At 50.6% G+C, this 115490-nt stretch overlaps 5 protein-coding genes and 1 long non-coding RNA gene across 12 annotated transcripts; 5 read left to right on the top strand and 1 right to left on the bottom strand.

Annotated features, from left to right (window-relative positions):
- Positions 1 to 18945: 18945 nt before the first annotated feature.
- Positions 18946 to 22038, top strand: Slamf9 (SLAM family member 9). Its single transcript, XM_028865635.2, has 4 exons — positions 18946 to 19114; positions 19673 to 20014; positions 20785 to 21057; positions 21441 to 22038. Exons 1-4 carry the CDS (start codon positions 19072 to 19074, stop codon positions 21638 to 21640), a joined length of 858 nt encoding a protein of 285 aa, XP_028721468.1. The 5' UTR covers positions 18946 to 19071; the 3' UTR covers positions 21641 to 22038.
- Positions 22039 to 25532: 3494 nt separating this feature from the next.
- On the top strand, positions 25533 to 43793 carry Igsf9 (immunoglobulin superfamily member 9). Of its 6 annotated transcripts, none has more exons than XM_037211219.1 (21): positions 25533 to 25630; positions 28007 to 28270; positions 28516 to 28704; positions 33811 to 33963; positions 34604 to 34758; positions 34954 to 35071; positions 36467 to 36608; positions 36715 to 36860; positions 36969 to 37111; positions 38364 to 38504; positions 39013 to 39129; positions 39344 to 39494; positions 39701 to 39824; positions 40060 to 40235; positions 40451 to 40701; positions 40922 to 41006; positions 41101 to 41277; positions 41565 to 41607; positions 41845 to 42708; positions 42983 to 43110; positions 43340 to 43793. In XM_037211219.1, the coding sequence occupies exons 2-21, from the start codon at positions 28213 to 28215 to the stop codon at positions 43522 to 43524; spliced, it is 3546 nt and encodes a 1181-aa protein (XP_037067114.1). In that variant the 5' UTR covers positions 25533 to 25630; positions 28007 to 28212; the 3' UTR covers positions 43525 to 43793. The 6 variants fall into 6 exon arrangements, with proteins under 6 accessions (XP_037067114.1, XP_028721396.1, XP_037067118.1 ...); XM_028865563.2 differs by lacking the exon at positions 25533 to 25630 and adding an exon at positions 25915 to 26021; XM_037211220.1 differs by lacking the exon at positions 25533 to 25630 and adding an exon at positions 26080 to 26190.
- A 1435-nt stretch (positions 43794 to 45228) lies between these two features.
- Tagln2 (transgelin 2) lies at positions 45229 to 51883 on the top strand. The gene is made up of 5 exons (XM_028865564.2): positions 45229 to 45336; positions 50159 to 50365; positions 50786 to 50960; positions 51270 to 51372; positions 51679 to 51883. The coding sequence occupies exons 2-5, from the start codon at positions 50186 to 50188 to the stop codon at positions 51818 to 51820; spliced, it is 600 nt and encodes a 199-aa protein (XP_028721397.1). The 5' UTR covers positions 45229 to 45336; positions 50159 to 50185; the 3' UTR covers positions 51821 to 51883.
- A 6462-nt stretch (positions 51884 to 58345) lies between these two features.
- Positions 58346 to 92593, top strand: Cfap45 (cilia and flagella associated protein 45). Of its 2 annotated transcripts, none has more exons than XM_037211218.1 (12): positions 58346 to 58622; positions 72148 to 72273; positions 75137 to 75279; positions 77506 to 77650; positions 78014 to 78184; positions 79285 to 79463; positions 80604 to 80733; positions 85252 to 85398; positions 86978 to 87091; positions 87837 to 88030; positions 91789 to 92013; positions 92389 to 92593. In XM_037211218.1, the coding sequence occupies exons 1-12, from the start codon at positions 58587 to 58589 to the stop codon at positions 92465 to 92467; spliced, it is 1689 nt and encodes a 562-aa protein (XP_037067113.1). In that variant the 5' UTR covers positions 58346 to 58586; the 3' UTR covers positions 92468 to 92593. The 2 variants fall into 2 exon arrangements, with proteins under 2 accessions (XP_037067113.1, XP_028721395.1); XM_028865562.2 differs by lacking the exon at positions 58346 to 58622 and adding an exon at positions 66709 to 66785.
- Positions 69350 to 71838, bottom strand: LOC119089153. Its single transcript, XR_005093001.1, has 2 exons — positions 70503 to 71838; positions 69350 to 70004 (listed from the first exon to the last, which is right to left on the bottom strand). It is a non-coding gene; the product is annotated as an uncharacterized LOC119089153 (long non-coding RNA).
- A 10026-nt stretch (positions 92594 to 102619) lies between the features above and the next one.
- Vsig8 (V-set and immunoglobulin domain containing 8) lies at positions 102620 to 110441 on the top strand. The gene is made up of 7 exons (XM_028865559.2): positions 102620 to 102826; positions 106426 to 106601; positions 107065 to 107266; positions 107394 to 107615; positions 108293 to 108412; positions 108686 to 108884; positions 109740 to 110441. Exons 1-7 carry the CDS (start codon positions 102778 to 102780, stop codon positions 110023 to 110025), a joined length of 1254 nt encoding a protein of 417 aa, XP_028721392.1. The 5' UTR covers positions 102620 to 102777; the 3' UTR covers positions 110026 to 110441.
- The last annotated feature ends 5049 nt before the right edge of the window (positions 110442 to 115490 follow it).

Below are 115490 nucleotides of genomic sequence, written 5' to 3'. Positions count from 1 at the left end.
TCTCAGCACTCGGGAGTCAGAGGCAGGCGGATCTCTGTGAGTTCGAGGCCAGCCTGGTCTGAAAGGTGCAAAGCTACACAGAGAAACCCTGTCTTGAAAAAAACCAAAAAAAAAAAAAAAAAAAAAAAAAAAACAAAAAAAAAAAAAAAAAAAAAAGAAAGGAAAAAATGTCCTTGAAAGGGAGTGGCATTAATGGAAGGTGTGGCCTTATTGAAGTAGGTGTGAACTTATTAGAGGAAGTGTGTCACTGCGGAGGCGGGCTTTGAGGTCTCATATATGCTCAAGCCATGCCCAGTGAGACAGACCACTTCCTGTTGCCTGTGAGTCAAGATGTAAGAACGCTCAGCACCTTCTCTAGTACCATGTCTGCCTGCAGGACACCATGTCCTGCCATGATGATAATGAACTAAACCTCTGAAAGTATAAGCTGCCCCAATTAAATGTTTTCCCTTATAAGTGTTGCTGTGGTCATGATGTCTCTCCACAGCATTAGAAACCATAACCAAAACAATGTCCAATGTTCTTTCACCCCTGTGAGGTGTGTCGGGAGCTAGGAGCAGCAAGAGATTAGGAGGATTCCTGGACAAGCTCAACCACTTACCCTTCTTCTTTGAGGACCAGATGACCACTAAGGCTTTCTGGCTGTGACTCAGGGATGCCAGACGGGTTTGGCTGTGGAGAAGTTGCTTTAGAGTCCCTGGATAAGGACAAGACAGGCTCTGGGCATGAACTCATCCGGGTTTCATAACTGAAATCTGTGAGCTATGCTGAAGCCTGTGGGCTTCACTTTCCAAGACTCCTTTCCAGAGCCCTGGGCTCGTGTCTCCTCAGGGATGCTCCAGACTCTTGTGCTGAGCCCCATCCAATTCTTCAGAACCCCAAGAGGGCAACCAGCTGACTCTGAGGTATCAGATGAAGCTGAATCCCTAGAAGTCAGCTTCATGGCTACTCTTCCCCACCTGCAGGATGGACATGCCTTGAAAAATGTGGTCACCAACCGGAACTCTACATCCCAGGAACCAGTGAAGGGGACTCTGGGCTTTACTGATGTGAGCTGGCCCCTGAGGATGGCTGAGTTCATGAACAGAAACCCTGTCTGTAGAAAACTATAGGCTAAGTGGGAAAGAGAGGAGAGGTACTCCTGAGAGATCTAGGCATCAGGGGTCAGGAGTCCCTTGGGGTGGAGGAGGGTTGTTCACGCAGGAGAAGCCTGAAGTCTGAAAGACAAGACTGGTCTTCTCACTTCGCCTGTCATTCAGTGCCTGAGTCTTGCTTTCTGCTCATTCTGTGACCAGGGACCACTCGCCCTGCTGTAGGAAATGCAGCAGAGCTCTTCTTCCTACCATGCTCTCCCTTGACTGGGTGATCATGGGGAACTGCCTGGCTCCCCCTGGCACAGTTGGCTCCCTTCTTCTTCTTCCCAGTGATGTCACAGTAGGGTACCAGGAGCTCCTCCCAGGAGGTAAGTTCGTTGTCCCCAGAAAGAGACTCTCCTTGGTGGTGTATCTTGTTTTCCATGTAGAATCTCAGCTTTGGGCCTGGGATTGCCACTTAGCTTCCAACCTCAACAGCCTGGTTGAATGTGGAGAGCTTGGAGTGGGCAGAGAGGTGAAGGGAGAGGGATCACAGTTTCATGTAACCACAGAAGTTGTGATCCCTGCCCCCAACACACACACACACACACACACACACACACACACACACTGATTTCCTGAGATCTCACCAGTGCTAAGTCCTGCGTATCTTGACATGTGACATAGGCATCTGCCTGACTGGGTCAGAGAGACAGGCATACAGCATAGGAATAGGGAGGCACAGAGGTGCAGGAATCTTGTGTGCTGTTGAGCCCAGGAGGCCTGCAAATGCCCATCACTCTCCGAGGTTAGTAAATGTCTTTTAGAGCTGACAGCATTTCTCGTTTTTTTTTCCCTGATTGGATGAGCCACTGATGTGAGTCTACATGCCATTCTACATAGAGAGTTCACAGCCTCTCAGTCAGGTAGGCATGTGGTGTGTGTGTGTGTGTGTGTGTGTGTGTGTGTGTGTGTGTGTGTCCATGCATGCATGGACATGCACATGTTGGGAAACACAAGACTCTCAGAGTGTCAGAGGAAGGACAGCAGCTGTTTAATCCAGGTGCTACTGAAGGTTTCTTCCGAGAATCTCTTGAGCTCTGGAGTCTGAGGGTCAACTACATCCTCAAGTCTTTCCCAAATAGTCCTGAACATCTGCCAGGAGTCCCACATTCTACCACACATGAATCCATCCTAATCCAAATAAATGAGGCAATAAAATAAGCATGAGACAGTCTGAACCTTGCTTTCTTTGGTCCCAGAGATCATTGAAGGATAGCCTTTCTCTCCTGGTTCCTGTCTCCACTTTAGGGTGCCACAAGCAATAAAATCAGTTTACAAGATGATCATTGACTTTGGTCATAGAGTCCCTTCTGGAGTTCCTGATCATTTATTTCTCTTAGGGGAAATTAATGAAGATCAATACTTTGGTCATACCTCTACTGCTTTGATTTGATTAGTTATTTGCAATCTTTTTCTTTCTTTTTTTTCAGAGCTGAGGACCGAACCCAGGGCCTTGTACTTGCTAGGCAAGTGCTCTACCACTGAGCTAAATCCCCAACCCAGCAATCTTTTTCTTTATCTTACCCTGAAGATGAATTTTATACGTGATATAGTAAGAAATTAACCTTCCCCAAAGATTGTTCTAGCTTTTGCCCTGAGCTACTGGGATTTAATTCTAGAACCTTCCATGCCAGGTATGATAAGAATGTCTATTTGCCTAGGGGTGTTGGTCACCAGACAATCCAGCAATGCAATTTGCCATGGAGGCAAAGAGCCAAGTATACTCTCTCCAGAGAACTGCAGATTCAAGGTGTCGGCCCAACCTTTGGACAGGCTAAGAGCTCAAGGTTAGCCATGAGGGTGGCGGCATGTGATCTAGCTCCAATAAAAATTCCAAGGCCTGCGTGAATGTTCATAATGCCCAGGGAAATGCTGTCCTAACTCTTGAGAGACGCCATGCCTGCTTCGCTGAACTCCTAGGTGCTTCTTCTCCAGGCTGATTTTAATCTGTACCTTTTCCCTATACTAAATCACAGCTAGGAGCGTTAACAGTTTCAAGAATGTTCAGTGAGTCCTTCTAGCAAATTACTGCCCCCGTGGGTGGATTTCAAAGCCCCTCAGACTTGGCGACTGGTGTCAGAGTGAGGGCAGTCATTTTGTGGACTGAATTCCTTCTAACTGTAATACTTGGTTAAAAGCTCACACGCTGTTCAAAGTCTACATAACGTGACAAGCTAAAATACAAGCTGGTTAGGAGTGTGAGGTCTGGAGATCTTAAGAGTAGGAAAATCAGCTGCAGTTAAGGAAGGAAGTCAGTATCTCAGCTGCATCCATTAGTGCTCTGTCCGCGCCTCAGGTGGTCGAGCTTCCTAGCAGTGACTGAGAAAGAGTGGTGAGCCACATGAGAGCCCAGGAATGCCCAGAGAAACGCTCTTCCTTTCAGAGGGAGACATTTCTTCCCCTCAAGAGGACATTGAAAGGTAACAAACAGCATCTTGGTCATATCTTTTTTACGACTCCAAAGAATAGTCCCACTTTATCACACTCTTTTTACACAGGCTGTGAGTTTTGTAGCAAAACCTCTTAGTGGGCAAGTCTGCACAGTTCCCCTGATGTGGCTTAGGTTTCATCATTCTTATCATTCAGTGCCCCCAGGTTAATGATTCACAGTGGGGGCCTCCTTCCTTCCTCCAGCTCCAAAGAGCCTCGCTGTCAAAGCAGGCTCCATCACTGTGAGGGCGTATAGCATTTTTGTGGGGCTAAGTCATAGCGAGGGTGATAAACACAGTTTTAAAGGATTTTCAGTGGGGTTAGCGCGGGCTTCATAAAAGGCAATCCATTATTCTCTGTAGACATCTGGGAGTCCCACCTGGCAACTCCTGAGCAAAGGGTGTCCACAGGACCCTTAAGGCTGAGTAATTGCTATGGGGTTTAATTGAACTGCTGAAAGGGCTAGACCAGTCCAATTTTCATTGTATTGGGCTTCTTGTGATATTTCCATTGAAGGGAGGCTGCATGGTTTTTTTTTTTTTTTTTGCCGTTTTTTATTTACTTTAAAATTATTTATATTATTTTTTATGTGTATGGGTGCTTTGCTTACATGCAGGTGATCTTTTGAAAAATGAAGTGATTGGAACCAGGTGCTTGCCCCTCCTCCACCCCCAATGTAGTTATTCACAAGGACTTCAGGGGTCACTAGTATTAAGAAAGTTCTCGCCGGGCGGTGGTGGCGCACGCCTTTAATCCCAGCACTCAGGAGGCAGGGCCAGGTGGATCTCTATGAGTTCGAGGCCAGCCTGGACTACCAAGTGAGTCCCAGGAAAGGTGCAAAGCTACACAAAGAAACCCTGTCTCGAGAAAAAAAAAAGAAAAGAACGTTCTCTTCCTCTTTTCTAGTAGGGATTATTTTTTGTGTGTGTGGAGTGGGGGATCCCCAAGGCTTTCCCGACTTCCTAAATATTTCCACAGAGTGAGAGAAACGAGGGGGGACCCCTGAGATCCAGGTTCTCTGAGAGCCTGTCTCACAATCTCCTGATGGTTGGTCTAGACTCCAAGTCACCTCAGTAAGCCAAGGCCAGGCTCGCACACAGCTTCTCTCTCAGAAGAACGATGCACAGAGAACAGGCTGTCCTGGAGCGTTAGGAAGCCATCGGAAGTGACAAGCTCTTTGGGGAGCTTGACAGGGAAGATAGAGCATTTTGTGGGTACTAACAGAAGGCCTGCAGGCTGCGGGGAAGGGAGACGGTTGCCTTCTCAGACCAAAGTCTGAAATCCAGACTGAGGTCATCCAAGATGAGACATAGAAAAGTATATGTGAATAAGCGAGTAATCAAATGAAGGTTTATACCTTATTAAGAAATTAAGACCAGGGGCTGTGGACATATGGCAGCATGAGAATCACAGGACACATCCTAGCCACACCAGCTGAGTTGTGTTGGGGTCCTCTGTCAGACAAACCATGGTATTCAAGAGTGTCAGGACAGGAACGAACATGATGGACTATTGCTGGGCTGTTGAATCTTAGCTTGTTTCCTTCCCTCTAGCCCAGTGGTTCTCAACCATCCTAAGGCTGTGACCCTTTCATACCTCATGTTGTGGTGACACCCCCCAAGCATAAAGTTATTTTTGTTTCTACTTCATAACTGTAATTTTGCTACTGTTATGAACCATAATGTAAATATTTCCTATGTGGCCCCCAAAGGGGTCATGCCCCACAGGTTGAGGACCACTGCTTTAGCACCCTGCTCCCAGGCAGCCCTCTGTGTTAACTCCCCACATTGACTGTGTATAAGGAGAAAATGTCAGGCTAGGGCAGAGGCAGCTGGCATATCTGACCCGAACACCATAACCAAAGGGCATTTCTTGCCTCTTGTCTCTACTCCTGAATTTTGCTTAGTTTTCCCTCACAGTACTTTATTGTTCCGTGATAGGTATTTACTGAGTGTTGTTCATCTTTCCCTAACCTCTACCTCAAGGATAAGGAGAAGCCCGTGTTTTCCTCTTCACCCCTGTATCCTACACCTGGAAAGGTTGTCTTGCTTTTACATGAAGCTTAATAAATATTCACAGGATAAATAGCTGATTTCATGTCAGGTGATGACAGTTCTGATAAAATGAAGAATGATTACAGATTCTGATCACTTCTAGGATAGTGACAGTTTACTGCAAACACTTGGAGCCTGAGCAGTACTGAGTTAACTAAGAAAACTGTCAGCATGTGCAAAAGCTCTCTGGGTGGCCAGCCAGCTCTCCTCATCCCTCTCTGTTTCCTAACGCTTGCTGTGGGCACCTCCAGTCTCAAATACAAATCAATAGAAACAAACGACTGCATACAGTAATTAATAATGACACCAGTGTAGTAATGACAGTCACTAAGTACTTTCTATGTTCCAGAACATCTCTAGATTTGACCCTATTATACTGCAAGACCATTTAATCAAGTAAGATCACACCAGCAAGATACCAGAAGACTTTTAATCTCACCCAGATCAGAATGGCGATCATCAAGACAAATAACATCAGATGCTGGTGAGGCTGTAGGAGAAGAGGAACCCTTTTCCCCACGGACAAGAATGTAAACTGTTGCAATCATTATGGAAAACAGTATGATGATTCCTCAAAAAACTAAAAATAGAACCACCATACTAGCATTTTTGGGTGTCTACTCAAAGGAACTGGAGTCTACAAATCATAGAAATACTTGCACAATACAAGCTTGTTGGCACACTCTTCACAATGAATGGCCAGCCAGGAAGTAGACACTAACGTAGCTGTTCATCAACAGATGGGTGCATAAAGAGAATGTGGTACATATATGCAATGGAATTTTATATAACTGTGAACAAAGAGGAAATGGTGACATTTGCAAAAAAGTGGACAGAAGTTGGAGATTGTAAGGCAAAATAAGCTAGACTCAGGAATATAAAAACACTTCATGTTTTCTCTCATATGGAGAGCCTAAATTCAAAGTTTCTGTGTGTATGTGCATGTGTGTGTGTGCATGTGTGCCACAAAACTGGAAAGGGTGTCATGAGGAGGGAGGGATTTTAGTTGAGGTGGGAAATAGAGTAATGGATTTATGTGATTGGAAAATGAAGTGGGGGACTATTTAGGGGAGAAACCAGTGGGAGAAGGAAGTTAGGAAGGAGAAACACTGAGAAGGAAGTATGTAGTGAGATGCTATGAAGAAAGCTGTTACTTTGTATGCTAACCAAAACAGTTTTTTTAAAAAGAAAAAAATAATAAGGCAAATAATACTTTTTTTAAAACCCTGATTTTGGTCCCAACTTTGCATTAAAGTTTGTGGATTTGAAGTTGTCTACATCCTGGACTTGTGGATTTGGTTTTAATTTGTAAGATAAGAGGTTGGGCAAGCTAAGTAGATTCTTCTTCTTTTTTTTTAATTTTTATTTTTATGTTCTCTGAAGTAAGCTACTTGCCAACAGACCCTGCCTCTGGGCCCCCATGTGTGAAGAGATGAAAGAAGAGTTCTCAGGACTGGGACCCACAGCCCTGCTACAGTCTGTGAGGCCGTTCTATGGAAAGACCAGGAGCACAGGCTAGAAGCTGGCCGAGCCCCTCTCCTGCTGCCCAGAGCCCAGTTTTCCAAGAAGAAAACGGACAGTGACATCTCATGGCTTTGCTCAGGGGAAACAAACCTTTTGTGACTGGAGACAAAAGACATCACTTGGCTAGGGAGCTTCCTCTCTGCTCTCACAGAACTGAAGAGCAGGCTGTAGCTTTCCTTCCAGTTTACAGCAGACTCACGTGGTGACCTTGTGTGATGGGGGGTGATGGTGTTCCTAAGCTCCATCCTCCATACCTTCATCCTGATTCAGCGGGTATGAAGTAGGACCAATGGCACCACCAGCATTTTAACCACCTCTCGGTGTGACTCCAAAGCAGGTGGGACAAAGTCTGCACTTTATTAATAAGAGCAATTAATGTAAGGGGATCAGAGGACATAGATAAGTCGAGGGAGCCACTTTGGGATTCTGGGATATGTGATGTGGATGAGACAAGGACTTCGTCATTCAGAGGTGTAGCTGGGGGAACAGCCTCAGGCGTGACATGACTGTTTGCTTAAAGACCAGTCTGGTGAACAGGAAGTTGCTGGCACAGGAAACATGGCACCGAGCTGTGCGGTGCACCATAAGAGGGCTGATGGGTGCTTTGGCTTGTCTTCCTTATCTTAGAGATTCCGGCATCTTCTTTTCAATAATCACAGACACTTGCTGGTTAATAAGGGCCCCTGGTCTTCATAACGCCAGCCTTATGTGGTAACCACCACAGCTCACATCCATTGAGACCTCATCATAGGCCAAACTCGATGCTAAGTGATTTTCAGGCGTTCTATCAACTTTAGAGTGCATGTGTGAGAATCCTGTTCTGCAAAGGAAGAAGCCGAGCAGTTTAGTTCCAGCTGTATGGCTTTCCCCGTTGTCTGGTGCACTGCCCACTCAATAAAGCCAAGGTTGACCCCTTGCTTTCTTGACACATGCAAACCTTTCCACATCTCTGCCCGTTCTTTCTGATTTTAAGGGAGGGCCATCTTGTGATCTGAGATGGGTACCTTTTCCTGGGCTCTGGATGTCATCTCCCTGCAACCTTCTGGGTGAGGAGTGGGTGGAGGAGAAACCTTACTCCATTCCTTAGCTGCCCTTAGTCTCTATCTTCATATCTCTCCTTCCTGGCTGCTCCCTCAACATTTGTAAACAGTTACCTTTCTCCCATCGCCACTGATAAGCGTTCTTGGTACACTATGCTTTCTCTTTTCTCTTCACTTATTTCTTTTCCTCATCAAAGGTAAGCTTGAGAGAGGATGACTCATAAGCTCTCGGTCAGGTCTGTACAAGGCCTCTTGGAGAAGCCCATACCCACACGTGCATAAACTTTCTGTCACTGCATTAGGAAGCATGTGCCCATAAACTCGCTCTCAGTGTGTCATCCTTTTTGAGACCCTCTCTTCCTCTTAACCTTCGTGACTAAGCCTGTATCACTACATCACAGTATCTTTGATAGCATTTCCAGCCTTACCATGCTGCCTAGTCCTGAAATTCTTTTCAGTGTCAATGGGACCCATCCAGTCCCTGAAAACTTAAGAGAATCGCTCAGGCTCCCATGTAGAACTGTTTCTCCACTCTTAGACTTAGCTTAACCTCCTTTCTGTCTGCCTTTTTTGGTTTCCCTGTTCTAGGTGGTCTTTGTGTCTCTGTGTGCTCTGACCTCTCCCGCACCTCCATGATGGCTCATCCTAGTTCCTCTGCAGGAAAGTTCTATTCTCCTCTGGTTCACAATGACCCCTCTGGGTGCACTTCAGCAATTTGAAGATCATTTTGTTTGGCTCCAGCCACCTTCATGGTTCAATTAGATAATCGTCCTTTTAACATGGACACTTAAAAAGGAGCAAGAAAAAGGAGACAGCATATATCAAGGGCACAGGCCAGTCCCACCATGGAGGATGCATGGGGGGCAACATGTCTCATCTTCAGAGGAGGATGAGTTACTCGGAACTTACTAATAGTTCCTCCAGGACCATGGCTCTGCCATGTGACTCCTCATCTTTCTGATTCAAAAAGAACTTTCTAGATCAAAAGATCAACTTATCACTGCTCCTTCCTCCCAAGGCTTTATATAAGAATTAGAATGGGGAAATTTATTCTTCATGGACTTATTTGCTTATAAAGGACCAGATAGAAGAGAGAGGCTATCTAAACTTTAATGGGCTGAGTCCATTATCATGTGTAATAATATCTTAGTGTGTTGTGGTGACAGATTTTGATTGTCAGCTTGGCAACAGTAAGGAACACCTTTGCACATGTCTGTTTTGAGCATTTTTTAAAAGATTAACTGAGGAGGTAAGAGCTGTCCTACATATGGACAATATCATCGCCTTGAGTTGGGGTCCTGGTGTGAATGAAAAAGAGAAAGCTATCTATTTCTGCTTCCTGCTCTACCATGGAGCTACTCACTGTCATGTGTTTCCTTGCCATGATGAACTGTATCTCCTTGAATTGTAAAGCAAGATAAAGTCTTTCTCCTAAGGTTGCTTCTTTTCCAGTATTTGGCCATATTGATGAGAAAATTACAAAAGTACTGTTTCCCCCTTAAAATAAAGCCTTTAAAAATAACCTGGGTGAAAGAAATATTTCTGGGGGTGGTGATCCAAGAAGGAATGAAGAAAATGAGATAAAGAAAAGCCAGTCAAGGGTGTGTCAAAGATGCCTGCTGATGTGGACAATGAGGGCTCCATCACTTTTAAGAATCATTAGGGCCAGGTGGTGGTGGCACACGCCTTTAATCCCAGCACTCGGGAGGCAGAGGCAGGAGGATCTCTGTGAGTTTGAAGCCAGCCTGGTCTCCAAAGCGAGTTCCAGGAAAGGCGCAAAGCTACACAGTGAAACCCTGTCTCAAAAAAAAAAAAAAAAAAAAGACTCATTGGGAACAAGCCTCAGTATTGTCTCATGGAAGGTCAAGGAGGCGGAGACATTCACCCAGTACTCCATTAACTGTTTTACACACCCACCCTCTGCTTCTAAGATACCCCCGTGCTTAGGTTGAGTTAACCTCTCTTTGCTGCAGTAAAACCAAAGCAACAGAAAAGCAGAACATACCCAGGATGAAAACTTCAGCAAGTAAGGTAGGGAGGACGGCTTAATCATAAAACCTGTCTGGGATAGAAATCCGGCGCCAGAGAGACTCAGTGCAGAAAACCTTAAGTGCATGGTATAAACAAGATGTTGGAGTGGATCTCTTCCTGCTTGGCTCCCCTGAGCTGACAATGTGACAGATGCCAGGAGATCAAAGGCAGTGTGAGGGAGGTCAGATCTCCCATTGCAGAATAACAGTGGACGTTAAGAAGAACCAGCATCATTGCTCCTAGAACCCCTCATCCATGGAGAGAGAGGGCAATTGAAAAAGCAACATCTTTGGATATGATCGTTAGTTTGGAAAGTAGCCCAAGATAGGCCCAGGAAAGTTAAAATTGATCATGGACTAGGGTCTGACTCCAACTAGGGAGCTAGAAGCATGATACTACACTGTAGATCCTGGAATCTATCACGGAAGTAATATTTACTGTAGCCAACCAATGAAAGACACATAGCCTTCTTGGTTACCCAGGGAGCAGTATAGTAGGAGCACTTGAAGGTGTGTGTGTGTGTGTGTGTGTGTGTGTGTGTGTGTGTGTGTGTGTGTGTTATGCAGGGAGCTATGTTCCAGATGTCTAGGGATGAAGGAAGGAATTATGAAGGACCATCCAGAAGAGAGATGCCCCTGACCCTAACCCTAACCATGTCTTAACCATGAGAACGCTTTAACAGAAATAGTCCCTTTTACCATCTCCCAGGACACAAAGTACAAAGTTACTCAGTCAGAGAAGAACAATTTGTCACCCAACTCCCTCATCTGTCTGGAGAGGGACTTATGAGCCATGGGAGACTGCTGGGAATACCAAGGAGGAAAGAGCAGGTGTGCTGGTGAGCTGAGGGTGAGTGGTATGGGACCTCCCTCCCCCATTGTGTGCCCACGCTAATGGGTAGAGATTATTTCGCTGTAAGTTAGGTTTGGAGTTTTGATTTATCACGTGGGGTAAGAACTCATTTCTGAGCGGAGACCAGAGATTAAGGGCAAAGTTCTCAGCTAGGGCAGGAGTAGACTGCAGATATGAATAAGAGTAAAAGGGCTGTGAGAGAAAGCAAGGGCGCTCCATTTGGATCACAATCCACGAGCTGAAGCAACAGTTCTTTGAAAATCATGCAGAGGACTGACTCTCTCCACAGGGGACTGGAAGAGCTCAGCGAGGAATGAAGATAGCAATCATTTTTCTCTTTCCGAAGATGCAATGGACTGTTTATGTTTATGGGGGCATGTTCGATAAACGTGAGGCCAGCCGTCTCTGGCTATCAGCACGCTCACTGTAGCAGCAATGGAGATAGCCTTTTGCTCTCCCTTCGAGAGAAAACTTTTCTTCATCTGCCAGGAGTGTTAGGAGCTGACAGCCTCCAGCTGCGGTCCTCCAAGCTCCACCATTCCTAGGGCAGCCCCAGGACTGCACACATGGTGGGCGTTGGTACCTGACACTCTTGCACAAGACCTAGCTCTTGGGACATCCTGCCCGACAGAGGCGTCCTCTACTGGGCCACACTGAGCCAGCGCTCCTGGTGAGTTAGCAGTTTGAGATACCTACATCATGGTACCACACTCGGTAGCAGGAACCTTATAAGTCCTTATTAATAAAATCAAACCCGGAGCCAGGTATTGGAGTGAACTGGAAGGTCAGAGAGACAGAACAAGCCACAGCTAACCTCACCTGGCCAACTTCTCAGCTGGTCTTGTTTCCTCAGACTGGAAGCCTCTGTGTTCTCATATCCGAATGGCTCTCAGCTGAACTGTGCTGCTCAAAACCTAAAAGCTTAACCAGCCAAATGCTTAACCAGCCAAATGCTTCTAGTTTCTGGTCCTCACGCCTTATATACCTTTCTGCTTTCTACCACCACTCCCTGGGATTAAAGGCTCGCTTTCTGGGATTAAAGGCGTGATGAGTCACCATGCTTGGCTGTATCCTTGAACACATGGCTTTCTGCCTCTGGAATGCTAGGATTAAAGGTGTGTGCTACCACTGCCTATCCTAAGTATCTAGTGGTTTTTCTGTTCTCTGACCCCAGATAAGTTTATTAGGGTACACAATATTTTGGGGAACACAATACCACCACAACATTCTCCCAACTTGGTCTGGCTTTCTCCTCCATTGCATTTCACAGGCGTTTTCTCCCCAGGAAGCCTCCTTTATTCTTGACTCCAACACTTGCACTCTTTAAACCCTGAACATTGTACACATGACCTTGTTTTCTTTTTTATCTTGCTTTAATCTTATTTTTAATTTTTTGTAGTTGTTTAAAAAAATCTGGTTAAAGCCGGGCGGTGGTGGCGCACGCCTTTAATCCCAGCACTCGGGAGGCAGAGGCAGGTGGATCTCTGTGAGTTCAAGGCCAGCCTGGGCTACCAAGTGAGTTCCGGGAAAGGCGCAAAGCTACACAGAGAAACCCTGCCTCGAAAAACCAAAAAAGAAAAAAAAAAAAAACCTGGTTAAAATTTTGTATACATTTATAATGTATGACATGTTGCTTTGAAGCATGTATATGTGTGTCTGTGGAATGACTAAATCAAATTAATTAACACAGTGTTAACTGCCTCAAATAATTTTTTGTGCTATGAACACACAATCTATTATCAGCTATTTCTGAGAATACTATATGTTAGTGTATATGTACAGTAGATCATGCTGTACAGTAGACATGTTGAATTTATTCCTCCTGTCCATCTGAAACTTTGTGTCCTATGACCATTGTCTCCCAAGCTGACCTGATCTCCAACCCCTAGAAACAACCACTCTACTCTCTACTTCTATGGGTTCAAGTTTTAAAGATCCTACATGTGAGATCATGTGGCATTTGACTTTCTGTGGCTGCCTTGCTCCACTTAGCAAGACGGATTTTTTTTTAAGGTCAAATAGTACCCCATCATGTATATGTACCACGTTTCCCTTATCCATCCATCCACTGATGGATACTTGGGTTGTTTCCTTCTCTTGGCTGTTGTGATTAATACCCCAGTACACATGGGACTGCAGCTAGATCATCAACATAATTGATTTAATTTCCTTTGGATACAGATCAAGTAGTTGGGATTGCTGGATCTAGTTTCTTTTTAAATAGATGGGAAGTCTGATTTAAAAAAAAAACTTCCAGGCTCAAGTTAAAGCCTGACCTGTATTTATAGAAAATCCAGATCAAAGAGGCTTGGCACTCATGATCTGAAGCACAAGGACTAGTACTTTCTCTCCTTCACTTAGCAGACCTTTCTCATCCTTGAGGTCTTATCCTCGGTATCTTTTCTCTTTGAGAGTTTTCCCTCAATCCTCCTGACTTCAACCTGGCTTGTTGGAGGCTCTTTCATATTCTCTCTCTCTCTCTCTCTCTCTCTCTCTCTCTCTCTCTCTCTCTCTCTCTCTGCCTGCCTTTCCTTCCTTCCTTGGTTATTGTGGTAATTTGACTGTAATTGCCCCCCCCCTATAATCTCATAGGGAGTGGCACTATTAGGAGGTGTGGCCTTTTTGGAGGAAGTGTGTCACTGTGGGGGATGGCTTTCAGGTTTCCTGTGTTTAGGATACTGCCCAGTGTATCAGTCGACTTCTTGTTGCCTTCTGATCAAAATGTAGCCAGCACCATGTCTGCACATTGCCAGGCTCCCTGTCATGATGATAAAGGACTGAACTTCTGAAACTGTAAGCAAGCCAACCGAATTAAATGTTTCCTTTATTAGAGTTGCCATGGACATGGTGTCTCTTCACAGCAAAAAAACCCAAAAAACCAAACTAAGACAGTCATGAAATACCTTTTTGCTTCCTTATCATGGCTTATTGAATTGAGCACTGGTAGAAACTTAAAGGTTATATCCAGTTTGAGGATCCATCTGGTGTCAGAGATGCTGTAGACCATCTGAACCAGTGACTGTCCAGTCTTAGCTTGAATACAGGGAATGAAAGCTATATGACATAATCCATTGCCTCCTTACAACCAAAGCTTATCTCTTTTTTTTCTTTTCTTCTTTCTTTTAAACTATTTTTAAAATTTCAATTATAGTGTTGTGTGTGTGTACATGTGTATGTGTGTATGTGCTTGTGTGTGTGTGTGTGCGTGTGTGTGTGTGTGTGTGTGTGTGTGTGTGTGTGTGTGCAGAAGGAGGAGGTCAGGGGGGTATCAGATCACTTGAGGCTGGAGTTACAGGCAGTTGTGAGCTGCCTGATGTGAGTGCTGAGAATCAAACTCAGGTCCTCTGCAAGAACAATATGTGCTCTTAACCACTGAGCCACCTCTCCAGCCCCAAATCTTTTCTTTTTTAACTTCTTAATCAGTATATATTCTACAGCATAACGGGCTTCCCTGTAATGCTTTCACATGTGCATCTAACACACTCTGTACTTACTCTCTGTTATTGTTTCTTGTGTCTTCACACCCCCACTCAAGTCTCTCTTTTCTGTTCTTAAGTAGTCTTCCTTTCTCTTTCATGTTTTCAAAAATCTAGATTCTGCATATGAGAGAAAAAAAAAGCAACAACAACCCATGGATTCTTTTGTTCAGCATGATTACATCTGGTTCCATTTCCTTTCCTACAAATGACATAACTTCATTGCTTATAGATGAATAAAACTTGTGGTGTATACATATCACACTGGCTTTATCCATTCATACCTGTTGATGGGCACTTAGGTGGATTCCGTCACAGCTACTGTGACTGCTGTCACAGTAACCTTGAATGTGTAGGATCACTGCAGTATGCTGACTTAGATTCTTTTGAGTATACTACCCAGCAATGCTATATCATATGATAGCTCTGTTTTTAGTGTTTTAAAAGAACCTTCATACTGATCTGCATAGTAACCCAATAAGTTTACATTTCTACTTATAGTTTCATTTCTATTATTGTGATAAAATACCCTAAAAACAGCTTAGAAGAAAACTGTTTACTTTGGCTCATGATTCCAGGTTACAGTCTATCAAAGCAGGGAAAACAGTATTAGGAGCCTGAGACAGTCAGTCACTTCAGATTAACAAGAGCAGAGAGAAATGAATACATGCATGCTTGCTTCTTTGCTTATGCCTACTTCTTATGCAGTTCAGGACTACACTACACTACAGTAGGCTGGATCTTCCCATATCAATCAACTCCAGAGACACACCCACAGGCCAACTCAGTGCAGACCATCCCTCATGGAGACTCTTTTCCCAAGTGATTCTAAGTTGTGTCAAGTAGACATGTAAAGCTAATCAATCCATCACACTACGAAGAGTGCATGTAGGGGTTCCTCTTCCAGCATATGTTTTTCTTTTAATTAATTAATTTATTTATTTATTCTATGTGTCTTTTACATCATGTATCTTGATCCTATTCATTTCCCTGTTCCTTTGCATCCACCCTCTGCCCCTGCACACACCTCAAATAAAACAAAATTTAAGAGAAAACAAGGAAAAAAAGATTTAAAAGGGGGGAAAAATAAGCTATACTACATGGAAGCTGCAGCGTGACACTGTGAGTCATGCCGTAAACCCCTTTGTCCATACAGCTTTCCTTGCAAGTGTCCATTGCAAAGAGTCATTGGTCTGGTTGGAGGCCTCTGATTTCTACTACACTATCATAGAGCTCCTCCTGAATATTCTGTTGTTGCCCTGTGTCGTGGAGATCCTGCAGCTTTGGGTCTGCAGGTCAGATCCCTTCATGGACTCCAGCAGTTCACAGATGGGGTAGACGATGGGGCGGGCCAGGTCATAACCTTGGGTCTGGGCCTGGGCAGCTGTAGGGTTGGTCTGCCAGATGTGGAGTGGGGACAGTTCTCCCACACGCTTACAACTTTGGGGCTGACTCACCCACACCTGCACTAACAGGGTTGGGCTCTCCCACACTTACGACCACAGAGCCAGCTCCCCCCGCCCCCCCCCCGCCCGATGTTGATGGGCAGGGTGGAGGAGGGCAAATTTCCTCTGCTCATGCCACCACCAGACAGGCAGGTAATGGGGACATCTCTCCCACGCTCACAATTTCAGGGCTGGCTCACCCACACTTGCTCTGACAAGGTTGGCTCTCTTGTGCTGGCTGCCTTGGCAAGGTGCAGGGCCCGCTCTCCGGAGCGTTGCAGCTGGTGGGGTCAGGGATGGGTCTCCCACACTTACGACCACAGGGGCAGGGCATCGTTTCCCTGCCCATGTCACCACAAGACAGATGAGAAATGGAGAGAGCTCTCCCATGCTCACAACGTCAGGGCTGGCTCACTCAAAGCCGTGCTAACAGAGTTGGCTCGATGGTGCTGCCCTGGCGAAGTGCAGGGCCTGCTCTCCCGAGTGTTGCAGCTTGTGGGGGTAGGGACAGCTCTCCCACTCTTGTTACCTCAGAGTCAACTCTCCCTCCTGCCTTAGATGTTGATGGGTAGGAACGGGGGGGGGGGGGCCTCAGCTCGCTCCCTTCCTTCCTCATCTTTTCAAATTTGCCTCTGTCCACAGGACCTGAGACCATTCTGTCTCTTTCTCTCTCGTATAAACCACCATACCACCAGGCAGTGGTGGCGCACGCCTTTAATCCCAGCACTCGGGAGGCAGAGCCAGGCGGATCTCTGTGAGTTCGAGGCCAGCCTGGGCTACCAAGTGAGCTCCAGGAAAGGCGCAAAGCTACATAGAGAAACCCTGTCTCGAAAAACCAAAAACAAACAAACAAACAAACAAACAAAAAAACCACCATACCATACCTCTGCTCACACTAATGTGTCCATCTGGCTGGGGCAGCGAGGTACCAAGTGGGCCCGAGTTTTCTTCCTGTAGCCTGGAGTGGACAGCCCCAGGCCTGTGTGTAGGTCTCCCCATCCCACTCTGGTCGCCCTAGTGCTGTGCTGGGCCGTGCTTTCTCATCAGAAAGAGATCATTATAGTGCCAGCCACCCAGGGCCATCGGCCACATGGTGTGGGGTGGGGGTTTCTCTGGAGTCTGGTGGGGGGCCAGGGCTTAGACTGCCCCTGAACCCGTGGTTGGCTGGGTTCTGCCCACTCCCACCGTGTGGTGTGGTGTGTGGGGTTTTCCAGAGTATGCTTTTTTTTTTTTTTAAACCTTGATTCTCTACAATCTCTTCTCAAATCTGATTTTCTCTATATCTTTGATCAACATTGATAATTGAATGATTTTAAATCTTTCTATGACATTAACAACTCTAACCGAAACTCTTTTTAAAATTATTGTTGCTGTTATTGTTATTTTCTTTTTGAGACAGGGTCTCAGTATGTCGCTCCGGCTGGCCTGGAACTCACTATGTAGACCAGGGCGACCTGGAACTCGGAGCAATCCACCTGCCTCTGCCTTCTGAGTGTTGGTATTAAAAGATGTGTTCCATTATGCCTGGCCTGAAACAGTATTTTGAAAGAGAATCAGCCTTTCCCTGCTGCCTAGGGAGGGGTCTAGGTGATGTTTCTCTCAATTCACATTACAGTTTATAGGGGAACTCACACAGTCTCTGGAGCCCTTGAGATCCTGCAAGTGGAGAGGGAGGATGTCCTTGAATTCCTTGCAGTAGGAACCCACTCAGGTGGCACCAACCTTGACTTCCAGATGGGACGGTACCTCTGCAAAAGGCACAGTGATGGCGTTTACATCAAAAGTGTGAGGAGGACCCTGCAGATTTCATCTCCTCCAGGAACCCCTGGGCCAGCCAGCCGTGCTGAAGTTGCGGCCGCCACTGGAGTCACTCCAGATGCTGGCACCTCACTCCTAGGACTTCCACTAGCCAGGTCTAAGAGGACTCCAGGATGCCTTCTGGTGGTGACTAATCCCAGAGCGGGCCACCAGCCCCTCACAGGGGCGTCTTGTGTCAGCCTGCCTACCACTGCTCTGTGTAACCCAGAATCTCCAATGTCTGTAGTGCTGACATTGTCATTCCAAGCCACAAACGAGGCTGCTCACTCAGTGAATCCTATTTGGTGCATGCTGACTTGGGAAGTTCTGCACGTGTGTGGTACCATCTCTGGTGAGCACCAACGGTGCTCGTCTGGTCATGCCTGATCCCTGTTTCTATCGAGATCCTAGGACTGGGAAGGAAGAGCAAGTGGGTTAAAAAGGCTGTGGCCAAGAAGGACTGTCAGGGTGAATGGGCTGTACCTGCCCCTTCGTCCACTGCTCTCAGATGGGAGGTGGCAGACTGCAGATGGGCGTGTGGCCTCTGGGCCCATCCAGCTGTTCCTTAGTGGAGCCTGGAATGTCCAGACGGCCACTGGGGACTTGTCTGTAGCCCTCACTGCCGAATCAGAGGGAATCACCACTGAGTGGTCATAAACTGTTTTTACAGACACTTGAGCAGAAGAGAAAGGTGGATGGAAGACAGTTTCTTAAAAAAAAAAGAGATCAACCCCTCACCCCCAAATAGCATCACAAATGGGAATACAAATAGCTTTAAACGGAAAGACTTCTCTCACTCATGTATTCTAATGCCACGAATGTGCATTTAACAGGGGCCAGGAACAGTGAAACATACAGAGGAAATAAAATATAGACTCTCAGGGGAGATAAAAATCACAGCAACGCAGGAAACACTAAGGTGGTGGAGAGCTTGCTGAGGGCCGGGAGCAGGCTGGTACGTGCATATATGATTTCTATGAGATCTGGACATACAGAGAGTTGGGGGTAGAAAGTATTAGGAAGTGAGATTTGAACTGAGTTTAGGGGATGGGCAATCTGAGTCAGTAGATAAATCATCTGACTGTTGGGCTGGGGAGAAACATCTTTCCATTAAGGCCAGGGAGGAGCTTAAATGTGGACAGAGGAAGTTGAAGTGAGAAGTATTTCCCTCTCGGCTTCCCGTCAATATCAGTCAGTCATTCCTCTTATAGGAGCCCCTTCCCAGCTTGTGTTTCCACGGCCTGGGGAGCTGACCACATCACTCTTCCCAGGCAGGAGTTGCTGATATGGGAGCCTTTCTCTGGTCACTCCTTCTGCTGCTTCGGGAAGGTGAGTGGTTGCCTAGTGCTGCATGAGATTATTTTGGTATGCCTCTGTTCTACCTGGTCTTGGGCTAGCAAGACCCTTTCTTTAGAGAGAATATGTCAGCCCTCCTGTGGATGGGCACCGAGGCTGATTCTATAGCTTGGCCATTGTAACTCGCTCTGCAATAAACGCGGATGCGCCCACATCACTGCAGTATGTGGACTTGAATTGTGCCAAGTACGTCCCCAGGAGTGATAAAGCTGGATCCCAGGCTAGTTTTGAGGAACTTCCATTCCACTCTCCAAGGGATGGAGGACGGCCTCAGAGCAGGATAAGAGAGAAGGATCTGGAAGGGGTTGCAGTTCCAGAAGGACAAAGAAGAAGGAAAATGTTGGATGGTGAAGCAATAAATGGGGACCCTCCCTGACCAACTCGGGGTACAATGGAAATTTAGAACTACAAGAGGTAGCTAAAGAGTCACACTGCAGAGAAGGTGCTTTGATGAGGAGGAGCCATAGCTACCATGCTAGCTAGCCTTGGCCTCCCAGAGATATCAGCTGGGCTACATACATCTCTTTTCAGCCAAAGGGTTTTCGGGAGATGAGGAGGACCCTGAGGAAGTGATTGCAGTCCTTCAAGAGTCTATCATCCTCTCTCTGGAAATACCATCTGATGAAGAGGTTAAAGATATCATCTGGTTCTCTCAAAAGAACCTCGCCGTAGTGGCACCAGGGGAAGAAGGACAGCCAGCCAACATCACTGTGATGGATCCTCGCTACCGAGGTCGAGTGGGCATCCCAGAGTCCAGCTACTCTCTGTGTATCAGCAATCTGACCTGGGAGGACTCTGACCTTTACCAAGCCAAAGTCAACTTGAAGACATCCCAGCTCTCTATCACGAAGTCTTACAATCTCCGTGTCTACCGTGAGTTTAGACTCCTATTATTCTGGTTTTCCTGAGCTTGGCATGGATGCTCAGGAACTGGGGTAAGCTTTAAGAGGCTGGACCTGGAAGGCAGACTGCCTCTAGTGTGCTCTGTTCCAGTGTCTGAGCTTCAGCCACAGGGAGAGGGGGCTAGAAGAAGGAGGCGTTAGGACTGAGGCTGTTTCCACAGAGGTTCCCAAAGCAGTGAGAGAGATGAGGACTGTGAATAGAGCATCTAAGGGCCCTTTTCTCACCCAGGAGACTGCATCCTCTGGATAAATAGCTCTTGAGCCCTTTATCCCCCTGTGTGATTTGAGGGTTACTAATCATTTCCTCCCCCACCTGAACCAACATTTCTTCTCTCTACCTGCCACATTGAATCTACTTAGGATCTTGGAGAGGCGATTAAAATGTAAATGTCTTTGGGAGGGTGGTAATGTTCTGTACAATCAGTGAGACCAAAGAGGATCTAGGGGAAGGAGGTGTATAAACTAAGAGTGAAGTAACAAGGAACCACTGGTGTATATCTGTCTAAGCAGATATTCTGTGGCCCTGCAACCACAAATTATATTGTTGTTTTATCTGGTTTTGCTTATTTATTTATCTATCTATCTATCTATCTATCTATCTATCTATTTATTTATTTATTTATTTATTTTGAGTAAAGGGCCTCTCAAGATGGCAAGAATACCCAAGACTTGAGAGGCTTAGGAAAACAGACCCAACTTCAGACTGTTCAGTGGGTCTTCATGTTTTTTTTTCTCTTTTAGGGCGACTGTCAAGGCCCCACATCACTGTGAACTTTAAGATTTCTGAGGAAGGTGCCTGTAACATATCCCTGACGTGCTCCGTAGAGAGGGCGGACATGGATGTGACCTACAGCTGGCTTTCATCTCAGGACAGCACTGACACTCCTCATGAAGGCTCTGTTGTCAGTACATCTTGGAGGCCTGGTGACGAAGCCCTTTCCTATACTTGTAGGGTCAGCAACCCCGTCAGCTACTCCACTTCCCGTCTCATCCCTGTTGGGTCCTTCTGTGCAGGTACTAGAACCCAAGAAACAATGCCTGAGCTTGTGCAAGTCCTGTGCCTCAGGATGCCACCTCCCCTCCTGCCTGAGGCTCTTAAGGAGAATGCCAGGGACCCTAGAACATAACACTATTCTGTAGAGGCTTGCCATTGGATCAGGGAGGGACCCTGCCTTTTATTATCAATTGCTCTGGATTTCCAGAGGATTCTTCGGCACTTGGCTTGAGACTGAGGGCCAGATACCAGTTCTGTGCACAGAATAGGTATTTCTAGAGACATTTGGCATAAGAGATGAGCTGATTATTAACTGGAGAGCCTTTCTATGACACTAGATAGATGACTGCCCTCTCAACCTACCATTCTTCTAATGAACTCTTTTCCTTTCTTCCTATCCCAGAGCCTGGCTATTCTGAGAAGTCTTCAGTGTTCTGCCTCCTGGCCAAGGGCTTGCTCCTTCTCTTACTCTTGGTAATTCTGGCTGTGGGACTCTGTGTCTTCCGAGCCCAGAAAAACTATGAGATGCCGAGGGTGAGGAAACTCAAGAGAAACCGAATCAAACTGAGGAAGAAGGGGAAGCCTGGCCCTAGTCCAGTCTGATGGGCCCCTGGAGACCCCTGTTCTGAGCTTTGTCTCCTCTTAGCCTCCAGGGAAATCATCTGGGGGACAGGTGGGAGGATCACTGTTGAACACCTGAAAGGGCCATATTCCCCGAGAGACGCCATCTGGCAATAAAGTCAGTCCCCGCCTTCTGGAAGAGCTGTGCTTGACTGGCGCTTCTGTGGGTGCTGGGCAGCCCAGGGAAAAACCTGTTGCCCACTTTCCCTACCTGTCCAGGTGTCTTCACTGAAGCCCACGCCCCTTCTCAGGCTTGCCTCTGGGCAGGAAAATGAGTCTGAAGACCCCATTAGAGTGAAGTGTTTGCTTTCACTACAGGCATCCCATTCTTCACCCACCTAAGTCTCACAATAAACTACACGAAAGGCTCCCTCACCTAACTAAATGTGTGACGGCAGTGCATTTAGTTCGTAACTGTTATGCCTAAGACTCCTTGCTCTCCTACCCCATCCTTGTTCTGACAGACAGCTTTACATAACTCTTCTACCCAGTGTACCAAGTCTACATAGAAGCTGTCCCACAAGGAGGTGGCAGAGACCCCTGGCTCAGTCCTTCTCTGGGTTATAGTTGAGACTGGTGACCTCCATTGTCTCCCTGATACCCTGGGAGTGACCACTCACTGGATCAATTACTAAGGTCTTGTATCCTTGACCTTTGTTTAAGGTTGACTTTGTTTAGTTAGGTGTGGTGGCACATGCCTTTAATACCAGCACTTGGGAGGTAGAGGCAGGTGAATCTCTGAGTTCGAGGCCAGCCTGGTCTACAAATCAAGTTCCAGGACAGTCAGGGGTTACACAAAGAAACCCTAAGTTGATTTTGAGGCCTTCCTGAGTTTTTTGTTTGTTTTCTTTTTTTCTTCTTTCTTTCTTTCTTTCTTTCTTTTTTTTTTTTTTTTTTTTTTTTTTTTTTTTTTTTTTTTTTTTTTTTTTTTTTTTGAGACAGGGTTTCTCTGTGTAGCTTTGTGCCTTTCCTGGAACTCACTCTGTAGCCCAGACTGGCCTTGAACTCACAGAGATCTGCCTCCCGAGTGCTGGGATTAAAGGCGTGTGCCACCACCACCTGGCCTATTTGTTTTTTTCTTCTAGGTTTCTGTTTTAGGCATTTTGATTGGAATATTTGGTCAATGTAGGGCTCCTTACTCTTGCTCTTTCCATAGCCCCAGGTCTGATGTGCCTATCATACCATTTTACCCAAATTTGATCTTAGGTGTTTTACTTAGGTAACTGCCAGGGTTCAGGGGAGGAGAGGGTGCCAGAGAAGCCACTTAATCAGTAGGACAGGTGTAAGTAATAAATGACTTGGTGGAGGGGACATAGGATGTGCCAAAGAGGGAACTGGGTGAGATCTTGGGAGACCTAGGTTTTACTCCGGCACTTTCCCCTGGCCTGAGATCCTGTGTTTACCCAACATCCATTGAGCCTCAGTTCAGTTCCACAAAAAACACATACTTGAAAGGAAGACGTAGGTGTGGCTTCCTGGAGCTCCTACAGAGACTGGGCCTCCTTTAGGTACCAGATAGTCCTGTCTTCAAAAAAAGTCTGTAACCCCAACTCCTGACACTTTCCATGCCTGTCATCGGAGGTGCCGCCATAAGGTGAGGGCCTGCCTGGGGGAACCACCTGGAGTCCATTTTTTCACAGAGAGGGACAGTTCATTTCTCTTGTCTTTTGGAGCTGGCATACAGAAAGCAAACAGAGAAGTCAACAGTCCCTGTGTGGCAGGTCCAGGGATCTCCCGGAGTAGGCAGAGTCCCTTCTTCTCAGAGCCAATCTCCGAACAGAGGAAAGTCCAAAACAGCCTGGAGAAGGAAGACTTAAACTTCGCAGAGAGGGTACCCTCGGAAGCCAGGCAGGCGAGTAGCCTGGCGGCACATTACTATAATCTTATTCGTTATTTGAAATAGGCTCATGCAATCTGGGGAATGGACATTCAAGCCAGACAGAAAATACACACCAAGATGCTCATAAGTGAAGGATCATAGTGACTAGGGACTGCCATGCCACCACACACTGACAAAAGGGTATGTGAGAAAACAGGCTGCAGAGGCAGGTTCTAAAAGGTGAGAGGACCAGGACTCATGGACACGCTGTCCACAGGCTCCCCAGGTTCACCATTTTCTGATATTCTCACCCAGAAATTGAAATAAACAAGCTAGCTGATACATTAGATGCAGTCCTGGTTAGCTGAATAAAATTTTCCAGAGGAGCGACTACTATGGCCCAAGGACAAGTGGGGGTAAAATCTTTAGTTTTGACCTTTAGGGATTACTTTTAAAAAAAAATCAACTTCACTTCTGGAGTAAGGAGGGAACAAGTCACAGGACTCGGTTCCCTTTCTTACAAAAACAAAACAAAAAACACGTAAGATACATCAATCAGACAAAAATGACAATAATAATTTAAAAAAAAAACACCAAGCTTTCGGGAAAAGCATGAACATAGAAACTTAATTTGAAAACCGTGTAAAATCTCCTTTTTTTAAAAAAAAGTATCTTAACATCCACATGAAAGTGAGTAGTGTATCTATCAGAAACCACCATAGACTGCAGAAATGAAACTCTTGGACCAGAGGTGGGGCCAGTGCCTTACAATTAATTGGTAAGGAACCAGGAAATCAAAGACTTCCTCTTTTGATCGCGTAGTCTACCGTTATGTTCCTGCTCTTTTCACTGTCATGATGTCACCTGGTCAGCTGTTAGGGCAGTCTACTGTGCAAACGAGGGGCAAAGCCACTAGTTCTGGGCCCTTGTTGGGGTGGTGGGAAAAACCACGTTTCTGCGGCAGCCTCCTTCCCTCGCCCCGCTCCCCGCCTCCCTCCCCCTCCAGTGGCTCAAAACACTCAGGCACTTACACCTGGAAGACTGTTCCAGCTCTCAGGACTTACTACTGATGGAAGGTCAACCACAGCAATGGGATCAGATCTGGATCCACTATAGGGGGTGGCCTGACGGTGATTCGGGTGTGCTTACAATCTTTCCCCGGGGTGTGTTCTGACCTGGATTCCATTAACTACAGGCGGGATACACTGAGTGGGAGTTCAACCCCAGTCAGAGTGTGGTGAGGACAGTATGTTGCTTTCTGGGAGGGTTTCCAGAGGAGCTCACTGGGAAGTAGTACCTGGACCGAGGTGCCTGGGCCTGGTGGGGGAGCAAATAGCAAGCCTGCACCCCCACAGCAGCGCCAAGCTGAGAGGTACCATTTTCTGAGGGCAGGTACATTTCTGCCTGTGGGTGAAATGTCCAAGGGGGTGGAGTTCCGTGATCCAGGCTGGACCTTGAACGTGCCTAGGTGGGAACTCTTGGGCAAGTTCCTCCGTGTGGTCCAGCCGCTGTTTTCCCACTAGTCAAAAGGAGCTGCACTCGCTTCTCAGGAGTTTTCAGTGCAGATTACAGTTGCAATGAAAAACGCGCATCTACCCCAGGGCTTGGCACCCTGCAAGGGGTTCAGTGAAGGATCAGATATTCCATTCTTTCTCTTTCAGTCTCCGTTGTCAGGGTGCCCGTCATTTCTTCCCCCTGGGCTTATTTCTCTAGGTCGTTGGTGCCAGAAGCTGCCCCGGCAGCCCCAAACTAGCAGCTTAGCCTTCTGCAAGACACACACACACACACACACACACACACACACACACACACACACGGGAGGCGCCCCAAACTAGCAGCTTAGCCTTCTGCAAGACACACACACACACACACACACACACACACACACACACACACACACACACACACACACGAGGCGCCTGGGCAAAAGCTGGGAGCTAGCCAATACAGACAGGTATTTCCAGTCCAGCGAGAGGAAATGGGTGGGGGTGGGGATAAAGATAGGAGATCAGATGGGTCCGGGACTTGGGTGGATCCCCAGGGAGGGGGCGGGGAATCGTGCTCTCCACCAGGTGCTCCTGCCCCTGGCTCAGATTTCAACCTTCGATGCCTCCTTTGTGGCACGCTTGTTCGGAAAGAGGAGAAGGCCACAGGTAAGTTATAAAGGAAGGAGGGCATGCAAGCATCCTGCAAAGGGGGTAGGCTCCTGCGGCTCTTGGTCCACCGGTCTGTCTCACCCAGTAGCCCCTCTGACTCGAGGCGGGAAGCGGCGATCAGCCTTCCCACGCTTAGTTGTACAGAGCTCCACGAGGGGGCGACTGGAGCCCACGTGCGACCGCGTCCTTCTGTCTCTAAACTACAACTCCCAGGAGGCGCGGGGGTCCCGCCCGCCTTGCCCGGCCTCTGTTGGCTCCAATTGGACGCCGCGGGAGGGGGATTGGCGGTCTCCAGGGCGACGGGAGGCGCTCGGGGCATCTGAGGCGGGGAGGCGGGTCCGCCCCCTATTGTGTGGCTGCGAGAGCAGAGCTGTGCGGTGCAGAGCAGGTGAGGGTGGGGGTGTCCTGGGGCGTAGAAATGGGGTGCTGGCGGGGACATGGGGAGCAGTGAGGAGTTCTGGGGACCAAGGGGGAGCGGGAGAGCTTCAGAGAGAAGTGAAATTATCCGGGGAAGCAGAACCAGGGTAGTTCTGGGAGCGAAGTGGAATTATTGATGGGTGAGTGGGGCTTCCCAGAGATCTGGAAGAGTGTAGGAGGTAATACAGGGGAGTTCTTGGCGGGTTCCAAAAGGAAGGCGCTCCAGGAGCCAGAGAATGCGAGGGAAAAGAGAATTGTTGTTGTGGTAGACCATGGGAAGTGTATTGTGGGCTGCGTCCTGGAGGATTGGGGGGTGGGGGATTCCCGGGAGAGCAGGGTGGGGAAAAGGGGGGAGGGCAAGTGGGAATTCTGGAGGAGGCCAGCCAGGGGTGCTTCGAAGCGAGGACCTGCTGTAATTGGAGATCAGGTGTGAGAAACTGGAATTTTGCAGACACTGTGAAAAGTGTATGGCTGGGATGGGAGTCCTGGAAGAAATGAAGGAGTGCTGGATGGGGAGATGCAAAGGACGGAGGATGGATGGAGAGTAGGAGTTGGAAAGGTTTCAGGAAAAGTAGGATAAATTCTGAGGATGCCTTGGCCACAAGATTCCTGGTAGAGCCAGAAGAGAATGGCTTCTATATGGTACAATTCGAAGGTTTTCCAGGGAAGTCCAGGAGAGCTGACTGGGTGCAGCAGGAAGCAAGGGAATTACCAGGAGTCAGGCAAACCGGTGCTACATAGAGGCAGGAATGATACTGCCCCGTGGAGGGCATTTTACAGACAGTGCTGAATTGTGTGAGGCCAAGAAGAGGGTGGAGGCTTCAGAGCAGAGTCCACTTGGGTTTGCCAGGCCCAGGTCAGGGATCTTTGATCCTTTGTGACTCCCTCAGACACTGAGGAGGAGTTGGTACTGTTAAGAGTGCCTGCCTTCCATGCTCCAGGGTTCGTTTTGTGTATGGTAGGGACTCGAAAGCATTTTTGGTTTCTCTCAGATCATGCCTCTAGGGTTTGGGAATGGTGGGCCTGGCAAATCCTGGCACCCCCAGGGTACTCGAGAGGAGTGTGTGGGAGTGATTAGGGCGAGGCACCAAGTCGGGTGTCTGGCAGAGGGAGGGTTCTCTGGCAGCGGTTTGAAAGTGGCTACAGCTGCCAGGCCTGGATCTGCCCAGACCTGGAGGATGCTGCCTCCCTCTCCCACCTCCCATTCTTCAGCAGGTGGGGATGGCAAGCAGTGTTGACTGAGCAGGGAATGTCTCCAGGCTCCAGGGCTTAGCACAGAGGATGGGAAGTGGGGTGAGGAATTGGGTGTGGGCGCTCTGTGGGGGCACTCTCTACAGGGTAAGGGGTTAGATTCTGTCTGAGATTTGTTCTAGACTAGCTGTCTGCTTCTGGGCAAGATCCTTAGGATCCTTATTGGCCACTCGGGGTGGTGGTGGTGGTGAATAATGGTCTTATCATGTAGTCTGTGACCTTGCTGGCATCGGGAGAAAGGAAAGCATGATGAGGAGGCTAGGCAGGATGGTCCTCATCTCCAGGACTTCCCTGATAAATCCTTTTCCTCCTGTGTGAGTTCTCTTTGCTTACTTTACTGAGAACATTGTATCCCCTTCCAGGCATTCCCAGAATTCCTTTGCTTTTCCTGGGATCTATTCCCTTACCTGTGTAGTCTCAGCCCAACAGCACTCTCTTGTTCTCTAGTGTTCACACCCTAGCTTAATCCCAGGGCTTCAGGATCTCTAGTTTGGGGGCTAGGAGCACAGCTGTGTTAGAGTTTGGCAGGAATGAGGCCCGGAGTTGATCCCCAGCGGTACTACCCAAAAGATCTCTGGTCTCCGGGCTGGTCCCTTCCTTTCCTCTATGTCCTCTTCTTTCTTCCCCACACCTTGCTCAAACAGCGCTTTCTTTTGGTCTCCTCCACTGACCAACTCTGTATGTTGCCTTATATCTTGCATTTAGATCTGGTGGCTCTCCAGACTGGAACAGCTCCCTCGGGTGTTGCAGGAGCTAGGCATTAACCGGAAGAGTGAGAGCTGAAACCGGTTGCCTGAGGCGGATCAGAACGACTGATGCTCTCTGGGATTGCTGGGCAGTGGACATCCTTCCGGCCCCTCCATCTGGGCTCCTGTGGATAGGAGGGGCCGGGTGAGCAGGCCAGCTGGGCTATGATTTGGTGTCTCAGTCTGACCATCCTCAGCCTGGTCATCAGCCAGGGGGCTGACGGTGAGCCAGACCCCCCCGGGGATCGTCACCTCTGTTACCCTGGGATGTGACTGTTCACCACCGAGGGGTTATCTGTGAGAATGTGAGAATAGGAGATTGGCTAGCTGGGGCTGGCTCAAAGAGGTTGGGGGGTCCCTCCTGTCACTCGAATTCTTAAGGAGACTATAGGGAGATGTTGATGGAGCCTCCCCCTCCCATATCTCATTATGATCCCTTGCTGTTCCCTCGTCCTACCCACCACGTAGGTCGAAAGAAGCCTGAGGTGGTCTCTGTGGTGGGCCGGGCTGGGGAGAGTGCAGTTCTGGGCTGTGACTTGCTGCCTCCAGCTGGCCGCCCCCCTCTGCATGTGATCGAGTGGCTGCGCTTTGGATTCCTGCTTCCCATCTTCATCCAGTTCGGCCTCTACTCTCCCCGAGTTGACCCTGATTACGTGGGTAAGAGTTGTCCGTAAGTGGGAGGGGGGAGTGCCACCAGCACAGGTGGGCTGAGTAGGGCTGCTCTGGGCCCTCTCCAATCGCATCTCCCGCTCTGCTGCCCCACCTGCTTAGCAAGCATGGCCCTGCTCCCCGGTAGTGCTAATTCATTGAAGGACTCGTTTGTTTATACACGATGCATGCACACGTTAGAGCCTTGCTCCTTCTTTTAGCTATGTGTGGCGTCTTGCACGGGAGATCCTGCAGCCCTGTTCCAGGTTTCCATCCTGACTTGCTAATTGTTCGATCCTCATTTCATGCAACCTTCCAGACTCCATCTTGATCTTCTGTAGTTTCCCCCCACTTAACCCTGTGCCCGTCTCTGGGTCTGCTACCTGCTGCTCCGTGTCTTCCCCTTCCCTGCTGTCCAAAATGCCAGTGTGGAGGCTCCATGCTTTTAGGGAGTGGGCTGAAGGGTCCGCAGAGTGGGTAGGGATGCGGGCTCTTTGGGTATGAGGAGCGTCGTCGTCTGATTGAGTAGCAGAGAACATGAACACAGACCGGGGGTTGCTGGGGGAGGGTCCAGTTCAGTTCCCCCGAAAGTCTAGGCATAGATGGGATTGGCTGGGTCGCTGCTTCTGGAGGCTCCGGTGGAGGTGGACTGTGTAGACCTCCCAGTAGAAGAAGACCTCTTTCCTGCACCCCAGCATGTTCCTGATCCTGGATGGAGCCCCAATCTGAGTAAGGTGTCAGAGAATCTGTAGGAGGCCCTAAGGATGGGTCTGGGCTGCTGGGCAAGAGCAGAGCGAACCTTGGTGCTTCCTTGGCCGGAGTGAAACCCAGAAAAGGCCACCTGGAGAGATGCTGATGGGGTACCTTTTCTGTCTTTGGTTTGAATCCTGAGGGAAATCCTGGGATTGGCTGGGCTCTTGTCACTGGCTGGCTGAGCTGAGGGGGGAGGAGGCGCTGGCAGGTGCCTGCCGGAGAGAGTTTATTTTCAAACTGGGGGCAGTTATTGGCAAACAGCCTAGCTGGGAGTGTGTGTGTGTGTGTCTACACAAGCCTTGGGGACTTGGAGAAAGTGGGCCTCAATTAGCACAAGCAGAGAGAAACAGCAGGCCCAGGCGGCCTCCCTGTCTGTGCCTGTCTGTGCCCGGGGGGCTTTGGCTGCAGGGCTGAGGCTGGACAAATTCAAATTATTGCCAGGCGGAGGCGAGGCAGGGGGGAGTGGAGGCGAGGTGGGCAGGGCTTTCCCTGGGACTCCACCTGCCTTTGCTGCAGTTAGTCTTGCATTGTCTTTGGGCCCCTAGGCAGAGAAGCCAGGACATGGCTGGCTCCCCGTTCTACCTGTGGGTTTTCTCCAGCTCTAAGGACTGGGAGTCGCCAGCCTTTGGGTTTCCCTCTTCCCTTTGTTCCCACTCTTGCCCCTGAGTGGCCTGGAGCTCCTGACCAGCCCCATGGGTCCTCCTCTGGTGAAGACCCCAGAGGGAGGCCTCTGAGCCCATTAACCCTTTATGGCTTCACAGTTCAGAAGGAGGGCCTCTCCGCCTTTGTGCTGGGGGACTCACAATTGCGGTTGCTAAGCAACGGGAGGTGGAGGTTGCTGAGGACAATGCTGTTCTGTCATAAACCCTGTGGGCAAGTGGAGGGGAGATGGCCTGGGACTGCATGAGGCTGGTGGCCTAGAGTGTGGGAGCAATCGCGAGAGATGGTAGCTCTGGGAACCACGCTGAAGGGAAAGCTGGTTTTGGAGGGCTCTAGAAGCTGTGGAGTAGAGGATGTATAAACTAGCACAGAAGTAGTAAAAGGCAGTATAAAATGATCTAGGACTAATTAAGTTAGCTACTGTATTTAAAGTATTTAGCGTAGCACCTGGGTGGTGTGAAACTGACCAGGAATTGGGGAAAGACGATCTGGACTTAGGTTTCCTGGGATGGATGTTAGACTAAGCCTGAATCAGTCCGTTGACTTTGGGGCTGTGTTTCAGGGATGCCCAGCAGAGCAGAAGGGACTTGTGTTTTATGACTAGACCGGATTGCTCGATAAATCAACTCTGACTGTCCATCTAGAAGGCCCAAGCTCACTCTAATAATCCCCCCTTCCTGCCTTTGATCCTCCCAAGCTGTCTGCCTCGATGCATCTTCCCAGAATGCTTCCTTATGCTTCTGGTTTCATAGTGCCGTGTGTGGGCATGGTCACTGCCGAGCTTCGGAGTGAGCATACACTTGTCCATGTTCATGCTTAAATCTAGTGTGGGTTTCTTGCCTTTGCGGACCCCAGGAGAGCAGACTCTGTCCTTCTCAGAGTCTGTATGTAGGCAGATCTGAAGTCCATTAGGTTTGGCCATGCAGGTGGAGGGCAGGCCGAGAGGAGGAAGTGGGCCCGGGGGACAGGAAGTGATAGGACTGCCACTCTGGTCACCTTCTCGTTCCGAAACACTGCAGTCCAACAGCCTGGACCTCCTAGGGAGGTGAGTTTGTACAACATGCTGCACTGAATAATCTGGTTAACTGGCATCAGGACTGTTAGCCATTAGCCGGTAACATTTCTTTTTTTTTTTTTTTTTTTTTTTTTTTTTGGTTTTTCGAGACAGGGTTTCTCTGTGTAGCTTTGCGCCTTTCCTGGAACTCGCTTTGGAGACCAGGCTGGCCTCGAACTCACAGAGATCCGCCTGGCTCTGCCTCCCGAGTGCTGGGATTAAAGGCGTGCGCCACCACCGCCCGGCTAACATTTCTTAAGTGAAGTCAGAGATTATGCTCAGTGTCCTGAACATTATTTGATTCTGATGTCGGTGTTCACTGGAAAGCGCTCTGACTTTGGGAGACCTGGCTTGATCTCCTAATAGCTATGCAATTTTGGGAAGAAGTTTAACATTAGTTCCTTCATCAATAATGGATTTTTTTGGGGAGGATTAAATATGGTGACTGTCTAATATTACACGGCTCATATTCAATGCTTAGTCTTTCTTCCTTTGCTCAGGAGCTCAGCGATTACCATAATGAGAAGTTCTATGATGCGGGGTGTGTGTGTGTGTGTGTGTGTGTGTGTGTGTGTGTGTGTGTGTGTGTAGGAAGCTGCAGTCTGGGGTCTGCTGGGCTCTGTGGTCTGTCAGATTAGAGTGACAGGAACCTTTTAGGTATGAGGAAGGGTACTGTATTCTTATGTTAAATATTTACCTGCTAGGCCCATTTTTATCTTCTGGGTGGGGATTCTACACCTAGACCTATATGAAGGTCCACCCAGTCTAAAGAATCCACACACCCAGGGGCCAACTGTTAGAAGAAGAAAGGTCCACTAGCCACCCTCAATCCTATGTCTGTCATTTCTCCAGTGGCAACCCAAGGCAAGCAGGCTGAGTGTCTACCTCAGAGAGGCCGCCCTAGGAGCAGAGTGGAAGCAGCTTGGAGGGGGTGGGTACCCCAACAGCTTCAGGATTGCTACTGACGGGGAGGGTTGGGCTAGGCAGGACTCTGAAAGCACCACCTGGGAGCTACATTTGCCCATCCTGTGAATTTTAGACAATTCCATCTGTTCACAGCAAAGGTCAAGTGAGCATGGGCAACTGGTTAAGTGTAGGCGGGATGGAGCAGCTGGACAACCCAGGGAGAGACACACTGCAGACTTCGAGGTGGAAGGTGGCAGAGAGGGAAATACTAGTGCTTAGGAGGTAGGGTTTGGGAGATGTAATGAATAACTACATGGCAGGGGGTGGTGGAGGAATCCAGGTAGTGCCAGGCTTCCCCAGAGGGCAACCTGGTGCATGGTGGTACAGTTCACTGATGTGGAAGAGGAAAGGGAGGTGATACGTTATCAGATGCGGGACGGGCCCGGGATTGAGTGTAGACTTCTGATTTCAAATGTGCATCTTTTTTTTTTTTTTTTTTTTTTTTTTTTTGGTTTTCGAGACAGGGTTTCTCTGTGTAGTTTTGGAGCCTTTTCTAGAGCTTACTCTGTAGCCCAGCCCAGGCTGGCCTCGAACTCACAGAGATCCGCCTGCTTCTGCCTCCCGAGTGTTGGGATTAAAGGCATGCGCCACCACTGCCCGGCTCAAATGTGCATCTGATTCATTTGTTTAACAGCCTTTATTTGAGCATCCAGTGGTGCCAGGTGCTCTGCACCTCCCCTGCTTCATCTCTGACCTTCCACCTCATCCCAGTTTTTCCCTTTCTCTCTCTCTCTCTCTCTCTCTCTCTCTCTCTCTCTCTCTCTCTCTTTTTTACTGATGAGGAAACTGAAATGGACAGGTCACGGCGTAACTTGCCCAAAGGAGCCTCCAGCTGAGCTGGACTCGTGCCTGGCTGTTTTGGGCCGCCAAGCATGTGCCTTTCTCACATGCTAGGGGACTTGTAATGCTCTCAGGGTGCAGGGTTCCCTCAGAGGAGGGTGCTGAGGGATGGGGTGGGCATCTCAGTCGGCCGGGTGGTGTGCTGTGAATGCTGACCTGGTGGGAATGAGGTGTCCTTTTGTGCTGGGGTGTGGGGCTTTGTGGGGCTGCATGTGGTCAGTCAGCTGGGGCACAGAGGGGATGGGATGTGTGGCGAAGGGCTGCTGACACTGTGGCCTGGCTGGGCTGGACTCTGGCCACTCTAAGGCGCTTAGGCCGCTGATAATAGCTCTGAGGGATTACGGGCTTTGGCAGGCGAGGTCTGGGTCCCTGGGAGGGCCCCAAAGACTGCTGGGGATTCCAGGGACAGAGTCCTCTAAAAGCAGGAGTACCCCCAGAGGACTTATACCTTAGTCTTATAAAGGATGCCAGGGATGGTGAATCTTGTAGAAGTCCAGAGAGGACCACCAAACGCTGGCTCTTCACTCCTTCCCCTAACAGTCTGGGAAGTCTGGCATATTTGAGGGCAGCATTCTGTCCACTTACCATGCTTGACTTTTTCTGCTCTGGATCTCAGCTATCTATTGAAAGGCAGGCGCAGTCGGAAGGATTGAACATAGCAATCTGCCCTCAGTGACCTCAATCCTATTGGTCCCTCTGCAGACCCTCACTCTTGGATAACAGGCTTAGGCTATTCTCCACCTCTGGGAATGGCCTGTGTGACCAGGCCTGGGGGTGGGGTGGGGGCCTCCTGCAGAGTTCCTTCATTCATCCCCCTTGATTCAGGACTTCCCTCCTCACAGGGCGAGTCCGACTGCAGACAGGAGCATCTCTCCAGATTGAGGGGCTCCGGGTGGAAGACCAGGGTTGGTACGAGTGCCGTGTGCTCTTCCTGGACCAGCACAGCCCTGAACAGGATTTTGCCAACGGCTCCTGGGTGCACCTGACAGTCAATTGTATGAAGCAGGGGGGCAGGTGGTGTGGGGTGGGGTGGGGGTGGGGAGGGGAGGGGAATGACGGGAGCCCTGGTAGTGAAAGAGAGAAGGGAGCTGCTTGTATCCCAGTGCAGTGCTGATGCCCTCCCCATCCCGGCATCTGCTCACTGGGTTTGCCTCCTACCCCTGCCCTCCCTCCCACCCTCTGAGTTCTTCAAATAAAATCCAGTCGGCCTCTAGGCTCCGAGTCAGGAACTTCCACTCCTGGTGTATTGGGTCCTGAATGATGCAGCTCACCCGTGCATGCATAGCACTTTCCATCTGGGACCTTGTTTCTTCCTCGTCACTAGAAGGGAGACAGTTGTAACCATTCCCACTTCATAGGTGAAACTGAGGTGGAGAACCAGGTAGAGAGGCAGTTTGTGCCACCAATAGGTGGTGGAGATGAGTCTAAGACCCACACCTCCTGATTCCCAGATTTCCCTGGGCGCTTGCTCTGGACATGCAGCCAGTGTTGGGATGGTCCTGTGTACAGCAGGCAGGTGACCCTGGGCTAGTATTCCCATGTACCTGGGCAGGCTGCAGCTCGGAGATGCTCTTGAACACTGCTTTGTGGGCTGATCGCCTTTCTGGCAGCCCCTGAGGCCTCTTTCCCTCACAGCGCCCCCTCAGCTCCTGGAGACGCCTCCCTTAGTCCTGGAAGTGAAGGAACTGGAGGCTGTTACCTTGCGCTGTGTGGCCCGGGGCAGCCCCCAGCCTTATGTGACTTGGAAATTCCGAGGACAGGACCTTGGCAAGGGCCAGGGTCAGGTGCAAGTGAGTGGGCCCCCCTGGAGTGGGCGGGCAGAATTGAGAGGGCAGGAGAAGGGGGCAGAAGCGCTCCGCGGGGAGATGGGTCGGGGGAGGGGCTTTCCCTGGGCTTCCCTGAGCCTGGGGTGCTGCCTCCCTCTGCTGGCCAACCCTGGAAGTGCAGGGTCTGAGGCTGCCCAAACAGGAAGGGCCTTTTCTTAGGTGCAGAACGGGACGCTCTGGATCCGCCGGGTGGAGCGAGGCAGCGCTGGAGACTACACCTGCCGAGCCTCCAGCACCGATGGCAGCGTCACCCATACCACACAACTGCTGGTGCTAGGTGCTCTTGGGTGGGAGGGCTGGGGACCCGGGCCACCCGTGTGAGAAGACAGGACCTGTGTTGGGGAAGCACGCGGAAGATGGGGAGGAGGCTCCTATCTGAGAGAAAGGATGGAGACATGGGCGGTTTAGTGCCCGGCAGTGTATGGCAGCGGAAAGGACGTGGGCGCTAGTGTTAAGCCACGAAACCCGGGACTCTCCCGGGTCCTGGTTGTGTCATCTCAAAAAAAAAGAGGCTCGTGCCTACCTCTCGGCACCTGGACGGGCACAGAAAGTGGCACGTGGTCTCTGGTGCTTAGCTCTTGCCTTGGGGAGGGGAGGCTAAGGAGCTGTGTGAGGCTGGACTCTGACTTCCTAGCACCCGGTGTCCTGGAGGGGAAACAGATTAATCTGTGAACCACTGGAGTGTCATTGTCCTTGGTACTTGACAAGAGCAAGGCTGGATAACAGTTAAAGGACAGAGACACCCTGGCATCAGGAAGGCCCAAGTAGAAGAAGTCTCGCCTCCCTTTTTGACCTCGGGCGCATTTACCTCATAACGTGTCTGCCTCCGAAACGTCACTTCTTCATCTGCCAAAGCAGAGAGATAATTCTAACCACACTGGTTCTTACGAGGGCTCTGAGAGATAAGCAAGCAGAGCGCCAGGAGATCAGTGTAGCCTGTGGCAGGGCTCCGTGGGTGTACTTAGGTCACTTCCCACTGGTTACTGACCCTAACTGGCTGTGCATTGGGGTCCAGGGATGGAGAAGGCAATGGGGGTATGGTAGCTAGAGACAGGTTTGCAGAAGGTGTGTGGCTAGGTTAGACCCTAGGAAATGGTACTCAGGACCTGGGATTCACTAGGGACAAGGAAGCAGCCTGGCATGGGGACATATGATGAAGTTCATCAGGGACTTCCTGATGAGGTTGACCTATAGAAAAATGGGTGGCCAGGTGGGGGTTATGGGCCGGCACTGGGGTGAAAGTTTTTTTGTGAGTCAGTGAGGTCCTTTCTGCATAAATAGCCATTAGTGATGAGATGCCAGGGGAATCTAGATCCTGGCATTGTTACAGCATCTTTGGTGACATATGGGACCTGTGTGGGGGACAGGGATGTGTCAGGGACCGAAAGAGTAAATGAACAGAGTCAAAAATGGCCGTCCTTCACATACGGTTTCCAAGCAGAAGGAAATAGAGTAAATAGGGCTACTTGTCACTTCTTGTGAAACAGGGAAGACTTGGAAAAGAGAGCAGCCTCTGGTAGAGGATGTTTTTTTTAATCACATCTTCCGCCTCAGGCCCTCAAGGCCCCGTAGTAATGTGCTGCAGGTTACAAAGGGCAGAACCAGAAGAGCCCCGAGGGTTCTGGGAAGACCATATGCTGAGGACATCTTTCTGCCTTTGTACTTCCCACAGGACCTCCTGTCATCGTGGTGCCCCCCATCAACAGTACGGTCAATGCCTCCCAGGATGTTTCTTTGGCCTGCCAGGCTGAGGCATACCCCGCTAACCTCACCTACAGCTGGTTCCAGGATGGCATTAATGTCTTCCACATTAGGTAACCTACCTCTTGGGTAGCGGAGTCAGGGAACAGATGAGTAGTATCTGAGGGACTCCTCGTCTGGGCGAGGCCTGAGTCCCTCCTCACACATGCCACATTGCAGCCGCCTACAGTCTCGCGTGCGGATCCTGGTAGATGGAAGCCTGTGGCTACAGGCCACTCAGCCTGACGACGCTGGCCACTATACCTGTGTGCCCAGCAATGGCTTTCCTCATCCACCCTCCGCTTCTGCCTATCTCACGGTGCTCTGTAAGTCTGAGCTCCCACTTCCACCCCTCCACCCCACCCCTGCAGCCTGCTACCCCCAGGGACAGACCCCAAAACCTTGTCCTCCAACTTGTCTCTGCATTCTTCCAGACCCAGCACAGGTGACAGCCATGCCTCCCGAGACACCTCTGCCCATTGGCATGCGGGGGGTGATCCAGTGTCCAGTTCGTGCTAACCCCCCACTGCTCTTTGTCACCTGGACCAAAGATGGGCAGGCCTTGCAGTTGGACAAGGTACAGACTTAGGACACAGGAAGGAAGGTCTTGACTAGGTGTTGTTATTATAGTCAGACGGCCAGCTGCAGCTGCAGTGGGTGGCTGAGTGTAATTCAGTGCTGTGGTTAGGAAACGTGCTTCTTACCAGATACCGTGTTAGGTGGTGGCTGTGGGGGGGGGGGTGTAACGAAGACGTACCCATCCTTAGAGCATGGCCTGGAGGATGGAACTGGAACAGAGGCTCTGCTGGCAGGGCCAGAGAAGGAACAAGGCTTTGCTTCTAGGTCTGGTTGAGGAGAGATCAGTCGCAAATCCTGGGACTCTGGGGTTAGATCTTGCAGAGTGGGCAGTCACTCGACGCAGAAACCACTTCGCAGAGGCAGGGTATGGGTGTCGTGGGTTGATGAAAGGATGAATCGTGCCGGTGAGGTGAGAGCGGCAGTGAGCACCTGTAGGGACTTGAGTGGGTGTAGAAAAGGCTGGAAAGACAGGTTGGGTCCTAAAGGGAAAACTGCGTGCCAACTTCATATGACCTCATTCCAAGCTGATTGAGATCTTTTGTTTGTCTGAGGAGACTATAAATTCCTTGAGGCCTTGCGTCTTTTCATCATAGCGTCTTCAGGGCTTTTCCAGTTGTAGCGTTCGGTAAATTTTGGTTGAAAGTTTACAAAAATCTTAAGGGCAATAGCAGCGGTGGGTTTTGGCAGTGGCGTTGTGGTATCAGGACTCTGAGTCGGAGTTAGGAGGGGCAGCCGGAAGGCTGTGAAACAGCTGAGCTAGTCCAGGTGAGGGGTTATGAAGTCTGAGCTAGAGAGGACCAGAAGACAGATAGGCCGTCGTACTCAGACCAGAATGACGGACAAGTATTTAGATACGGAGAGTGAGGGGTCACACTTTATCCGGGGGGAGTGGGGGCGGGGAGCTTTCTTATAGAAGAGGATTTGGGGTAGGAGATGCAGAATTTAGCAACGCCGTGCTGGGAGGACAGCAGGCAGGGAACCTCGCGTGATTCAACTCTAGGGATGCCATTCACCATTCTCTGTGAGTGGCACCTATCAGTCTCACACCCATCGGTAATAGCCCCTTGACAGGAGAGAGAGAGGTGGAGGTCTACAGTCCAGAGAGAGGGTCAGGCCAAGACCCAGAATTGATGGGTTGACTTTCTACAAGAGAATTTCCTGTATCTCCTCCTCACTTGGGTTGCCTCTCTTCACCCCGGCATGGCCTCTGTTGACTTCTCTCTCTACTTGTCATTTCCTCTGCCCTCTAGTTCCCGGGCTGGTCACAGGGCCCAGAGGGCTCACTCATCATTGCTCTTGGGAATGAGGATGCCTTGGGGGAATACTCCTGTACTCCCTACAACAGTCTTGGTACTGCTGGACCTTCTTCCGTGACCCGAGTGCTGCTCAAGGTGAGGCCCCCAGCAAACCTGCTGTGGTGTGGCTAGGTGGCTGGATAGGCGTTCTAAACCATGTTAAGAGGGTGGAGTCAGGCAGACAGGTATGGGAGGGGCTCCTAAGTCTGTTTCTTGTGGTGGTCATAGCAACAGCCAGCACAACACGCAGGGATGAAACTGGGCAGTGGGACATCAATCACGTACACGTATATGTCTGTCTGATCTCAATCCTTCTGCCTCCCTTGCCGGAGTTCCACAGGAAATGGAGGAAAGGGGAGAGAGGGGGGGGGGAGAAGACAAGGAGGATGATCTGTAGAGACTCATCTATCTCAGAGAGTCCTGCCCCAGCCCACCATTGCCCTGAAGACCTACCTGCTGGGAGCAAAGACACAGGACTGAGAGAGGGAGAATGAGTTAGAGACTGAGACAGTGTGACAAGGGTCTGGGGGTGGGGGACACCCAAGCCGAGAGATGAAAGAGGGCCTGTGAAAGAGGCCCCTCCAAATCCAGATCTGGCCTGCAGGCTCCCCCGGCTTTTATAGACCAACCCAAGGAAGAGTATTTCCAAGAAGTCGGGCGAGAGTTACTCATCCCCTGCTCCGCTCGAGGAGACCCTCCTCCTCTTGTCTCTTGGGCCAAGGTAAGGCTCCTGAATCCTGACTGGGCTCTACCTGGGTCCATGCCCACTGTCCCTCGGGTTGTTGTTGTTTTTGGAGGGGGAAGGAGGATGTGTGAAGGTACAGGCTGTCAGAGGCCATGTGGGGAGGGAAGGAACAAGTTACCTGGAGGGATGAGTGGCCCCCTTGGTGAGGGGTGGCTGCATGTATCCTCAGGGCTGACCAGTGGTTCTCTAGGTGGGCCGGGGGCTGCAGGGCCAGGCCCAGGTGGACAGCAACAGCAGCCTCATCCTCCGACCCCTGACCAAGGAGGCCCATGGACGGTGGGAATGCAGTGCCAGCAACGCTGTGGCCCATGTGGTCACTTCTACCAATGTCTATGTGCTCGGTTAGTGGCCTGGGAGCGGGCTGGGGCTGGGGGAGCCACGTGAAACAGGACATGGGGGTATTGCTGTTGGGAGGTATAGGTGGGGACCTGTGGGCACGGGATCCCCTCCCAGGATAATGGGCGGAGGACAGAACCTGCGATGTACTCTTTATTTACCCTACTTCAGGGTCCTGATCATCATCCCTCCCTCCATTCCCCCTACCCAGGCACCAGCCCCCATGTCGTCACCAATGTGTCTGTGGTACCTTTACCCAAGGGTGCCAATGTCTCTTGGGAGCCTGGCTTTGATGGTGGCTATCTGCAGAGATTCAGTGTCTGGTATACCCCACTGTGAGTGACCTGTCCCTGACTCCACCCTGGATCGACCCAGCCCTCTGCCCTTCCTTCCATCCCTCTGTGTCTAGCCATGTGCTAGCTCTGCCGCCTTATTGTCATAGATTCTTGACCTTGCGGGGCCGAGGTCCCTGAGACTTTGGTGGTTGAGCAGAGGGGTGAGGCCGGCTCTCTGGACCCCTACACCATCCCGATCATCCTTGCTGATGAGATTTCCCTGTGTTCCCCCCAGGGCCAAGCGTCCTGACCGAGCCCACCATGACTGGGTATCGCTGGCTGTGCCTATGGGGGCAACACACCTTCTGGTGCCAGGACTACAACCCCATACTCAGTACCAGTTCAGCGTCCTTGCTCAGAATAAGCTGGGCAGTGGGCCTTTCAGCGAGATTGTCCTGTCTATACCGGAAGGTAAGAGGTCCCCAACCCTGCACGGCACAGAAATGGATGGGAAGACCTGGAGTGGGGATAGGGCAGAGGTGCTGGGCAGCTTGTGGTCCAGAGAGGGTACAGAAAGGCTCTGGCAGAATGTGTGGGTACTTAAGAGTTGGGGAAGGCCAGGGGAGGGACAGGATGAAGGAACTCTGAGACCCTCATCCCTCATTTTGTCTGTCTGTCCCATCCAGGGCTTCCTACCACACCAGCTGCCACTAGGCTTCCTCCAACAGAGATGCCACCTCCCCTGTCCCCTCCTAGAGGTTTGGTGGCCGTGCGGACACCCCGGGGGGTACTCCTGCACTGGGATCCCCCAGAACTCATCCCTAAGAGACTGGATGGCTATGTCCTGGAAGGACGGCAAGGCTCCCAAGGCTGGGAGATACTGGACCAAGCCGTGGCAGGCACAGAAATCCAACTGCTGGTGCCTGGCCTCATCAAGGTGTGTGCCGGAGCCAGGAGAGAGAGGGAAGGTCCCCCTAGGGACTTTGACGGTGTCACACTCTTCTTTCCTAACCCCCGTCTTCTCACCCTGACTTGGCCATTTTCACCTCCCCTGTCCCACCTCATTCTTACCTCCCGACTACAGTCTTCACAAAAGGGACTGTGGTGGGCAGTGCTGGCCCTGATCCGCTCCATGGCCCTCCACCTCTAATCCTCAGGACGTGCTCTATGAGTTCCGCCTCGTGGCCTTTGCTGATAACTATATCAGTGATCCCAGCAACATAGCCAACATCTCCACTTCTGGTGAGAACCCAGTGGGAGGGAAAGTCGCCGGAGGTTACACGGGGATCCCCAGTCCACTGACCGACCGGCCCTCTTTCCTGTCCCCCTTGCCCAGGCCTGGAGGTGTACCCCTCCCGAACACAGCTGCCCGGTCTCCTGCCCCAGCCCGTATTGGCTGGTGTTGTGGGTGGGGTCTGCTTCTTGGGCGTGGCAGTCCTCGTGAGCATCCTGGCTGCCTGCCTCATGAATCGGCGCAGGGCGGCTCGTCGCCACAGAAAACGTCTGCGCCAGGGTAGGTGCCATCCCTCTCTTCCCTAGGCTGCCCTCACCCCTCTGCCCTCATCACTGGGGTCCTAAGTACTGCTTGGCCACTTGAAGGGGTTGCCCATCCACCGGCTGCTTCTTCCCGGGAGAATAGCCTCTCCCTTTTCACATGGTCCTGGTGCAGCATCCTTCCAGTCTGGTACCTGGCCCTTACCTACCCTTTTCCCAGTAGGATGGGAATGTGGTTGAGGGTTGCATCCCCGGAGCTTGGGCAGAAATTTACCTGGATCACCTCCTGCTCTCATGTCCTCACAGATCCACCGCTGATCTTCTCCTCACCTAGGAAGTCAGGCCCACAGTAAGTCCTTTACCTCTCTGGCTTCCTATTGCTTCCCATTGTACCTTCGGAAGGAGTTAAAATGAGAGGGAAGTGAGACCAGGCGTGTGCTGTCCCTGGCTTGGGGACTAGTCCCACGCTGTTTCTCTTCCTTCTGCCCCCACCACCTGGCCCTGGCCTTGCTCGCTCTCCCTAGCGCTGCTCGGTTTGTGCAACAGACCTTGCAAGGCCAGACCCTGATCTTCTGTCCTTCCCCAGCTCTGTTCCTGGCTCAGACAGCCCTGACAGCGTGACCAAGTTGAAGCTCCAGGGCTCCCCCGTCCCCAGCCTACGCCAGAGTCTGCTCTGGGGGGAGCCTGCCCGGCCTCCTAGCCCCCACCCGGATTCTCCAGTTGGTCGGGGACACTTGCCACTGGAGCCCATTTGCCGGGGTCCAGATGGCCGCTTTGTGATGGGACCCACTGTGGCCCCTCCACAGGAAAGGTTATGTCTGGAGCGGGCAGAACCTCAGAACTCGGCCAAACGCCTTGCCCAGTCCTTTGACTGTAGCAGTAGCAGCCCCCGTGGGGTCCCACAGCCCCTCTGCATTGCAGACATCAGCCCCGTGGGACCGCCTCCTGTGGCCCCTCTACCAGGTCCGGGACCCCTGCTGCAGTACCTGAGCCTACCCTTCTTCCGGGAGATGAATGTAGATGGGGACTGGCCGCCTCTCGAGGAACCCACGCCTGCTCCACCTCCTGATTTCATGGATACTCAGCCCTGTGCCCCCTCATCTTTCCTTCCGCCACCAGACTCTCCTCCTGCAAACCTCAGGGCAGCGCTTCCCGGGGCGCTGCTGGGGGTCGGGGTCCCCTCAGAGCCCCCTTACACGGCCCTGACTGACTGGACACGGAGGGAGCGGGAGCGGGAGCGGATGCTGCCGGGGCTTCTCCCCGCTGCCCCTCGGGGCAGCCTCACCAGCCAGAGCAGTGGGAGAGGAAGTGCTTCCTTCCTGCGCCCCCCCTCCACAGCCCCCTCTGCCGGGGGAAGCTACCTCAGCCCAGCTCCAGGAGACACCAGCAGCTGGGCCAGTGGCCCTGAGAGGTGGCCCCGAAGGGAGCATGTAGTGACCATCAGCAAAAGGTAAAGGCAATACCTACCCATTCTTGCCCTGGCCCTCCAGCCTGCCCTATCATTCCGGATGCCCTCTACTTCCCACCCCCCACCCCCCACCCCCGCCCCAAATGCTCTTCACCTTCCATGTTCTACTCCCACTCTGAGACCAGAAGACTCCTTCTCTTAGAAGCTCTGCCGAGGTCCAGGAAGCTCAATCTGGTTTAGAGGACCCCAGGTTCATACTCTGCTGGATGCCCTCTGTTCCTCTGCTCACACACCTTCTACCTGTCCTTTCTAAAAGGAGGAACACTTCTGTGGATGAGAACTATGAATGGGACTCAGAGTTCCCCGGGGACATGGAGCTACAGGAGACTTGGCACCTGGGCTTGGCCGGCGCTCGGTCCCGACCCGAACTTGAGCCAGAGTTAGGTAATGTGAACTTCCTGGCTGGCCCCGGGGCCCCACACTCACCCTCCCATGTTCCGGAGGTGAGTCCATCTGTTTCCCAGTCAAATTCCCGAGTCTCCCTGCTCTGGAGTGTCTCCTGCTCCCTAGGCTCACGGCATGCAAAGGCCCTTTGGAGCCTCAGGCCTGAGCCCTTCACCCAGTGAGTCACCAACCATGGCTCTCACCTCGCTGTCCTGCCTTTCCTTTGAAGGTGTGAAGACTCCAGAGGAGAGCTGTCTCCTGAGCACAGCCCATGCCCCCGGCCCCGAGGCCCGCTGTGCTGCCCTTCGGGAGGAATTTCTAGCCTTCCGCCGCCGCAGGGATGCTACCAGGGCCCGGCTACCGGCGGCCTATCAACAGTCCATCTCCTACCCTGAGCAGGCTACTCTGCTGTGAGCACACTTAGTGGGAGCCTAGGAAAGAAAGGCATGTGGATCTGCCAAGGAGGCCAAGACTCTGGCTCCGAGCCTGGGCGCTGCCCCTACCGCTCCGTGCGGGCATAGACCCTGATGGTGGCCTGGTGGTAGGCTTGAGTGGGCTTGATGTAGAACGAATGTATTGACTCTTTAGTTGAGTCTAGGGGTTGAACCGTGCGTGCGTGCGTGCGTGCGTGCGTGTGTGTGTGTGTGTGTGTGGTGTTTATAGTGTGGGTGCAGGTTTTTTTTTTTTTTAAACTGGTGAATAAAAGTCTGAAAAACATTTCTCTGTTACCTATCTTTGTGTCTAAGAGAGGTGAAGAATTCCTCTGGACCTGTACAGAGAAGATTGGGAATGAGACACATTCAACAATCATTGGAAAAATAGTGGTTGGGTGCCTGATAGGGCCAGCTAGCAGAGATTTGCTGTTAGGCTATGAAGCCATGAGAAAATACAGAACTCACGGAGATTATGCTTTTGTCCTTGGGGAGTTCTTTCTGGTCAGTGAGGCAGACAAACATTTACAGCATACTAAGTTCCGTGATAAAGCCGTAAGCGGGTTATCACGCGGGCACAAAGAGTTCAGTTTGCGTCAACATTTAGTAAGTACTTAGAACGTGTGGGTGGGACTTCCTGGGACCCTCGCCGAAGACTGACATCATTCCCTGTGTGCCCAGCGAGCACTGCTCTACGCTCTTTCCGGGTGCGGTTTAAGTCTCCGCAGCTTTGAGTTTATTTTGTAGACTGGGCAACTAAAGCATAAGGCCGCCTTTTATAAGTGAGCGAAAGCCACACAGCAGGTAACAGGCAGAGCAGGTGAGGTGCCAGTGAAGGACGGGAAAAGCTTCCAGGTGGAGGAGCACCCGAAAAGGCCCGGGGCCCCGAAAGGACATTCTATAGGTCTGAGTGGGGACTCTGTGGAATAGAAAACGCAAAGGTCACTGTGGAACTGGCTGTTGTTGTTTTTAAATATCAGGCTCAACAGGGGACTCCCCCATAATGTGAAGGAAGAAAGAACACTGGTGGGTTTTTAAGTGGGGACTCCATTAATTGAAGCCTGAAAAAAAAAAGTAGTAGTTGTTCTGGACACCTCTAAACTATTGCTCTCCACCCAAAGAGGCCGAAAAATGCCTGCCAGCTTCCTCCACGAAGCCCTTCCCTTCTGATCTCTCCAAGATTTAAGGAGAAATGTCAGGTTATTAAACAGGAGATAGAAGGCAGGGAGAGAGAAGCCAGGTCTGAACCCCAGGTCCCAAGCCCGACCACACCCCTTGGGCCCTGGGCAAGGAGTGACCTCACTTAGTTTTTGCCCAGGCTTGAAGTTAAATGGCGAGCAGAACCACGTGGGGGTGCTGTCCCGGCCTGCAGGCCCCCGTACTGTCACACCCTACTCAATCCTGGGGGAAGGCTCTTTCTGTACCTCCATTCACCTCGCCAGTTTTTAAGCCTGCAATCGTGAGCTAACCTAGGTAGAAAGTTTCCTACTGGATTACAAGTCTATGGCTGTTGAGTGGAGGCTGAGTTCTCATGGATGGAGACCTTTGCAGCGGCGCCGAGGACTGACTCATTAGGTCCTTTAACCCCCATTCCTGCCCACTGACCACCTATCTTAAGCGCTCCAGCATTCCACAAGGCTGCGCCTTTAAACCTTCTCGGCCCTCGCCCCGCCCCTGGTCCGCCCCGTCTGAGGCGGGACCCTCCAGAAAACTCTAAGCCCGGCCGGGTCTTGAGCTCCACTCGCCTCTGCAGCCCCTGACGTGCGTGTGTGCACTTGCCCAGCCCGCTTGGACGGTGAGCAGGACTGAGGGACCGGGGAAGGGGAAGGGGTAGGGTGGGGGTATGTGTGTGTGGTCTGTAGAGAGCTAGAGGCCAGCACTTGAGTGTAGCTCCAGGAAGCGTGGGGGTTGTAGACTGGCCGCCGCCAAGGGTCCTAACTGGGCGCTCCGCCCCGGGCTGTCAGGTCCGGTTCCCAAGCCTTGACTCTGCATTGTTGGGCAATTAAGTAAGGCGAGCTTTGCGGGTGCATAGACGGGGCGTCCGTCCCGACCCAAAGTCTCCCCCCAAAAAGTCCCAAGCCCCAGCAGTCCGCTCCAGCGTCGAGTTCTCGGGGGAGAAGGAAGGAGGGAGTCCCACGTTCTCAGGCTGGCGGCGAGAATGGGATTCTGGCGCGCGCCCCGGTGCGCGTCTGCAATCCCTGAATTTACCGTGCGACCCTTTCACTTCCTGGTCCAGGAGCACGTGTGGGCACTACCTGCCTTCTGGGCCCTGGAGACCGCCCTTTTGCTCCCTCTCCTGCTAGTTGGCTTTTCTGGGTACTCGGGTTCACTACCTGGGGGTCACGGGTCTCGGTGCGTTACTTGCACAGTGGCCTGGTCTTCTGTGAGACCTTATCCCTCTCCTGGAGTGCCTTTGACCTCGGACATCTCGGGGCTGCAGCCCTGACTGCACTCGGATGTGTCCTGTCTGGAGGGGTTGGCTGCTGTCCAAGCTCTCCTACCCTAGCCTGAGCCCCGCTGCCCCCTCCCGTGCCCCCTGCTGCTGGGAAAGCTGGTGGTGGCCGCGGGCGGGCGGGCGGGCTGCCCAGACCTGCGTCACCCCAGTGGCGGGAGGGCGGTGGGTGACTCATCCGCAGTAACGGCCCAGGGTGTGGCCGTGGGGGTGGGGGCGGCGGCCGAAGGGGCTGGACGTGCAGACCGGAAGTAGATTGCCTCCTTGCTGGGCTCTGCAGACCTCCCGAGGTTCATACCAGAGAGATACTGGGACACTTGGTATCAGCGGCGCAGAGGCAGCGGCGATGGAAAGTGGAGGTGCAGTGTGGGAGACCTGTGGCTGGACGGGCTCCCCTCGTCCTCCAGTTCAGAGCAGTAGTCAGGGACAGCGCCTCATTTCCAAGCTCCTCCCACTTTCTCCTTCCTGCAGTTCAGGGTGCACCTCCGACCGCCGGGCAAGGTTGGGACCGGTGAGCAGGGTGCTGTCGTTCCAGAGCCAGCAAATAGTCTTTGTCCTTGCAATCCCCTTGCGCACCCATGCCTTTACTGTCTATGACAGCCCCCAGGGGATGGGCCGCTAGTCTGTCTTCACACCATCGCCTTGCCCTTCCAGATTGCCAAGGTGTGGGCTTTCTAGCTCAGAAACGTCTCTTCTAGACTTGGATTCAGCTTCTCTGCTCACAAACTGCATAGGCCTCCCAGGTCCTCCAAAACTGCTTCTTCGAGCCTGGCTATACCCAGAGAACTGCTAGGATCCCTCATGCCCCTTTGCCTAGAGCCTCCACCCAAGTCTGTGTGGAGTGGGTGTTCCTGCCTGGGGGGCCCCCCACCCTGCCTCCATTCTTATGTTTGGTACACAGAAGTCATGGCAACGGCCTCCACCCCACCCCCCCTCTCCTCCTGAGCAGGCCTTGCGGCTTCCTGTTTGTGGAGCTTTCTCTCTTCTGCTCGGGACTCTAGGTGGTGAGGGGGCTGCCCCCTGGTGGGGGGGAGGGTCTTCTCTAAGGCATCCCCTTAACCACAGCGTGCTACTACCCCTGGCCTTCTGCCTACCCATGTGGCATTTCTGTTTCTGAACAGTCTCAACTCACATGTGAGTTGGGAAGTTCCCTGTGTTCCATCCGCACGATGAGAGGAGAGTCCCCTCATCTTCCCAGTAAATACTCAGTCAAGAATTCTAAAGTCCGACCCTTCCCAGCTCGGTGTTCCCCTTGCCTTCAGCATTGACGCTGCTGTCCAAGCTCTTGGGGTGAGGTAAGCTGCCCGCGGCGGCGGGCGGCGGTTTGGGTGGAGCACGGGGTTGGAAGGCCTTTTCTGGCCTCTCCTCCTCTCCCAGTTACTGTAACCTTGTAGGCCTGAGTGAGGATTGTTCCCAGGGCTGCCGTCGGCTCTGGAGTTCGCCACTGCCAGCCCACCCTGTAGGCCTGCCCAGCTGTTGTCCTCCCTTGGGATACCCAGTTCTGGGCATCTCCCACACCTGTGTTGCAGCTGGACAGATGTCTGTAGCCCACCCCAGAAGGAGACTTGCTATTTTCTCTTTCTCTGAGGGAGGGCCGGGGTGGGTCTCCTGGGTGTAACTAGGGTGGGTCTCTCCAGCTGCAGCAGCCACAACCCATCAGCTGCCTGCCTGCCTGAGGGGGTAGAGAGAGAGACACACAGCTGCCGGCCTGCCGGCCAGCCAGCCGGGCCTGGCTGGGAGAGCCTGGTCTGAGAACTCCGCCCCATGGCTCTGCCACTTTGGGGTTCCAGGGTCGTGGCCCCAGAGTGGCACAGAGACACCGCAGCTGGCGGCTGACAACCTCGCCAGCAGCTGTGTGCGGGCTTCAGAGCCAGGGGAGGAACCCTCAGTATTCACCTGTCCCGGAGGTAGATCTGGGGTGGGGTGGGGCACTGGAAGGGTCTGTCTTTGAACTCCTTCTTAACCCTGGTGCCCGGGCTTCAGGCCCATCGGCTCCTTGGGAGCAGCCCCCAAGTGACAAGCGTAAAGCTGTTTCCAGAAGAGAGGTCCAGACATCGGGCAGGGAGAGGAGGCTTGCTTGTGATTGGAGCCTTTTCCCAGCCTGTCTTCTAGTTACAACACTACGCTTGTATAGACTGGGAGCTGAGTAGCTGCAGCTGGACTAGAGAGGGTGAGGATGCTGCCCCCCTTTCTGCCCAGGCCTCAGCCTCTCCACTCCCTCTACCTGCCTTCATCAAGCCGATGGTGTGTGTGTGTGTGGCCTGCGATGGGATGTGGGTCGGGACACAGCCTGACATTTATCTGGTCTGGCCTGGGGGGAGGTCTCCTAATGAAGTTTAAAAATAGCTGATTTATGGGGGTGGGGGTGGGGGTTCCTGCCGGAAATGTGGCAGCTGGATAACCCAGGGTAGGAAGGGGCAGCCATGTTGAAGGGTGGGGGAGGGGCCTGACCCGGCACACAACCTCTCTGCCCAGACTTAGGACATTATTGGAGACAGCCTGGCTTCTTGTATTTTGGCCGAGCGCCAGAGCCCATTGTGGGGGTGGTGGGAGTGTTTAACCTGGGGTGCATGAGAGAAGGAACCAGAATGACTTCATCCCTTAAGTCTGACCTGGCTTGCAGCCAGATGTGGGCTCCCTGCCTCTCTCTGAATGGAGGCTCTTGTCCTGGGGATACCAGTTTTTGAAATGTCAGAGACAGCCAGCTCTATTTCCAACTAGAGAGGAGGACCCCTACGCAGGGGCTGGAGTAGCGAGTGAGGGACAGGGCCCCTCCTCTGTTCCTGGCTCCCCTGCGCATCTGCAGCATCTCCAGGACTTAACTCCCCAGGTTCCTGGGTGGGGAACCTGTCAGTAAAGTGGTGGGTGGGGCAGGCTGCCCGCAGTGAAAGGCTGCCAACGCAGGCCTGTGGTCAGAAGCTACCGGTTCTTCCTAACCAAGGTCCTCAAGGAAAGTCAAACCCAGCTGTGTATACTGTTCTTTTCTCTCTCCAGGTTTCCCTGAAAACAAGGCCCAAGGCTCTGGATTAATTTCCCCTTTCTGCTGTAACAAACTATAAACTTAGCGACACATGGGCCGCTCTGATGGTTCTAGAGACCCAGGGGGCTGGGGGGCAGGTCTCACTGGCAGAGGTCCAGGTGCTGGTGGGGCTGGGGAGCTAGGGGAGAGTGCATTTCCTTTGCTTCTCTGGCTTCTAGGGGCTTTGCTTGGTTCATGACCCTGCGTGATCCACACCCTTCCTTCACCTTTCTCCTCTCATTCTGCCTGCCTTTTTCACTGACTGAGAATGAGACCTCTTTCGACGATGCTGGGCCCACCCAGCTGATACTTGGTAATCACTCCATCTCCAAACGCTGCCCCCTACCCCCTTCACACTTTTTTAAAAAAAACTATGTAAGGTGATATATCTCCCAGTTCTGGGAATTAGTATATGGACACCTTCGGTGGTAAGAGGAAGGGGTTAGTCTGTCTACCACGATGCCTAGGAGAATTGGTTTGTTTTTTGTTTTTGTTTTTTTACTGCTAGGTTTCTCACAGGAAATTCCCTTTGCCGGCTCAACTGTGGGCCTACCTTTTCCAGCAAGCCCACCCAGACTGCGTCGGTCTCCCTCTGCGCTTCTTAGTCCCTGTCGCGTGATCTGAACCCTGCAGCTTGGTGTTCATTGTGTACATGGTGTACGCAGTCACCTCCCCTCCCTCTGTCCCCTGATGGCACTGAGTAGTACAGGACCAAGGGCTTCATTCTCTCCTACAATCCCTACTACAGACAGCAGCTGCTCAGTTAAAACCCTAGCGGTTAGGGGAAGGTGGTCCCGCTCACTCCCACTCTTGGCATAGCTCTCCCGTAGGCTCTGTATTCTTGTTTCCTGCATCGTTTCCAGAGGCTCTAAAGAGCAGGGCTGGAGGCTAGACGGACCTGTTTACATGTGTCGAGTTTCACGCTCCCAATGAAGAGCCGAACTGAAGCATTGACCCTATCCTCTATTCCAGCAGGTCCTAGGCTTCATTGTAGACGTAGAACCGTTCCTTCAAGTGATTTAGTATCTGCGTAGCCTCATTCCGGCCAGACTTCAGAGCCCTGCTGTGCCAGCTCTCTGGCCCTTTACGGGCGCCCAGTGTATTGTAAAATGTTGACCGTGGGCCCTGCTTATATCCTCTCCACAGCTCTTCACCGTCACCACAGCTGTCAGAATGGCCAACCGGGGACCTTCCTATGGCCTGAGCCGAGAGGTGCAGCAGAAGATTGAGAAGCAATACGATGCGGATCTGGAGCAGATCCTGATCCAGTGGATTACCACTCAGTGCCGCAAGGATGTGGGCCGGCCCCAGCCCGGGCGTGAGAACTTCCAGAACTGGCTCAAGGATGGCACGGTGAGAGCTAAGGCGGGAGACGCAGGGAGAGCGGGGCCGATGCCGGGGCGTCAGAGACGGTTTGCCCCCAAGAAGGGGAGAAATGGGGAGTACAGACCCAAGTGTGTCATCATCCTGAATATCTCCCTGGAGGCTGTTAGAGTCCCCATGCTTTCCTGCCTCTCCAGAGTAAAGGTCAAGGTGGATGTCCCTCTTGCAACAGAAGCTCATGGGTGCCGGTAGAACAGCTGTTTGGAAAGAGGGTGTGAAGGTAAACTCCGGGCAGTGATTCCGGAGTAGCAAGGAAAGACTAAACACTTGCTCTTCCTCTGGGTTCAGAGGCAGGAGGGGACCTTGAGGCTCACCACGGGAAGGGACCTCTCTGGTTCACTGTCTTTGGTGCTCCGATCTTCAAGCGGCATGTCCGCTCATCTCTTCCAGGTGCTGTGTGAGCTCATTAATTCACTATACCCTGAGGGGCAGGCCCCAGTAAAGAAGATTCAGGCCTCTGGTATGGCCTTTAAGCAGATGGAGCAGATCTCCCAGTTCCTGCAGGCCGCTGAGCGCTACGGCATTAACACCACTGACATCTTTCAAACTGTGGATCTCTGGGAAGGTGGGCCGGGGCCCAGGGCTGTTACCCAGGAGACTAGGGGTTAGGATGGGCCATCTTTACCAAAGAAAAAGGATAAGTGGTGGGTTTCCTGAGGACAAGTGTGTATGTGTGTGTGTGTGTGTGTGTGTGTGTGTGTGTGTGAGAGAGAGAGAGAGAGAGAGAGAGAGAGAGTGATGGAGGATGGGCCATACTGCAGGTTAGGGTGGGAACAATGAATTAAAGAGTTTAGATGCCAAGCTCATAGACAGGTGGAATCTTGGCATCTGGTACCCTACTTCCACTCAGGCAATGTAATCGTTTTTCTTCCAGGAAAGAACATGGCTTGCGTGCAGCGGACGCTAATGAACCTGGGTGGGCTGGCGGTAGCCAGGGATGATGGGCTATTCTCTGGGGATCCCAACTGGTTTCCTAAGTAAGTATCTGTGGGATAGCCACGGGACCCTGCTGGGACAGTATTCCTGCCCTTTCCTGTCTGCAGAAAATAAGTGATGTCGCCCTAGGACCAGTCATTACAAAGCACCTTTAGAACTCTGGAAGATGGGAGGAGGTATGGTGGCGGTGGCGGCAATGACTGTCCTTCTGGAGAGACAAAGAGATGCTTCTAGCCAGCCCAGAGGTCTTAAAGGCAGAGGGCATATCAGCGTACACGTTCAGAGAAGAACTTACTGGGGTGGCTGGCCTCTGACTGCCTCCTAACTAGTACGTCCTCTCTACCCAGGAAATCCAAGGAGAACCCTCGGAACTTCTCGGACAACCAGTTGCAAGAGGGCAAGAATGTGATCGGACTTCAGATGGGCACCAACCGTGGAGCATCTCAGGCAGGCATGACCGGCTATGGGATGCCACGCCAGATCCTCTGATCAGACATCCCCCCTGCCCCTGCCCTCCATGAATGGTTAATATATATGTATATATAAGTTTTAGCAGTGACATTCCCTGAGAGCCCCTGGATCTCTAAGCTCCCCTCTGCCAGGGTAGGGTCCAACCTATCTTGCCACCTCTGGCAGTGCCCGATGATTGCCTCTTTCTTTCTGGGCTTACTAATACATTCCTTCCCCACAGCCGTCAAAACTGGACCAACGTTTCCCCTGGGACCAAAGCCTCCTTCCCGCCAGGGTGCCTCTCTCTCCCTGACCTCTGTACTTTCAGTCCATTCCTTGGCCCGGAGTCTTAGAGGCTGGCCCGTGCCTCTCGTACAGCTGCGGCTGCAGGGATTTAATTTATAGGGAGGAGCCTGCGGCTGTCACTCCAGCCACAGCTGGGCTGTACTTAGCACACATCTGGGCAGCTTTCCCATACAGAGGCCATTTCGGCTTCTTATTTTCCATTCCTCTCACTGTGGCTAAGGGGTGGGTGGAGCAGTCGAGACAGAGATGGAAGAGCTGCCCACCCATGGTCTGGGGGCTTGAGGAACACAAGTTGGCTGATTTTCAATAAAGAATCTCATTCTTTTTTGGATGGAGTCAGGCTGTGTCTGGGGCCACTGTGCCCATTTTGTTGTGGGGGGCGGGAGTCATACCAGGCAAGGAGCGGGGGGGGGGGGGGGGCAGAGTTGAAAGGTTGCAGGGCTGAGCCCTGTCTTCGTTTTCATCCCCATCCTGTCTGTCATTTGGTTTAGGGGAGAACAGGTTGGGATGAAGAAGGGACAGGACCTCACTTACAGGACCTCACTTGGGATAGGAGCCTTAATGCAGTTTATGTAAGCTGCGTTTGTAGGATGGAAGAATTTTATTCCTCAGTGGATTGAGCAGGTGACCTGCTGCTCCTGGCTGAGTCTTGACAAGTACAGGCCTAACCAAACAGGAGGCCCTTGAGGCAGACAGGGGGCAAGATGGCCCATGTTGGAGTAGGCTATTCCAGCATGGGGGGCAGAAGTGGGGGGGGAGGTCACAGTGGCTGGGAAATGAGCAGGAATGAGTTAGCAGCCGTGGAGATGCCTTATCCACTGACCCCAAGCACCTGTGAGCTGCATTCCAGGGACAGCCTCGAGGCAGCTTTCCTTTAGATTTTGGCCTTGGATAAGAATCAACTTGGGGTCACCCTGTCCCCAGCCCCACCCAGGAATGAGTGCTCACAGCCTGTAGGCCTCCCATCCTTTCAAGGCTTCCTATGCTGACTCCGCGTCTTCCCATGGGGAACCTGAGCGACTCTAGGTCAGCTAATGCCTGACCCCTGCCCACCCTCAGGGCCGTGGTCTCCCATGTCTGTCTCCCTTTTCCTGCTTTGATACCACCCATCTCTTGCAGAGCAGAAAGCCACAGCAGCAGTTTGTAACCAAAGAGCTTTTGTCTCCCGCTCCTTCCCTGCCTCACTGTGGTCTGTCTCTTCCTAGAAACACCTACTGTGTGCTCCTTCCCCGCCTCTCTGTTGTCTGTCTCTTCCTAGAAACACCTACTGTGTGCCAGACACCATGCCGTAGTTTATAGCCGTCAGTCAGCTCCATGGCTTTCGGCCTTATCCTGACACCTCACTATGGAAGAGATAGCATTTTCTTGCCTGCTGCACTCTCAGGGATGTGGCACAGATAAGACAGGCTGCAGCCTCTGTGTGAATCTCCAGGGGGTTAGCCGGCGCTCCTTTATCTCTCCTTCAGAGAGGCTTTATGGACTACCAGCCTGTGAGAGTGATGTCATTGCAGAGAAAATACTGAATTCACTGATTTTTTTTTTTTTAACATCCTTCCCCTGATTTAACTATTTAGAGCTACAAACTGTTGTCAACACACTGCAGTTTTCTGGGACGTGATATGCCTCAGCACTAACACTGTCTGGTCCCAGGAGATTCTTAAAGAAGTCCAGGAGGTGGATGTTACCTTGTAACTTCTCCCATTCTACCCCCTGGGTCTCACAAAGGGCAAGAAGCTTAGCCTAGGCCACCTAGCGGTCACATGAAGGAGCAAGTATTTGAGCCCTAAGTCAACCTGGCTGAAGATGTAGTTCAGCCTGTGCTGTTGCAGGCTCAGCCACAAATGGGGGTGTGGAGGGACTGGGGAATGAAGGTAAAATGGGGTAATAGGATACTGTTCCTCATTCTGTAAACCAGAGAGGATGATCTTTCCTGAGGCTCCTGTGAAGATTGTACAAGCCCAGAATGGAAAGGACTTATGTGGTGAATGCTTGTAAAGGCCTAAGAAATGAAGGGATATGGGATCAAAGTTAGGCTTTGTGTGCACAGAGGACTGGGAGGTTGCTGATGCCCCTTGGTGCTACAGCCCATCACCACAGTACTGCTGAAGATGATCAAAGAAGCTTCAGGTGGCCCTATCTCACTCTAGAGTAACATTTCCAAAAAGGCAGACACCAGTGGGGTCCAAGAGATGCTCATTTTTCTTCTGGCTATGATCTCCAATTGCCAAGCTTGGGAGAAGAATCTCAGTATCTCTTCATCTCAGTAGACATTCAACTCCATCCTGGTTAGGTTGGATTTGTGTGTGTGTGTGTGTGTGTGTGTGTGTGTGTGTGTGTGTGTGTTTCCCACAGTGGGAAAGTGGTCCTGGGAGATACCAAAAAGCAGACTGACCAAGCCATGAACAGCAAGCCAGTAAGCAGTGTTCCCCTGTGTATGGCCTCTGCTTCAGTTCCTGCCTCCAGGTGCCTGCCTGGAGTTCCTGTCTTGACTTCCCCCAATGGACTGGAACTATGGACATGTGAAACAAATAAATCCTTTTCTCACCAAGATGCTTTGGTCCTGATGTCTTTATTACAGCAACAGACAGCAAACTAAGACAAAACCCTTTTGGGACTAGCATCTTAAGATCTTGTATCATTTTCTGTTTGCTTTTTAGCTTTTGGTTCCCCGCTGAGGCCAGTTTCACTCCTGATTTGGCTCTTCTAGTTTTTCCTGGCACCCTTTCAAGCCCTGGAGCCCAGAATGGGTCCCAACCCCGATGCCAGGAGAAACAGCTCTTTTGTACAATGTCCCCTTTGCCTGTCATCTCCTAGCACCCGTCCTTTGTGGCTTTCTGTATGTATTTTGTAACTGATACTGCAGGAAGAGTCCAGCCACCTAAAACAGCCTCCTTGGAGGTCTCTGCACGGTTTACCCTTTTGTCTCCTCAAAGCTTTGCTCAAATAGTGCCATTCCTGAGCACCCTACTTAAAACTGCCCACCGCCTCAGCCTGCATCCTTCCTCCTCCCCTGCTGCCATTTATGATGGTCGGAGAGCCAATATGTTTAACTTACTCATTTCCAGCCTCCGCCCATAGAATCCACACTGCACAGAGGCAGGGTTTTATCGGTTTTGTTGATGCCGAGAGGTGCCACAGGTGCTGGGTAAATATTTGCTGGCTGAATAAACGAACGACTGTCATACCACCTGCTTGCTCTCAAATCCCCTTGCCCGGTAAGCTAGTGCCCAGCCAGCCCAGGGGCACAGCCACTCTGCCTCCCATCAGACCTGAGATGGAACCAAGCTCCATGGTCAGCTCCCATACTTCCCCTGTGCTAATTTTCATGAAGCAAAACCTCAAGAAGCTTCACACTCCCTACTGCCAGAGAAGCTGCGAAGTGGATGGAGGGTAGTGTATGTGTGCAAATGGAAGGCAGAGTGATGACTTGAGATGGGGGGGGGGTGGGATGGGGAGTGGGAGGCGCACCGGAAGAAGAGGGCAGAGTCAACTTTCCTTCATTTACTCTGCCTTCATCCATGAAGCGGAAAATCACTGGGGAGGCATAGAAAAAGTAGGCGTGGCCCTTGGTGGCCAATAGAAGGGAGGATTAGAGAAGGGCAGCAGGGAGGAGGAGGAGGGTTTCAGAAGCTCCACCCAGTTTGGCTTGCCGGTGTGAAAAATCGAAGGTCTGTGCTGTCCCTGTGTGAGTGTGTGTACTCAGGTGTGTGAGGACGGCTAGACCAAGGCTCAGGGGCCCCAGGTGGGAGAGATAAATCTGTGTGAAGAGACCGCCTGTGAGTGTCTGTCTGCCCAGGGTGGAGGGTGACAGGTAGACAGAGGTGTTGGTCCTGCGTGCGTGCGTGCGTGCGTGCGTGCGTGCGTGCGTGCATGCGTAGGCATCTGTGTGTTTGTCCACCAGGGAGAACAATAGGCACCATTCCTGCGCCTTTTGCTGTTTGAGAACTTGGCAAAGGGCCCAAGGAGCAGTGGAACAGGGAGAGGGCTGGGAAATAGGACCCTAGGGAAGAAGACAATAGAGAGCCTGGGATTAAATTTGTTGAAGAAAGGCTAAAAGAGTGAATTAGTAACTGTCTCTTTGCAAAGAAGTAGGTTTTAGTCCCAGTGGCCGGGGAGGAGGATTACAGAAAAATGCCCTAAAGTTGCATCTAGAGAAATTTAGGTTAGACAAGGAAAAATGATACTCTTGCCTCTAAAGGTTATTAGCCTCTGGAATCTCTCAAGGGTCAGAAGGAATGTCTTCAATAAATAGGACAAATCTCATTTCCTAATGGAAGAAAAATGGGCAGTTCTGCCTGGAAATGCTCAGATACACCCCCCCCCCCTTTTTTTTTTTCCATGTGTGTGGTTTTCAACACTTACTGCGCTTACTGAGTTTCTATTTCAGACCTTACAGGGTAAATTATTGATACATGACCTCTTTGCTCAAAGACTGTGTGCTCCTGAAGGGAGGTAACATACAGATGTGAGCCGGGATGATTCCTGAAGCCAGTGACACATGCCTTTGAGGAATGTATGCAGGACTCTATGGGAGGACTCTTGTCAACTCCTCAACACCCTGGAGAATTCCTGAATGCCATGGGGATCAGAGATCACCTATATCAAGAATTATCTGCCCCCCTCCCATCTGCCCAAGGAAATGTGGGAGCCTACTAGGGAGACTTTTGAGATAATGAACAGTCACTGACTTTGTGGTCAGAGGTCAAGTGTCTGTGGGTGGAGAGGGGTTAGGCTTTTCTTTGGGATGGACACGGACAAAGAGGCGTACGAGTGAGAACCAGGGATCGGCACGGGCAGACAGGCTAACATCACTAGAACCTGAAGTGGGTGTGGAGAGGTGATAGAAGCATCCCATCAGACACCTGGGCTGTCATTCTGCTGCCCTCCCGTTTGGCTAGAATCTGACTTTTCAGTTGGTTTTCTAGTAGGGAAATATGGCTCCGTGTGTGATAGAAGCGTGACGATGGTGAAGGCGATGATAGTCACCATCATTTTTGCTACATGCTATGCTAGGAACTCTGTGTTTTGGATTTATTCTTTCATTATTTCAAATAGTAATCCTTGAACATCTTTTCAAAGTTGTGGCACCCATTGCATTCTGGAGGTGAGGGCTCTGCCATTAACAAGACAAGCAATCTCCTGAAAGGGTTAAGAAAAGCAAGGAGCCAATTATAAAACAACATGTGTTGTGGCATTATAAGAGGGTCTAGGTCTTAGGGGGAGCTCCAGGATGGGTGCCATGACTCATCATCACCATCATTATCACGCTTCTACCACACACTGAGCTGTATTTCCCTACTAGAAAAAAATAAACAGTTAAAAAATTGGATTCTACCATACACCTTCCATGGGTTATGGGAGATGGTAACATCTGAAAATGCCAGGGGTAGTTGGAAGCATATAGGGAGGCCAGGGGTGGTGAGACTTCCTGGGCACGATGTGAGAAGTGCCCTTGTAGAGATGAGGCTATGCTGGACTGGACCAGATCTTTGAATGTAGAGATGATGCTAAGAAATGTGATTGAGAAGGGAAGTGAGGATCAGGTCATCAAAGGAGCTTCCAAGACGTTATTGGATTCTTTTCCAGGAGACAGCTTCTTATGGGGTTGGTCTTGAATTTGTGGCAGCCTTCCTGCCTCTCGCTATGGCATGCTGGGATTCAGGCGCTTGCCACCATGCCTCATGACTGAATGATGCTGAGCCAGATGAGAGAGTTGTAAACTATGCTTTGTTCAGAAAGTTCTATGAGGCTGCAAGGCAAAGAATGGTCTGAAATAGGGAAAGGAGTATTGGAGTGGTTCAGGCTGATGTGACAGTGGCCTGGGTTAAGGGCAGGACAGTGAAGACTGGAAGAAGATAATGAAGGTCCAAACTGGGACTCTTACTGACAGTAGAACAGAAGGAGAGAGGAAAGGGTTAAGAAAGACATTGTTTAGCTCCAATAACTCATGTGCTAGCTGTTGCTGGGATGAGAAGTCCACGAGGAGAGGGCACCAACACAAAATACGAATCTTCCCCATTTCACAGAGCAGGACACGTAAGCTCACAGAGTAACAGTGACTCGCCCAGCCAAACTAATAGACCGACTGAAGCCTGAACTCTGGATAGCAGAAGTCCAAGCTAGTGCTCACCCCGTTGTGGGGTTCCCCTGTGAAATGACTGACCCTGAAGAAGGGTTCAGCCTGCAGCTGGCTCGGGCTGTGGTTTTCCTGTGAGTGGAGGCCAGGGCCATAGAGGAGGAAGGGAGAGGGAGGTCAGGCTTGGCAAGAGGTACAGGAAGTTCAGCTCTGCACCAGCCACCTCTCCAGTCAAATGGAGAGCTGGCGGCTTTGGAGAGGAATCCGACAAGAGCGCCTGAGGCGCAGCCCCTGGATCCTGCTTCTGCAGGTTTCCTGCTCAAGGCAGCCTGACCTTCTTAGACCTCCCTCAGATAGCCCCATTTTTACCTCCAGCGACAGAAACTCCAGCGACCACCGAGACTGTGCTTTCAAGACACTTGGATGTTTATTGATCCCAGAGAGGTTTGTCACCTCCTGGTAAGGCTTTAATATTTTCATATCCTTTGGAGAGAACAGAAAGACCAAAACTTAGGGAGTGTGAGTGATTTGCCTGGAGTCCTACCGTCCCCGAGAGCAGGAAGCATACATTACATATCTTCCCTTGGCTCCTGGTTCTCAGAACCAAAAAGCATTACAGCCAGAAGGAGCTCAGAGTTCAGGATTTTGAACTGTGATGCATGAACTAGAACCCAGGTTTCTAGACGCCTGCTCATCAGTTGATGTTGAAAGCCAAGCATCCTTGGAGCTGGGGCTGGCTATAGACCTTAGGGGAACACAGGATGGTGGACTCTCCTAACCGGATCGATCACCAGGAGTTCCACCTTGCTAAACACATCCCGTTCTCTAAGTGATATCCTCACACTCCAGCTTGGGACTCAATGGGACGCCAGTGAGAAACGCAGATTCCAGCCGACTTATTAGAGCTATAGACCCAGAACCTGGGTGGAGATTAAATCAAATGGACTCCTTAATTTTCAGTCCGTATATCCCAGAAGAGTGGAAAAAGTTTCTCTAACAAGAAAACCGAGGTCTTGGAAGAGCGCTGGCCTGAGCCAGGAACAGTTGTCCCTACCCCCTCAACCCCAGCTCTGTTTGGTGACTGTGGTGGGGTTGCCAGGGGAACCAGCCTGTGCAACTTCCTGGCTTTGGTGGTTTTTTTTTCTCCCCCTCCTTGGCCTTATCTCAGCATCCGCCATCCAGTCCAGGGCTGTGTGCTGGTCACGTAGGAGGGAAGCTGGTGCCAGGCATGTCCAGGACACCAAGGGAACATTGGCCCAAGTGCTGGATGGGTAGGGGGGTGGCGCTGTGAAGTTCAAGAAGTCAGGGAGGGGTGGGTAGGGGCACAGTTTAATTAATGTCTTTCTCTGTGGCCTGGGAGGTACCCGCCAAATGGTGATGTAGGGGAGGGTGGTGGTAACTAACAAGGGTCTCTGTCTCTGTCCTGACTCTGATGTCTCGACTCTTCTTTCATCCTCCCCTCTGGCGTCTGCTCCCCTCTCTCTCTCTTCTCTAGACCCAAAGTCTCCAGCCCCAAGGACCCCCAGTGGTCCCTACTTCCACCCCCGACACTGACATCCCTGCCCCCACAGGCCTATGCTCTTCTGTTCTCTCTGTTTGGTTCCAGATTGCTTCCTGCGTGAGTTTCAGGCTCTCCTCTCTCCCTGCCTCGGCTGGGTCTCTTGGGCGGTCGTTAAGAACAGGAAAGAGAAAGGGAGTTTTGCAGACAGATGGAAAGCAGTTAGCAATTTAAGTAAAGTAATTCATGCGCGTTTAAGCATTTATTTATGTTTTGAGCCTTACTTTGATTTCAAAAGAATTTAGGGTGGTTTGGAGAATTTAAGTGTTCCGGGAAAGGGGATGGTGACGCAGCTCTCAGGCTTCATGCAGCTTAGTAGAGAGGGTAAGATCCATTCCTGGGTCCTGATGTTTGTACTACACTAAGGACACGAGCCCCCCCTCCCCACCCCCCACCCCCCGCATGGCTGGGGGGAAGAAAATACTGCAGACTGATTTTGAGCATGGTCTTATCTTCATACCTCCCCTCCTCCCCGGGGTGGGGGCTATTATTCTTTCCCAGGAGGAAAACAGGCCCAGGCCAGGGTCAAGCCTTGGGAGACTCTCAAGTCATTGCTGTCCTTTTCCATTCTGTTCTCCCAGGGGACACAGCATGGGGGAGCTCCTTCTGGCCCTCCAAAATGGAATTTTGGCTGGGAACCAGACTTAGAAGAAAGAGCTTTACTGGGGAGAAAAATGGATACCCCTAAAATGGAAGCAAAGGCTGTCGAAAGGGATGGGACAGGCCCAGGGAATGGAGGGGACTCCTGGACTCAAGAACTCCCAGGTCTGAGTATAGAAGTTCAGAAAGACAATGCCAGAGAGCCATATGCAAGGAACACAAACCCCTCTACAGGAATGCGGAGTCCCTTCACATTCTCTGCCCATGCCCAGCTACCCCATCCCATTTCCTTTCTTACCTAGCTTTAGAGTGTGTCATGCTAGTGCGGGGAGGCCAGGCTCCCCACTTCATTTCAGAGGGGCCAGAGGAAGGGGAAGACAAGGAGTAGCAGAGAATCAGTCTCCCTTCCCATTGCTCTTAGACAGGAGATACGCTTAAGTGAGAAGCCAGACTTTATTTGAATAGCTCTGCTGGGCCATGTCTCCCAGGCTCCTCCAGCTAACTATGCTTCTTCATCTTAGAGTCAAACTTCCTATGTCTCCTGCCTCAGCCAGTGTGGGGAGCATCTCAAGGGCCAGCAGGGTGACTGGCCAGGCACCCTTCAAGGCTCCAAGGGATGAGACGGCTGTTCCAGGGCCAAGTCCAAACCAGAACTGGCAGGCTGTGTGCTCCAGCCCCTGGCCTCCACGCTTCTCCTGGATCCTGACCCCTGGCTGGCGACCTAGGCCTTATTCTGGGACTTCCCTGGGAGTGGTGCCCTGGGAGGAAGGGTTAGGCAGCAGGAGGCGGGGTCAGGGTTGAGCAGGGCAGCGGTACCCTCCCTCTTCTTCTAGCTCCTTAGCTTTTTGACCCTCCTCACCGCTCTCACCACTGGGCTTGCTGGACAGTGAGGACATGAGCAGAGGAGAGTGAAGAAAGGATTGCTTAGGGGGGTGTTGGGGGGTGGGTGGGAGGGATAGAAGGGAAAGGACTCCAAAGATGTAAACGTAGAAATAGCTGGAAGAAGACAGAAAAGGGTATTGAGGGGATGAGTGGGTTGGGGGAGGGAGGCAATCACGTGAAGCCTTACTCGATAAGGGTCGATACTGCTATGCTTTTGAGCCAAGTTTTGCTGAGAAAGAAAAGAAAAGAAAAAAAGAGTACTTGGTTTTGTGAGGCCTGAAGCTTATGTAGTTTTGGAAGATCCAGTTGAGATAAGCAATACGAAGTTATTAATCCAAAATTAGATACAGAAACAAACACTTGGAATAATAAACAAAGCTAGAATAATTATAAGCTTTAGGCATTGTGGAAAATGTCACAAAAATCTCCACCCCAAGGGGAGTGATATGCTTTGTGAAGGGCCTTTCACTCCCCACTCCTCAGTCTCTTCACTTGATCATTATAACCTGGGTAAGACAACCCAGTCTTTCCTGGGATGTGGATTGATCAACATTTTTATTATTATTGATAGATTAGGATGTTCCACTTCATCGTTTGTTGTAGGCAAAACCATGTCGGATGTTATTGTTGTTGTCAAATTTGGGGAAATTTGTACTAAATTTCTTTCTTGTAGGAGTTGTAGGATTTCAGTGCATTGTTCAGTAATTCATCTTAAGTGTTCTTTGAATTGATGACTCTCATTAATCAGATTGTGGCTGGTCCGCCTCTTGCTGTGCTAATATGGGTTTCATGCATTCGCTATCATTGCCAATGCTTTATATTAAATCAACAAGGAATTTAACATTCTCCCAATGTTTGTGCCATTTTCTTCGTCTTGTTAAGTGGATTACTACACACCCTAAATTTAGTCTTCTTATTCCTTCAAATTTCATCTGTTCCTCTTTTAGAATTACCTTTCTTGTGGTACAATTTAAAAATTGTTTTAATTTGCTCCTCAATTCCAAAGTAATTCCTACTGATTTCATGGCTTTTTTTTTTCTTCTATTTGTTTCGTGAGCTGTCCATTTGAAGTTAATTTAATGTCTTTTAACACATACACTTAAAGTCATAAGAAGGAAATATATTGCCCATATATATCCAAATCAGAAATCTTTTAAATTTGACTTGCATGATTGACATTTCCAAAAATAGGCATCTGGGATTTAGGTCAGTGGTAGAACACTTTCCTGGGATGCCTGAGGCCCTGAGTTTGGTCCTCAGTTTAAGGAGATTGCTCAGTGGGTAAAAGTATGTGCTGTAAAAGCTGGACCGACCTGAGTTTGATCCCTGGATGTCGTAGCCCCCATTGGTATTCATGGCACTCTTACATGGAGATGGAAGGCAGAGACGGGAGAATTACACCACCCCACCCCACCCACGCCCCTACGTGTGTGTGTGTGTGTGTGTGTGTGTGTGTGTGTGTGGCAAGTATATAAATAAACAAAAATAGCAGTCCAAAATGGAATAGCCTCATCAGCCCCTTCCCCTTAGGGCACAGGGAACTATGCAGAAGAGGAGGTTGAAAGACTGTAAGGGTCAGAGGTGATGGATGATACCAAGGAGCAGTGTCTTCCAGACACAGCGGGACTGACGCACCTATGAACTCACACTGAGGAAACCGTCTTCCAGACACAACAGGACTGACGCACACACAAACCCATGAAGGCAGTCAACACAGGGCCTGCACAGGTCCAGGCCAAATGGAGGAAGTGGACATGAGTTCCCATCCCTAACCAAGAAGCTATCTCCAGTTGACAACCACTCATAAAGGAACCATTAGTTTCCCCAGCGGAGTCTCACTGGGTATACAGGCCACTAGTAAGGCCAGGCCCCATGCCCAGCAGTAGATGGCCATCACAAAATGAACTCAATGGCATTTTTTTTTTTTTTGTCTCATATTGCTTTGTTTGGACATTTTACCTCACTGGTCTTTTGCTTGTATATTATGGTTTCTGATTTTTTGTTGTTTTGTTTTGAAACAGGGTTTCTCTGTGTAACAATCCTGGCTGTTCTGGAACTCCCTTTGAGGATGGCCTCAAACTCACAGAGGTCTGCCTGTGCCTACCTCTGCCTCCTGAGTGCTGGGAATAAAAGCATGTGCCACTATTGCCAGGGTGATTTTTTGTGTTTGTACTTATTTATTTATTTGGTGTGTGTGTGTGTATCTGCATGTGTATATGTTTCTCATGCTTTTTCTTTCTTCCTTTTTTGTTTTATTTATTTATTTATTTTATTCATTTGTTTTCTAAAGAGAGAGAGAAAGGTGTGGCATTGGAAGGTTGGTTCAGGAAGTGGAAAAGATCTGGGAGGAGAGAAGGGAGGGGAAACTGTGATCAGAATATATTGTATGGAAAAAATATTTTCAATAAAAAGAAGCTCCAAATAAAATCATAAATACATTAAAATGGACTTCAAAGCAGCATAGTCCCTGTTTTAGCATTTTCAATAAATTTTATTTTGTTCTTCAAATCTTTGAAAATATAGTGCAGGGTATGGATCTGTGGTTAGGAGCACTGACTGCTCTTCCTGAGGACCCAGGTTTGATTCCCAGCACCCACAGGGCACATCCTAACTCTCTGTAACTCCAATTCCAGGGGGATCCAACGCCATCTTCTGGCCCCCAAGGGGTACTGCAGGCATGTGATGCACCAACAATTATCATTATATACATGTACATAAAAATAATAAATAAGAAAAGTGTTCAAAAAATTGAGAAGAAAATATGTCACAGAGCCCTTAAAATACCCTTGTTATGCTTCATAGTGTGGTAGGCTGCATGAAGCACACCCTTCCAGCACACTGCCCGAACGTCCACCTCTTCATCTCCAGAACTTGTGAATACTCACCTTACGTGGCAAAAGTGGTTTTATCAGAAATGATTAAGTCAGGGAGCCTGAGGTGAGGGGTGACCTTCACTCTTCTGGGTGCACAGAGTCCTGAAAAATATCAGAGAACATTTCCCAGCAGAGGGGGATGTAACTATTGCAGAACTGCCAGAGACAGTCAACAGTGCTGCCTTTGTGGATAGTGGAAGGGTTCATGAGCCAAGGAAAAGGGGCAGCCTTAGAAATGCCGGGACCTCTAGGAAGAACGCATCCCCGCTGACACTTTAATTTTAGCCCAGTGAAACCCACATCAGACCCCTAAACTGTAATAAATTCGTGTTTATTTAAGCTCCTAAATTCGCGGTGATTTGTTATAGCGGCAGTGGAAAACTAAAACACAGGACCTGGATAGCTTTAAAATGAGAAGACTGCATCATTGTGCTTAGGAAAATTCGGGTGACTTGCCTTTCAGGGACTGTAATAAAGAAATGCAAAGAGAAAGTATCAGCGAAGGAGAAATGCAAGTAGCCAACCAGTTTGGGCGCCCTGGGGCAGCTTTTCTCTGATGAACCATACGATGTACATATAACTATGTATGTTCCATCGCTGTGTCTCTTTCCGGACACAGAGAACTTCAGTGTTTGCTAAGCATGAATGCAGATGGAATCTCCACTTAACACTTTGTCCTAGTCTTACTTGTATGTGGTGTACGCATGGTGTGCAAGCATGTGTGTATGTGTGCTTGCATATGTGTTCAGATACATTGCATGAGTGTGCATGCATGCAGAGCCTGGAGGCTGGTGTTGGGTGTCCTCCTCAGTTGCTCTCCACCTTATATATTGAAGCAAAAGCTCTCACTTATACCCAGAGCTTGCTGATTCTGTTAACCTAGGAAGCCAGATTGCTCTGGGACCCCATCTCTGCTTCCTGGGATTTGGGACTGTCATACCCGCCATACCCATCAGGCAGCTATGTGGGTTTTCTGGATCTGAACTCTGGTCTTCAGGCTTGAGTGGCACACGTTTTTATCCAATGATCCAGCTTCCCATGCCCACTTAGAGCTTTACGGCATTGATGGCTAGAGGAATATTTTTTCCACAGACTGGCTTCTGGCTTTGTTCATTCCCAACCTTGTTTTCCCTCCCTTTTCGAATCCTTTAGCCATCAGGCATCACGGCACAGCCATATGGAGAATATGGCTGATAAAGTTGCTGCCTGGAAGTCCAGTGAGTTGACTTAGTAGCCTGGTGGGATGAGCGTTCCAGGAAGCTTTCCTATTCTTAAGAATCTTAACTGTACATGCAAGTGATGGAAACCACACCAGTATGTGTCACTCGACCCAGAGTAAATGTTTCTTTAAATCAACTTAGGTCGCACAAATACGTGACGAAGCAGACATATTGCTCAGGGCTTTGCTATGAGCCTTAGGGTGCCTCATGCGAGCAGCAGGCCCTGGAGCAAGGCGCTGTGAGCTACATTCAGACACTGGGGAGTGATTTCCCTGCAGTGCATTCTGTCAGCCATTCCTCCCTGCCTTACCCCTTTCCGGTAGCACGGCAGCCTGAGTTGTGAAAAGCACACGTGTCTTGTTTTGCCGTTGCCTCTCTTGGCCTCACTTCTCCATCTTTGGTTACGGGGCTAATACTTACCTCCGAGAGGTGTGGTTAGGAATTGGATTCCAAAGGAGATAAGAGTGGAGGAATCTGGGGAATGAACTCTAGCTTTCTGGATTAAGCAGCAGCAGCGGGAGCAGGAGCAGCAGCAGCAGCAATAGCAATAGCAATACACCTCTGAGAAAGAAAGAAAGGAAAAGAAAATCCAAAAAAGCTTCACCTGGTTGGTGGGAGATTTTGTGAGGAGTGGGGCGTGCAGGATCCCAGGTCTGCTCAGTTCTGCCCTGCAGACGGGGAGGCATGGGGGACCAAGGCCAAACTGGGTGAATCTTAAAGCTCCAGAAAACATTTACAGTAGGTGAAGGGCAGGTTCCCCTAAGCTGGAGCCGTGGATTTTGACGTCATTTAGGTAGGACTTATATTTTTCGTTTATTTACTTATTCATTGAGATGGAGCTTGCTATGCTGCCCAGGCTGATTTTTGAACTTCCTGGCTCAGATTCCCTGTCTTTTCAATGAACTCCCCCACATCTCAGAGCTACAGCTTGTGAGACTACATACACACGTCTTCGGGGCTAGCTCGCTCTTTGGTCTAGTCAGACTCCCTCCTACTGTGAAATTTGTTTGGTTTAATGCTGCCTGCTTCTCTGCAGCCTGAACTCTCATCAGGTTTGGTTTGGCTCCTCCTGGAAACCCGTAGCAGTAACCATGGTAACCTAGGGTGGGTGGAAGGGTCTGTGAGGGAAAACCGCGACTGGGGCCTGGCTCCTGGGCTCCTTGATAGTGGAGCCCTCCTGGGCCCATGGAAAGTAGGCCTTTTCAAGTTTGAGCCTGACTTAAATTAAGTCAAAGCCAAAGTGGACGTCAGGGGCATATCCAAGGGGCTCAGCCTTCAAGAGCCTTGTTCCTGCTCCTCTGTAGGGCGGGAAAAGCTTGAGGGAAGGGTTCCTGCTTCTAAACTACCTTGTGACTGCCCCAGGAACTGGGAGGGGCGGGGCATGGGGCGGGGCTAAAGCGAGGACGGCGCAGTTCTTGGTTGCTATGGTAACGCGTCATCTCCCGCGGAGCCAGTGGAGGCGCTTGCAGCCGAAGCCGTGGCAGAGATGGTGAGGCTCTGGGTAGCTATAGCTCCTGAGTCCTGAAGTGGCTTGGGGCTCTGAGGGGGCAAAATGGGCTTTTCTCTGAGAGGCTGGGGAGGACAGGAAGTTATGGGAGTGAGGACCGGACCACTGTGGAAACGCAGTAAAGGAAGTCCAGAGGCGGATTCAAAAGACTTAGTACTGATTGGCAACCTCGGGTAGGGTTGAATGGGGGATGGGATGTGCTGCACCTTTTCCCATCCCATTGGGCTGGGTCATCTTGGGTTGTGGGATGTGATGTGGAGAAAAGCACCAGTAAGAAGGCCAGATGATGGGGTTGACGACCCGCTATGCAGTTAACCAGCAGGGTGATCGTGGGAAAAGCACCTAATGTTCCAGAAGAACTCTCGGTTCTCACTTGTGTGGGGGTGACTTAGGATCATTCAGTGGGCATGCCATAAGCATTTGTGAATGAATGGATGGATGGATGGATGGATGGATGGATGGATGGATGGATGGATGGATGAATGAACGAATGAATGAGGAGGATCTCAGGTTTACAAAGTCCCAGGGAACGATTGGGGTAAGTCGGACAGTCCTGAGATTCCTTGAGCTGGGGTGGACTGCCATGGTCATAGACTGAGAAAATCAGCAAGACCTGGTAGGAGCCATGAAAGCCTGGACCTGAGTGTGTTGGTTCTGAGAGGTTAGGGGAGGCTGTGGACAGGTGTTGGAGCATACAGTTACTGGAACTTACTTAGAATGTCTGGCGAGCTGGGAGGCTAAAGGGGGTAATTGGGTTGTATTTGTGGACACACTTTAGGCTCAGAGGCTGCCTTGCTTTTGTGGGGTTTAGTGGATTTCAGAAGAAGCTGGTTAATTATGAAAGAAGTAAGTCTTCAAGTTCCCAGCTTGAAGTGTAGTGATGGGAATCCCTTCCGGTTGTACACTTTGATTGTCTCCCCTCAACACAGCAGTGTGTGTGTGTGTGTGTGTGTGTGTGTGTGTGTGTGTGTGTCGACTTGGCACCATGCCTGGTATCTAAGGACAAGTGCTAGATGTCAGCTCATCTCTTCTGTTTCAAAAGCATCCTTTTCCCAAGCACTCGTGAATCAGCAAGTTGCAACTGGACTAGCTAGATTTGTGGGCTGCATAGATCCCAAGCCCAGAGATTTCCACCCAAAGACCACTCAGGACAAGGGTCTGGCTAAATCATTCGACCCTTATAAAATCCCTTGTATAGGAATGGGTATATAGACATGTTGGAAAGATAGTGGGTTTAAGTAATCCTCAGCAAGCCAGATGTGCATGTCTGTGTGCATGTGTGCGTGTGCGTGTATGTGTGTGTGTGTGTGTGTGTGTGTGTGTGTGTGTGCCTATAGGGCTTCTCACAAGCTTTTTTGAGAGCATGGAGGCATGAGAAGAGGTGGTGGCGGGGAGGATCATAGACAGGCTATTAAATCACTTCAAGAAAATGATTAATAGCATCCTCTAGAGGGAGGGGCAGGAGCCTCCGTACCAACTCTGCTGTAATGTTTAGGCGATCCGCCACAGACAGGCAATCTGGTCCATTTAGAAAGAGGACAACCAGCTGGGTCCCTTGGAGTGGAAGGCAAGGGGCCTGGTGTGCGGGAATCCCTCCTTTCTTAGTAGCCAAGTCTATGGAAAAGGAAGTACACCAGGCCAAAAATCTGAAGTACGACTTTGTCAGCCTGTGTTGACTCTGTGTGTAAGAGGAACTAGATCTCAGAGTAGGAAGGGCATCCGAGAACGGACATGCCTTTGTCTTTGTTCGATTGACAGGTGTTGGACGTATGTCAGGGAAACGCCACCACCGATCTATTCCAGTCCCTGCTAGCATTGTTGTATTTAAGCCAAATGCCCTAGCTCCTGCCATCTAGATAAAGAGAATTGAGTTCGTTTTTTAGGGGCTGCACTCTCCTGCCCTCAGAGTCAGGTACCAGCCCCGTAGTTATACTTTGTTTTCAACTAGAAAGAGTTTACTGTTATTGTTATTATTTTATTGTTTCTTGGTCATAACATGGTTATCTATTCGTTGCATAAAGTTAATATAAGGAACAGCTTCAGATGGTAATATTCACCTGAAATGTGGGGTGGCAGGGGGTGGGGGGTGGGGGGTAAGAATCGTGGATGTGCGCTGCTGTGCTCAGCTTTTATGTGAGTGCCAGAGATCCAAACTCAGGTCCTCACGCTTTTGTGCAATACGCATTTTGCAATTAAGCCAGCCCTCTCTATCAGCATTTCTACAGGAGCATTTATATATTTGTTAGAATATATTTTTTCTTCAAAAAATTTTTTGACAGTTTTATACAGTTATGTAATGAATTTTAGTCATTTCACACACACACACACATACACACCCCCCATTCCCTTCACATCCTCCTCCCTCTTCTACTGAAAAATGACATGTTTTCTTAAAAACTTTGTATATTAGGGAGATTTCCCTATTTCGTCTCTACCCATTTGACTTCATCTTTCGGCCTCAGCATCTCTGTTAGAGTAACCTTGTTTGGCACAGACTCTCATGCTCCTGGAATGAGACGGCGTATAAAGAGAAGGGGGCAGCTGGGTCACCAAGATAAGCATATTAATGCGGGGCTTGCATGTTTATCGGTCCCTGATCAATCTTTGTCTTCCTTATTGTCCCTGCCTCCTCAGCTGTCGGTAAGCTGGAGAAAGCCGCTTTTCCTTCCAACACGGTCTCCTTCCAAGCAGGGGCAGGCAGCTGCTGCCTAGCAGCATCGTGAGGATATTTATTTGGTCACGCAAGAAATAAATCCAGCCCTTTACCTCCTAAGAGGACCACTTGGCTACTGCCTCTGATCCAGAGGGATCCGACTTTCCATTTCTGCTTGGTTCTTCATTTTTTTTTTCTTTCTTTCTAGTGTGTTTACACAGTGACCTCCCTAGTTCTTCTTGTTACTCTTGGCAAAATTGGTTATTCTAGCCCTGGGGTAGGGTTTGTGGCTTTCACAGTCAGCAGTTCTCCAGTGAGGTTTTCTTAGATACCCAACACTAGTGCTCATCGCTTCCCCCTGGTCTGCTCAGAGGCTGTTTTTCTGTGGTCATTTGCTTTCCTCCCTCTGTTCCGACTTCTCGGTTCAGGCAGGGGATTGTTTCCTGTGGTGACTTCCTCCAACCTGGGTACCAAGGACACAGGAAAGAGAAGACAGTCTCCGCCTCGAGGGACCTGTAGTCTGCTGCACAATGCCACACACAGGAGCCCTTGAAAAGAAACAGGAAAACAGATGCGAAAACAATAATAATGCTTTCCATCTGTACTCTGAAGCCCTTCCATATACATTATTATCCTCGGTGCAGACCGCGTACGTGATCTGGAAAACGTGGAACGGCGGAGTGACTTGGAGTCAGACATTCATTGCTCAGAGACACTCATCTCAGTCTGGTCTAGACTCCTTGCAAGGTCACTTTGTTTAATTTCATTCCTTGTTTTGTATCATACGTAAGCTGGGTTCCTACTGTGTGCCAGGCCCTGCACTTTTTCCTTAATCATGTAGAGAACTCAAACTCTGCCCTTTGTTATCTTCCCACCTCACCCCTCCACCCCCCTGCCATGCTTAGCCTCAATGCTATCTACTGAAATTTCGGTTCCTTTCCTCTTATTCTATTTCCAGCGGAAAGGGGAGCCTTTGCTCATCGCCGCCATTTAACAACCCATCCGAGGCTGCTTTTATAGACGTCATTGGGGGCTGCCATATTTACCTTTTAATAAATCCAGACTTGTCTGCTCTGCTGTCTTGGGGCTGTCTGAAGATGTAAAGGAGGCTCCGTCTGTAAGCCTAGGCTGGCTGTGCCAGGCAGCGAGGGGAAGGCACACCCAGCAGTTCTCATTGTTTGGTAAAGAGCCAGCTGGAGAATCATTGCCCAGTTAAGTGTAAAAACCTCACATAGGCACTACAGGGGCTGGAAGGAAGTCTGGTTGGTCACGGCAGATCACCGAGAGCTTGTAAAACACTGTTCAGTGTTCAGTGGCCTGGAATGCGAGGTCCACGTCTCTCTTTACTCCATCCCCCGGTGGCTGCTGATGTCCAGACTTGGAGGGACCCAATGTGTCTAGACCATTTCCCCGAGCTATCTCGGCTTACAGAGCTCTGTCGAGACGGGCGGGCGTGGGCTCCTCCAAAGCAATGTATGAATCAGCTTTAGATTAAGGCTACCGTTATCCAAAAGCCCTTGCGGAAGCGGCTTCCTGGACGTAGATATCTACTCTCTGGGCCAAGCTGCCGCTGAACTGACCGCTGGGACGGGAGGTTGTGATTAGCTGGGTTCTCGGCGGTAAGCAGCAGAACCAGAACTCTTATTTCAGTAGGGTGGAACACCCTGAGAGGATTTAGGAAAGCCCACTGATTTTTTGCACCAGCAGGGAAGCTAGGTTTGGAAAATAGGAACAGAGGGTGCCTCTTCAGCTGTAACCGAGGCCAAACTCCAAACCGAGCACTGATCTGGCGCATGCGCCCCGGTGCTGCTGGCTTTGCATGCGGGTGGGTATCCTTATCAGTGTTGCCCCAGATGCTGAGTGTGGCAGCTCTTGCCATCCATGTCAGAAAGGCTCCTCTTGTTCTGTGTCTTACATCACCGGTTCCCCAGTCGCCGTCAGGTCGGGGGCATCTTATTGGCCCAGCTTAGATCCCCTGCTTGACTGGGAAGGCAAAGACATGATGTTTTCAGCTTTTGTTGTTGGGAATGAGCCTTGTCTCTCACCGTCATTAGAGGGAGGATCTGCCAAACATTGGAAGCGATCAGAAGCCATTGGCACAGGAAATAGTATTGTGGGTATTACACTTGGGTTATTTTGTCTGATTGGAGCTGGTTATCATTGTTCATACACTACCTGAAGTTGGTCATCCGTCACATGCTGAGCTGTGGCCCAGATGAGTTTCTACAATCTTTATTTCCTTTTGCGGTATGTCCTCAGTGAAGGGGGCTCTAGAGCGGGGCTGAGAAGATGGGTGGTGAAGAGGACACTGTATTCTCAGGCACAGAGGCCTCCCGGGGCCATTCTTGTGGGAACCCACAACTGGGCAGGCGATGGGGTGCAGTGTTACTCTGTTCCTCTAAGCCATCCTTTCCTCCATTCTTGCATCGGTACCTTGTGACTGACTTGGCTTTATCAGCTCCCAAGACTACAGAAACAGTCTCTTGTAGAGCTAATACGTCTCGTCAAGAGATCCCTCCCCACGGGGATGCTGTGGCCCTACATTCCAGGGCCCACACAGACACTTTGTGCAAGAGGTTTTTCCCACAGGGTCACCCTCTAGCTTTCAGCATAAGCCAGAGAAATGTTTGCAGCCTGTGGTCTAGATGTCACTGGGTACCGATGTCCGATCCCTTCTGTCTCTTCCTGCAGCCGCTAAGCACAGGGGATGCCTCGAGCTCCGCTTCCACTGCTTCCAACAGGTCACGGAACAGGACCCGCTATCGGACCAAAGCCATGAACTCTGAGGTAGATGAGAGCCTTTTTGGAGGTGTCAAGGTAACTAATCATCTGCAGACTGTAGCAGGAATTCTTAAAAGTTCTTATTAATAAAATCAAAACCGAGGCGAGTTATTGGGGTCCATGCTGGTAGATCAGAGAGACAGAACAAGCCACAGCTATCTCACCTCGCCGGATCCTCAGCTGGTCTTGTCTCCTCAGACTGGAGGCCTCTGAGTCCTCATCCAGAATGGGTCTCAGCTGAATTACTGCTCAAAAGCCTGAATGCTTAACCAGCCACATGCTTAACCAGCCAAATGCTTAACCAGCCAAATGCTTCTAGTTTCTGGTCCTCACGCCTTATATATCTTTTTGCTTTCTACCACCACTCCCTGGGATTAAAGGCTGGCTTTCTGGGATTAAAGGCGTGTGTCACCATGCTTGGCTATTTCCAATGTGGCCTTGAACTCACAGAGATCCAGACGGATTTCTATCTCTGGAATGCTAGGATTAAAGGTGTGAGTGCCACCATTTTCTAGCCTTTGTATCTAGTGGCTGTCTGTTCTCTGACCCCAGATAAATTTATTAGAGTACACAATATTTTGGGGAACACAATACCACCACAGCAGACACCCTGCCCCAGCCCCCCATAGGTAGCCACTCCTGGACAGCAGTGGCCTAGACCAGCGTTGCTTAGGATGAAGCTTGTACTTGTCACATCACTGAGACTTCATGCCATGGAAAAAGGGGAAGTGCCTAGACCCTAGCTGTATAGCTGCTGTACAGCTCCAACATCTAGTGTGTTCTAAAACAGGGGTGCCTGGTTCCTCACCCCTGAAAAGTACAAAACAGCACAAACAGCCTCCCCCTTTTCAAACTTCCAGGCGCTGGACTAATACAGTCACTTAGCTTGGGGGAGCAAGACTGACCCAGACTGGGACAATGACAATCCCCGGAGTGCAGAAAAGGAGAGGCAGAGAGTTGTTTGGAACACATTTTGGTGCCTGTGATGGTCGATGAGAAGGGGGTGGGGTGGGGTGGGGAAAGAGTGAGACTTGGAGAGTCAGACAGGGAGGGAGGGAGGGAGGGAGAGAGAGAAAGAGCAGAGAGGAGAAAGAGGTGACACTTTTGGAAGCGTGGGTGGGCTGGGAGTAGAGAGCTGGTGTCTGTCGCTGCTCCTCATTGGTCTTTCACTGTGCGTGGAAGAGGGCCCCTCGGAAAATCTCCCACTCTGCATGTTTCCCCCACGGGTGAAGTCAAGAGTCAAAAGGATGCGATTTTACAATTACACCGAGAGACTCTTTCTGAGGAGAAAGGTCCTTATGGAATTTTCTAGTCAAAAAGGAGGGTGGGAAATGGCCAAGTGCTCCGGGATAAGTCCTGTCCTGGCCCAAGGTCTTTGGCCTCATGGGTAGATGAGAGTCCAGGAAGTTGGCGGTAGGGGGCAGAAGTGGCCTGTGGCCTGACTCAGTCATGCCCTCCGGAAGCAGAGATGAACGGCAGGTGGCAGCAGTGTTCAGGGGACGGTGCCCAGTGAACCAGTCAAAGCCACCCCCCCCAACCCCCCAACCCCCAGTCACCAGGCAGGTGTCAGTTTCTGCATTTATGGCACCAACATTTTCCTGTGCCTAGAAATCCCCTGAAATGGGTGATTGCGTTTTCTTGATAACTCTTTCACAGTTGGAAAAATCTAAAAAATACCACAGGCCTAATCTGTGTTCATTTTGCTAAATCCTCAGTGACCTCCTTAACCACATTTTTTTTTTTCCTTTTTTTGCTAAGAGTCTTCCTGTGTAGCCTAGGCTGGCTTCAAACTAGCTGTCCTCCTGCCTCTGCCTCCCATTTGCTGGGATCAAAGGTGTGTGCCACTAGGCTTGGCCCAACCACTTTTAGATTTTAAAGGCAGGTTCCTTTTAGGCTACCTAGCTATGCTTAACTCCCTCAATATGGCTTTTTTTGACCATTAATCTTTAGAAAGGATTAAAAATTACTAATACTAAAGGGTAAATTAATCTGTAACATGTATTGCTTCAAACTTACAGTGTGTTCGAAGAATTTCATAAGACCAGAAATGTTCACGAAGAGATAACCTACACACCAATTTTTTTATTAAGAAATTTTTTTATTCATTTTACATACCAATCACAGACCCCCTCTTCCCTCCTCCCACCCCTCCAGCCTTCTCCCCCCCCTCGCCCCCATTCTCACCTACAAAAAGGTAAGGCCTTCCATGGGGAGTCAGCAGAGCCTGGTATATTCAGTAGAGGCAGGTTCAAGCCCCACCCCCTGCCTCAAGGCTTTGCGAGGTGTCCCACTATAGGTAATGGGCTCCAAAAAGCCAGCTCATGTGCCAAGGATGGATTCTGATCCTACTGCCAGGGGGCCCCTTAAACAGACCAAGCTATACAACTGTCTTGCATTTGTAGAGGGCCTAGTCCAGTTCCATGCAGGCTCCACAGCTGTTGGTTTAAAGTTCGTGAGTTCCCACTAGTTTGGTTTGGTTGTCTCTGTAGGTTTCCCCATCAAGACCTTAATGCTCCTTGCTCATAGAATCCCACTTCCTTCTCTCTGACTGGACTCCTGGAGCTCGGCCTGTACACACCAAATTTTTAATTTTTATTCCCAACGGTTTTAACATAGGGATGGATATACACTGTCACCTCCTCTCCTCCCCACCTCTTGGCACAGTCTCTGGCATCCTCAGGAGGAATGCTTGCCTGAGAATAAAAGGCACTACAATGCCCTAGCCATTCTTGGTGTTCAGCACTCTATACCAGAGCCAGCCCCCTTCCCCCACACCCCTCCATTCCCCCATGGCTGGATGGGGTGGAAGCCCCAGGGAGGCTACGCCTGCCTGAGGATAGGGATGGATCTGGGGGAAGTGGACTGGCCAGCTTCTAAGTCTTCCTTTCTGATCTCATAGCCTCCACCCCAGGGCAAGAGTGACAGCCCTATCGTGGTGCTCCGCGATAAACACGCTGTCCGGAAAACTCTCACTGCTCTGGGCTTGGACCACAAGCCAGAGACAATCCAGCTCATCACCCGAGACATGGTCCGAGAACTCATGTGAGTCCCCAGGGCACAGTTCTGGGTTCCCGCCTTCGTACAGGGTGACGGGGAGATCATGGCCATCCAGGCTGCCAAACTCAACTGCTTTCCTGTTCTCTCCTCTCCTCTCTCACCTTTGGTTTGGTTTTGTTTGCCTGTATAGATTTTTTTAAAAAAATCTTTTTTTGGTGAATGTTCACAGAAATGGGTTTCATTGTGACATTTTCTTATATCTATATACTTTGTTCCTAGTGTCCTTTACCCACTTCCTTCCCTGGCCTCCCTCTTCCCTTCTTCATGTCCCCTTCTTCCTCCAAATGGTCCCTTTCTGCTACCATGACACATATATCCCAATATCCTCTCTAGTTCCCTTCTCCTATTCAACTCTCTTCCTCCTTCTTACAGTCCTCTCTCTATTTCCATGACTGCACGCATGCACGCACGCACACACGCACGCCTAAATTCTACACTTGAAAGAGAAAAGAACCAATATGTCTCCATTTTGTTTCTGAGTTTTTCCTCTCCATCTTGGCCTTTCTCTTCTCCCTTTATAGTTTACCATTACACTGCCCTTCACTCCAGAGTTTCTCTCTCCTCCCTTTCTTAGGATGAGCTTTGGGCTCTAAAAGGTAGGCGGTCAATGCTTCTAAGCCCTCAGTAGTGCACTCGGTGAAGGGAAGTGAACCAGATGAGTCACTTCCTTTTGGGCTACAGCAAGAATCCAAAGCAAAGGGAAACTGACCAGATGCCTAATTAACGCTCTGGCTCCTTCCCAGACTCCATGGCTATCAGAGGAAACTCAACAGGGGCTCTCCAGGGTCCTCGGGGGGTGGGGGGTGGGGGTGGTGGGGGGTGGTGGGGGGGTGGGGGTGGTTAGCTCAGCTTTACTTCCCGACTGGAGCAGTGCCACTGGGCTCCTCCTAAGGGTGCATGCTGAGCTCAGTCAGCCAAGTGCCAGGAGCCAGTGCTGTGTTTGGTGGCTTAGCACTCATGTTCTGTGCTCCACGCTCTCTACACATTCCTACCACTCTGGCTCCACTGCTGAATGATGAATGACGTAAGTTCCCAGAATCTGAAGCCCTTGACTCATGGCTTAAGCTGAAGAGACACAGCTGGATCCCAGTGCAGGAGCAGGAGCTGGACTTGAGTATAGCTTTTTTTTTTTTTTTTTTAAGCTGAGGCTGGCCAGCCTGGGCATCTGACAGCCCGACATGGGCAGTAACCTGAGGGGTGCTACTTCTTGGAATGGTCTCTCTGCAGACACATTGGTGGTATTTCAGATCCACTGTCGTGGATCCAGGTTGCTCTTGGTCACTTTGTACCCTTGGTTGTGTGGTTGGGGCCACACCACTTGGGGCAGTATAAGACCTTGACTAATATGTAAATCCACTTCTTGAACACCCCCCACGAGTTTTATTAGATGAGATTTCACTTCCTGTCTCAGATCATCTGCGTCTTATTGCCATGCACCTGTTAAATCGCCTCGCCCAGAAGCAGCTTTATTCCCACCTCTCAACTACTCCCTCCCCCATCCTTAATGTATGTTATTTGTTTCTAATCATTATAATTAGCTATAGGTTTGTTGAATGCGTTGGGTAGCTACAAGGAGAGTTCAAGAGACATGTCTCCAGCAGCTGTCGATCAGAGTTTTTAATTAATATGTAGGGTTCAAAGCTTCTATCTAGGCTGGATGGACAGGGATATTTAGATTTCCCACCAGCATCCATTTCAACCTTGTCTCGAATTCCCTTATACTTTTTCATGCGTCGGGAATAATCTGTTTTTAAAGTTCAGTTCAACAGCTTTATTTTGAGTGCTAAGTACCAAGTACCGGGTCGGAGATCAAGGTCACTGATGTAGTTCAGATAAGTGCTCCATCCTGAAGAAGCTTGAAACAGGCCTTGCACCATTGGTCCTGATGTGGGCAGTGAAACGGAGTCAGAGTGTGGTGGGGCTCAGGAGAAAATGCTTGGGGGCAGGGTGGACAGACATAAACACAAGGTAGACTCATGGACAGTTACACAGAGGATGCAGCCTATAAGATCGATCATGGAGAGAAAGATGTAAAATGTCTTCTTTTTTTTTTTCCAATCTGCAGCATCACTTGCTTCTCACCTGAAACCCTTCACTCCAGTGGCCCATGACGTTGCAGACTCTTCTGCCTCAGCATAGCGTGGGGAGGAGAAGAGAGCCTGGGAGCCCGGAGCCTGCTCTCCCCCCTAACCCTGGTCATTTCTGTGTCAGTGTCCCCACAGAGGACCCCTCTGGGGAATCCCTAATCATCAGCCCCGAGGAGTTTGAGCGGATCAAATGGGCATCCCAAGTCCTGACCAAAGAAGAGTTGGAGGCCAGAGAGCAAGCCTTCAAGAAGGAGAAGGAAGCCATCTTGGTAACTCACCTTCACAGCCTTGTCCTCGGCGGCTGGGCGGCCGGACAGAAAAGTGTGGTGGGGAAGCCAGCTTCTCGTACCAGAGGGGGTAAACTCGGTTAAGGCATGCTGAGATAAGGGGTGTGTGTGTGTGTGTGTGCGCGCGCGCGCGCGCGCATTTAATAGAAAAATGCTGGACAATGAAAACTGGAACGCCGTCACTGAGATATGGGAGGGATATGTGGGCCACTGGGAGAAAGCCGGGCTGTGAAACCTCTCTGCTCTGATATAGCAATGGACTGAGGAGAAATCTTCCCAGGTTACCTGTGGCAGACAAGTGCACAGGGAACGACCCCCCCACCAATCCAGGCTGCTGTCCCTTAGGAAGCAGTGACGATCCGCAAGAAGATCATGAAGCAGAAGGAAATGGCCTGGAACAACAACAAGAAACTGAGTGACCTGGAGGAGGTGGCCAGGGATCGGGCCCAGAACCTTCTGCAAAGAGCTAGCAAGCTTCGCATGGAGCAGGAGGAGGAGCTCAAGGAAATGAGCCAGGTGAGTCTCTTCCTTTTATGTGAGGGCTCCCTGCCACTCCCTCTTGGCTCTTACTCAGGCACCGGACAAGGTGAGGGACTGCTGTGGGCGGGGCCGGGCATGAGGAGGACGAGGAGGAGGAGGAGGAGGAGGAGGAGGAGGAGGAGGAGGAGGAGGACTGACCTGCTTGCTGGATGACTAGAGCAAGTCCCTTGCCCTCCCTGAGCCTCATGGAGTCCATAGCGATGGCAACACTATTAAGCAGAATTATTGACAGTATTAAGGAAGCCAAGATATAAGACAGCCTTTGTGAACTGTGACTGATAAGGATCTCGATTTTGTTTTTATCCTGTTAGTTCAAGTCTGGCCCTGGATGATGGCGGAGACAATAGAGCCCAAGAGTACTTCTTTTAGCAGGGAGCATAAAGATCAGGGACTCATTTGCAATTCTTTTCTGTAATTCATTTGCGTGTGGCTCCCTTATTGACCAAATGAAAAATGCTGACTTCCCAACCCCTTCATCTCTGATTTCCATCTCTTAAGTAAATCTCCACTTGTACCTGCTTTTATTATTTTCCCGAAGCTCTTACTTTCTGGTTCTTAATGAAGGTGGCACCATGGTTTTTAATTTCTTTTATGTCATGTTGGGTTCTTCTCGATTAAAAAAATCCAGTGGTTTGATTTCTGCTCGAACATCTTGGCTCCCGTAAGAATAACCTGGTGTTGCTGGGTCCCTGTGAAGGAACTGGGCAACTCTAAAGACTCACGGAGACTTTGTGTGTGTTATGCAGGTGAATACGTTATCATGGTTTTCCATCCTATTTTGGAAGGCTGATCCATTACCTCTCAAACTCTACAATACTGAGTGAGGCTGTCTCTCCTTGAATAAACCTTAGTGCCTCATAAAAACCCAGTAAATATTTGAGCTATGCTGTGTTAAGGAGTGAGTGGGAAAAATTGCTTTTTTTCTTTGAACTCGTGACGGATCCTGCACATCTCCAGCATGTTGTATTCTGCTCCCATTTCTTCCCCCTTAAATTTCCACACACTCATAACACGTCCTTCCTTAACCTTAGTCCCCCCCAAAGCCTAGTGCCACAGTTTTTTTCTCCATTCCCTAGATTATTCTGAACGCCAAGTGCCACGCCATCCGGGATGCCCAGATCCTGGAGAAGCAACAGATACAAAAGGAACTGGACGCAGAGGAGAAGCGGTTGGATCAGATGATGGAAGTAGATCGGCAGAAATCCCTTCAAAGGCAGAAGGATCGGGAAAAGAAGAGGAAGGAGGAAAGACTGCGGTAGGTAGAGGTGTGGGTTTGGCGTTTCCCCTCCCTGAGTCCTGTCCACGTATCTTCAAGTCCAGGTAGCCTAGCAAAGAGGGAAGAACACACAGCGGCGAGGCTCCAGTGTCTCTCATCCCTTACGGAATGATGCGGGGAATCATACAACCAATGAAGCTTATTTACAAGATGGTAGCAGCTGCTTCTCTGTAGATTCCAGTTCAGTGCCCGTGCTCAGTGCCTCCTGTCCGTCCACTCCACACTCCTCTCCCAACATCTACAAAAGAAAGCTCTGCCTCATTAGGCAGCTCTGGCATCCTGACCCGATCTTTATGCTGATTGAGCTCAAACCCGCTTTCCAGGCAACTCTCTCTGCCCCTCCTTACTTCATCTGTCGTAAGAAGCATTCAGCATCTGAATATGAGTTGAACATTTCTTCTTGATTCACATCTTTGCCTTGTCTTCTCCCATTCCTGCAGCCTTTACTCATGCCATAGGCTCTAGATGCCTCCAAGTTCACTGACATGCCTACAGCACCCTGGGGTCACTTGGCAGGGAGCACTGATTGTAGAGCCAGTAGCCCTGTATTTACGGTGGAAAAGAGGGCTTTGCTGAATCGGGAACTCAGGGTTCAGCCCTGTCTTTCAGCATCTGAGAGTCTTCAGCGTAAGTCACGTACACAAAAAAGACAGTGGGCAGAGTAGGCATGAGTGTCAGGTTGGGAGATAATAGAGGAGAAGCACTGAAGAAATTAGAGATCCTGGACTTTGAAAATCTACAAAGCTCTGTGAAGCTGGGCAAGGAAGAAGTCCTCCCACCTCATTAGAAGAGTTGGGGAGAAAGCTGGATTCCAAAAGCTTGTTAAACACCAGAAGGGAGAAGGTGGGTTAAGATGTAGGGTAACTCCTGGGCGGACAGATTAAAAAAAAAAGAGGAATCTCAGGCAGGGGTACCCTGGAAATAGGACACAGCAAACAGGGTTTATGATCCAGGACACTCGAGGGAAGGACTTTAGTCTGGGTGCAGGAAGCATAAGCATGCCAGAGGGACATTTGTCAAATGATGCCCGAGAAAACTCCCAACGACTTGGGTAGAAGTGGGGGTAGAAACTTGATGGACTCTTGATTTCAGAGCTACTCTGGTCCTGTTTTCTCCCAGGGGAAAGCGGCAGATCGTGGACCAGATCAAGAAGAACGAGGAGGAGCGCTCGCTGCTCGCAGAGCACCGTGAGCAGGAGAAGGAGCAGATGCTGGCCTATCTGGAGCGGCTCCAGGAGGAAGATTTGCAGGTAACAGGCTACCGGGCCATGCTGAGTTTCAGCAGCAGCAAAGTCCTCCAAGCTCCTCACCCCGGCTTAGGGTACGGAGTGATCTTTTTTTTTTTCTTCCCTCTGACAAGGCACGCATTCGTTTCACAACATTGTCACCATCAACTTCTTAATTGCTGTCTGAAACATTTGTTTGGCCATGGCATCATGCTGGGGATGAGCTGTGATTTGGATAAATATTGTCCTTGCCTCTAGGGGACTTGGGGTCTGAGACTGGCCTATCGATGTGAACAGACACATAAAGGAAATATATGGTTTGCATGCTTTGCACAAGTCAACACAGGGCTGTTTTACAGTCTTTTCCTCGGTTGCTGAGGGAAATTATACACTCCACCAATGAACAGTAATGCTCTGGTTTCCCACTCCCTGCTGTTGTCTCATTCACAGTACACAATATCCCATTGTCATTAATTGTGTTGTGAAGCCAAACCTTTCATCCCTGTTAGCTTAGATAAATTTAGTAGGAGCATTTAATGAGGAAACAAAACAAAAACAAAAACAAAACAAAATAAAACACTCGATGACACACCTGTGCGAACTTCGTAAAGTTTAAGATGGTCTTTTGTTTGCCTTAGATGGTCTGTTGCAATACATGAAGCATGTAGCAAAGACATATATGTACCTATGGCTGTAGGTATGCATGCTTTTGCATGTGACGGACACACGTGTGTGTGTGTGTGTGTGTGTGTGTGTGTGTGTGTGTGTGCGCGCGCGCGCGCGCACATGCACATGGGAAGCCCCAGGTTGACGTCAGGAATCATCCTCCATTGCTTTTTTGCCTCATTCACTGAGACGGCTCTCAGTCAAGCCTAGTCTTCCTGGCCACTTTGCTCTGGGGATCTTTCTCTGCCTTCTCAGGCTATAATAACAAATGGACCACCACACCCACCCAGCATTTACAAGATTTCCGGGACCTAAACTCCCGGCCTCACGGTCCCCACGCTTGTGTGGCAAACACTTTATCCACGGAGCCATCTCTCCAGCCCTGTAGCAAGCATTTGAGAACACACACGTTCAAGTTTGATTAGTCCTTTGACAATTTTGTACAATGTGTTTGGATCATATTCACCCCTCTGCCCCCCCTCTTTTTTTAAATTTCAAAAACTTCACACAAAAGTTGAAAGAATTGTAACCATATCCATCAGCACTTCACTTTGGTTTAATGATTAACCATTTACCTTAATAGTTGATGAAATTATGTTTGACTCTAGACATCTTGACAATTTTCTACTATGTACTTCACCCTGCATCTCTGAAGAACAAGGGCCCTCTTACATAGCCTCCATCAAAAAGTCTTCCAAAGACCCCATAACATCACCCAGTATTAACCTATATTCAGTTTTCTTTAATTGGTACAGAAAAGTATTTTCAACTATATTTCTTTTTCCAAACCAGTTTCTAAATACGGCTCACATGCTGCGTTTGGTTAAGCCTTTGTAGTCTGTTTTGATCTAGAAGGATTCTCTCATTTGTTGATTCATTTCTTTCTTTTTTTTATAATGTATACAGAAGAGGGCACCAGATCTCATTACAGATGGTTATCAGCCACCATGTGGGTGCTGGGAATTGAACTCAGGACCTCTGGAAGAGCAGTCGGTGCTCTTAACCTCTGAGCCATCTCTCCATCTCAATTCATTTGTTTCTTTAATATATTTGGTTTTTCGAGACAGGATTTCTCTGTGTAGCTTTGGAGCCTGTCCTGGAACTCACTCTGTAGCCCAGGCTGGCCTCAAACTCAGAGATCTGCCTGCCTCTGCCTCCCGAGTGCTGGGATTAAAGGCGTGCGCCACCATCGCCCCGTTTATATATTTTTATTTTTAACTAACACCTAGTAATTGTGCATGTTTGTGGTCTACAGTGCGACAGTTCTATATGTAGGATGTGTAATGGTCAGATCAGGGTGATGTGACTATCCACTTCAGATAGTCTATATTTCTTTGTATCGGGAACACTCAGAATCTTTTCTACTGGTATTTTCAAATGTACAGTTGATTATTGTTGACTGTAATTATCCTTCTGTGCTATAGAACACCAGAAATTATTCCTCTTATCCAACAGCATTCCTGTACCTGATTCTTTTTTTCATGGTGCCATTTAAATCATGGAACACATCGTTTTTTATTTTTGTGTCCCCCCGCCCACTGCCCCATGTGTATGGATGATTGAGCATTATCAACTGCTACACTGGGTGCTGGTGAGTGACTGGGGACCGTTAAGGGTCCCATTAGCAGGTTCTCAGAGCACCTACAGTATAAGGACTAGTGTGAAGAGTAGGTTGCAGATCTCTGGGGGGAGAAGAGGGGTCTTGCAGCCTTGTGAACTGCTTGCAAAGGAGACCAAGAAGACAGACACACCCAGCTAGGAGCCTGGCTTGGGGGAGAAGTGTGGGAAAGAGTCAGAATAGAGAGGTCTGGGGAAAATATGCAGGGAATGAGGTGGGAAACAAAGACTAGACAGTTCAGCCAGATCGAGGAGAGTTGGGAATTGGTGGGCTCGCTGGGAAGTCCCAGCAGTCAGTGAGTCAACACAGTCACACCAATGTGTCACTGTCCATTGGATATCCTTCTAAAAGACACTCCCACATCTCCAGGAAGTATTATTAGGCAAGTTTAGGGTAGAACCCTGCACCTCACAGGCCACAGGGCTGCTTGTCAGCACCTCGGGGAGCAGGACAGCTCTCCCCACCGTGTTAGCAAGATGGAGAAGAGTCAAGGGAGTGTTTCCAGGTTGCGTGGAAGGGCTTTGATGACAGGAAACAGGGAAAGTCCCTTTGGTTCCTTGGAAGTCAAACGAGCCAGCAGAAACCACAAAGCAAAGAGTAAATACACAGGCAACAGAGCAAATAAACACACGATTATATAACTGCCCTAGATCAGCAGCCACAGCTTATTCAGCTATGAGGGTCAGTGTGAATAATGCCTGGGCTATCAACGAGAGTCCTGAAACTGGTGAGAAGTTGGAAAGGAAGAGATGGAGAAGGGTGTGTGTGTGAGAGCTGGAGGCGAAGAAGGGAAGAGTGGTGTGAGGAAAGAAGTAGTGTATGAGAGTCATGAGAGAGAGAGAGGGAAGCCTGCAACCCACAGAGCTGCTGTGGGGACCAGGCCAGGAAGCTTCCTGGAGTAGGGAAACCCTAAACTGGGTAGCCGCTAACTTGGCAGAGAGCGGCCCTAGGGGAGGCTGAGGGCAGCAAGGCCCAAACTGGGCTGCGGAGGAGCTGCTAGGCGTTGGGGAGGTGCAGCTTTTGAAGAAACGGAGCCGGAAGCAGCTCGGGAAGCTGAGTGAGTGGGTGGGAAGAGGGCTGAAACAGAGCCTGGCATCCGCTGGAAGTGACGGCAGCCAGCCGCGCAAGATTCCAGAGTAGCTGCACGTGACTCAAGAACATGCTGGGTGTGGTGGCCCACGCCTTTAATACGAGCACTCCTGAGGCAAAGGCAGGTGATCTCTGTGAGTTCGAGGCCAGCCTCCTCTATGGGAGTCCTAGGCCAGCTAGGGTTATGGTCTTTACAAAAAGATGGACCTGGCTTAAAAGTACCTGAGTTTGGAGGCTTGGGGTGGGAAAAAAATGTAGACTTTTTTTTTTTTTTTATAAAAGATCTTGATACTCCAATTGACACTCTGCTTTCCATGGCTCTGTGTCTAAACACCCGCCCCGCCCCGCCCATGCCATCACATACTACTTGCTTTGGTCTTTGTTTAGCCATGGTTTATTGGGTATTTGCTGTCTTCCTCACACTAGGCTACATGTTGTTGAGGGAGGGAGGGGAATGTGGCAAGGTGCCTGTCTCTATCAGGGACAGAATGAAAGGGAGGTGTGATTGATCATTTCCCAAAGGTGTGGCACCAACCTCAAGTGCAAAAAACTCAGCAAAGGAGACAACTGAAAGCTGAAACAATCCAGTAAGATTTCCAGAGCGGGCAGACGTGTTAATTTAGGCAGAGAGGTTTACCAGCTGTGTGGCCTTGGGGAAGCCAATTAAACGCTGGACCTCAGAATTTCATCTATGCAAAGCCCTGCCTTTCAGGACTTGGGAAACAGCCTCTAATAAATGCCGAGTGAGTGGAAATTACTCAATTTGAACAACGTTTATTTATTTTTTTTAAAAAATAATCATTGCTGAATGAAATCTCAAATTTGAGTTTCTATAGGAGAAAGACATCGAAAGCCGGAGGGTGGTATAGTTCCTGAAGTCAGAGTGGTGTACTTCAGCATGGTAAGAGGGAGAGAATTTTAAGAGCTTCTGTTTCCAGAGAGCACAGAGAGATAACAGTGTCAGTCAGGGGGCCGTCACCAGGTTGAGTTGGATGAAGGGGCTATTTGATAGCAAAGTTGCTTATTGATGGTCCTCGCAGGACAGCTCAAATCCGGGCTGGGGACGGCAGCTGGACTGCCTCCTGCCTCGGTGTCTCTCCATACCAACACGCCGGCAGCTTCTGGTCCTGCCGCCTTCTACTCTGAGGCTCTCTTCCGTTTCCTGGCAGGATCTGGAACGAAGGCATCAGGAAAAGCTGAAGATGCAAGCTGAAATTAAACGTATCAACGAAGAAAACCAGAGACAGAAAGCCGAGCGGTTGGCACAGGAGAAGCTGGCAGACCAGATGGTGATGGAATTCACCAAGAAGAAGATGGTAGGGACTTAGTGTCTGATGCTGGGACCCGTGTCCAGGAGCGACATGTCTGTAACAGACCTGAGCAATAACGGCACTCTAGCAGAAGACAGCCATGTCTTCATTCTAAAACACACAGGCCTGGCTTCTTTTTCTTTCATGGTCAGATAACTTGTTCAATAAGAGTGTATAGCTTCAGAGACACCCCCCGCAGGGTGCCATTATTTTTCATTGGTACTTTCATTTAAAAGTTGGGATCAGGGTCACATGCAGTAAAAGAAAACTAAAATGATTGGTAAAAGTGAAGTTTCTGTGAATTCCTCAAGGTTTGAATTCCCTAGAAACCAAGAGCAGCTTCTCCATGCATTCTTTTAAAACTCTTATATAGGACATCTGGTATTGGGTACTAAAAAGAGTCGTCTCCCAGGAAGCAGTATCTGTAGACAGCTATGGGTCGATAGAGCTCTCCAATGTGTGGATTCATTCTGGGACAAAAATTGAATGATGGAATGATTGGGGTATGTGGGGGAGTGGAGGACAAAAAACAAAACAAAACAAAACAAAAACCAACCAACCAAACAAAAACCAACTTCAGTTTAGAGTGAATGTGGATTTATGTAAAAATAGGAAGACAGACTTAAAGTGGCAGAAAAAATGATTTCTTCACATGTGGATTGAGTCTCTTCTGCAAATTTGGAGTTCTATAACGACAGTAGACACATCTTACTTCTCTGTGGTGTGTTTTCAGAAAGTGTGACCAGTCCTCTGGGCACTGCTCTTTCGGGACTAAAGGCAGAGAGGGGTTGTGGAAGCATCTAGAATGTTCTACCCTGCCATCCAGGGCAAAGATGAGGCAGAGGAATCAGCTTGACCCGGGGGGTTGGGGGGGTGGGGGGGTGGGGATCGTGACTCCCAAGCAGGCAACTCCCTGAGCTTCTTGGCATCCTGGGCAGGTAGAATAATGAGGGATAAGGGACAGTGCTTAGGGAACAGCCGCTGAGTGTCACCCCACAGGTGCTTGTGGTCACGTGACTGCTCTAGAAGCAGCGGAGAAGCTTTGGGGACACGCACTCCCCTTCTTTCACAGAAGTGGTAAAAGGAACATGTTTTGTTGGTTCACTCTTGAGGTGAACTATGCTAAGCACTGTGGGATTGCCCAAAGCTTGGCTGGCAGTTTGCCCCGGGGGTGGGGTGGGGTGGGGGGTGGGGACGGACTAATGAGACAATCTCCACCTGCTGCATCTTAAAGACTGGCAGTTGTTGTTTGGCTCCGGTGGTCTTGCAACTCGAAATTATCTGCACTGTGAGGGAGGGAGTCCAAAAGCCTGTCTCGGGATCCCTGCCTTCGGATCAGTTTCAGCAACCCCAGTGTCTGTCTCTTGAGATGCTGCCTGGGCTCTCTAAGATAACGCCTTCTACAAACGCTAGTCTTTACCTTTGTGCGTTGCTAAGATCCCTTCCCCTCCATCTTAGATGGAGTGAGGAAATGGTCGGGGAGATGCTGGAAGCAGTGTTCCGCTGTGGAGACTGTTTCTCTGTGCAACGCTGCAGCCCTGTGGATTGTCATGAGCCCCCCCCCCCTTTTTTTTTTTCCTGGCAGGCTCGAGAGGCAGAGTTTGAGGCTGAGCAGGAAAGAATCCGGAGGGAGAAGGAGAAGGAGATTGCCCGCTTGAGGGCCATGCAGGAGAAGGCCCAGGATTACCGAGCAGAGCAGGTACCCACTTCCTCCTCCTCTTGGCTTTCCTTGGTCCCTCCCACTCCAGTAGCCATTCCTTGACAGCCGGTAAAGTGGCCTCCAAATCTAACCGCAGACAAATGTCATTTAATGATGGGATGCACTCTGAAGGAAGGGTGGACCCGTCCCTATTGCCCGTAGTGGCAGCGGGAGAGCAGAAGTATGCACTTAGGTTCTGGAGAAAGTTTTTGACTGCTACACAAAGAATTTTCAGCCTTAACTGACCAATGAAACATGTCACCAGAGAAAAATTCGGCACCTCTATCATTAGCAGTTTTTAAAATTAGAAGCAATTCTAGGAGTGCCTGGAGGTGCTTAAGGAACTGGGAAAGAGTAACGAGCAGAGAGACAGGACAAGGTGACCCCCCTCAGGAAATATTCTGGCCCCAAAGATTTTTTTTTTTTGAGATAGGGTTTCTCTGTGTAGCTTTGCGCCTTTCCTGGGACTCACTTGGTAGCCCAGGCTGGCCTCGAACTCACAGAGATCCGCCTGGCTCTGCCTCCCGAGTGCTGGGATTAAAGGCGTGCGCCACCACCGCCCGGCTGGCCCCAAAGATTTATGCCAGGGTTCCATTTCTTCTTTTGGCAATACCGGGTGCCAGAGAAATCCATGGCGCTTCTCGGAGCAGACTGAAGTCTGTAAGCCGGTGGTTTACCTCCTTCTTTTGTACCCTCATCGTTGGTCCTGTCCCCGTCCCCCTCATCCCACGGCCTGCTTTCTCAGGATGCCTTGCGGGCCAAGCGCAACCAGGAGGTCGCCGATCGAGAATGGCGCCGAAAGGAAAAGGAAAACGCGCAGAAGAAGATGGAGACCGAGGAAAAACTGCGCAAAAGCCGGTTGGATCAGGTGGCTTTCAAGGAACACACGCTGGCGGTCCAGGTGCAGCGGGACCGAGATGAGTTCGAGAGGATCCTTCGGTAGGAGGGGCCCGGAGACCCTTAGCTTCCTTTCCCTGTGTGGATGAAGTTGGGGAAGGAGAACAGTGTGCCCAGGGGATGGTGTGTGTTGGATGGAGAGGAGGCTTTCTGCCATGTGAACGGGCATGTGGACATCCATCTTGATCATGTTGCCGCAATCATTCTGACTAGATGGATGGCTGAAATATTTCAAAGCCATTCGAGCCAGAAACTTTATGATTCGAGAATTGGAAAATAGCATCTAGAAGTGTTTAAGGAACTAAGGGCTATTTATCCCGAATCAGTAAAGATGTAAATAAAGGTATACATCTGGTCTGGACTGCCTCCACCTAGACCCCACATCCCTCTGCAGCCTAGGGAAACTGAAGTAGGAGAAACCCAGGGGAGACAGAGGGTCTCCAGACACCAAGGGTTGTGTCACTAAAGTGTGTCACCCACTCTGAGGGTGTCTTTGCCACTGACTCGACTCGTAGCTGTTAAGCAACATGTGTTCCAGATTCTGGGTATCATCAAGCTCGTTTCGTTGTGAGCGAACACGGTTCTTGCCTGCTCCCTAGGAAGGTTTTCAGAGATTCCTGGCTGGCTGGACCTCATCTACAGTCATCTCCTGGCTGCTTGGCAGCCCTTAGCTTTATTTTTTGTTGTTTGGGCTCAATGACGATTCCAGCATGTACACAAAAGCCCAGGACCTACGCTGCTCACCCTTCTGACCCTTCCTCAGAGCAGCCGGCTTCCTTCTTAGTTCTGTTTTCTTCCAGTCAGATCTGCCAAACTGCCAGACCCAATCTGACTGGGAACAAGTCCCTTTTTGCTTTTTTTTCCACCTCTGTAAAATAAGGATTAAAAAAATATATATAGTAAGGCAACAAACCAAATACAATTCGCGTTTGGAGAATGTGAAATTATAGAAGTTATGCTCAGACGAAGCAAGGCTGATCAGCACTCCGTCATCTCGAATCTGGGCTCTGGGTCCTTCCTCCCTCTTGGCACTGTCTCAGTCAGGAGCAAGCCAGGCCAGGCTTTCCGGCGCCCCTAGTGGAGGCAGAGCAGAGCTGTGCAACCTCTCTCCTGCCAGAACCGGATTCCTGGACTTGCACAGAATCTTGCCCCTGCTTGTTCCCACTGGCTGTGATGCCTTTCGGCTCTCCTGCTTTTCCCCCGCCCTTGGGGTTGTGCTGTGGTCACTGAACACCTGGTAATGGAGACAGCCTCCTAACCCCCCCACCCCACAGAGCCTGCCCCTGGGCTCCAGATTGCCTTCCAGATGTCTCCCCCTCCTCCCTGCCTCCATGCCCTTGGACAGCTGTGAGCCTTCGGCAGGCACTAATAAATATTAATGGGATGAATTCCAAGTCCTACTTCTGCTGCTGACCCACTTGACTCCGCTTTTCTCCGTTTGCCTGAAGCATGCACACTGGCCAGCTATTAACGTGTGTCCGGCCCTTTGGAGAAGTCTAACTTCGCCTGCTGCCCTAGCTTAGCATCTAGACCTAGTGTCTCCAATCCATGTGACCTCCATTGACAGCCGTCTTTACTCCCAGAGTGTCTGTCTCTGCCACAGTCAGCAATTGATGCTTTCTTACTTCAAAAGCGTGACCTCCAGTACGGCCTGCATATGGACTTGCTGCTTCTGGGTAGAAGGTCTTGAACTTTTAGGCTGTTGATTGAGCAGAGAGAGCTAAATCAGGACATCTTGAAAACATATGGACATTCAGGTTTGCACCCCAACAGGTTGTGGCTTAAACACCCTGGGGCAAGTAGCTTTTGAAATCTTGTAGGTGATTCTAACGTCCAGTCCTTATCCACAGCTACTGCCTTCACTCTGTGCTATGACCGGTGTATTAGTTACTTTTCTTAGTGTCCGTGACAAATTATCCAGTGAAAGCGATTTGAGGAAGGGCTTGTTTGGGCTCACGGTTTGAGGGGAGACAGTCCATCATGGCAGGGGAAGTCATGGCAGCAAGGTGACTGACTGGTCGCGTAGCGTCTATACTCAAGAAGCAGACAGAAAGCCAGGCATGGTGGTGAGAGCCTTTAATCCCAGCACTTGGGAGGCAGAGGCAGGCAGATCTCTGTGAGTTCGAGGTCAGCCTGGTTTAGAGTGAGTTCCAGGACAGCCAGGGCTGCACAGAGAAACCCTGTCTCGGAACACAAAACAAAACGGACAAGGCGGGTTGCAGACAGAGAAGGATGCTGGTACTCAGCTTCCTTACTCCACTAGAATTTTCTACTCCAGGACCCCAGTCCACAGATGGTGCTGCCCAAATTCAGGGCGCATCTCCCCGCCCCCTCAGTTAAATCTCTCTGGAAACCCCCTCACAGATATGTCCAGGGGGTGTTTCTTCTAGGTAAGTCTCCGGTCTAGTCGCGTTGACAAAGAAAGTTGACTGAATCCTTCCTCATTTGCATTTTCAACTGCCCACCATCCTAGCAGCTCTCTAGTGATACGTCCAGCTCTCCCTTTTCCACACTTACTCCTTCACTTAGATGGTCCGTGAAACACTAGGAAACTCATCTGCTTACAGGGCGGTGATGATAAGCCTGGAGAGTACATTCCCCGCCCCAGATCCCTGTGGGCGGCGGGGCATTCGGTGTCTAGTTACAGAGGGGCGTGGAGACCAGCAGTTCCCTTCCTGTGCGCTGGGAAAGGCTCTATAGAGGGGTAGAGGTGTGGGATTTGGGGGAGACATTGCATGGCTGGAGGAGCTGTTAGGACGTGAGAGGGTGCCCCATGTGGGGGTGGATTTTGTCAGACAGTGAAGAGATGATTAAGTGACAGTGGCCTTTGGCGGTGGGAGGGGAATCTTTGTTTTGGTATAAGGGAGCCTGTGGGAGAAAAGCAGATGAGAAATCCCTGCCTAAGATAGTTCTACAGTTTGGGTTTGATTGTATTGAGAAGAAATCTGATGCTAGGTTAGATGGCCTCTGACCGAATTTCTTCAAGGTGTAAATACGTTCGAGCTGCTCTGGATGCCATTAGAGATGTCCTCCCTGATATTAGTTAGGGTCTACGTAGTATCTTTGTGGAAGACATCCGGAGAAGGAATGTGAAGACATCGGTCAGTAAGGGGACAGAGAGATGCCTGACTGAGTTCTTGCCTTCTTCCAGCAACTGAAGTAGAACTAACATACAGATGCTGTTTCCTTGCTCTTGCTTGGTTTTGTCGATGTCATTACCGTCAGAGAGGAAAGGAAGATCGTTTAGATCAGGCGGGAGAGGAGTTAGTTGCATCATTAGCAGGAAGAGTAGGAAAGCTCTCGTTGGGTGAAACCCTGGTTGTGGGACCTAGCTATGGGGTTTACAGAGTACACATACATGGTAGGGATTCTTGCCTAAAAATGCTAAGGGCTGAAGAGATGTCTCAGCAGATGAGAGCACTGGATGCTCTTCCAGAGGATCCAGGATCAGTTCCCATCACCCACATGGCAGCTCATAATCATCTCCAACTCCAGCCCCAGGGGATCCAATGCCCTCCTTTGGCCTCTGAGGGCATCGGGCATAGATGTGGTGCCCAAACACACATGCCCGCCAAACACCCATCCACATAAAGTAAAATGAAAAAAAACATTTTAGAAATTATTAGTAATTTCAACCCTGTGATCTGTGACAACGGACCTGGTTCTGGCAGGTGAGAGGAAAGCACACAGTAGGCGCTTTTACTCTGGTCTCTGAGGCCTGGAGGTTGGATGGCTGTGGACCACTGAAGAAGGGTCACCCAAGAGCTCGGCCAATTGCATTCCGTTCGTCCCTTCCCCAGGGCTCAGAGAGAGCAGATCGAGAAGGAGAGGCTGGAGCAGGAGAAGAAGGCGGCGGACCGTCTCCAGCACGCCAATGAGCTCCGGCGGCAGGTGCGTGAGAACCAGCAGAAGCAGGTGCAGAACCGGCTCTCCACCTTCGAAGAGGGCCGGCGCCTCAAGGAGGAAGCCCAGAAGCGCCGTGAACGCATCGAGGACATCAAGAAACAAAAGCTGGACGAGCTGAGGTGCGCGCCGCCCCGGTTCCTTCCTTTCTCCGCTCCTCTCCTCTTCCCCCAAAGAGGTGGCACATCAGGCTGGAAAAGCCGTGGCAGGGGAAGGAGGAGCCGTGGACGGGAGGTGTTTAGCGGGAGGACTTCCCGCAGGAGGCTTGCCCCCTCTGAAGGGTCTCCAGCAGAAGGTTCTGGAACTGGGTCTTGTTGGCTCACTGGTAGCTCCTTGGCAGGGTTTTAGGACCTCGACTGGAATATGCTTGGGTGGGTACATGGTAGGCATAGGTTGGGGTACAGGGCCCCAGGTTGTGGAGGCCCAGGGCACGCTTTCTCCTGTCACACCTTTGGTAAGTACCCTACTTTACACATGCCCCGTGTTTCTCCCGGCAGAGCGACTGGCCTTCCTGAGAAATATTGCATCGAAGCTGAGCGCAAAGCCAACATCCTGCCAACCGCTTCTGTGAACTGAAGGGGAGCCTCTGTGGTCTTGGGGTGTGTGTGTGCACAGATTCTGCCTCGTCCCTGGGGGCATCCACAGTTGCTGCTAATCTAGACATTTCATAGTTACAGATTAAAACTATTCTATTCTTCTAAGGAACAGCTCAGCTTTACTACTGTGAGTGTGGGGATTCTGGTGCGCCATTGAAGGTGCATCCAAATAAACCACAGGGGACCTGAATGTGGGCTGGCCTGACACTCAGGCTCTGGAACAGGATGTTGCTCAGGTTGGGTCTTCTCTCCTAAACAGTGAGATCCATTTTTTTTTTTTTTTGATGGCGGGAGGTGAGGGGCACCTGGCCTTTTCGTAATCATATGGTCTGTCCGTTTTCAGCACATTCTTTTCTCTCTTCTGGTCCTGTGACCAGTTCATAGGAATTTGGGGGCACTGAGGCCCAGTTAAAGGTATGCTTCTGTTGAGGGCTCATGAAAGGGCAGCTTGAGGCAAAGCTGGAGAGGGAGGGGCACGAATAGCCGAGACTGGCTTATCCTGGGCTCCTAACTGTGACTCAGACCACATGTATGGAGGGGGCGGTGTGTGAGCCCGGGGCTCCCTGCTCTGGGCTCAGGCCTCTCCTGCTTAGACCCTTTCAACTCCAAGGCAGTCCTGCAGCACAGACATTTGGCGCATTCCCATGGAGGTACACCCAACACCCAGCTCCTCATCCACACACAGCTGACCCTCACTCTTGGTCCTGTTATCCTCGGTTCACCTTATTCCGCGCGTGGGCCTCCTCTGTGTTTAACTTCCCCTACCTTGTCCCAATCTGCTCCTACATCCTCATTCGCTCTTCAGGTGCTTACTGAATACGAGGTACTCAGTGTTTACAGTAGACTTGGTCCCCTTTTCTGGGAGCTTCTCGTTTGCGCTTCTGAGTCTCCCCTCAGCTTCACCCCATTTCATATACCTTTAGAATGGACTCAGCATTTGTAGAATGCCCTTGGGCATCAAGCCTTCTGTTTTGAACTAGAGTACCACCTTTTAATGATGGAGATAATTCTCCATCCATCTAAAATCATTGCTGCGGTGACTGTCTCCTCCATCCCCAGGAGCTTGCTCCATCCCACAGATTCAGAGTCTAGTCTTGTCTTCCTCCATGCATCCTGTACCAATGAGGAGAGGAGAGAAGCTGGGTGTGTCCTGGGTATTTACAATGCCAGCTTACAAGGGCCTGGGGCAAGAGTCCTCTTTTCATAGGGCCCAAGGAGAGTCACAAGCTACTTCCTGTGTTTCCTCTTCCTCAGACCCAGTGGCTTCCCCAGACACCTTCTCCACTGTCCTCAACTGGAAGACTATTGCTTTCACACAACTAGGTGGGAAGCTCCACTGGATGGGGAAAAGACTTCTTTACCTTCCTTTTGTAGCACCCCTGACTCAATGCCCTCTTACCTAAAGAAGTGTATACATTCCTGCATAAAGGTCTTGGAAGATGAGGCACCCAGCCCAGGATAGCAGAGAAAGCATCGGTAGTGCCACCAAGGACTCTAGCCTGCTTCTGGATGGCACACTGGTATTGGTTTAAATATTAAGGCAACTCCACGTAGTTAAAAGGGAGGTTTATTTTGTGGGGTAACTTACAAGTGAAGGGATAGGTTACAGGGTCTGGGAAGGGTGTAGCGCAGTCCAGCGGTGTTCTCTGGAGAACTCTGCTCAGTCTACCTCCATCGTCCAGGATCCAGGAACCAAGAGAGCTGGCCCATCTGGATCTCGGGTCTTCAGGGGTCCTCTCTGGGCCCCGCCTTGTAGGCGTGACAGTTACCGAAGCCTCAAAGGGGTGGTACTTCCAGGTCAAAGCTGGAACGGCTACCCATTACCCACTGGCACCACTGATTCTTCAGATGATACCCAGAGGGACCACAGAAACAAGCCTCATCTATTTCAGAGGCATTTCTTTCTCAAGAAAGTCAGAAACATTCTTGGTACTCAGTATTTGGCTGGTTCTACACTGGCCTTCCTTCCCAGAGCTGAAAAGAATGGGCCCCTCTTTAGAGCAAGCCAGAGAGGAAGGAAATTCCATACTCATTACCAACTACTGAGTCTACATAGAGAAAGATGGGCCAGGTTCACAGTTGTAAAACAAGTCAGGCATTTGACCAAGCTGCTGCTGGTGAAATGCAGGTCTGCCGGGCTTGTGGAGCCCAAGGCCTCCGAGAGACAGACTGGACAGGGTCTCGGCCATGTGGATAAAGGTCCGTCCCTAGGAGCTGGAGAGATGGCTCAGAGGTTAAGAGCACTGGCTGCTCTTCCAGAGGTCCTGAGTTCAACTCCCAGCAACCATAGGGTGGCTCACAACCATCTGTAATGAGATCTGGCACTGTCTCCTGATGCAGGCAGAAACATAAGAAATACATAAGTAAAAAAAAAAAGGTCTGTCTCTAGAGAAAGGACTATAGCCAACTAAGAATATGAAGATGGTTTGGGAGAGTATCTGAAACAAAGGATTGCCCCTCCAGTCCCATTAACTTCTTAAGATGTCAGAATGGGCCACGTGATATGGAGGAGAGATTTGCTTTCTTTTCTCAAGATTTGTGAGAGACCCTTCACAGCATCCGTAGCCTCCAGCATCAGTCGGTTCATCCCCTGGATCCATGTTCCTATAAGGAAGACAGTTCTGAGAGCGGTTGGGGTCTTGGGCTGCTCCATATTGTCATCTTGTATAAACCTTCTACCGACTCTTTATATCGTATCTTGTGGGGTGTTTTTCAATTGCCGGGGAATGAAGGTGGGGGCCTCACATAGGCTAGACAAGCATTCTACTGCCAAACTGTGTCTCCAGCCACTCTCTAGCCCTCTTGATGATCATGGACAGTAGGGCTAGTTCCATTAAAAAGTCACCTGGCTGAGGCGGGAGCTGGTGGCTCCATCTGTCCGTCTGTGGCAGCGATGGTTAAGCCAGCAGGAAGTTGGGCGCGAACAGTCTACAGGATGGGGGTGAAGTGCAGTGGGGAACTAAAAGGTGGGATTCTGAGGGCTCTAGGGGCACACTCGGGCTCAGGAATCAGGGATGGCCAGTCTCAGGCTTGCCTCTAAAAGTTAGCTCTTGACCCTTTGTTGAGCGTTTTCTGCTTCAGCTGACCTCATGCTCAGAAGCACAAGTAGCTTCATTTCTCCGTGTCCCCCCACCCTCCAGCTACAGATCAGCCTTGAGGTTATCTGGGAGCCTGCAGAGAAGCAAAGCAGTGTTGGGGGGATCAGGAGATAAGCAGGAGGTGTACTGGTGTTGTCTTTGTTGATGTAAAGTTGTTTTTTGTTTGTTTGAGTGCCCAAACTATTAGTAACTTCGCTGTAGCAGATTTTTTTTTTTTTCTTTTTGGAGACAGCCTTTCTCTACATAGCCCTAGCTATTCTGGAACTCCCTGTGGTAGACCAGGATGACTTCTAACTCACAGAGGTTCACTCGCCTCTTCCTCCTGAGTGCTGGGGTTAAAGGCATTTGCCACCACACGAGGCTCAGATTGCTTTATGTATTATACTTACATTGTCTCATATAAAGGTATTATTAACCACCAAGGATTTCTTAACCCATCTTATGCCTCTGGAATCCTTCAGACCTTGCAATGTCAAACTGAGTTGGTCCAACCTAGGAAACCTAGGGGCTGGGCTCCTAGACGTAACAAGTAGCTGCCTCCCGGGCACATGTGCCCTAGCTCCTGCCTGGGCTCTATGCCCTACCTGCCCACAGGAGCCTGGGTGCCTACACCATGCTCTGCGGTGGCTTGGGGGCGGTCTCAGAACCTTTGCACCTGCTCCAGTTGGGTATGACTCAGCTGCCAGGCTCCGGTGGCCTAGCCAGATAGGCCCTGACTCAGTGGGGTTGCTGGGATGTCTTCGGTGCTCCTGACAGCTTCAGCATCCCCCTGTGTGACTTGGACCACAGCTGGGCATTAATTGGTCTCAGTAAAAGCACTATGAATGGGCTCGGATGAAAGGGGCTCTCAGAGTTCAAAGTCCCGCGGCGTTTTGGGGGGTGAGTAAAGGTGGCAGCTGTTTAGGTGACAGAAGAAAGAAGCGCTGAAGTGTCAGACAAGCCGTCTGGGCACACAGGCTCAGAGGCTTAGGGACAGAGAGTTCCTCACTTTCTGTTCTTCCCACCACACCCCTCCTGCTTTATTCCTGTGGTAAAGGCGACTGCTCACTAGAGACCTCAGGTTCCTTGCTGTGCAAAAGTGACCCACGTTCCCTTCTACATACTGAGATGCAGCCCAGGAGATAAGAAAGGTGACCTGGCCTATCTGAATTTCAAGGGATTTGGCTGTCCTTAAATAGGTCACCCCCCCCCACCCCCTTCTCTGCTTTAATGACCACAGCTTCTGCTCTTGTCTCTGCTGGCTGGGTTATGCCTCTTGAGGTACAGACTCCGGCATTCACACCTACATCCCTCTTGGAAAGGACTGCCTTGGTCTCAGTGGCTTTGATGGCATTGGTGCTGGGGCAGTGGTGGAGCTGAGGCAGTGGCTTTCTCAGACTCCCAGAAAGAGGAGGTGAGGCGGGGAGGGGAGGGCCTGGGAGAAACCAGTTAGTGATTTTTTTTTTTTCTACATGGCTGCTGGAGAAAGTCTATGTCTGGGCTACTGGGAATGAGCACAACGTCATGCGAACTGAGGCTAGAAGAGACCTAGGAGAGCTGCCAGTGTTCCCGTCTTCTTGGTAAACCCTAGTCAAACGGCTGGACAGTCTGGCTTGCATCCCCCGGAGACAGGATGCCCACTGCCTACTTGCTAATGGAACCCGGTCATCACAGAGCAGGCTCTGCTGCCCAGAAAGCTCAGTCTGTAGTCCACCTGCGTCATCCCGTGCATCAAATGCACAGCCCTAGCCTCACTCTTCCGGACTACACAAAACAGGCACAGATTCTCCCCTCTATGAGATCGAAGCCCGCTGTCCCCACGCTGCACAGTGAGCGTTATGTCAGAAAGGGCCCTGCAATCTGGGAACCCAGGGCTCTGCAGAGGCTTCCGGGGCAAGTGCTGGAAGGAGGTATGGGGTGGGGTGGGGGGCTTCCTCTTCATCCTTGGGCAGGGCTTACGGCTGTCCTGACTGTTAACACTTCCCTCTCCAGCCAGGCCTGGCGGAACTAGAGCTGCCCGCCCTTCTCTCACTCGGTCCTTTATCCCAGTTTCCAGGCAACAGGAAACAAACAGGGAGGGCAGAGTGAGGGCCTGCCTGGTCAGGCTTAGTGAGGAGAGCTATGAACCCGATACCAGCTTTCTTCTGACGCCTCTCTCCACCTCCTACCTCTCTGGGCAGTGGTTCAGTGCAGGACAGGCCTGGGACCACCCTGGGGGTTGAGGGGGGCCACAGCTTCCCTTTGAAGATATGTGGTCGGAAAATCCAAGCACTGAAGCAAAAGAAAATTTTATTCCTACAAGTCCAAAAGTCAAAGTCCCACTGGACACATAGGGATTAATTCATCACAAAATCTGTCTTCACCCACAGGGGCACATGGTCCAGGCCAATCAATCTGAATTGTAGGATCTATCCTGAGGACCTGGCTATGATCCCATCGAAGTCCTCTTAGGAATTGAGTAGAAGGATCCAAGAGGGTAGTTCTCAAGGATCTTATCTCCTCTGTCGAAGAATAATCATCAGCTGTCACTCCTGGCTTCATTCTTCTGAATTGTGTCTGGCAGGACCCTGGCTTACTTCCCAAGCACTGAGACAAAACTCTGGTCACCTCTGGGGTCCTCTAGTTCTCTCTATGGGCACATCATCAATAACCTTTTGGATTTCTGTTTAAAGATCATTTCCACCAAGAAGGACCTTGTGAATTATTACACTGTGATAAGCTTATCACACCGTGGGCTAAGTGTCCCTTAGCTTGTCCGTGTCTCTCAGTGGGGATGCTGTAGGAGAGGAGCTGTGTGTCTCCTCTGCTTTATCTCCACATTCTGCATGAGGTCCAGCAGTTAGGGAAGTGCGGGGAGGTCCGAGGGATGGAGATGTAGCCGAAGACACTTTTATCTTCAGGCTTCTCAGTTCTTCCTCAGCTCTGACAGCAGGGTTCCACAGACTCTTTACAAGGGGCTCCCTCTTGACTTTGTTGGTCCCCCTGACAATTTCAGTTGATGACATCCAGTCACCCACTCTTGGCTCGTGAGCCTTGCTGAAAGTGGTGGTGAGTCAGGCCACTCCTTCAGAAGACGGTGTGACCCATGCTCAGCCCTAGGGTACTGCTTGATGGGAGAGACTTGGGTATACCCAGCTGCCCTCTTGCTGAGGTGAGCCAGTGGGAGCACCGAGACCCCGGAGCTGGGGAACGGGCCCAGATCATCTGTGGGTCATGTGTGTTTCAGGCTAGTGCTTGAAGCTCCATCTGCACTGAAGTCTCCAGCCCCACCCCCACACTTTCAAACTTAAGCACCCACAGAGACCTCTCTGCTTTTCTCCCACCTGACTCTAACCCTTCCTGTCAGAACTTACAGTGAGCCCTTCATGCCACCAGCACAATCTCTGAGCCCCTGCCCTCAGCCTCACCTGGTAGTCCCTCACCCTATTACCTTCACTGAAATCTGGTGGGAAGTCAGCAGCTGCTCTAGCCCTTTGGCATCCAGAATCCAGCTTCTCTGCGGCCATCTTGCTTTAAGATCTACAGGATACCGTCTTTCTCTGTGGTAGGTCCTAACTTCTGCTCCCAAACTCCTCAGAGACCTTCTCTGCTGGGTAACTCTTCCCTAGATGTTCGGGGCTGAGCTCTAGGTCTACATGGAGGCATGTAGAGAAGGGGCAGAGGGGCTGGGAGAGAGGGAGGTCTAGAAGTGGGTTAGGGTGTAGTCTCCACCCTAGGGTGTACCTAGGGAGCCTGGGGAGGAGCTGGGCAAGTCAGGGAGGAAGAGAAGAGCAAGGAGTTTGTGTGGAATTGCTGAGAAGGTAGCTTTGGAAGATGGGCAGGCTGCCTGTATTCTAAAGGGACCTGGGGTTGGGTTGCACCCCATCTCAGAAGCTGGCTCTGGCTTCTCTGAATCCCTGTCTGGCCTCCTCCATTCCTCGCTGTCTCTGTTCACTCTTTGCTAGGTCTTCATCTTTTATTTCTGTCCTAGAACAGAAGTGAGTGCTGTCGCCCCTCTCTCCTGGCACAGAAGTCCGAGATTTTCTGAGGTCAGCCTGGACCTTTATGGGGTTTGAAAAGGAAGTAGAGGGTGAAAACAGTTAGTTTAGGGTGGAGACAGATGGTGAGGGGGAGGCGAGAGAAGAGTTAGAGCAGGGTGCCTCTCAGGAGTGGCGCTTTCTTCCTTTGCTGAGGGGAAGGTCCAGAGAGGCCCAGGGCTGCGGGCCGGTCTCAGAAGGTGGAAACGCTAGCCTGGATCTATGCCTGGTGCCCTTACCCTACCACCCTGCCCCCAAGCCCCTGTGGCACAGGGCAGGAAGACCTACAGCTTTGTTTATAGGCTCCAGATTGCAGGCTGGTGACAATTAGGCTTCAGTAGGTCAAGGGGGACCAAACACGATGCTCTGGTTTTTTTTTTTCTTGCTCTGAGAAACCCTCTGTGATCCCCTCAAAAGTATTTTTCTAGAAGCATCTATTAATAGGTCCTTATTCTTTCTCAACCCCTCTACCTCAACCTCTTTGAAACTCCACAATCCCTTCTCCCGTAAATCTGTCTGATGGGCCTCATCCTTCGGCGACAGAACTCCACTGGTTACTCATAGCTTCCTGCATCTGGAAGCTTCCTTAGGCTGTGAGCAGGCGGTAAAGCAGGACTTCAGAGGTTACATTTGTTGTGGGATCAAATTGCTTCATCCTCTTTCATATGGGCTCATGCATTTCTGAATCCCTCCCTCAGATATTGGGTATATCAGTGTGTACCACTAGTACGTTTCCAGAGCGGAGCCAAACCTGGATTTAACAGGAGGGTGGGGGGGGGGGCTGGAATCTTTCTATACCGTAAATTCTCATTTTTTGATTACCTTGAACCCTCCTGATCATATGTTTTCACCCATCTTTTAACCACAGCTGCACACTCTTTGGACTTAAATCCCAAACTTAATACAAACTCGTTTGTAACAAATCTTAAATCAATTTCAACCCAGCCTTGGATTTACCTCAATCTGTATTCCTAAGCGTATCTGCAAATGATGCTGAAAAGTGAGTTCTTTATCATAGCACAAAGCCCAGCCTTGACTCCTGGCTGCACTTCTAGCAGTCATTCTAACCTGAACACTGACCTTAACTTCAATCCAAGCCTCACACCTGACCCCAACCTCGTCCATAATTTCAAATAGCCCCCAATTTTACCCCAGGGGCAGCCGTCACGGCACCTTACCTCAAATCCAGAGCTCAAATGAATGAGCGTATACCTCGATTTAGTGGACCCACGGCTCTACCCCTTTCTATTTGGCTTCTCTCTCTTCCTGGTCCTGCCTGCTTTCCCCTCCACTCACCACTGGCCTTCCACCCTTTCCTCTGATGGGCAGTAGTCCATCCAGCCTTCTTTTGGACCACTCAGGGCTGAGAGTCATGATGCCTGCCTGTCCCCTACTCAGCCAGTAGCTGCAACTGAACTGAAATCTTTGTTTCTCCGGGCTTCTGTTTCCCTACCCGTAGAATGGAGATAATGACCCCTGTTTTCCAGAAGGCTCAGAACAACCCCATAAATCTCAAAATAGATAAGGAAGTAAGGACAGCCACTGTGTAGATCTGGTGGGCCCTCGAGCAACCTGTTATTGTTGGCAGGTTGGGTAAAAGGGTTTGGAACACAGAGCCGCGTGGACTCCTTATGCTTCCTCATTGTTCTGTCTTATTCTTCCAAGGGGGTGGGCCCTGGCAGCGCTCCTGAACCCCATAACTCTCCTGAAGACTCTTCCCCCTCTGCCCTTCCTGAGTCCCAGGTCAGCTGTGGAGAGGGTTCTGGGATCCTTTGTGGGAGCCAGGCTGTAGAATGAGGCTTCCCATGACTTGCCTCCTGTTGGACGGTCCTGGAATCCAGGGAAGGAAGGTTAAGGAACTGTTCTGAACCCACAGATCCGCCAACAGCAGCTGGCCTTCCCCTTTCTGCTGGCTAAGACCCTCCCACCCCAGCTTCTATCTCACCGCCTAGAACTGCGACGGCTTAGTCACCCTGATGACTGTAGTTGCCCAGTGGACAGTCCAGGCTTTGAGGGTCTTGGTTCTTAGGAAATTATGACCCTTGTTAACACTGGGCCTGCATCAAACCTTCAAGGCCCGGTTGAGATCTCAAGAAATCCCCGAAGAAAGCACACAGCCGAGCTCAGCCCTTCTCCTACCTTCTTCATACCTTCGAGAGATGCACACACTCATATGACCTCTTGCCCTGCCCACCTCAAACATTCCCTCACCCTTCAAAGTCCCTCACTCCCCCCAAATGCCCCAACTCCTCTTTCCTTCTTCTTTGAGCCTTGGTAAACTGATTTAGATTTGTGTGGGAGGTAGGATCTAGACCCATCATAGCACCTCCTGCTCTCTCCGGGGTCCTGGAACTTGGGGATGACCTTTGTGTCAGCAAGGATGGAGAAGCAGTAGCAAGGGAAGACCCTGTTCTTACACACACCCTTTCTCTCCCTCATCAGCTCAGGAGGCCCCACTCTCTTTGAAGGGAAAGAGAAAAGCTACATTCCAGTATCCCCTGTTACCTGGGCTTTCTCTCCAGGCCTAGGTCCCAACGTGGGAGAAGCATCCCTTCTCTGGTGCACTCTCTTTAACATCTGACCTGGAGGACCCACACATCCCCCCAGAAAGCAAGAGGTGCTTGGAAGGGTTAGGACTTGGAAGTCTGGGTCTGCCATGGGGGAGCATGTCAGGCTCTGGGATGTCTTTGGTCAGTGTTAACTCTCCAAATCCTGGCCATCCTTCCTCCCCAAAAATGGCTTCCCCTTCCTCTTTCCCCCAGGGAAGCAGGCAACAAATGAGTGGTGAGTGGAGCTCCGTGGACGCTGTGAAATGGGGCAACTGTTGTCACCCTGAGGACTTGGTCAGGAGGAAATGGAGGTTTAACAGGTGCCTAATTACAAGTCCCCCTGGTCGCTGTGCACCACTCTCGGGACAGGGAAGAGCTTGGGTGAGGGCAGGGTAATGCCTGGGTAGGCCATCCTGTCACCCTGCTAATTAGGGCTACTTGGGCTCCTCCCCAAGGCGGGGACCAGGCCCCCTCCCTCCTATAGAAATAACTCTGGCTGCTCCTTAGCCTGGCACTCATTGCACCTTCCTGCCACCCCGGGCAGTGTCTGGGCCCTCCGCTCCCCTTCCCTCCACCTGCCCCGTCCACCCACCACCAACCAGCCCACTGGAGCCCAGCTCAGGCGGAGGAAAGACCAAGCCTGGAGACATGGGAGTTCGAGGAGCATTCCATCTACTACTCGTGTGCCTGAGCCCAGGTATGGGGCTGGGCAGGGGCAAGGATGCCCAGTATTACGCCAGAAGGTCAGGGATGAGCAAGGGCTCACAGAAGAGCCTCAAAGATGGTCTAAGAGCCACCGGTAGGGACTGTCTACCTTCACTTTGCTGACACTGATTCGGATACTGCCAAGGGAGCTTCTCCCCAGGACAGCCTGTGCCCGAAGGCTTGGGACAGTGTCTGTGTGCAGAGGCCTCGGAATAGATCTTCATGATCTAATTGACAGTTCGAGTAGCTCATATATGTGTGCAAGTGTCCTTTGTGATGTTTCCATGCTGGGAGATGGAGACAGGGCTTGCTTGGAGATACGGAGTTAGTTGTGGGCATTGCAGGTGGGGTATGAGTCAGGTGAGCAGCAGCTCTGGGTGGGGGCTGAGGAGGAGCCAGGCAATGATCCGTTTCGTCCAGACTGTCGGTGTGTTCTTCTCAGTGGAAGGGTCACCTCTCCCAAGCCAGAGCATTGGGCAGGAAAGCTGTTTGCCTGGAAAGGGCTCCACATGCTGGGATGCTTCCATCATAGGCAGTAAGAACCCAGGCCTAGGGCCTCTGGTCCATGCCCTATGTGCTGTGGGAGTCCATAGGTGATGCCTCTTCTGGGATGAGACTGAGAGGATGGATGGTAAACTCCCAGGGCCCCCTTCAGCTCTCTAGGGCATGGCTGGAAGGCAGGGTCCACAGGTTTGGATACCATGGCTGCCTGCCCGGGGCCTGGGCAAGTCCCAGCAAGGGACGTTCTATTAAGTGTTGCTGAAAATAGTATGGAGGCCCTCCTGGGGTCTAGATGTAGGATGAAGGGTATGAGGAAGGAGACCGAGAAGGGGGACCGTTTCGTCCTGTTTCTGTGTATGGGAATGTGCGTGCCTGTGTGTGCGCATATGTGTGATGGCTGCATTTCTGGCAGGATGCCTGCTGCACCCTTCTCTGCCGAGGGCCTCTCAGGCAGTGCCCACCCAGGAAGCCCTGGCTGTGCCAGGAGAGTTGGGGGCATCTCCGTGTGTGCGCGCGCGAGGAGGGTGGGTGGGCTGGATGCTTCCTGTGCCGATACTTTCTGAGCTACCTTTTTTTTTTTTCTTCTCTCTTCCTCTTCCAGTCTGAAATCAGTTTGAAAATTCAGAATAGATTTCTTAGCTGAGAACAGACACTTGGCCGAGGTGACATTCCCTATACAGGGTGGCCAGCCCTGGTGATTTTATAAGGGACAATCACTAGTTCCTTGGACAGCCCCTTGACTTCCCAGTGTCCCTTTCTCCCCAGGTCTTGCCTAGGACTCTTTTCTATACCACTTTCATCCTGATTCTTTTCTCCGTGTGTGCAAGCTGCCTTCTTCTCTTACATTCCCTGGAAATCCTTCCCCAGTGCCACAGCAAGATAAACCAGGGTGATATGCCAGGAACAACTTCCCAAGGGCTGGGAGGAGGTACGAAAAGGCTGGAACCCTAGGGAGAGGCTGAGAAAGCATCTAAGGAGGCTGAGGAACTAGGGTGAGGCTCCTTGTCCTGGGACAATTGAAGCAAGACAGTCTAGCGCAGGGTGGAGGCATTCTCTTCCAGCTTATTCCTCCTGTTCAAGCCCCTTTCTCTAAATACTTACCCTCTGTCTGTCTGACATCCGTGGCGTGGGGAAAGGGAATCCTCCCTGTCGTCACCTGTTTCCAGTGGCTCATTCCCAGGGTGGAGCTTCTGCTCTCAGGTGAATTCTGGCTCATCCCTGGCTTGTCTCTAGCCGCCTCAGGATCTGGCAGATAGCATCAGGATCCTTATCTGGAATGAGCTGGTATTCTCTTGCCTAAGGCTGGAGGAGGCATCTCCAGGTCCGTTAGAGTCCCAGAAGCCAGGCTGCCTGTTGTAGGATAACTCAGAGTCTATCAGATGAGATGGGCTAGCCATGGTTTAGAGGGGCAGGTCCGGTGAGGCTTGAGATGTTGAGGGAAAAGCAAGGCCCTTACTAGCTTCTCCAGAGCCAGGCTACACACAGAACTCAGGGCTTCTGCAGATATGTCTGGTCTTGAATGGACGCGCAGGAAGCCACAAAGCGTGCAGTGGGTGTGTCATAGATTAATGTGTACTCTGCCTGTGAATGTGTGTCTGCGTATAGGTCCGATAGTCTGTGTATAACAAAGTGGGAGCTGCATGGGCATATATTCACATTTTGAGGGCTTGAAAGAACATGCCTGTGTCTATTTGTTCAGCCTAGGACAGTGTATACCCCCCCCCCCCGTGTGTGTGTGTGTGTGTGTGTGTGTGTGTGTGTGTGTGAGAGAGAGAGAGAGAGAGAAAGAGAGAGAGAGAGAGAGAGAGAGAGAGAGAGAGATAGTGGGAGAGTGGGCTGGAACCTCAAAGAGCAAGTTTACTCAAAACGGCCATCAGTAGAGAAGCTTGGTGAGGGGCTTTGTAGAGGGAGTGTTGGAGAGACTGTGGAGGTAGGGAGTTGAGTGTCTAGGGTGGAGTCCTGGGCTCACTCCCCCCTTGTTCTTGTCTAGGTCTAACCGGTTGGGGCTAGAGCTTGCCTGAGGCTTCAGGGTAGGGAGGGGGAGGAGCTCCCTCCTAAGCTTCCTGATCCTGGCTCCAAACTCTGGGCTCCTGCTCTGACTCAGTGGCAGGAGGGGCCCCAAAGGGAGCAAGCAAGTGGGAGCAGCTCTACGGGAGCCACACAATCACACAAGGAGGACACACAGCCTACAATGGTACACTTTGCCATACAAGGTTCATATATAAGGTTCTACATATATAAGCTGCCATAGACAAAGACATGCACATGAATGTGGCCAGGCTCTAGGTTACAGCTGGCCACTGTCAGGCAAAGGTGTATGCTGCCACTTAGAACACTTATATAGTCAGCATACATTATCATACATCACACACACACACACACACACACACACACACACACACACACACACAGATATACCTAGTCTTATGCTTTTCAGGATGGAAAAGGATCCCAGGAGTCACTGTATCCACTCTCCTGCTTCTTGCTGGAGCTCTTCACTTGACCCAGATAAGGCCCAAACCCAGCCCATACAGGTAGCTTTTAAACAGCCTGTTTCTTCCAATGGAACATTTAACAACTTTGGATGTTTCACACATACACACACACACACATACACACACACACACACACACTTGCCTACACTATCATGTAAATATATAGGTAGATATACTACATGGTCATGTGCAAGAATATCTTTGCAGCTACAAAGACTCAAACATATGATGCACATTTGTGCATATATTCATACATTCAAATGCACAATTGTGTATACACATAAATATAACATAAGAGCTATATGTAAGTAAACAGTATTCAAATGCACATCTACAGAAGCCTAGAATATATACACAAGTTCACAAGGATGCCCAGAGACTGCCATATGAATAAACAAACACTATTAAGTATTGCTTATGCCAGTGTACACACACACACACACACACACACACACACACACACACACACACACATACACATAGCCCCTCATTCCTATAGTCGCCCCACTGAGTTCTGGCTGACAGGGAGCAGAGTGGTCGAGATTGACTGCTCAAGCACTCTTCTCATCCTCTCACCCACTTTACCCTTCCCCAGCACTGCTGTCTGCTGTAAGGATCAACGGGGATGGCCAGGAGGTCATGTACCTGGCGGAAGGTGACAATGTGAGGCTAGGCTGCCCCTACATCCTGGATCCTGAGGACTATGGTCCCAATGGTCTGGACATTGAGTGGATGCAAGTCAACTCGGAACCCTCACATAGGGAGAATGTGGTAAGTGTTTGGCACAGGATCCTCTATCCTCCGTATACTCTGTGATGTCAAACCTGACGGGAAGCCAACATCCTGAGGGAGAAAGAAGAAGGCCAGGGATGAAACCAAGGCTTTGAACTTCCTCCAAGGTCTCTCAGGGAACAAGGCAACAGGGAAAAGAGCTGTCCAACTGGGAATCAAGCCAGACAGATTCCACCTCCCTCTACTCCACATCAAGGGGGAGATTAAGTGTGGCCCCTGCCTTTAGAAGTTGCTGGTCTGACCTTTTATTTGTCTAGAATATCTAATCTCACTAGCTCTTACTCGTTCCATGAGAGAGCAGTGTGCTCGACACCATCCTCCCCATTTTTTTCAGCTGAGAAAACTGAGTCTTAGAGAAGGTCAGTGAACTACCCACTCAACCCACATGACCCGCCTTGGCTCAGTTTATCTCGACAGCTCTGTCTCCCTCTCTTCTTCACAGTTTCTCACGTATCAAGACAAGAGGATCGGCCATGGTAACCTCCCCCATCTGCAGCAGAGGGTACGCTTTGCAGCCTCAGACCCCAGCCAGTACGATGCCTCCATCAACCTCATGAACCTGCAGGTATCTGACACAGCAACCTATGAGTGTCGGGTAAAGAAGACCACCATGGCCACCAGGAAGGTCATAGTCACTGTCCAAGGTACGACTCGATCCTTCTGGGCTCCCCTTCCCCGGGCTTCAGAGTCAAGGGCGGGTTGGCCGCTGTGAGCCTGGCTCTGTCTTCCGCCTGGGTCTGGGTTTATCATCGCCTGCCTGCCTTGTTACAGCACGTCCCGCGGTACCCATGTGCTGGACCGAAGGCCACATGTCCAAGGGCAACGATGTAGTACTGAAGTGCTATGCCAATGGAGGCTCTCAGCCCCTCTCCTACAAGTGGGCCAAGATCAGTGGGCACAGCCACCCCTACCGAGCCGGGTCATACCACTCCCAGCACAGTTTCCACTCCGAGCTTTCCTATCAAGAATCTTTCCACAGCTCCATCAACCAAGGTGAGGGGGCCCAGCCGAGGGGGAGGGAAGATAAGTAGTGGATCGGGAAAGGGGGCCTGCTGGGACTTCTCGTCAGTGGTACCAAGTCTGTGAGAGACTGCTCATCCGGGCATGTCCCAGCAGCTGCCACTGAGGGAAGGAGAAGAGGTATACATGGGATGTCAGTCAAAAGCAGCATGGTTAGTTTGGAGAGAACATGGTCCAGGGAAGAGCTGGGCTTGAGTCCTGGCTAGGATGCTGATGGGTAGTAAATCTCAGGCAAGTAAGTGGCTTAACACCTCTGTGACAGGTAAAAAAAAAAAAAAAAAAAAAAAAGGAATACTTACTAGTAACTACCATTCACTGGCAAGTGAGGATTGGATGCTCCTCCTAGCATTTGGAGAAGCTGAATAATATAGGGGGGCCAGTGTTCAGGCATCTCAGGATGTATTTCCCTGAGGTCACAGAGAATTAAAGGTGACTCTGTCTTCTTTCTGAGAGAGGGACCCTTCCCTGTCTTTCTGTCTCAGCAAGGGAAGTGTTTAGATTTGAGTGGACTTGTGAATGCTTGCATCCACCTTCCTTGTTTTTTTAGAGTGGTGTTCCATCCTCCATCCCACAGGGGCTGGGCAGGGTAGGAGCTCTCAGAGATCAGGCATCTCTGTCTCACTGTCCCTCTGACGCTCTTCCAATTTCAGGCATGGGCAATGGGGACCTGGTGTTGAAAAGTGTCAATGCGGATGATGATGGGCTGTATCAGTGCACAGTGGCCAACCATGTGGGCTACAGCGTCTGTGTGGTGGAAGTGAAAGTCTCAGGTAGGTACAGCAGCCCCAGAGTCCCCTGGCTGGGAGGGTTGGAATGCGGGTACCTAGGCTTTATTTTGGAGCCTCAGCTGGTTGCCTCTCCCCCTGCTCTCAGGCTAGGTCTTTGTCTAGAGCAGCTGGAAGCCATCTGCAGATTCGCTTACCCTTTACCTTCTCACATCTTCCTCGCTGGACTTCCCAGGGCCCTGGGCTCTTTCCCACAGACATTTGCCCTGGCATGTGCCAGACTGTCAGAAGCCTGATCGCCTCCCCTTCTCTCCACAGACTCCCAGCGTGTAGGCATGATCGTCGGCGCGGTGCTGGGCTCTTTGCTCATGCTGGCCTGCCTGGCACTAGGCATCTGGGGGCTCATCTGCTGCTGCTGCGGAGGCGGCGGGGCTGGTGGTGCCCGAGGTGCCTTCGGCTACGGGGTCGGCGGCGGGGTCGGCGGAGGGGCCTGCGGCGACATGGCTAGTGAGATCAGGTAAAACCTGATGCATGCTGCATGCTGCTGCACGGCGGGGGACCGGCGCCCTGTCCTCTTCACCCTTGTCTGCCATCGGCCGGCTGGGAACCCCACCCCAAACCTGCCCCACCATCGCCATGGAGTGCTGGGACTGCAGCATGTCGACCTGCCCACTCGCCGCATGGCTTTTCTGTCTCCCCCCCTCCCACCCCCGCTTCCAGTCTTCACCTCTGCTCCCTGCCTTCCCTTTTCTTTCTGTCGTCTATGCATCCCTCGGTCTCTCTGGCCTAGACTGTAAGCTCCTGGAGGGCAGGGACCGTGTGTTTTTACATTCCCCTTGTATTGCGCCGGCAAGAACCTCAACATGCCTATTTAAGAAGAGGTAACATCGGTAGTGCGAATAACTTATATTAGACGCAAACTAGAAATAAAAATAGAACAAGAGTAGCAGTGTTAATGATTGCAATGCCTTGGGGACAGAGGGAAAGAAGAGCGAGGGCCAGGAGGCGATGAGAGCTTGCCAGAGCGCAGGGTGAGGGTTGGTCAAGGAAAGGAGGGACACTAAGACTCCCTTTCCAGCCAAACACTAGAAAGGGCCCGAGGGCGCCTGACTGAGGCTGCCCGCCGTGAGCTGCTGGAACACTCAAGGACGAGCGGGTCTGAAGGATGAGGATGGTGGCATGGGGGCGCTGCAGGGTCGCTGGCCCAGGAATGTACAGAGAGGAGAGTAGGTTGAGAGAGAGAGAGAGGTGAGGGGCAGGTGGAGGGGGGCGCGGGAGATGAGAGGTTGCCAAGAGCCCCCAGCTCTGCCCAGGCCGTGCCAACGCCGCGCCGTGGAGGAGCCAGCTCACGCGCCCGCCTGTTGTTTTCCAGAGTGGACGCCGAGGCGCCCGGGTGCAAGGCCAGCGGGCGCGGCAGCCGCGTCACCCATCTCCTGGGGTACCCGACGCAGAACGTCAGCCGCTCCCTGCGCCGCAAGTACGCGCCTCCGCCCTGCGGCGGCCCCGAGGACGTGGCCCTAGTGCCCCGCACAGCCTCCGCAGCCTGCGAAGCGGGCCCTTCCCCCGTCTACGTCAAGGTCAAGAGCGCAGAGCCGGCCGGCTGCGCCGACTGTGCCCAGGTCGAGCAGCGGTCGTGCAAGGACGGCCTCTTAGTGTGAGCGCGCGGCACCGGGCTGCGCCCCGGCTGGCAGGCGGTTCGGGGCTCTCCGCCCGCAGCTGGGGACAGGCTCGGGCAGGCGCAGACCTGGCTCTCACCGGCCGCTTGGTGGCAGAGAGTTCAGGGGAATTTCCCTCAGAGATGCCTGGGGGACAGAGCCTCCTGTGGCTCTGAACTAGGAGGGGGCGGGGGACAGAGGAAGACAGTTCAGAGCCCTCCCTCACCCCTGGGCTCCAGGGAGAGGAAGGGAGGGAAGCAGTCGGTATCCCAGAACCGCAGAGGTACAAGCCAGGTGTCCCCAGCCACGGCAGAGGGCCCCCAGCCCTGGGAAGGTGGGGGTCAGGACTGGATTGTTCTGTGTGTGAGATCTGAGCTCCGAGGCAACAGTGTTAGCACAATAAAGAAGCTTAAAGATGACACCCAAGTGGCTGTCCCGCGTTCCTCAGAGGGCTGGGCGGGCGTGGGATGGGGAGCCCTGACAAGTTGTTCCTTACTGCCTTGCCTCCTAGCTAAATCCTCTGCTTCCCCTTGCTGTAGGGAAGGCCGCAGCTGGAAGAGGTCATCTAGTCCTATTCCTTCACAGCGCACATGGGAAACTACGGACTTTTCCAAATTTGTGTTTCCCTTTTTATTCTAAAAGAGGGAACGAGTGTGTGTGTGTGTGTGTGTGTGTGTGTGTGTGTGTGTGTGTGTGTGTGTGGTGTTAGAGGTGACCTCTACACGGTCCCTGACCATTCTCAGCATCCCCTTTTCTCCATCCATCTACCTAATCCGAACTTCTTTATCTCTCTCAGGTGTATGCCTTCCTTCCCAGCAGCCAGGAAGGGATCTAAACCCATTCAGACTCTGTCATAGAAAGACCTGAGGATATCTAGTGCAAACCTTTCTTTGATGAGAAGGTTAAGTTTATTAGACACCCACTGAGTGCCAGGTGCTTTCAAATGTTTTATTTTACTTCTTAACTTTAGCTCTGTGGGGCTGTGCATTATTCCTGTTATACCCAAAAGAAACTGAGATTCAGGGGGATTACGTATCTCATCCGAGTCAAAGGGGAAAAAAAAAGGCAACAAGTCAGGATTTGGTCTAGGAGTATTTGATTCCAGGACACCAGGCTGTTCTCTGAGAGCTGAATTCCTTCTGTAACATTCCTGACGAGGACTGTCCCAACCCCCTTCTTGCCTACCTTCCGTGCCAGCTCACTGCCTCCCAAAGCTTTAGCCTTTGGTTGGGAAGATCTCATAGGAAATTTCTTCAATTGACTGTGTGTACCTTTTATTCTTTGTCCAAGATCTCCTTGTGGGGAGCCCAGAGAGTCCTATTTCAACTCAACTGCCTCTAGTGGACCACATGGTTGTGTTCCACCCAGGACACCTGTCTGGTGTTAGTGGGTTGAGGGATCTTCACAAGTTCACAGCACAGTAAAGCCGTTTAGCTGTGCTTGCCTTTCCCCAGCCACCTGCTAGCTGAGAGCCCAGATTCTTCTCTGGTTTCTCTTCTCCTCAGAAGAAACTGGTCATTCCTAATATTCCTTCTCCCGTCCCAGGGCAACATAAAGTAGGTATGCATAAGGCTTAGAGTATCCTTCTTGGAAGTAAATAACCTGGAAACCTCTGAGATGGCTTGGGGGTTTGTCAAGGGGTGGCAGCGTTGTCCATTCTGCCTTGGCAGTCTTGGCAAGACAGATGAGAGAGGATGAATTCTGGGACAAAGGGAATCCAAGACTGTTTACCTAGGGACCGGGGAATGGGCATTGGGGGGTGTATGGAGATGAAGGGGGAGGAGAGTTAAGCAAGGAGGGAGTAGAGAACTCCAGAAGCCAGCAACTACTTGGTGGTGTTGAGTGCCTTTCAGATGACTTATTCGTAGATAGAGTTAGCTTTTCGGCAGGGCGCTGTGCCCGGCACACTTTTGCCCTAAGGCAGGTGACTGATGAAGATGAAATGAGGAAAAGGTGGTTCCCACTCTGAGGAACTGCCAGCCCAGCCTCCTGCAAGGTGGTGAGGGGCTGAGGCAGCCAAGTGGCTTACTGTTTGTGTTTAGTGACATCCTTCCCTACCCCCCACCCCCCAGTAGGGGAGTCATGTTTACATTCAGCTGTCATTTGAGCAGTGGCAGTGGTGAGGCCCTGGTGAAAATTTCTGTTAGGGTCAGTCTAAGTATTAAGTTAGGGGACGTTTCTAAGTGTACGTTGAAGGACACTTACTTTTCCAACAATTGATTTTATTATAAGACCATCTGGGTCTTTTTCTCTCATTTCTTCTGCTTGTAACCTGTTTGGTGTGTGAAGAGGGAACATATGGTGATACACGTTGAATGATGGATTTGGGGGTGAGCTGGACTGGAGTGTGTGTGGGGGGGTCACGGAAGCTTTGATTTGTAGCTGGGTTGCCACATTTAGGTGGGCCATATCACCATTCTTGCTAGTCAGCTTTGAATCATTATGACAAACTCCTGAGATAATGAATTTTGAAAGAGGAAAAGCTGATTTTGACTCACAGTTTTGGAGATTTCTGTTCATGGTTGCTTGGCTTCCTCGCCTTTAGGCCTTTGTTGAGACAGCACATAGTTGTGAAAGCACACTGGAGGAAGAGGTTCATTCCTTCGAGCTGGAAAGCAAAGAGCAAAAGCATGGGGAAGGATTGGACATGCCCCGCATGTCTTAACTTCCTTCTTCTCACTTGGCCTTCCAAAGGTTCCGCCTTCTCCCAATATTGGCAGAGACTAAAATCAAGCCCGCAACACCCAGGGCTTTGGTTACTAATCTAGAATGCAACGCCAGCCAAACAGCGGGCGAGGCGCACACGCTGCCTCCAAGGGCAGTCTTAAAGACAGTTCTGACTTTCTGCTGTCTGTCTGTCTTTCCCCCAGAGACTCAGATAGCACAAAGTCACCTGTTTCCATTCCTCTTTCCGATTCTGTCTTTTGCACCTCTTCCCAACCTTGCCAGGACTGAACTGTAGTTCTTTGGGTCACTGAAGAATTACGTAGGTAATCGACATCTCCTTGGTAACACACACCACTCTCTTGATAGCCATTAGAAACTCCATTCAGCATTCACAAGATTTCCATGAATTTTGCCTTCCGGTACATCTGATGGTGGGGCCTCTCTGCTAGAAATGCTTCCGAGTCTTCACTTACTCAGCCCCTCTGACTTTCCTCCCCAGCCCTTAGAAAGGCAGAGAGTCCATTCTCAAGCCTGTGGGGAGGAGGAATCCTGAGTCACCTGCTTGTTCCTCAGAGGGTAACCATGGCCATACAGGCTGGCCATTGCATTTCTACTACCCTAGGTCAAGTCTAGGTTCAGCCAAACTCTCTCTCTCTCTCTCTCTCTCCCCGACTCTCCCTCTTCCTCTTTCCCTCCCCACTGCGTGTGTGTGTGTGTGTGTGTGTGTGTGTGTGTGTGTGTGTGTGTGTGTGTGTATGACTTACTGTGGTTAGGCTGTGGCCTGTCTGGAGACAAAATGACTGATCAAGACTTTAGATTTGTCTCCTAAGCTTCCTGGGGTCTTCCTCCTGGTTTGGTTCCCTGATTTAGTGGGAGCCTGGGAAATCCTGCCCTCTGTTTTCCCATCTGAAACAATGATTTCATGTATTCCTGGTGTGAGAAAACAAAACCAATTCCATCCAGTTCCTTGTTCTTATTTGCTAAATTAATTTTTGTACAACAGTCTCTGCTTATGTGAAGTTGTAGAAGTCAAACAGAAAGGGATTACAGTGTACCTCAGGTAATGTGACCTAAATCACAGGTTGGCAAGCATAGCTTGAGGGTCAAATCTGGCTCGTGACCTGGTTTTATATATAAATCTTTATCAGCATCTTTTTGTTCTTAGGGCAGGTGAGGTGGCAACTTTGGGAAATCTGGAGAGCTTTGGCTTTGGTCACTGTGCCTACTGGTGGGGAGCAGACAAGATGGCCTGCTGGGCCTCTGTGGCCACTGCCCTTAGCAGCCATTTTGGACGGGACACTGAGCAATAGCAGAGATACAGAAGTTCTGGACCAAGGCAAAGAGCTAAGCAGAGGAGGACTGGGGTCATATCCTGGACTTGTTTTCATCAAGGCTGAGTCAGTGATGGTGGGTCCTGTGTGGACTTGGGGGGGGGGGAGAAAAAGAGGAGGAATAGAACAACTGTAATGAAGGGTTGTGAGTTTTCCTTGTTCACATGTGCAAAAGGAGCCTGTGTTTTTAGAGATGGACAGAACTGGATCCATAGCTATTGAGTGGGTAGGCTTCCAAAGTGTCAGTTTCTTAAATGGAACCTGGAGAAGGTTATCTGATGTGATGTGCATATTACACACACACACACACACACACACACACACACACACACACACACCCCTATGTAGTAGGAACTCAGCACATGGTTGAGCCCTTCATATCTGATGTGCCACACACAAAGGCAGGCCTGGAAGCATGGACCTAACCATAGAGGGGTTGGGATGAAGGCTGGAGTGGTTGGAAGACTTCAGGGAGGGGTGTCGCTGTGTGGTCACGGCACGGGTGTGTGGGTTCACGCGGATCCATGGAAAGAAGACTCAGAGGCATCTTAAGAATGAATCTAGGGCTGGAGAGATGGCTCAGAGATTAAGAGCACTGGCTGTTCTTCCAGAGGTCATGAGTTCAATTCCCAGCAACCACATGGTGGCTCACAACCATCTGTAATGAGATCTGGTGCCCTCTTCTGGCCTGCAGGTGTATATGCAGACAGAACACTGTATACATAATAAATTTAAAAAAAAAAAAAAAAAAAAAAAAAAAAAAAGAATGAATCTAGCCTTTCATGGCTGCCGGGGCGGGGGCGAGGGGGGTGTCCAGCCTCGAAGGACTGAGCATCTTTCCTTTGCCTCAGGCATTTTTATTTCTCTCCATTACAGTTTAGCCAGTTAATTTCCACATGCTCAAAACAACCTGAAAGGAGCTCCCAAACAATACAATGCCAAGTGCAAATTCCTCGATTTCTCAGGTGCCAAGGTTTTCCGGGTTTCCTGAACTAAGCCTCCTAGGCCTCTGTATCCTTGGGAGACTCCAGTCAGGATTCACACAGAGGGCAACAAGGGAAACAAAAGGTGTGTGCTAAACAAAAAATGGATTAGGGCTAGGTGCTGCTCTCTGGAGCCAGGCCAGGTGCGGCTCAACAGGGATGCCGCCACAGAGGGGGATGTTTGGGGATTGAATTTAAGAGACAGTTCACCATCTGGAGGGAAGGGACAAGGAGTTCTGCAAACAGCCAGTAGCCAAGTAGGAGGACCAGGCCTAGCCTGTGAGGCTTCCAGTCCACGAATATTGACAACAATCCCCATTAATAACAGCGATACTGATAATTACAGGAAGTACCTGAAACACAAGCTCAGCAGGGGCCTGGACCAGCTTCCAGAAGCCTCTGGTGCCTCCCGGGACCGGGGTGTGTCTTCCTAGTACTTAGGGCCACAGCTGCTGCCCTCTGGAGTGCCCACTGTAACCCTGAGCAT

The sequence above is a fragment of the Peromyscus leucopus genome, chromosome 15 (genome assembly GCF_004664715.2).
Source record: "Peromyscus leucopus breed LL Stock chromosome 15, UCI_PerLeu_2.1, whole genome shotgun sequence".
Taxonomy (NCBI): Eukaryota; Metazoa; Chordata; class Mammalia; order Rodentia; family Cricetidae; genus Peromyscus; species Peromyscus leucopus.
Note: the sequence above shows the minus strand (reverse complement) of the source record. Positions and strands in the feature narration are given on the sequence as shown.

Excerpts from the sequence above, each read along its gene's own strand:
- Slamf9 (XM_028865635.2), top strand. The coding sequence starts at position 19,072 with ATGGGAGCCTTTCTCTGGTCACTCCTTCTGCTGCTTCGGGAAG. Across the intron at positions 20,015-20,784 it reads TTACAATCTCCGTGTCTACC|GGCGACTGTCAAGGCCCCAC; the intron begins GTGAGTTTAGAC and ends TTTCTCTTTTAG. Across the intron at positions 21,058-21,440 it reads TGTTGGGTCCTTCTGTGCAG|AGCCTGGCTATTCTGAGAAG; the intron begins GTACTAGAACCC and ends TTCCTATCCCAG.
- Igsf9 (XM_037211219.1), top strand. The coding sequence starts at position 28,213 with ATGATTTGGTGTCTCAGTCTGACCATCCTCAGCCTGGTCATCAGCCAG. Across the intron at positions 28,271-28,515 it reads CATCAGCCAGGGGGCTGACG|GTCGAAAGAAGCCTGAGGTG; the intron begins GTGAGCCAGACC and ends CCCACCACGTAG. Across the intron at positions 43,111-43,339 it reads CGAACTTGAGCCAGAGTTAG|GTGTGAAGACTCCAGAGGAG; the intron begins GTAATGTGAACT and ends TTTCCTTTGAAG.
- Tagln2 (XM_028865564.2), top strand. The coding sequence starts at position 50,186 with ATGGCCAACCGGGGACCTTCCTATGGCCTGAGCCGAGAGGTGCAGCAG. Across the intron at positions 50,366-50,785 it reads ACTGGCTCAAGGATGGCACG|GTGCTGTGTGAGCTCATTAA; the intron begins GTGAGAGCTAAG and ends CATCTCTTCCAG. Across the intron at positions 50,961-51,269 it reads AACTGTGGATCTCTGGGAAG|GAAAGAACATGGCTTGCGTG; the intron begins GTGGGCCGGGGC and ends TTTTTCTTCCAG.
- Cfap45 (XM_037211218.1), top strand. The coding sequence starts at position 58,587 with ATGTTTATTGATCCCAGAGAGGTTTGTCACCTCCTG. Across the intron at positions 58,623-72,147 it reads GAGAGGTTTGTCACCTCCTG|CCGCTAAGCACAGGGGATGC; the intron begins GTAAGGCTTTAA and ends CTCTTCCTGCAG. Across the intron at positions 80,734-85,251 it reads TCCAGGAGGAAGATTTGCAG|GATCTGGAACGAAGGCATCA; the intron begins GTAACAGGCTAC and ends GTTTCCTGGCAG.
- Vsig8 (XM_028865559.2), top strand. The coding sequence starts at position 102,778 with ATGGGAGTTCGAGGAGCATTCCATCTACTACTCGTGTGCCTGAGCCCA. Across the intron at positions 102,827-106,425 it reads ACTCGTGTGCCTGAGCCCAG|CACTGCTGTCTGCTGTAAGG; the intron begins GTATGGGGCTGG and ends ACCCTTCCCCAG. Across the intron at positions 107,616-108,292 it reads CCACAGCTCCATCAACCAAG|GCATGGGCAATGGGGACCTG; the intron begins GTGAGGGGGCCC and ends TTCCAATTTCAG.